The sequence below is a fragment of the Eublepharis macularius genome, chromosome 6, assembly GCF_028583425.1.
Source record: "Eublepharis macularius isolate TG4126 chromosome 6, MPM_Emac_v1.0, whole genome shotgun sequence".
NCBI lineage: Eukaryota > Metazoa > Chordata > Lepidosauria > Squamata > Eublepharidae > Eublepharis > Eublepharis macularius.
The window spans coordinates 82,798,061-82,942,239 of record NC_072795.1 but is presented as its reverse complement, the minus strand read 5'-3'; the positions used below and the strand labels follow the sequence as shown (position 1 = coordinate 82,942,239).

General features: G+C 44.0%; 1 protein-coding gene across 1 annotated transcript; it reads left to right on the top strand.

Annotated features, from left to right (window-relative positions):
- Positions 1 to 1,052: 1,052 nt before the first annotated feature.
- LOC129332692 (prolactin-releasing peptide receptor-like) lies at positions 1,053 to 2,769 on the top strand. Its single transcript, XM_054983922.1, has 2 exons — positions 1,053 to 1,125; positions 1,727 to 2,769. Exons 1-2 carry the CDS (start codon positions 1,053 to 1,055, stop codon positions 2,767 to 2,769), a joined length of 1,116 nt encoding a protein of 371 aa, XP_054839897.1.
- The last annotated feature ends 141,410 nt before the right edge of the window (positions 2,770 to 144,179 follow it).

Below are 144,179 nucleotides of genomic sequence, written 5' to 3'. Positions count from 1 at the left end.
TGGTTAAGTGATTTGTCTCCCCACTCTCTTTTCCTTGTCTGAGATTTACTGTGCCAAAACTGGGAGTTGTGTTACATCAGACCGAACAATTCCAGTTCCATCCCAGGTCTTGGTTCAACTGTTCTCATTTTATGTGGGAGTTGCTCTGACTTGGCAGGTCTAGCATGAGAACTGATTTGGGTAACAGAGGAGACCAATTTTGAACAGTCTGAATGAACAGAAATCAAATTAATGGGGTTGTTACTCTAAAGGAAATAACAATTGAGCATTCCATTTGAAACTAAAAGAAGTGGGAGAAAAAGATGGTGATATGATGACGATGTCCAGGTGTTTTATGAAATCGACTACATTGATGACATTTGATAAATGTTAAAATACAATTTAGTGTTCCTTTGCTACAAAGGGACAAAACCCCTTTGACCTGTCTTAACAATGTAACAACACAGTAAATAATAACAATTATTTAGATGGACTGTAAAATGATAACAGTGAAAAGAACTTGCTGGAATCATCAACACAACAAAGATTTTCTAATATGTATTCTATCGAGACTATTTTCAGACCAAATAACTAAATTAACACTAGCAAAGAAATAACAGGTAAAACGAATAACGTTAGTATTGAAACTATGCTAAAGTAGTAAGTAGAAAATAGATAGAACACTAAACTGTGTTGTACCCAAACATCAAGAGATTGCTTTCAAAAGCAATTTTAATTCCATTTTGAATGCTGTCAATCAGTTTTGAAATATTCTTTGCATATTTTATTCAGCGCAACAGCTGTGCTATAGAAATACTGCAGAAAAGAATATGACAAACAGACACCCGTTTTAAAATGTGTATCAATATTCATAGATCATGGAAACAAACTGTTCAAGTTTCATATTGCATGCTGAGTCCCTCTAGTGGCATCAGCATTTAGAGCCCTTCAGCCTTTTAGCATGGTTTTATTTTATAAAAAGTCAGCAGTGTCAGACCTATAATGGGATCTGGGCTCAGATTTTTTTTAAAAAAATAACTATTCTAATTGATACGGGTTTATTGTTTTGTAACATGGTAGTGCAGATATCCAATGGAGGACAAGGAGATAAAGATAGGATTTACAACTATAGCTGGATTAAAGAAGGTATGTGAGGAGCAACGTAATGCCCTGGTCAGCCAATGAGGGATTTTCACACAAAGTCATCATGAGTAAGTAGTGAAGGCTGCTGAAAGCACTGATCTTTGCTTTTGTAATAAAGCACATCTCTCTCTCTCTCTCTCTCTCTCTCTCTCTCTCTCTCTCTCTGTCTTTCTCCGTCTCTCATATGCATGCAAACAGAGAGTCTTGGCTGACTATGGATTTTTAGAGGACAGAAATCAGAGGCAGCAGAAGCAACACGACATCCACAAGAAATTCAGACGGCTTCTGGATACCACAACTGTAAGTACAGTGCTTGTTGTAACATGTCTATGCAACTACATGCTTGGGAAATTTCTGGGTTAACGGAGTGGGGGCTGGGGGAGAATGCTGGTGCTCAGTGACTGCATTTTCTCAAAGTCCAAAGCTAGCCACGTCAAGGCTTACCATTTGTCCTTTTCTTTTGTAGATGAATTCATGATGGGGTAGCCAGGACATAACGTATTCTTCATCCTAAGAGGTCAAAAATAAATGCATGTGCATGTATGTATGCATGTGTGTCAGCTGTGATTACTTACTAGCCTAACTCTGGCTGTGAAATTGCCAGGGAGAAAGAGGATGAATCCAGAGAATTTAACCTCCATGAGTTTGCTTTCAGTAATCCATAGCAACACCAGCAATCTGTTCTTGGGGCTCCAACTCGTCCAGTTCTTCAAGCCTCTCATCATCCCTTGCTACTGCTTAGTGGTTTTTGTCGGCATCATTGGGAATTACCTCCTCATCTATGTGATCTGCAAGACCAAAAAGATGCATAATGTCACGAACTTCCTGGTAGGCAACCTGGCATTCTCCGACATGCTTATGTGTGCCACCTGTGTGCCTCTGACACTGGCATATGCCTTTGAGCCTCGAGGGTGGGTCTACGGACGCTTCATGTGCTACTTTGTGTTCCTGATGCAGCCAGTCACAGTGTTTGTGTCTGTCTTTACCTTGACTGTCATTGCTGTGGACAGATACTATGCCATGGTTTATCCACTCCGGAGACGGCTCACAATACAGATCTGTGCCTATACACTGGCTGCTATTTGGTTGTTGAGTTGCATGTTAGCTGCCCCAGCTTTGGTCCACACGTACCACACTGAATTCCCAGAACTGGACTTTTCTATCTGTGAAGAGTTTTGGTTCCATATGAAGAGAGACCACTTAGCTTATGCCTATAGCACCCTCATTCTCACCTATGTACTGCCCTTAATGGTCATCTCAGTTTCCTACCTGAGGATCTCAGTCAAGCTGAAAAACCGAGTCGTCCCTGGAAACATCACCCAGAGCCAAGCAGAGTGTGACAGAGCCAGAAGGAGGAAGACCTTCCGCCTCCTGGTCTTGGTAGTGGTGGCCTTCGGAGTCTGTTGGCTGCCTTTGTACATTTTTAATGTGATAAAGGATATTGATATTAAACTGATAGACAAACAATATTTTAACCTCATCCAGCTCCTTTGTCACTGGTTTGCTATGATGTCTGCTTGCACCAATGCCTTCCTTTATGCCTGGCTGCATGACAGCTTCAGGGGGGAGCTAAAGAAAATGTTCACTTGGAGGAGGAAAAAGACAGGGCCTGCTCCCAATTGTATCGTGGCCAGTGTGGTGCTGTAAATGCGAGCTGTTCCAGTTGTACTGTTGCCTATCTGGTATTAACCTATCTGTGCTATAACTGATTAGTGAGTATTCCCAGGGGGGATAGGATGCTAAGTTTAATGAATTCTAAAACATGTGACAGAAAACTGCTAATTTTTTTTCAACCAGAATAAAGTACATGAATGATGGCTTTTTGCTTACAATTCTTTATGAAGTATATACCATTTGCAAAAAATGTATAAAATGAGAATTTCTTAGACTGCTATTGAAAGGGAAGCTGGGCTGGTTTTAGAACAATGTGAGACAAGGTAGTGATCTTGGGAAAGGAGTTTTGGGAGGCAGTAGCCTCAAACTCCATCATCATCCTCTTACTCCCCTGTCCAGGAACTGGAGAAACTGACTTTCCTTCCTCCCCCCCTTTCCCAAAGCATCTTTAAACACAGCACAGCAAGTGATGTATATATATCCAGTAGGGCTCCCTGAACTCCCATGGCTGGAATCTCACAAGACTTCAGGAAGCCTTATTGAGTGTGCATGGTTTGGACACATGAAGATGCCCTGTTCTGAGTTAGACCATTGCTTTCTCAAGGCCACTATTGTCTACTCTCCATAACCTCAGGCACACACATCACCTTCTATCTGATCCTTTTAACTGGAGGTGGAGGGGCCTGAACCTGGAGCCATCTGTATGCAAAGCAGATGCTCTGCCACTGAGTCACAGCTCCTCCCTTTGTGGAATTGCATTTAAAGGCTGTGGGAGCAGTGGGAAGGAATGTTAGCTGCTTTTGGAAGAGGCGGCGAGAGGTGGCAAGTGGTGGAAGAGTGGCGAGTAGCTTCAGATAGTCCCTCATATAGTATGACCACTGAGATGAAAGTAAAAGAAAGAAGATGCCTGTGTGAGTGTATTATTTTTATTCCTTGCTTGAGTAGACAACTTGGAGAGAGACTGCCTGACTCAGCATAAGGAACATAAGAGCAGCCATTGGATCAAATCAAAGGTCCAAGGAGTCCAGCACCTGTTTCCAACAATGACCAGTCAGATGCCACAGGGAAAACTATAAGCAGGGATTGTAGACAGCCACTCACTTGCTGGCTGCTCCCCAGCATCTAACAATCAAAGGCCCTCTGCCTCTGAACTTGAAGACCATGTTGGGTTGTCATGGCTAATAGCCAATAATATACCCTGAGTCTGTCCAACTCCCTTTTAAATCCATCTGATAAGCTGCAGTACTGTAGCCCAAGCTACAGGTTCAAGTTGCCAGCTCAAGGTTGACTCAGCCTTCCATCCTTCCGAGGTCAGTAAAATGAGTTCCCAGTTTCCTGAGGGTAAAGTGCAGATGACTGGAGAATGCAATGGCAAACCACCCCGTAAAAAGTCTGCCAAGAAAATGTCGTAATGCTATGTCCCCCATGGGTCAATAATGACTCAGTGCTTGCACAGGAGACTACCTTTACCTTTTTTAAAGCCAGAAGCTAGCACTACATCTTACAGCAGTGAGCTCCATAAGTTAACTACCTGTTGTAAGACATTGTACTTCTTTTTGTCTGCCTTGACTCTGCCACTGATCAAATTCAAATGGTTTACCCTGATTTCTAGTATCGTAGAAGTGGGAGTAAAGTTTCTCTACACCATTTATTATTTTCTAGACATCTATCATGTCACTCCTCAGTGGCCTTTTTCTAAATGAAAACTCCCCAGATTCTTTAGCTTTTCCTCATAAGGCAGGCACTCCAACCTGTGATCATTTTGATTGTTTCTACTGCACTTTTCCCATCTCTTCAGTATTAGAAACATGTGGGTCCCTTGAACTCAGCAATAAACTTTCTGAGATCAGAATGTGTGGCTGGTGGGAGGGGGATGCAGGACACATCTATGACCATCAAAACTTCCCACTGTCTGATCACAGGATCAAACTCAGTGTTTGGCAAGCCAGGCATGCTACTTGAAGGCCTCTAGTTTCTCATGTCTTCAAAACAATACAGTCAGAAATCATACCAGCTACTCTCTAAGAGCAATTTTCAGTAAAATGTTTGCATTGTCTATATGTGACCTACAAGTTCAAGTTGTAGACATCATCACCCAAAAAAGCCTTGATTGAAGGGAAGGGAAAGGGAAGGGAAAGGGAAGGGAAGGGAAGAAGAGGAACAAAGTTCTGAACAGTTTCACCCATTAAATGGAAGGGACTTTCTGCTGGAGACAACTCCCTTAGTGGTTAACAACTTAGTGGTTAACAACTAGAAGCCAGCTGAACAAGGTTAGGAATGAGCTTGGAATTCAGAGCTGCTCACAGAAACAGGAAAATACCAACAACAACATTCTGGTGTTCAATTGAAAGCTGCCATTGGTTATCATTGCCTATGGACACAAAACAGAATCTCATCTCTAAGGTGAAATTCTTTGCTTTGGATAATAGAGTGAAAACCAGTTCAGATTTATACCTGATCACTGTACCTTCTTGGTGCCACTGAGCCAATTAGAGTTCCTAGGATTTCACAACCAATTGCCACATTTTCTGCTAGTGATCAGAACAGAAAACTGTATAAGGGTGCACTATAAACAAGAGGGAGAAACTGATTCTATGTCCTTCTCTAAGGTAAAGAGTTTCTGCCTGTATTTCTAGAAAATTGAAAGAGCCCAATATTTTTACCATCTGAATCGATGTGAGGATGGTTCAACGTTTCTTTTTTTCAAAATACTGCCACACTCAGGGGCTAGGGCGCCCATTCTGGGCCCCTGGGAGGCAAGGTAGTGCACCAGCTGGTCAGGCAGTCCAAGAGTAAGTCCAACAGTCCAGATCAATTCACAGGCAAGTCAGACCCTTTTCTCCTTTAAGATCTATGCCACAAGTAGTAGACTTATAATAGAAGTACTGTATGTATTCATGTTTATAAGTGGTAATAATATCATATGTTCCCAGAAGTTTGGCTTGTCAGACGTTCAGGACAAATGTGAGACAGGCCTCACACTGTTAAGAGTACCTAAGTGCGTGAGTTGTGGTTTAAAAGTCTCCAAGCCCCCAACTGAGCAGATGTGATTTTGTTACACTTTAGTTTCCTTCCCACATAAACACTTGCCATAGGTTAATAATATCTGGGCCACATTACAAGAATCAAGTATGTGTACTAGATAAATGCTAAGTATTATTAAATACACAGAGAAAATATTGCTAGAATAGATTCAGCTTCTACAATGCACCATTTTGTCAAGATGAAGCATTCCTATTTAGCTTCTACTATTTTTTAAAAAACAAAATCCATTAAGGAAAAAAAAGCAGTTTAGCAGCATCTTTCAGATTTAAAAAAGTACTGCATAAACATTTATAAACTTGAGTCTACTTTATTTGCAATGAGTGGATCTTCACGATGCAGATATTTTATATAAGGCTGGGGGTAGGGGTGGGGAATGAACAGCATAGTCAAAGGGTCATGAAATGTAGAAAGTAATCAAGAAAAACTAATCAAGAAAAACAGGAACCAATCACTTATTTTTTGCTAAGGTATTAAACAACTGTTATGAGTCGGGACTCCCAGGTGGACTATCTAGCCTCCCATTTATTAGGCTAACTGACCAAAGGATACTCTGCTGTGCATGTTGCTCTGCCCAGGTTACAGAAACATTGCCCCCTCCCTATTCTATGCTTCTATCTCCCCTTGAGCCCAGGATAACCAATCAGTATTATCTCATGGTTTGTTTTTGCTTTCTCTTTGTTACACATCAGAAGAATTTATGCAAGGATTGTTTTTCCTGATGCATGGAGTTTATGGAATTTTCCTGATTCATGGTATTTTTTCTGGTGAAAGTCAGGTTATAAAAACAAGTTTAAAAGATGGACTAGCCTTTCAGTTAAGAGCTTGGATATATATTGGACTAGTGCCTGAAAGGCTCCAGGCAAGCCTCAAAAGGGAAGGCATTCCATAGGCAAGGTCTCATCACAAAGAAATCCCTGCCTTATCACCCGCCTTCCCTCTCCAAGCAGGGGTACAGAAAGCAGACTTGGGGAGAAATATGGGTGGAGGCTGAACAGTATGGGAGAGAGGATCTCTGCTCTTCAGATTCTCTGGCCTCAATCCATTTAGACCTTAAATTTCTTTAAAGTAATTTGGGCTCCAGGCATGCAAGGACAAGGTAAGTTGTTCCTCCTTTTGATGCAATCCAACTGCTTGTTTCCCTCATTGTAAATCCATGTAACACCTTCACAGTGTTGTTGTCTGCAGATATAATTAAGGATGGTTTTATTGAACTTGGGCTGCTTTTCTAAAAAGTAGCTTTTAGAATTTTTTTTCTTGAAAATCTATTTTTACTGTATTAATGATATTTCATGGAAGCTGCTTCAATAGCTGCTTCACGGCTAGTCAAGTGGGATGCAATTTTTAAAATAAATAAATAAATAGACTATACATTTTAAAAAGCCAGTGGAAATCACTCTTTGGCAAGAGAGGCAATTGTGCCACATAAACATGTTGCCATGCCTCCCAACAGACTTTGGCTTTGCTTCATATTTCACCCAGAAATATCCTGACTTCTGCCAGAATCAAGAGCTATTGTCATCCAGAGTGAATTGCTCCTTGCTAACCATAATTCGCAATGACAACTCTTTCAGAAAGAAAGGAATTCACCAGTGTCAGAGGGGTTGGTGTGGTACTGTGTTTTTTGTTCTGGCTTTGAGAGGCTGTTATGGAAACCAGAGCAACCCCCCAGCCATCAAGCTTCCCATGGCTGTTGAGCGGAGCTTCTGACACAAGCTTTTGCATTCCTATTCTTTGAGTGATGCTGTAAAGAGAATTGCATCAGTAAAAAAAAATTCTCAGGTTTTATTAAATTGTGCTCTTCCAGATTTACTAGATTGTCTACGCTGCCTTCTAAGCTAAAAGCAAAATGAAGCCACCCATCGACCTCCTACAAAACCTGTGCCACTTCTTCCTTAGCAGCTCAGCTCCTATATCCCATAGTAGACCATGAGACTCCCTGCTTAGTTCCAATTCCTTGATGGCCCTTACCAGTTGCAGTTGGGCTTTGAAGTAATGGCGATGCTAATGTCCCCATCCAGCTTGTCACTACAACTTCCTTTAGCACCACCTCTCCCAACTTTTGATGCTAGCTCCAATTCTGCCCATGGAAGCCTCTCCTGTCAATCATGATAGGTATATGCAATTCCATATTCAGATCCAGTTTGTGTCCGAGTGCTAAATGCTAGGTTTCCTTTGCCACCTATGTGCTATGTACTGGCTGGGGTTGCGAATGATACGCATACACCTCCTAGTTGAAATGGCCACAACTTTATTGACTACAGCATATTGGAGCATTGGCCAGGCATATGGGCAGTAGATCCTCATTGGTATCAAAGGCCCCATGCTGTTCAATGCATCACACTCTAGCCATGCTGGCATACCACTCCAGCCCAATGCTGGCCCCATGGGATAGCAAACCATGTTCCGCAACCAGCCATACTGGTCAGCCCTTGCCTCCTTTCCCACAGGAGTGCGCTGCCCAACTGCTGCGCTCACCCCTTAGGATCTGGCCCAATGCCTCAAAACCGCCACAGGAGGACGCTCACAGGCTGGCCTCATGCTAACGTTCCAACAGCTGTGCAAGATGAAGCCAGCCTGCTGGCAGCCCTGCCTCTGCAGCAGTGGCAGCTGCCCCACTCCTGCACAAGCTTGTCAAACTCCCTGGGTGGGCCCTGACCTTAATATCCCAAAGGAAGGCAAAAAACCACCAGGGCCCTGAGCTAATCTGGCCTTTGTAGGGAAAAATTACTTCCCGGCCCCTTCACAGGTGACTGGCCCAAAGGGCCTTGGGCATCTCAGCTGCTCATGACCCAGGGACTTTTTACTCTGCCAAGTCTCTCTTCACTTCTGGTCCATCAGCTGGCTGTCTCCGGGAGACTGCTGCATCTGCAACTAGAAAAGAGGCATTACTCCTCACCTCCCTTGACATGCCCCGAGTCAAACATGGAGGCCCCCCATCACCTTGATGGATGGCATGCCACTTGCTGGTAGCCCTGCTTCTGCCACAGTGGTGGCTGCCTCGATCCTGAGCAAGTCAGCCGAACTTTTCCTCCCCTGGCCTGTCTTGGATTAGCTTGTAGGCCCATCACCCTGGTGGGTTGCATGTGATTTGCTGGCAGCCCCACCTCTGTCGCTGTGGGGGCAGCCCCTGTCCCAAGTGGGTCAGCCAAACCATCTCGGCGGGGACCCTATCACTCACCTGCTGGCCCTGGGCCAGGTCAGGAAGGCTCAGCTTGCTCGTGGTGGGCAGCGGGGGCATTGCACCTGCCCAGCCAAATGCTCACCCCCATTTCAAGCTGGTCCAAGATTGAGCAGCGCACCATGATGTGAGAGCCTCAGCTGATGACTGTGATTCTAACTGGGCCTGGGAGCGTACCTGGTCCTGCCCAACTGGCCCAAAGTTCCTGCAGTGCTCTCTCTGACACACCTCCCTTATCACTACCAGACTCCCTCTTTAGGAGGTCGTGTCATGATCCCTGTGGAGTGCACCCCTGGTGGATGGTGCCAGTGCTGTTATCCACTCTAGCCATGTAGTGCGCGACCAGCGTGATGCCCAGTTGCAAACAAATTCCATGGACCGGCACTGTAGCAGTGTGCATGAGAGTTGCCGATATGCTCAGCTCAACATTGCCAGGCCGCCCGGCATCCCACTGCCATTGGACCTGCCACATCCATCCCCTCGCATTCTCCAAGAGTGTGCCCAGACGAGATGCCCTTGAGGCCTGTCAGGCATACTCTCCATGCCCATGTCAGCCTTCATCCCCCTAGTGGCCTGTATGTGTTGGAGCTGTGCCTGTGCTCCTGCTGTTGCTTGATCCAGGTGCACAGAAGGCTTACCCTGGGGCTGGCATCCTGCAAGCGAACTTTGGGTGATTCCCTGGGATTGGCTCACTACCTGGTGTCTGTGGCTTCCTGCAGGGTGCTCTCTCTGAGCACTGTAGTCCCCCAACCTGTCTTGCGATGGGCAGCACCTGTCTTTTCCGAGTTGTCTGCTGTGGCCAGTTCCACTTTCACAAGATCTTGTGCAACGTATTCATCCCTAGATATTCTTGTGCCTAGAAATTGGTTGCTCAGCATCTAATTCAAGCAGAAATGAAAGCAGGGATACAAAAAGTTTGATGTACTACAGTCTTTTCTTTGTGTTTCCACTTAAGCAAGAAGTCTAGCATAAGCAGAAACTACAAGCAACATGAGGAATCAAACAACTGTAAAAATATGTAAGAAAAAGTTCTATAGAAAGTAGTTCCTGTTCAACAAACACTTCCTTAAAGTACATTATCTTTGCAGTTCTCAGTAAAGTGGCTGGATCTGCTCTGCTTATCAACACTGATGGTAAAAACCTTCTACTGATATTCCTACTAAGTCCAGGTAGCAGATGAACTCATAGGCACTTTGAAAATCATGAGGAAGGCCTGGAAGTGACTTAGAGCGGAACTACAAGTGACAAAAGGCACAGGTTGGACACTTGTCAGCTTCCCTCAAGTTTTGATGGGAAATGTAGGCATCCTAGTCTTGCAGCCTGGCTCTCTGACTGCTGTCCAATGGACTTCTTAACTGTCACTTGTCAAACATTCCACCAAGCTGCCTACATTTCCCATCAAAACTTGAGGGAAGCTGACAAGTGTCCAACCTGTGCCTTTTGTCACTTGTAGTTCCACTCTGAGACAAGCCACATACCCAAAGCTGCATTGAATACTGCCCCTGTTGCTACTCCTTTGCCCCACATTGGCAGTAATGCCATGGCATGCCAAGGTCTCAAGCCTCCCTTCCTGGACTTACTATGCAGGGCCTATGGCAAGGGTTGGCATGATTGGGCATCTGTCCCAAATTAGAAATATTTGACTCATAGAAATTGAAGAGATACTTGTGCTGCTGCATAACTCTTATTACTTCATTTCGAGTGGGAGGAACTCAAGTTCTTCCAAGGCTAGAATATTACCAAGCAACAAGCAGCCTAATACAAGTCAACAATGATGTGGTTTTTCGTCCTAAGGGAGCAGCAGCAGCATCTCAACAAGTAGTTCAATTTCCACTTTACCTACACTTATTCCCACTTGTCAAAATGACAGTTACACAGAAAAGAAACTTCAAGCTTCTGTTAGTTTTTTCCAGAGTGCAAAATTATGTTCCCAGTATAGCTTCTGTAATCCTTCAAGGAATTTACTTGTGAGACGCTCACACAGCTGCCCAAAGTCTGATTACAGGATTCAGGTTAATACTCACAGAAAGCACACTGACATACAGTTCATTCTCAGAAGTGACATGACATATTGAAGATAGAAAGCACAGTGCATCCAAACAACAAAGAGATACCAAGAAAACTGAAGGAGTGTGCAGGTATTACCACAAGAGAAGTCAGTAGTATCATGCTGTGTCATTGAGTTATACTACTTATTATTCATCACATGTATATCTCATCATTCATGCAACAAGTTCAGGGCAACATATTTGGATTCCCCTCCATTTTTAGAAGAAGTCATGTTTTGAAAGGAAGGAGATATTAGCAGCACTTTTTATATAGTGATGCAAAAATATGGGAGGGATACAAAATTAAGAGCTGAAGCAAAGGAAATGCTTGTTTTAGTAATATTTGTTGACTATTATACTATGAACATTTTAGGGTTCTGTACTGTTTCAGAACTGTAGATTTCAAACTTGTATTGAACCATATTTTATAGTGATGGTGTATTGCTACTTTGTCCTTTAAAACAATGGAGTTAAATTTCATTTTAGAGGAGGCCTGGTTGAGTCACACCTTTATGCACACAGCATTGTCAGATGTCAGAATTTTATCTAGTGTGTCTGGATCTGTGCCCCCCCCCCCGAGTCTTCAGACTATGCTAGGCGTTTGTAATGGATATTGTACAGCAGCTTTCATTAAACACATAGGTGAATAAGCAGGGATCACAATACCTCATCAGAAATCTGAGGCCTCTGATAAAAAACATTATTCCCATCTTAGCTTGATTGATTCTCAGTGGTCATGGTGGGAAGCAGTATTTTTTCTCCCCTCAGGAGACCTCACTCACTGAGGAGTAGCATCTGGCTGCAACGCTTGTTTGCATCTTCAGGAAGAATATACATCATGTGCAATTGGAGTATCAAACTCTGAGTTCTGGAAAGGATAAGAATATGCCATAAACAAGAGCTGTAAGATTCTTTTGGTTTCATCCCCCATCTTTTCCCCAGAGGGTCTCCAAATGAGAGGGCACCAGGCATGCTAAGAACTTTGTGGTGAACATGATAACCAGGTGAACATATCCACGATCAGTCATGAGCTGGGCCTCAGATCAGTTAATCTTGACTCTGCAGACCAACTTGACACCAAGCTGAGCAGTGCTTGGCTTGTTAGGTGTCAGTTTATGGCTGGTAATCTCCTGGCAATTTGTGCCTCTGCCTAATGACCACCAGCTGATTAGATGAAGGAAGCAAGCTGGTGAAATGGGGGAGCACACGCCTGTTTGTCCCCAGCTGCTGATGTCACTTCCAACATGCCTCAGAAGCCACAGCATTGTGCCAGGGTGGATTCTTTTGCAACTGGCCAAAAATGTAGCACTTTCGAAATGCTATGTTTTGGCCTCAATGTTAAAGGTCTGGGTGCAATGCCATCGCTTTCAGGTCATATTAGAAGTGATATCATCAGCTGGGGATTATGGGCACGTACATACGCACATGCATATGGGGTAAGTTCCTACCCCACCTACAACTGGTTGTCAGGGGAGAGTTGGGAACCCTTGCTCTGTAGCTGCACAGCAGCTGTGCTGATGAAGTTTCATGTCCGTCTGCTTTGAAGTCACTTTTATACCCACCCCCCACCTGGTCACTGTTGGGTCAGGAAATTAGATAATGGGAGGGGAGGCAGTTGTATATGTGTAGGAACTGTGACTTCCTTGGGGTTGTTCAACAATATACATGTGTGAACTGCTATAGATCTAGATGGCTCAGAAGCCATTAATGGTGACCAGGGCTTTTTTTCAGCAGGAACGCGGTGGAATGGAGTGGAATGCAGCGGTGTGGAGGGCAATCTAAACTCCCCTCTGTCTGGAGATCAGGGGGTGGGGCCACCAGCCATATAACCATTTTCGCGGAGGGCGATTTAAACTTTAAAAAACTCCCCCTTCCAGCTGACCCAAAGTGACATCATTGTGCGGTCCTGAGTTCCACCACCTCTTTACCCAGAAAAAAAGTCCTGATGGTGACCAAACACAAAGATCAATTAGTAAGTTAAAAAAAAGCATTGTTTATTTCTGTACGACTGATGGTTTTTGTTCATTTGCCATTTAAATAATTCACGTGGAGCACACTGAGGTAGTGGCAATGAGAGTTGGAGAGTTAATGTGCATTGTCTAGTCCTGTCTACATGTATCAAAAGTGAAAAACAAGACACTATTGGTACATGAGGAAAATTATTTTTAATTCACTTTGAGACCCTTATGCGTTTTTACGGTTGCCAGTTCCCCAGTGGGGGTGGGGATCCCCTGCTCCCAGCTTCCTCCTCCCGCCACCACCAGTCCCCTGGACAACAGGAGGAAAGGCATGGGGACAGGCCTCCCAGGCAAGCTTCCAGTTCGGCATGAATACGCCACTCCCACGGGTGATATCATTGCACAAGCCCTGGAAGTGCTCCTGGGTTTTGTACCAGGCCTATTGGGCCCATTTGGGAGCCCAAATCAGCCTGGCACAAAGCCTGGGAGCACTGCTGGGGCCTGTGTGATGACATCACTCCCAGAGGTGACATCATTGTGCTGCACTAGATAAGTGCCAGGTCCTCTCTCCTGCCTCTGGATTTTGCATACACTTTGTCGTGGGTAGGGTTGCCAGATCCAGGTTGGGAAATTCCTGGAGATCTGGGCGGTGGGGCCTGGAGAGGGTGGGGTTTGGAGAGGGGAGGGGCCTCAGTAGGGTATCATACTATAGAGTTCACTCTTCATAGCAGCCATTTTCTCCAGGGGAACTGATCTCTGTTGCCTGGAGATCAGTTGTAATTCCAGGAGATCTAATCAGCTACCACCTGGAGGCTGGCAACCCTAGTTGGGGGGGGGGAGGTTCTATAAAATATCATTGAATCCGTACCACAGCAACAGTGTTTAAGCAAAAGGTGAGTGCTAAGCAGAGTGAATTAAAATTAATTCTCCCTCTCTCCCAACCCCACCCCCCTTTTTTTGCTCCATGCTTGGTGTGAGGTCCTCCTTTCATGGCTGCATGTATCAGATGCAATCTAATGGTCATATCTGAGATGTTTGTGAGCAACCTGAACTGCCTGATAAATAATTGGCTCCCTGCTTGCAACAGGTGAGTGTGACATGATAAGCCTAATTAGCAGAACCTAAACATCTTCCCTAACTTCTTTTCTGCTCAGTCCACAGGCTAGAGCTCATCATGGAGTGAATCTGCTATCATTCTGTTTGATTCTTTCTTTAGGCGACATAAAAGCCTGGATCTCTGCCATTGCCTGACTCCCAAATCTTTCTTTTTCTTTGTATCTCCAGTTATCCTTCACTAGCATGTGTAACCTTTATGTTAGAAAAAATGGGGTCCTTTCAGGAGTCATTCAACAAATGATTTGAGGTTGCAAGCCATTAAAATTATAAGTGAGTGTTATATGAGCTCCGCCAATCTGTCCCATTTCCTTACTCCAGAGAACTTGCAGTTTTTTATGAGAGGCTACCTTTTTGTTGAGGGCAAAGCAGCAGCAGCAGCAATGCAAGAGGACAATTCAGAATCAACTACAACAAGCGTTTTTGAAGCAGAGATCTGTAAATTACTGCACAAAGGATTGTAATTGCACAATCAAAAATTATTGGTATTACTCATTAATATAAATGAAGAAAGACTATGAGTTTGGCCATGTCTAGTCAGAAAACCAGGAGCAAGAATTAATTTCTAAATCGCTGGATGTTTGCAAGATGTATTTAAAAATTCAAAGACCTATGATGTTGGTGCAGGTAAGCACAAATGCGGTCTCAGTTCTTGATAAATTCTTGAAATACAGTTATAGACCCAGATACTAAAAAAACTATTGAGTAGTGATTCAATCCATTATTTAGGCCTGTGCAAAAACTGCCTTTTTCTCCTTTGAAAGGAATAAATGTTAAATTACAGTATCTACATCCCAGCAGATGCCCCTGCCACCCGACGGACAGTAATTGATACTATTCCAAATACTTATTCTTATTTCAAAAAGTGTGTGTGTGGGGGGGGGAGAATAAAGAAGAACAATTAATCTATATTTATCTATAGCATATAGTTATTAACATTTGTTTAAATACTAAGTACTACAATTTCTTGACCTACTCTGATAAATTTGGCACCATAACTTCTCCTGCCCACAAAGTTGCCCTGTGTAGTACTTGGCAAAATATGCAGATATTGGATCAATCACAATCCTTGGGAATATTAATCACAATGCCATTGTGTGGCAGTGTAAAAACTTATGAGTTTACTTCATTTTTGAAAGGACAAAAAAACTTATCCCCACCAATATCTCAAATAACCACTAGAGGTAGCCACTTGAGGTTACCGCATATTAAATAAAACCTCAAATGGAACACACGGAACCTTTAAAAGGGGGAAATTCTGAAACAAGAAAGGAATAGAATGGGTGGAAGGAAAATATGCTCATGGCATGCTAAACTGAGGAAATTCAGAAGACGGAGAAAGCTCTTTGGAAGGTAACAGAAGCAGGAGCACCAACAGAACTATAGAATAGAGCAAGAGTCCAGTAGCACCTATAAGACTAATTAAATTTGTGGTAGGCTATGAGCTTTAATGAGTCACAGCTAGAGATGGACATGATCCAAAAAAATTTAATGATCCAGCAGATTGTGGATTGACGCCGACGCCGATCCCGAATTAACGATCCGCGCCGATCATCTCCCGTTCCTGAGCCGTGGATTGTGGATCGTGGAGGCAAAAGCAGAGGGGCACCCCACTGTTCCCAGTGATACAGAAACGGTGGGTGACGCTGGCGGCATCTGTGTTTGTGTTTGGCTGTCTGTGTTTGGCCGTCAGAGCTGCCTATCAGGGTTTGCAGGGATGAGATTGGAGTGCCCATGGCTACAGAACCCCCCCTTCCCCCTCCCTCCCCTGGGTGTCTTCTCCCAACTTGTGACTGCTTTGCTGCTCCGTGGTTGGAAGGAAGCCCTGCTGATCAAGGCAAGCTGGGCTTCCATTTGGGTTTCCAGAGCGACAGAAGGAGGGCAAACAGAGCTCAGGCCTTCCCCTGGCTCCGTTGCCAGGGGAATAGATTGCTGGCGCCTGAGTGACTGGATCCCCGATCTGAGCCCGATCGCCCTGATCCAGGCCTCTCCCGATCGCTGGATCGTTGGCCTTGGCTGATCACAATCCGCCAGGTCAAGATCGCGCAATCGCCATTATCGTGGGTTTTTTCCGATTGTAATGCGGATCGTGCCCATCTCTAGTCACAGCTCACTTCTTCAGATCAGTTCCTGGTATCTAAAGATGTGAGCTGTGACTCACAAAAGCTCATACCCTAACACAAATTTTGTTTGTCTTATGGGTGCTACTGGACTCTTGCTCTTTTCTACTGCTACAGTCAGACTAACATGGCTACCCATCTAGAATGTGAGACTTGAAGGCTGTGGAGCCCATGGAAATTATGGATGTGACTAACTGAATGACATAGATTAGGAAGCAGCAAGGTGGCCAGAAGCTGGAAGAGGAATGGCTAAGACATGAGAGATAGTTGTTAGGCTGCATAATTAAAGAATTAGCAGCTTGTGTTTGTGTGTGCACGCACATTGTGGAAAAACAGACTATGTGAACCCAGGGATAAGAGTTTCTGTAGCAAATAGACTTTTGCCTTCATCTCTTAAACACAGGAACTTTTTATATCTTTGGCATAAAGAGAAGAAAGGAGAATTACATCACTAGCAAAACTTGTACAATAGAGGTTACTTTCATCATAAATAATACTGTGACATTTCCCCCCTCAGGGGCTCAAGGCAAACTATAAATCACACCAAAACATTTTCATCTCAGATAATGAGTAATAATTTGTGGCTGTTTTCCATCCTTCAGTCCTTTCAGTGGAACACCGCTTGCACTGGATGAAATAGCAAGATTTTTACCTCTGATATGCAGCCTTTTGGCAGAACTCACTTTTTACAGGAGGAAATGGATCAAGGACAATGAGAATTTCTTTCTTTCTTATACCATGAACTAGATAAGTTCATATTACATTTTGCAGCAGAAGGGGCTGAATTGCTATAGAAAAACTAGAGTGAAAAATTGAACTGTATAACTCTTTCTTGCTTGACTCTAGGGACAAAAGCATTGAAATCAAATAATCTTGGGTTATAATTAGGAAAAAAACCCACATAGCACAACTGCATGTTGATTGTCCAGCCATTTTAAATAATAGTTACCTGAAAGGAAAAGAACTCTGAATGTAAGATGAACCCCCTCTAAAAATGGTTATTTATTTGTTTATTTCATTTATACCATGCTTTTCTCCACAATGGGCCTGTACAGGTCTTGCATCATTGTCCTCCCTTGCATTTTGTCTTTATAACAACCCTGTAGGTAGTTACCCAGCAGGCTTCCATGGCAGCATGGGGATTTGTACAAGGATCTCCTAGAGACCAGTCTTGCACTCTAACTACTATACCACACTGGTTCTCCATGTTACCCAGAAAAAGATTTTTTAAAAAATTACTGTGCATATTTTTAAACCAATGTGAGATGATCTCCTCTGTTTCTTGATGGCATATCCTCGAAAAAAGTTGCCTTCCTTTTGGGTAGACTCAGAGTCAGGAACAGACTCCTCAGAGGATGATCAGGAGGAGCTAGAGAGTAGACCATCCTGGGGGGAGCTCAAGGAGCTCAATTAACACCCTGTATCGCTGGACTAGATCTAGACTCTGAGGCCTTGCTCCCAAAGGTTCAGCTCAAGAAGAAGATGCCAGCTCACCAGATCCTAAGCAGCTGCCTTTCTTCCCTGCAGGTCTAAACCCCATACCACCAGCCTATACTCGTTACCTTTCTTGTGGACTTCAGCTCAAGATAGGGGAAGTATTAGTGACCCAGTGCTCCTTATCACATCTCTGCCAGGTTAGGGTTGCCAATTGCCTGGAGAAAAAAAATGGCCTTTCCCTTTAATAGAGGCTTAATGGGATGTTATGTATCAGGGGATGTTGTTTACCTTTATGCTGTGAAATAACAGCTGTCCATTTCCACACATTAAGCGTCTATTAAGGGAAATAACATTTTTCTCCAGAACTGATGGCAACCCTATTCAGACTACAATTTCTGGCCAGACATAAGAAATCTGAAGGAATCCTTCTCAGATCTGTCTGCTCAATGTTAAAAGCTTATGAGCAGGATCAACAGCTTTTTCTCCCTCATGAACAGGCCTAGTGTTGGGGGGTGGGTGGCAGCATTTGGCTGGGTTTCAAGCTCAAAGAGGCTTCACATTTAGATATTTGTTAATTTTTTGTCCTTTGATAAGCTTCACAGGGTTTTTTCACTATGCATCATGCCTCATTTTTTAAAAAAGGCTTCAAAATCTGGAAGTTGTCTGGGCCTCTCTGGATCTCAGTACAGATGTGCTCTGAGAAAAAAATTGTTACAATTTTGGTTCTGACATTTACCGTGATTGCTGATTTACAGGTAGGGTATTGCCTGTTTGGAATTAAAATCTGTGTTGTTCGGGTGTGGGTTCCAGAATTTTGGGACCATTATTTTAAACAGGGAACCAATAGAGGGTCTGAGAAGCTATTTTTAAAGATAATGGCACCAAATTTGCAGAGAACTCAGTCCTCCACCTATTCTAAAAACACTTTAAATTTCAAGCAGAACAGACAAAGGAGTTTGATTTTATAGAATCCTTCAGCAATTCTTTGGCAAAGTGAGGAGAGAGACTCTGAATCCTGCAATAGGGCAGGAGATTTTCAGACCAACAGCCCAAGTGGCAGTGGGGATTAAATGGGGGGGCACTATTACTCTAGTGGCACAATGTAACTCCCCGTGTGAACCCAGAAGTGATGTCATTTCATTCGGGCAGTTCTCTACAATTCCACTAAAACTCTATGGTACTTCAGTTGTCTATGTTCAACACCGCCCCCCCGCCCCCAGTTGATCTTCCCATTTTCTGTTTTAAATTGCATGCTTCTTGGAAGCAGAGATCTGTCTATTTTTGCCTTCATAACTCTGTAAGATGTCATGGACATAGGCACCATGTAAACAAATAAATAGTAACCTGGTATAGTACCAGAAACTTTAAAAAAATATTTCATGAAAAGGTGAGCCCATCTCCAAATAGACTGATGTATATATTAGGGTGATTATGAAGGTTTCATCCATTCTGAATGGGGCTGCACTCCCCTTGAAAGAACAGCTTTGTAGTTTGGTGGTGCTCTTGAACCAAGGTCTACTGCTAGATAAGCTGGTGGCAACTGTGGCCAGGAGTGCCTTTTACCAACTTCAACTAATTAGTTGCAACCTTTCCTGGACAGAAAAGATTTGTCCACTGTGGTGTATTCCTGGTTACACCTAGATTCGATTACTTCAATGCACTCTACATGGGGTTGCCCTTGAAAAATGTTTGGAAACTTCCACTATCGCAGATGTTGGCTGTGCTGGGTTGTAAGGACCATATAGCTTCAGTCTTGGCCCATTTATATTGGTTTCCAATTTGTTTCCAGGTGTAGTTTAAGGTGCAGATGTTGATTTTTAAAGCACTACCTGGGACCAGCTTACCTGAAGCACCACCAACTCCTTTATGAACCTACTGTACAGTTACTTTCCAAGGCCCTACCTTCTGCTATCAGGTGGGAGGCAACCCAAGACAAGTTCGTCTTGATTGTGACGCCAAAACTTGAACTCTCTCTCAAGAGAGACTTGTCTGTTCTTTTCCGTTGCTATCTTCCACCAGTGAAAAATACTTTTTTCCCCATCTGGCTTTCCCTCATTGACCCCTCCTTTCTGCCTATTATTTAGCCATTGTTTTTGTATGTTTATTTTAGCTTGGTTTTGTTTTAATGAAGTGGTTTTTTTTCATTTTAATGATTTTAAAGACATGTTTTATTATGTATGTTTTAATATTTTTTTTAACTTGCCTTGGGGGCCTTCAAGAGAGAATGAGGAGGGAGGGTAAATTTTGTAAGTAAATAAGGAATAAATAAATTCAGCTTCCTCTGAACACCCCACAGCATTGGGCCAGGAGGGACAGGCAGTCTAATGGTGGATGAAGGACCCATGAGGCAGGGTCGTGGTGGCTGGGATCATGAGGCTATGTGGCCTCCCAGCCCAGGAATGGACCACAGAAAGGCATGGGTGGAGCAAGCTGGCAGCACGTGCAGGAAGGCTGATAGAGCCCAAGAGCCACCCGGACAAGGCACAGCTGAGACCAGGACAGGAACTCAGACAGCAGTGGCTGCCTAAGGCAGTCCATGCAATGGCGCAGCTGCTGGGGTGGGACCTGTGGGAGAGGGCTGGTGATAAGACCAGGGAGTCCCAAACAAGCCAGGGAGGAGGAGGTACTGGCTGCTCAGAGCACCCAGGGGCCAGAATCTATACAAGAGAGCAAAAGGGGATGCTGATACCTGCCCCGCTCTCTTTCTCTGAAGCTTGGGAGTCCCAGACTTACTTTGCAGGAGCAGTGATAGTGACAGCCGGGGGCATCAGAGCAGCACCACTGGAAACAGAGCGTGACAGTCAGTTCAAGGAGTCCCCTCCTCTTTTGAATATGGCTTTTTGGCAGCTCATGAGGTTGCTGTGTTTGGGGAGGGGGAGTAGTGTCTCAAAAGTCCTGATTTCATGTGCAAACAGTGATTAAGATGCTATCCATTGCATGTACCATTAATTTTTTACTCCACAGTTCAGTGCCAGTTTGGATTTGAGCACAGCTTTGAATACTTTTGAAGAGGATAAAAAATGAATGCCATATCATCACTATGTATTGGTCATAGTTTTAATTGCCTTATCCCTGGAGGCAATACATGCCTGCTCCAGGGGCCTGGGCTAAAAAATATAGAATCATATGCCAGTTTTCCTCACCACAGAATAGTATGGGCAGAGCAGCATATTTAAAGACAACAGTTCAGACACACTCAGAACACACCCTGGAAGATATCTGAATCTCTGTATGGCTACTTATTTTGGTTATCAGCTTCACATCACTGAGTGAGAGGTACTTATTTACACCTAGTGATGATCCATCTATATAATAGCGCAGCTACCCTGCAGGAGTACAGGTCTCCTCACCTTGATCATCTTTCAAGCTTAGAAGATTGTTCTAAGTATCACAGAAAGAAACTTCATTCTGTGAGCTGCCCAAAACAAAGCCAGTGACACTGTGATTAAAATAATAATAAATAATAATAACATTTGATTTATATACTGCCCTTAAGGACAACTTAAAGCTCAGTCAGAACAGTTTACAAAGTATGTCATTATTATCCCCACAACAATAATCACTGTGTGAGGTGGGTGGGGCTGAGAGACCTCCTAGAAGCTGTGACTGAGCCAAGGTCACCAGCTGGCTTCAAGTGGAGGAGTGGGGAATCAAACCTGGTTCTCCAGATTAGAGTCCTGGTTCTTAACCACTACACCAAACTAGCTCAAAGTAAAAGTAAAGAAGTGAGATTAAAAGTAAAGAAATGGCTGTGAGAAGCCAGAACACTATAATTGGATGAACATCAACCCTACACGGCACATTTTAATGGAAGTTCAACGTACAGTAGATGAGGTACTATTCTGTACGTGGAATGAGCAGGATGCCAAAAAATCTCTATAGGGTAACAGCAATATACTTAACTGGATCAAACACGGCCATACTTTAATTAATACAGGGTTGCATCAAAAACTGCTCTTCCACCATGTCTTACACTCCAGATTTTGTATCTAAGTTTATTATAATTGGGTCGGAACTCTATGCTGGCTCAGAGATTATTTAGTGTCTTCAGCATCAATGGGCCAAAGGAAACAACAGATCTTTCTTTAGTGGACAAAAAGAGAAAGAGGGTCTGCAGAAAGGGAAGATTATCTTCCCCTTCTGCAGACCCCTGAATATAAGAAAGAAGCTGTCTTAGATAGAAGAAACTCTTCGATCTTTTTGCTGTGGGAGATTCAGCCATTCTCCTTTCTACACCTGGACTCCATTTTGATCTGAGACCACAAACCACTGGGACAATGCTAAATGCTTGCAACTCTGAGAATCAATAGCCTGTCCTAATTTTCCATCACCCTGAGTATATAAAAGTATATTCCATTAGCATTCCTGACATCTTTTCTAGATGCCTGGGATTTTTCTCTTCTCCTCACATGCCACTCAGAGTTGACAGTCAAGTGTTTGTAATAAATATTTCTACATCCCATGTGCAAAAAACAAGTCATTTATTTGACTCAATTCCATTTTAAAGAAATTACATTCTGAGCAATCTTAAGGGATTAGAAAGGGAATTTCTTTCCTTGCATTCTTGGCTCTCATCAATGTGCAACATTTGAAAAATAAAAAAAAGATTTATAACCATATGAATGCCTAACACAACATATGGTAGATCTGCTAAGTTTCTCTAACAAAATCAATATTGTCATCATTTGTGAATCACTTAGTATTTAAAACACTGGTTTCGTTCCAGCTCATAAGAAAGTTTACATGCATGATAGGCCAAATCACTCCTTTTGACATTGCTTCATTCTGATTTGGAAATTGTCACTGAATTCAAGATGATAGAACTTTATGCTTTCTAGATCATGCCAGATCCCAATGGTACTTTTGAAATCACAAGGTGAAGATACTTCTTCCAAAATACTTCTTGATATAAATCTGAATATGTGAATCTGTTGTTCATTAGCCACTGGTTATGTTAAATGTTCGATTCTGTAGTGATACTAATTTCACCTTCCACGGATGAATCATGGATTGATCCAAAGAAGTCTGCTTTAGAAATGTTTACCAATATTGGATTTAGATTCCATGGTCATGCCAGTGGAAAGAGTTATAAAACAGTATCTTTTGTGCCTTCCCCTCCCTCCAGGAATCCTCCCTGTTCAGGGCTGTGGTGCCTAATAACCAAATGATGCATCATGATGAGGGGAGGTCTGCAGTGGGAGGAGGAAACCAAGCAACCAGGCAAAATCTTCTTTCTTTGCTCTTGCACGAGGACAATAAACCTTCAACATGCTTATTACCCTCATTCAAGAATGGCTGCTGGTGGAAAGGAGAGATGGAGAATATCCTCTTGCATGAGCTTCCATTCGTGCAACTATCAGTACAATCCTAACCAGAGTTACTCCAGTCTAAGTCCATAGGCTTAGACTGGAGTAACTCTGGTTAGGATTACATTGTATAGGATGTAATTTATGAGTAGTTATTTGCATAGAAATATCAGTGTATATAGCAACAGAATGGCCAGCTACATAAGAGCTGCTTGTTTCAGGCAGTTTACAGTCAAAAGCCATCACAGATACAAGAAGAGCTGAGAAAGACAGGGGGAAAAATAATGGAAGGAAGGTGTTTGACTCTGTTTGACTCTCTATTTGGCTTATTTTATTTGATATGCCTTCCGGATTGCAAAATTTATTATTCTGAAAAATGTTAGGGTGCAAAAACTCAGAACAATGAAAGTACTCCTGAACTTGGACCATTTAACTTGGAAAGTGGAATTACACTTTCATATATGGTTGTAAATTTTGAACTCTTTGCAGTATTATTTATCTTGTTTGTATTGCATTGATTTTGAAATTTTATAATTCAGTTGCTGCACAGTTTACAGTATATCTTATATTGTTTTTTATTCCATTGTTTAATCCTAATTTTGTAATTTGCTTTCTCAGTGAGAAAGGAAGACTATAAGAAGAGTAAATAAATAAATAAACCTATTCTTGCAAAAGTGCAAAATGAGAAAACTAAATATATGTTCTCTTGGATGTTATTTTTGGGGGTTTGTTACTATCTCCCTAAAGAAAGCCCCCCACCAGACCTGCAGCAATAACCTTCTTCCTGTTTGTTCTCACTATGCTTGTAAGAGCCAAGATGTTTCTGCTTATTCTCTGGTTAAAGTCCTAGAAGGTACTCTGGACCCAGAATTGTTTTGGATCTTGACATTACAAGGGGAGTTTTAAAGAAGTTAGTGAGGCAATTATTACTTAACTTGAACCTTCTCCAGTGTATATCATAGACTCTAAGGCAGCTGGAACTCTTGGGGATGTTCTGGCAAGATACTCTCATAGACAAGAGGAAATACCTGACCAAGCCAAGTACATGAGAGGAGACAGGCAGGCACAAATCCAGCTGGCTGATAAGATGTCCTGCCTGGGATCATAAAGTCTATCTCTGAACTGAGTAAACAGAGTAATGCAAGACTGGACACCAAACTTGGATGTTATCTCATCAGTCAGGCATACAGCCACAGTGAGACATGATGGAAAGATCAGGGTGGGTGGAAATGGATTAGTGCTGGCTACAGCTGTCTACCGTGCTGAGAAAAATTTCGTTTCAGATTTGAATCTGGGGTTTTCAAACAAACTGTTTACTATTATTGTTTTTTTCAGGTGGGGCATTGCCAGTTTGGCTCTAATCTGTTTGGGTTTTCCCCCATTATCGTGAGTTTCAGACCTGTTCTTTGCAATGAGGATTTCAAGGGTTTGGGGGACCGTACCAAAATCGCACAGAATACAGTCCTCCCTCTAAACGATTGACCCAATGAGTTTGTGCACACACAACAATGGGGTTCAGTGTTTACAAATCCTGAAGAACACTTGGGGAAGGTGTCAAGGTGAGTGTTGGCTGTGCATGTGCACACTGTTCTTTTGGGCAAGGGTTGGGGAAATGAGGCTCTGGGGCAGCTGTTTTCACACTTATCCAAAACCCTCCAAAGCCATTAGTTCCTCTCCCTCTAAGCCATCAATACACCTAATTTTCCTCAAGTGCACTACACATACACACAATAGTGGACCCCAAAGAAAGCGAGTGTTGGAGGGCATACACTATGGCAAGAAACTGGTTATTTTAATATCGTATTACAGATTTTAAGATTTTTATTTATATTATTTTAATAGTGTATTATATATATATATATATATATATATATATATATATATATATATATATATATATATATATATATATATATAGTAAACTACCTCGAGCACTAAATATTGTGGAAAGGCAGTATATAAGTCAAATAAATAAATAAATAGCAAAGTAGAAAAGGGTAGCAGTAGGTTGGCATCTAGCACGAGAGTACTCCAATCAGCACAGTGCAGTGACATTAAAACAAACAAAAAATCCCGGATTTGCTTTTTGATCACCTTTTTCTTTTGCTAAGTTATGATAGCGCCAATAAATTATTTCTTTGTGTTCTGCTGTTGCTTGTTGCTGGCATGTTTCCTTATGCTTTGCAGTTTCGTTCCCACGACGAGCTAGCAGAGTCAGTGTGGTGGGATCTGATTCAGCTCAGCTCTGACCTTTGAACTTCAGAATCGAAAATCCCAGAAAGAGCATAAAATTCTTTCTTAACTTAAAAATTTAAAGTGAAGTGTACTTCCAATCCAATGCCTTATTTTCAGCATCAGATTTATTTCCCTAATGGTCTGGTCAGAGAGAAACCTGCAGAAGGAACTGACTGGCACTTAACTTGATGCCCTCTGCCTCTGAACGCCCATAAATTAATGTTTCTTTGTTTTTGACCAAAGAGTAAACCGTAATTTTGCATACTTTGAGTTAGTCCCTCAGTCTATTCCTCTGTCTTGACTTAATGACAGAGCCACGTTTCATGCCATATCCAAAATTTAATAGAGCTCATTGTCATTGACAGACAAATGTTGGTAGCTGCCATCAACATGGGAGTGAGTCAGATTGGGAGGAGTGGGTAAGGGTCCTTTATTTTTGTTTACGGGAAGAAGCAGGGTGGGCCTCTTTTTAACATATAAAGGTTGCCCAGTCTCCCCTTCTGACTTAAAAACCTTTAACTCAGAGTTGAATGTAGAAGAAGGGGTTGAATTGAAGCCAGAGTCAATAAAGAAAAGAAATATCTAGCCAGATCAGTTATCCATGCACAATTCTGATCTGGAAAGACTTTGGTGTGTGCATGTAACTGCACAGCTCTGCTATCTTCTGCTGTTTTAAATAGGGTTAACAGTTTTAATTAGAAAAGCCCAGAAAAGTTGGCAGTCTTTCTAGGCAGGATAAAGTTCCACCTGGTGTTCCTTGATCTTAGGAGGACTTCTTTATTTACATTCGGCTGGTAGTGGTTCCTAAGTAAAGGGCAGCAGCAAAACACCATAGAATAGACAACTGGTCCACTCAATGCGGCTATCCTTTAATCATTTTTATTATTTCCAGTTTTCATCATAATCTGCTTAACATGAACCTTTGTAGTGGCCCAGGAACCCCTCTCCATCCTGAAACCCCCATGATGAACTCCTGCACAGACATTGGTTGCTGGCCTTTCCTTGGATTTTGCATAAAGATGCACAGAAAGGAATGGTAATTCATGATCTTGGGTCTGCTTCTTCTGTTCCCTGGTGCAAAGCAAAGCTTTGGTGGTCCAACTTCGAACTGTTCCTCTTGTGGGAGAATGCAATAGATACTGAGAAGACTTCAACAACACATAGTCCCACAGCAGCTAGAGATGAAAGATTGTTCCTTCTCTCATTTTAGAATGTGATGTATTAGGAGGAACTGATCAGTCATTCAGTTTTCCTCTTTTTTCTATCATTGCACTGATAGGTGGGAGAAGGTGCAGCTATGTACCTTCTTCGTTTGGAGCGATGAAGTTAACCCAACTTTAAACTGGAGATAGACCTGATCTGGTCTCCCAACATCGAACTAGTCGGGAAGAGAGCCAGGATGTTGAGCAACCTCCCATCAATGATTATCAATGGCACTGTATTTGGGGCAAAAACTATTAAAAGTTTTAAAATGTGTTTTTCTGTCTTTCTCTGTTGGCAATATGAAGGAAGAGGAGCAACCAACACACACACACACACCATGGCAACTGTGTGTGTCCTTTGAATCAGACTGGGCTGGCTTGTTAGGAAAGGAAAACTATGGCCCACTGGACAGAAGAGTGGGCAGAGGCAGAAAAGTCTGTGGCTGGAGAAGGAGCAGCAAGGGCTAACCAAGGTTCTGAGGCTAGAGCTGCTGTGAGACCCTTTCTCCTGGAGGAAAAGACATGAGACAGATATCATTATGCTTGCCTATATTCATTATCCAGTTCTTCACCTCCTATATTTCATCTTACTACATCTTTAACTGTGAGTTCCATTATATCATATACTATTTACCTTAATATTATAGTAATCATTATATTTATTTGTCATCCATTTGTAGAAGGGATCCCATGCTGCAGAAAAGTCTTCTTCCTCTTGTCCTCTCATTAGCGAAGTTAATTTGTCCATTTCCGCAGTTTCCATTACTTTTGCTATTAACTCTTCTTGCTGTGGAATTTTTTGTTGTTTCCAGTAAGTTGCTAAAAAAATTCTGGCCACCGTTACTATATGAATTATCAGATGTTTTTGCACCTTGCTCATATCCGGCATACAATTTAGTAAAAAAGTTTCTGGTTTGAGAGGGATTGATATCTGAAAAATCGTTTGTGTACCATTATCCAGTATCTGTGCACCTCTTTACAGGACCACCACATGTGAAAGAACGTCCCAGTACATTTTTTACATTTCCAACACTTATTTGACATATTTTTAAACATTTTAGCCAATCTATCTAGTGTTAAATACCATCTATGAAACATCTTATATAGGTTTTCTTTAAACGTAGCAGATTTAGTTATTTTAATGTTTACTTTCCAATATCTCATTCTACTGTGTTGAGTCAATATTATTACCTAGATTCTGTGCCCATAGAGTTTTACATTTCTCCACCCCTTCATTTTCTTTCATTTGCATTAAGAAGATATACGTTTTCTTAATCAACTTTTCATCTGAATCACATAGCAATTTTTCAAATTCTTTTTGTTCTAAATAAAAAAAAACATTTTTAAATCTTTGTTATATCTAGATTCAGTCTGTACTCTTGACCACCAATCCAAATTAATATCTTGGTTTTGCTATTCTTCTTCGTTTTTAATGTTCCTTTATCATCTAACAGTTCTTTATATCTAATAATCTTATTTGCAGAATATACATTGGGTCGTGTAAATGCCTCTAATGGGGAGACCCATTGAGGGGTCTTCACATATATTTGCGGTGAAATTCTTTCCCATGTTGTTATAAGGGATTTCCTTATCAGATGGTTTTTGAAATATTTATGTCCAGCTGTCTTCCCATAATACATAAATGCATGCCATGCTAACTTTAAGTCATGACCTTCAAGGGCCAACAGTCTTGGATTTTCCAATACGATCCAGTCTCTCATCCAAACTAGACAGCATGCTTGGTAATAAGTTTCCCAGTCTGGTAGTGCAAAGCCCGCATTCTCTTTTAGGCCTTGAATTGTTTTCAGTTTAATTTTTGGGTTTTTTTCCCTTTCCAAATAAACTTGCTTAGACTTCTATTTAATTCTTCAAAATAAGATTTGTTGATACTTATCGGGATGGTTTGATACAAAATATTATACATGGTAATATAGTCATTTAATAGTTGCAATCCTTCCCAACAGTGAAAGTTGTAATCTTTTCCTTCTCTCCATCTCCTGGAGGAACTTTCAAGGACCCAATTGGCAGGGAGACAATGCTGTTGACCTAGGGTTGCCAGGTCCATTCACTCTCCTAGCAGGAGATTGGGACAATGGATCCTATCTCCTATTATTCCCCTTGTGCATGTGAAGTGTGTGCATGCTCCTGGCTGGCATGATGATGTCACTTCTGGGAAGTGACATCATCACGTGGGTCAAAGGGTGGCCCGGAAGCACTCCCAAGCTCACCCAAGGGCTGAATCGCCCCCATGTGGGGCCCGATTCAGCCAAAATGGGCCCACTGCACAGCACGGGAGCATGCAGCACCATCTGGGGGTGCACCACACTGCCAGGGGGGCCTTCAGGGTGTGTGTGTCCCCACTGGCCAGGTAAGTGGGGGCGGGGGGAGGAGAGATGCGAGTAGGGGATCCCCCATCCCCAGCAGGGGAATGGCAAGCCTATGCTGACCACATAGTGCCAGGAAAAAAGTGCAACCATGCACATTGCACACTTTCCCCTTCCATCCAACAGAGTTGGAAGGTTTTGGCAGAAAGAGGCTGCTCATCTAGGCACTTTGAAAAATGTTCTCAGGATTTTAAGCTGAATTAGTTTAGTAGAAGGAACAGCCACTTGTACCTAGACTGGTGCTGCATATTAAAGGTGATTTATAATCTTGATGGCAAATAATTGAAGTGTTGCTGGAAAATACTGTGCTCCTACTATAAAAACAATTTTTAAAATTGCTCCAGTCTCATTTTTGGCCTTAGCTATACTTGATTCTATATACAATTTCCAACATAGTTTATCATCAAAACTAACTCCTAAATATTTACAGGCCTGAGCTTGTTTAATCAAGATTTATTACAAATATTTATGACTATTGCATTGAAGGCTCAGATTCCTTAATTGGTATCATCTGTTTGAAGGAGAATCTATTTCTTCATTTGCAGCAGAGTTATAAAGACTTTAAGAATATTGCTTTAAGAATATTAAGGGTTGACAATGATGTTCTAAGGCCAATTTGTATGCGAACATTCCAGTGAACATATCCAGTCATATGAAGCAACCATCAAAGCCTGAGTTATGCCAGCAATCTTCCAGATGCTATTTTACAGTGACATGAGAGAAGCTTATTGTACACCAGGAGTGATGAAATGGGAGATCCCGCATTTGTTAGGCCAACCATGCCTAACCATAATGTAGTGTTAGGGAAGAACTGTGCACAAGACACCTGAAGAAGAGAACAATGAAGACTCTGGCAAGCAATTTTGGAGGAATATAGTGACTAGGGTGAATTAGCAAACAGAAGAACAAGCTTAGGAATGTTCAGGAATCCAGCACTAACTCAAACAAACACTTCCATTGATGGGAATGCTTATTTCCTCCCTAGTAAGGAGTGCATGTTGACAATGCGGAGGGGCGACATATGCAGTAAATGGAGGTGTCCATGTGGCCTTAGGGTTTTTTTTTTTTTTGCAATAGAAATTCTTCAAGCCGTGTTCTTCCAGTGCAAGGAAAGAAAATACATATTGCCCTTCTCATGGCTCCTTGTCTATAGAAGAACATCCCACTGAATAGCAATGGACTCATGGTGACCCCATGCACAGGGTGCTACAGGCAAGAGATGAACAGAGGTGGTTTGCCATTGTCTACCTCTGCATAGCAACCCCCGTGTTCACTGGTGGTCTCCCATCCAGTATTAACCATGGCTGCCCCTGCTCAGATCCTAAGCCTCAAAGAGTTCAGGCTGAGCTATCCACTGCTCTGTCTTCTAGAAAAGTCTTTTAAAATTAATTTTATTATTAAACTTGAAGCTTTATACATAGAACAAAATAATCAATATATAAGTATATATCAAACAGAAAATTACGCGGGGTCCATCCAAGTGAACAAGTTTGTCCAGACCTTCTCCAGTCTAGAAGCATCCTGAAACCTCTGAAGCATTGAGATTTTTAAAAAGAGTATAAAAATCCTTAACTTTCCCCAGCCTTTTTTACTTTTTGAGGATAGTATGAAGCTGAGATAACACTGAAGTAAAATATAAGCAATTTGATGTATGAATTCAGTGTACATACTTCTATCACTAACTGTAATGGGGACACCGTTGGCATGCTATGCTGTAATTGATAGGTTGTGGTGGTGTTGCATTGGGCTCTGGTGGAACTACTATGCTATTATGCTCTTTTCATCTTGGAGTAGAGCCTTTTTTGTACATATTTCTCATCTGCTGACTAGTGGCACTAGGGCCAAACTGGCATTGTAGATACATTGTTGTTGGTGGTGTCATGTCAGTACCCCTACATCCATAACATTGTTCTATGTGTTAAACCATTGCTAATACTGTACCTTGTTGAACCATTGCTAATGCTGTAATGCTGTACCTTGTTTGCATTTTGTAAAGGCTCTAACACTTTCATTTCTCTAACAGCCTGAGAACCCAGCTGTGTTATCTCATTTCTTTGAAGCTCACTGAAGTGACCTTGTACTGTTTGAAACGTTACAGTTTTCTTTAATTGCATTCCCAGACCCTTTCCCGCACAAACCTGTGGTCTAGCTGGGAGGGGGGAAATGAGTGGGTATTTAGAGTTGTACTTTCCTGAAGTCTTTATTCCTATCAAGGAAGTATGTACTGCTGAGATGCTTTTTTGCCTCTGAGTAACTCTATGGAAATATATATGGAAAAGATTGGATTTAAGAATAAAACCATTTAACCAAGAACTTGTTCTTGCTACAATGGTGCAGGGATCTGTCTACCATATTCTGTCATCTATAGTCTGACAGGTGGTATCTTAGGACGAGAGATGGGCACGAACAGCAATACGAACTAAAAAAACCCACGAACAGCCCAATCTACTGTTCGTGAACAAGCTGTTCGTGAGGCCCCATTCTAAATGAACAAGTGGTCATTGCAAGCCTCATTTGTTGCTGTTCATCAAGCCAGACATTCTGGCACCTGCAATCAATTCCCTTGGCAACTTAGGCAGGGATTGTCTGAAATCTGTCTGAACTCCTGCTGTTGCCCTGGAAACCCCAATCTAAGACCAATTTAGCTTGATAGGCAGGTCTTCCTTCCAAGTGTGGACTGGAGCTCCAAATTTGTTACAAGAGGAAAAGACCAGGGGGGAGGGGGGCTCCCAGCTCTGGCTTTCAGGGAGAGACAGCTGCTGTTAGAGAGACAGGGAGAGTGCATTGGAGCTTGAATTTTCTTTGTGTGTGGTGGGATAGGGATCTGCCTCTTCAGGTTCCAGGGCTGCTGCCAGGCTCTGGGGCCAAGCTATTATTTATTACTGGTACCTTTCCTGCTGCCTGCTCAGGTAGAATTTCTGGGAGTGGTGTGGTAGGGATCTACCCCTTCAAGTTCCAGGGCTGCTGCCAGGCTCTGGGGCCAAGCTATTATTTATTATTGGTACATTTCTGCTGCCTGCTCAGGTAGGGTTTCTGGGAGTGGTGAGGTAGGGATCTTGATGGCTGGAGGAGAGCCTGCTGGCCCCCATGAACAACGAACAATGAACATGTTTGTGAACAGGATCATGTTTGTCAATGTTCATTGTTTGTGGATGGCAACGAACAATGAACACCATGTTCGGGGTTTTTTTCTGTTCGTGCCCATGTCTACTTAGAACTGGACTATCCATAACCTTCAGACTAGTTTCAGTCCTTTAATACAATTGTTTGATTTCCATCATCATGAATTTCATGCATTTGTGTTACAGGGTTAAGAAAATGTCAAGAGGGCCCCATCTTCCTGCTAGAGTAGCACTTATAAGTTCAGTAGAGTGCTTATTCTAAAAGCAGCTCCTCTTGAATGTACGTGTTCCTGATGGAAGGGTTCTTAGCAAATCCAACTACTCAATAGTGCCATTAGACCAAGTTTTATTCCTTTGTAGCAAGCATTATTTTAATGCTAGGCTTGCTCTTGAAGAACACAGCTAATTTTACCTAATTGCTCTGCGACAGTACACCATATTCCATAAAGGAGCATTCACAAAGATGTTCAGACAGAGTCAATTTGCTGCAGCTTATTTATTTCCATGTACAGTCCACTTTTTAAACTATTTTGTTCCTAAAGTGGCAGATTTTCCAGCTCATAAGGATATGCAACATACTGACCTTAGAGAAAGGGTTTTCTGAAGCCTTTGCTTAATTTGAATACAATAGAAATATCTGCTGCCATTTTTGATGAGTTAGTAAATTCACCTCTTGAGGCTTTCACTAAAATTAACTGGCACACTCTTTTGCTGCCAAAATCTGTGAAAATCATAAAGGAATGAGCCATTTGCATTATTATTTTAAAAAATGTTTCCAGTCACTAAATTGTTTCACAGCCATTATAAAGAATTACTCATCCTAGAGAAAGTTTTTACAGAATCAAACATCACTATTCTTCCTTTTGCCATTTATTTGATTGCAATCAAGAGCTAGTATTTAATCTTTGTGCTTTGCTTGCCACCTTGTGGCTAAAACTAATATTTTAAAGACCCATTCTTAAATGAAATATACTTGTTAAATGGGACCAGTTCACATGACTGCTAAGGGGCAGGGTTTTCTTCGTGGTGCTATGCACAAGTACATAGTACCAGCACCTCTTTCTGAAGTACTGCCACCACTTTCTGCAGCACCAACACTCTTTTGGCCAGCGAGTTTGGGCCTCCATAGCAGTGAACATCAAGAGTACTGGCACTTCTTATTTTTTTAGCAGACAAAACCCCACTTCTAATAGGACTTAACAATTTTCATGTTGATAACTAGCAGTTATTATGTTTTCAGCCTTTTCTGTGCTGCCATTATTTTAAAAAAAATCCTGGCCCAGGTTATATTTTATTTTCAGTTTCTCACATCCAAGATTATCAAGAATCTTAGATTTGTGTTACCATTCTGAAAAATCATGCTAATGTCCTGAACCAGTGATTGTTGTGTATCGTTTCAGCTCAAGAATTGTAATGAACACACCTAATTCAACACATATGATTCATCAGAAAGGTATTGAGATATATGATGGTAGCTGAAAGTTAATTTACAGTCTCATTGTGATGAAATGATTCATAGGCTCACATACATCTCCACTTGTTAAGAATCTCATCTGCAAAATGCGGTATGCACAAAAAGCTTAGATTTACACAGAAAAGGCAATAAGATGTGTGAATATAGGCACAACATTCTAGGTCACTCATGCCATGATACATTATTGAGGATGCCGCAATGTATCTGAATTTCAGCTAATTCTGAGAATCTTTGTTCCCAAGCAAGTCCTATGGTGGGGGTTGCCTTTAGTGCTCTCCAGGGAGGTAAAGGACTTGGAGAAGTAGCCTGTAGGATATTCTTGGGCTAGCCTTTCCTCAGATAGCCTGAAAATGCAATCACCCCTAGTTTTTGGAATGTAGCTCTGGAAATATGGTAGTGGAGATTCTTCCATTTCCTCTGTTCTGAAACAAAGTGGTCTGTGGCAAAGGAGGAACCACTGTATTTCTCTACAACATGATGAGTTCTGCACTTAGCTGAAATCCCTTATGCTGTTTAAAATTTTTTGCAGATCCCTAGGTAAGTTAACTTCATCTCTGGTGCCTATCCATTCTGTTTATGCCAGGGAGGCGGGGGAGTAGTCTTCCTTTTCTGGCATGGGGAAGTTGCCTTCTTTTGATCTGAGGGACCAAGACGGAGAAAATGGTCTATTATTTCAAATGCTGTGTGAATGATGGCAGGAAACTTATTGCACTGAGGCCATCCTCTTCTTTTACAAAACTTTGACTCAGCTGGCTTTAAGGTGCCTCTCCCCACCCAAGCTTATGAACTGTGTTTGGTCGCGCATTGGCACTTAGGAGTTCAGTGTGGTCATCAAGGACCCTGTGTTTTTTGTTTCGCCTACTTCATGAAGTTTATTCAAGCTAGCCAACTCTCATTAAGATCTGTTACAACGTAGGGTTGGATCCTATGTGACTATATAGATGAGGAAAGCAACTGGCAAGTGTCTTGGAGCCAAGTTTATCTTCATAGCTGTATCCCTCCTTTATTCACAAGGGGCATAATATTAAGTAGAAACAGATGAGATGTAAGTACTGGAAGGTGAAATGCCTGCAAAATCAAAAGTAGCATCAAAGGAAATTGAGTTTGAGTCGATTCGGTTTCGTTTTCCCGGCCATGTCGGATGCTCCTCTCCGCAGGTCTGGGAGGAAACATCTGAGCAGTCTGACCGGGCGGTTGACCCGCGAGGGTTAACCCCCAAGACTCCCAGTGAGGGAGTCATGGTCCGGGGCGCCGCGGGAAGAACCCTCTGGAAGCAATGCAGGGGGTAAATTGCCCGTTTGGTCCAACGGAGGCCGGCAGACTTGCGCAGCGCCTCACGTGCTGCCGGGCCATGGAGAACGGCAATAAGCAGATTTAAGGTGAAAACCTGTAAGTAAGCGAATCCCTTCTGACTTCTAAGTGTATGCAAAGGATTGGTGGGAGTTGAAGCTAAGAAGGAGTGGATTTCTTCCCCTTCACGGAGTTTTGGAACTTAGTTGGCGCCCCCCCCCTAAGATGGCGACGAGAAAGCAGAGCCCAGCAATAAGTAAATCGGTGATGGCGACGTTACAGGGGAAGGGGGAAACCCTGGAAGAGATGGTGAGGAGAGCAGTCTTCGATGCTGTGCAGCCCTTTGTGGCGAAATTAAATGAAATGGGGCAAAAGGTTGATTCAGTGGAAAGCGAAGTGAAAACCATTAAAGAAACAGCGACCGGAGCAGAGCAGTCTGCGCACGAGAACGCAGTACTCATGAAAGCAGCAAGTAAGGAAGTGAAGCTTTTGGAGAATCAAATAATAGGATTGCAAGTGGACTGTGCCCAAACGGTACTGCGTCTTCAGAATGTAAAAGAGGAGCAAGGTGAAAATCTGAAAGATCTGGTGTCTGGACTTTTGGCGCCATTCGCAAAGGCAACTAAAGAAGAGTTAAAAAGCGATATTTTGGAAGTCCAGCGGACATCTTCAAAGTATGTAATGAAGCGTCAGCTGCCTCGCGAGATTATTATTGACTTTTCATCTAAGACGACTCGGGACACCATTTTATATAATTCGTACAATGTGGACTTGGATTATTTGGGCAACAAGGTTAACATATTGAAAGATGTTCCATTTTTGGCTCGTAAAAGAAGATTCAAGTTCAAAGGACTTGCGGCTTCCTTGAGGAAATGTGATGTAAAATATAAATGGTTGTTTCCAGAAGGTGTTTGGTTTGGATATAAGGATCAAACTTACAAGATTACATCAGAAGCACAGCTGACAGACGTTTTGCTCAACCATCAGGAGTTTCAGCAGGAAGAAAGTCCAAAATCTGAAGGGGAAAGTGGGGGGGAAGAGAGAGCGGGCGCAGCTGCTCCAGCCGCGCAGAGAGAGCTGAGACCGAGATGCAGGGGTGGGGGAGAAAGTCTGGTCCTGAATATAGTTTGTATTGTATAAAATCTACCAATCTGATAGCATATTAGAAAGTTAACTTTTAAGGAAAATTACAGCATGAAGGGAATACAAGACATGTAGTGTAGTGTTTGTTGTTAATGTGTTGCCCTTTCCCTTTTCCCACTCCCCCCTTCCCTTTCCCCCCCTTTCTTCCCCTTTATATTTTTGTAGTTCTTTGTAGTTTTTTATGTTAGATATTAAAAAAAAAGAGTTTGAGTCGAAGCAACTGTGGAGATATTTCAGCCCTAATGATGTAGGTAAGGTGACAGGAAAAATGACAGTGCTATCCTAAACAGAGTTACACCCCTGTAAGTCAACTGAAGCCAATAGGTTTAGAATGGTACAAGTCTGTATAGGAGTCCACTATGAATCATTTTAGACAATGACATTATATCAGACACAATAGCATACTGAGGACAATGAAAAGAGAAAGGTGGGCAAATAAAAAAGAATAATTGAACAAGTAAATAATTATTGATTGAAATAGTCCAACAGGAACTAAGGATATGCATTTGTTCCAAATAAATGAACAATAGAAACAACAAATGCCTTATTCTTGGGGGAGGGGATAATAGAAACAAATGGATATTACAACAGATAACACTCATTGAACAAATTCCCTCTTTCTTTCCTCCCTCTCCTCCTTCACCTTCCTATTACACTTAATGAACTGTGGGTAGGGGCTGCTGCCATTTCACTAGTGCTGGCCTTATACATAACACTTATGACAACTGAACAAAACTGTTCTTACCCTGGTTTGTCATCCCACTCTGAAGACTCTGAAGGAGGGGAGGATTCTTTTTGCTTCCTACTCCTTAGCTGGCTAGCTGGCTCCACCTGCTTTGGAAAACTTGGTACAACAGCAGCAGCCCCCTTGGCACAGTAGTCTGGGGTAGGCAGAGAAAGAGGAGGCTGGCAAGTAAATGTGAATGTGAATGAATGAAATGCTGAAAAGAAATATATGCAACAAGAGGGGGACCTGCCATGACTTGCAGGGGGCATCTCATCCCCCACTTCCCCATTGTGTCTTCTTTCTCTGCCCCCCATAGTCTCTCCCACTTTTCCCTTTCCCACTCACCTTTCTCTGCCCCCATCTTCACCTTTTCCTCTCCTCCACAGCAGGCTCTCTCCAATAGCCCAGTTGCATGAAGAGGAACCTGCAAGGACATGCAGGGGCAGGACTTCCTTTTTCTTTGTATCCCCTTCCCCACACTATTTCCTCTTTCCCTCCTCCTGGCAGCCTCCATAAGCTTACCGTTCCCTATGTTCTTCTCCCCTTCAAACCCACTAAACAACGTACCTCTTATCTGCCCCCCCATCCTCATCTATATTTGTTAATTTACTTTGTTTATACTTTTCTCCACAATGGGGACCCAAAGTAGTTTACATCATCCTCATTTCCATATTATTCTCATAACATCCCTGAGAGGTAGGTTAGGCTGAGAGTATGTGACTGGATCAACATCACCTGGTGAGTTTCCACAGTAGAGTGCTGATTCAAATCTGGGTCCCCAAGATCGTGCTCTGAAGCTCTAACCACTTCACCACACTGGCTTTGGGGGGAGCATCTGCTGTTGAACAGTAACAAGTAGGGATGTACAAAACAAAAAATGAGCCAGAAATACACCCCAAAATTGCTGTTTTGTTTTGTTAAAGCAGCTTCTGGAACAGTGAACCGAATTTGGGAAACGAAGTTATAACTAGACATGGGCACGATCCCCCCCAAAATACCAATCAAGCTGTTTGTAGATCCACTCTGGTGACGAGTCCAGATCACCGATTCACTCCGATCAAGTCCCATTTCGGATCTGGGATCTGGGATAGGAGGGGTGCCCCCCCCCCACACACTTAGAGCAGATGGAGGAAAAAGTTTTTAACCCGGCGATGAGCCGCCTCCCCCCAGTGAGGGGATGTTTTATCACACACACACATGCACACACTTAGAGCAGGGGGGGGAGTTTTTAACCCTGCGACGAGCCGCCTCCCCTCAGGGAGGGGACATTTTCTTTCTCTCACACACACGCACGCACTTAGAGCAGAGGGGGGGAAATTTTTTAACCTGTCCCTGCCTCCAAATAGAGAGAGACACACACACACACACCCCGTCAACAAGTTTCAGCCAGCTTTTAAAAAAAAGCAGGGATAGAATCTTCCATCCCACCCAATTTTAAAAGCAAGCAGCCAGTGTTCCAAAAGCATATTTTAAACAGGAAGAAAGTAAAACCAGGATCCACACGGATCCTCGCGGATCCTATGGTTTTTTAAATAGGAAAAACACAAATGAAACATCAAATCACATACCAACTTCTTGCAAAAAGCAGGCACTGGGCTGAGAAGCCAGGAGGAGAGAGATATCTCTTTTCAGTTAACTCTTTCAGCACTGAACGAACTCAGGAGAGGAGCGCAAAACAGCTTGATAGCTGCTCTCAAAGCAAGGGGTTTTTGAAAGAGTTAACACTGAGAAGAGCTTTTCCTCGCTAGGGGAAATATTATCAAGTTTTAAACAGAGCTCAGGCATTCCCCTGCCTCCGTTACCAGGGGAACAGATTGTTGGCGTCTGAATGTCTAGCTTCCCAGTCCTATCACGATCGCCCCAGAGTCTCGACTGCTGGATCGTTTGCCGTGGAAGACAACAATCCACTAGGTCATGATTGGGAGATTGCCATTATTGTGGTTTTTTTTATCGTAATCCAGATCATGCCCATCTCTAGTTATAATGGCACCCTCCCACTAAAAAGTGAGCAAGTTTCATTTTGGTTCACACCTCACAACAGCTGCAGCACTAGGCACTGGGCTCGCACAGCAACATCATGTTTTCCTGATTCACCAATCAGGATTCACAAATCTGATTCACCAATCAGATCCCAAGGGAAGAGAGCCCTTATGCTATTAACTCTGTTGGCAGGAAGGGGGAATGAGCGCAATGTGCATGAATGCATCTTTCCCCCTTTTCCATCGCTAGGGAAATGGCATCATTTCCTTGCCAAAAGTCCCCACAAGGGGAAACCCCTCTCTCCTATCAGCTTTGGAAACATTTGGAAGGTGGAATGTACAGACTTCAATCATAGGTGCAATTTTAAAGACATTTCCCTGGGAGTAAGCACTTTTGAATAGCATGGGACTTAGATCTGAGTAGACTTATTTGAGGGGGGGGGTTCAGGTGTGTAGGAAAATGTGTCTTGTCTGTTGATGGCGACAATCTCTGGATTTATCCTCAAAGCATGGCCACTTGGCTATTTGTATATAAAATCATGAACACATCGAAAAACCAACACTGTTTGTTGTAACGTCAATTATTTTAATAATAAAAAAAATCCTTTTGCACATATAGGACCTTGCTCTGAGTACTTTCTCATATTGAGCCCAGGTTAATGGTTACAATGATTTCCTGTGTGGAATTTTTTGTTAGGGCTTCTCTGTCCAAATAAACTTGTCAGATTGGATCCCTGTGGAGAAAGTGGTAAAGATGATAGGATAGGATTTTTAAGGGAGCTGGGTACGTACTGTGTATTTCTGCTGAAGTGTTTTGGTTTCATTGCCGAGTCATGAGTCATGAAAAATTGTTTTACTCTTTAATGTTCTTGATGTATAGGAAAGCCATAGATAAATGTATCATATAAATAAAACAGGGCATGTAAAAGGAAAGTCCAAAGAAAAAACAGTTACAGTACCCGTTGTATATTTGCTTGGTATGAAACAGCACTGTAGTTGTGGTAAAAAGAGGAAAATATTTTTCAGTTCCAGTCTTCAATTCAGCCCAAGTTAAAACAATATTTCCTGTAGATCCCTTCCAGGAATGGAGGATATAACAGTGAATGTGAATAAATTTATTTTAGGGGAAATAATCTCTCTGTGTCCAGCAGATGTCAGTGAAAGCTGCAGAACAGAGAGGAAAATATGGCGGCGATGGGGTGTGTGAAATCTGTTATTATTACTTGTGGAAAAGTGCAACAAGTCCCTGGCTTTCATAAGCTCTGCAAATTTGGAAACCAAATGTGATATTATTTTTACTCATAAATAAATTGTCTTTCCTTAGAGAAAAAAATAACTGTTCCATAATTTTCAGACAACTTTACTTCGGAATGCTGATGACATGATTTACCCCAAGCAGTGTATCACTATTAGGAATAGCCTGGATGTATTCATTTATATACCCACCTTTCTCCTAAGCATCCAAGGATCCAACCTAACCATACCTCCTCCAAAAGGTAAGTCCTGTTGATTTTGATGGGTTTAATTGAGCATGGTTTTGGTCATGGTCATAAAACATTAAACAATCTCATCTGATGAAGACAGCTGTGGTTCTCGGAAGCTTATGCTACAAATAAGTTGGTTAGTCTTACTGGACTCTCTACTATTTTGCAACTACAGACTCACACGGGTAACTCCTCTGGATCTAGACAATTCTTGCTGAGTTGTACGTTTTGATGAGTGAGGAGCCCTTACAGGTGAGAATGTCAATTGTTTAGTTGCAACACAGTTTGGTTTTTGAAAACCATTCCAGGGTAGCTTAATCAAGTTCATTAAAATACAGATAGATAAGTAATAGACTCACTGTGGTATGAAGTGAAAAAAACAAGTAAACTGGGTTGTAGAGATGCCTTTAGATCTATCAGCAGCACATTTACTGCTGGGATTCTTTTCAATTGATGGTTCACATAGAAAGAAGAACCAAGTATGGATAACCAAAGGATAAGTCCTGCAGTGTTGGAAATCCAGTTCTACACCAGATATAGAACTTTGGCAAGAAGGGATATAGTGTTTTCCAGAAGAGATGGGTTCAAGAAACATGAGGACATTTGTTTGGACATTTTGTAGCTATATGGCTGTGGTTGATCAGTGTATTTTTGTTGTGGAGTGAGATATTTGTTGGGAGTTCATTGTGTTGTTTACTTTTAATAATTAGAAAACTCAGAAAAATAAACATTTATTGTATATACATATAACATTTTTGTGGAGAGTGTTTCTATGGAGAATGTAGTTTATAAAAAAAATAACATAATTTATCTCACAGCTACTTCTTTATCTCTGTATTTACCGTCACATCCCATTGTAAGAAAGCAGGCACTTTCTACTGCTTTCTGTGATCAGGCTACAGAGGCTGTAGTGAAGAGGTGCATCAGGAGAGATTGGCCTCCTTCTTATTCAACTGCCAAAACAAAAATAAAATTAAACTCCATATTTTTAAAAGCTGATTTTGGAAGACAGATGCTCTATACCGTTTGGGGCTAGTTCCTTAGATGAAAATAATAATAATTCCACTCCCGGATATCTTACAGAAGCATAGGTCAAGAATTATCTAAGCTGTTTGTGAAAAGTGATGGATGGCTATTCCTTGAGGGGGAAACAGAAGAATGACAAACATAGGAACATGATTTTTTAAAATCTTGTTTAAAGAGTTAAATATTAAATGAAGAAATGTGGATTGGCAACATTGCTTCTGCATTTAGAAACTGACTTTCAAGAGACATGCCCATGTCTGTAGCAGAACAGGGATTACATTTTGAAACATTTGCCCTAGAAAAGTATTGAGGGGAGAAATATTTCAATTTTGAAACTTTTATTTTGAAGATTGGATTTTGGACAAGCCATGACACATTTAGCCTGATTTTAAAATCCAGAATGAATTTGAGCAATAGAATATGGCCTCAGATAGAATAGATTTCAGCATGCTTCATTTACTCACATCACTGTAATTCGTTTATTTAAGTAGTAATAATGATTCACAGATAACAATATGAAGAATGATTAACTCCATTACTTTAATGCCATTCTTACTGAAGTTTCTCTTGGATAAAAAAAATTATCAGGAACTTCTTGAAAATTTCAACATTTTAAAAGAAAAGAAATGGTCTTCTTTTTCATTCACTGTCCAGAATATGACCCACCTGTACAAGCAGATAAATGTATGTCGATAACAAGCACATCTCTACACAATTGAAAAGCTTTTCTATGATTCTCTATCAGTTAATCCATTTAATTTCCCAAGCAAAGCATATTTTTATTGAAAAGAGGGTCCCATTATTGAATATTTAAGACATTTATGGAAAACCAGTTTCTTATTAACATCATTTATTGTGAAGAAATATGATTGCATCTAACTGTCATGAATATCTTCATTTTTCCATTTGTACACTCAAAAAGAGGAACTGTCCCAATCTTCTTTTAATCTCTCTAATGAACAGCTGTACTGAAGTATCGAAGATCAGATATTTCCTTGTATCTTTCTCCAATTCCACTGGAGCGCCAAAACCTTTAATTACAAGAAGCAACCAAGATAATTGTGCTTTTATTTGCAATTCTCACATTTGTCCTATTTCATGAACCAGCAATCACCTTCCAGTGAGCAGCATTCTCTGTAATATAGGCAGGCTGGTGGCTAACCATAACTCTTTGATCTGTCTCAAGCCCATGGCAGCAGCACTGTAAGAACTTTCAGGCAGGGGGGAGGAATTGCAGGAAGCTAAAGGTAACAATTAGAGGTAGGCATGGTCCAGAAAATGGGCCAAAATTTTGCACAGTCTGGCCTGGTTCATGGTTCGTGAACACAGTTCATGGGACTCCTCTTTTTCATGAATTTTGGTCCATATGGGCCAGTCCATTGGTCCGTGGTCTGTGAGTCCAGACATCCTGGCACCAATCTATCAATTCCCTAGGCAATGGAGAGGACATCTGCAGACCTTTTGCAGACCTTAAAAAGTTAATAGGCAGCTCTGCCTGCTGAGCAGAGAGCTCCCATTCTGCTCTATGGAGCAAGGAGCAAGAATGAATTCCCTAGGCAATGGAGGGGTGGACATTCAGCAGCCAATCTTAGCCCTCAAAACCTTGATAGGCCACTCTGCCTGGCAACCAGAAAGCTCCCATTCTGCTCAATGGAGCAAGGAGCAAGAATTAATTCCCTAGGCCATGGCTGGGAAGGTGTCTGTGATGAGTCAGGGGGCTCTTCCCCCACCCTTTTCTGTTTGATTTTTCTTCATTGCAACTTTTTGGTGCTGCTAGCCAATGAAAGTCAATTGGCATTTGCAACTCCAGTATCTACTTTTCCAGTTTCCCTTGGAATGGATGCTTTGGGAATCTTTAACTCAGATGTTTGAAATGCAATCTTGAGCAAACTTGGAGGGTGGCTGGAGGAAAGGCTGCTAAAGATTCTCTGTGAGTTTGGGCACTCTGGGTATGAAGGGGGCAGAGACAAAGCTGCTGGAAGTGGCAGACCACGGATCAACAAACTGATCCATGAATGGGGCTGGTCCGTGAAAAGTTCGTGGTCCGTGGTCTGTGAAAATCGGCGAGCCACAAGCTGGTGGTCCATGGGGTTTTCCTGGTCCGTGCCCACCTCTAGTAACAATAGAAGTCAAGTTGATGTCAGCTTTGCCGAGCCTGCAGGAAAGAATAAAATGAGGGTTTAATTGCTCATGCTGCAGATTGAGCCAAACACAAAATGTAGTAAAAGATGGCTAAATATTGACAATAAAATTATGACAAACCTAGCTGAGAAACTATTAACATTCTTATTTCTCCTTGGACTTCTTTTAAAGACCTGCATTCTGAATAAATATGGCCCCAACAACATATGTAGTTTGGAAAAGTCACAATAGAGAGACATTCCTTGGGTATTTTTATACAGTAAAGTCACCTTTGAGATGAAGTGCATTCAAAACACTGGGTTGGATCCAGACTCATTGCCCATTTTCACTGATTTTCCCATTCCTTTTCAGACCACCTCATGACATTCTCAAGGTCTCATATCCCACAGGAGTAGCATTTTGTGGAGAACAGTTGCATGCACTGGGAGAAGGAAGGCAGTAAAGTTCCTTTCCCTGGATGGAACATTTCCAGTCCCATTTGAACATTTTGTGGCAGTCACCTTTTAATGACTTTTCCATGTGAAAAATTCTTGAATGAATTCAGTCTTGCATTACTTCTAAATATGTGCCTCCTTCATTAAAAGGTTAGACCTGTTTTTAGCATCTTACAATGATGTGGACTCAGCTCCTGCTAAACAGGACAGAATAGCTGAGATTGGTCAGGCTGCTGCATATTTTATTCTTTGACATACAGTCAATCGGCATTCACAGGGGCATTCTGTGATTAAAAATCAGCAGCACCGTCCTGAGCAGAGTTATACCCTTCTAAGTCCATTTACTTCACTCAAGGGCATTGACTTCAATGGGCTTAGAATGGTTCTGCTTAGGATGGCTCAGAAGGGTGCTTTTCCTGCACTGTGACTTCTACAGGCCACATTAATTGGTACTCTGGGGACATCTGAGTTTTGTTACTCTAGTCACACCATTCTATTCCTAGCTGAAGAGCCTGGTTGGCTTCTGAGTAACACGTAACAGTGAAGCATGGAATGATTAGGTTATGAAATCATGGATGACTGAGGAAAATGTGGAAGATGGGGAGATGATCTGCTATTTTGCCACAGGTGTGACAATTAAAGGAAGGTAAAAAACAGCAAGACCTGGAGAGGTTTGTGGCCAGATGTCTCAGTACAAAGAGATTTCTGCTGGACTGGGAGAGGAGAGGAGGAGGCAGGGCTTTTTTTTTCTGGGAAAAGAGGGGGTGGAGCTCAGTGGGTTGCCCTCAGAGAAAATGGTCACATGGCTGGTGGCCCCGCCCCCTGATCTCCAGACAGAGGGGAGTTTAGATTGCCCTCCGTGCCGCTGAGCGGTGTGGAGGGCAATGTAAACTCCCCTCTGTCTGGAGATCAGGGGGTGGGGCCACCAGCCATGTGACCAATTTCAAGAGGTTCTGGAACTCTGTTCCACCACATTCCTGCTGAAAAAAAGCAGGAGGAACTTTGGCCAATGAAACTGCCTCTGTAACTCAGTCAACAGCCCTGCCTCCCCAACATGAATCACTCAACAGTGGTGATGGAGCTATACACCTGCTAAGAAACAATAAATGCTGAAATTATGTATCCATACATGTACGTATAATTTACATACTATCTTGTATTTTCCCTCATTTCTCAACCCTTATCTCGTATGTGAGCAGGTGAGGAAGAAAACTAACTCTAGAAAAGTGAATTAAGCTTATGGTGCAGCAATATCTTCAGGGATGGGACTTCCATTATTCTGTCCTAGAGAGATGCTCAGCTTTTGCATGTGGTCACACTGCTACATCAAATCAGGACTAGAAAAATCATAATGGAAAATGTTCAATGAAATTAGCGAATTATTCTAATACTTAGGTTTGCTTTGGGCTGTCTCGATCAGGTAATCTACACTTCAGTTACCATCATGGTGACACAGAGGAAAAATGCTACATGAACATGAATCTGTTTTGTAGCTATGCTATTCTTCTCCAGCATGTGACTCTGATTATCTGCAGATCCTTTGAGTGTTTGTGATTTCAATCAGCATTTTGTTCATTCACTGCCTTTTTGTTTATTGATTTATAAGCCCTTTAGAGCTGTATCATTATTGCTAGCATTTTCCTCTCCATGGGGGCAAAACAGTATTTCATTAATAGTGTGTTAGAAGCTATTTGAAACTGACAGTGTGTTTTGAAGTTGGGTAAGAGAGGTGACATATTTATATGAGACTGACAGAAATGATCGTGAAACATAATTACTGTATCTGAGGGGGGGAAAGTCTACAGGCGCCAGGAAGAGTCTGTCTATAGTGTTGTGGCACCACTGAATACATTTCTGCTGAATTCAACTAAATACAAAACAATCAGTAGTCTTAATGGAGAGATCCAGTAGCAAGTAACCACTGGAAATGCCTCATAAACATCAACAGCGTTGCTCCCCATGTCAATCCATTAGTAAAAATCTACCCCATTCCAACAAAAGTTCATCATCTTTTATTAAAAATTAATATCAACATCACAAAGCAATGAGAAAGCTTTTGAGCTTCCCTGAGCTCAGAACAGTGGTTTGGTTAGGGTATTAATTATGGGAGGGGGTGGTATTAATACATCAAAATACGAATCTCTTTGTATGTTTGGAATTTGGCATTAATTTATGCACGTAAATGCCTGAAAGGGAGACAACTGGCCTCTTCTGCATGCTCACTTACAGCAGGTTTTCTGGGCATTTGGCCTACAAGGATCGGTTCTGCATTGGACTTCTATAATTCCACATTTGAGGGAGTTGAACTGAAGTGGCGTTCCAGTTTTTATTTCTGCACTTCAAAAAATGCCCCACTTCTGCTGTGGTCTTTTTGACATCTGAGGTTTCATAAGTGTGTTGATTGGCTGAGGCGTTCTGGAGGGAAATTTTAAAATATTAAGAGGAAGTTTCCCAATGTTGGAGGACTTTTCAATTTTTAAAATGTTTTTTTAAACAGGAAAAAACTGGACTAAAAAAATTAAAGGAAACAGAGACACCCCTGCACAGAATATCCTGATAGCTTGTGTTAGTGAGAAGACAATTAACTGCTGAGTTTAACTGCCAAGGTTAGCGTACACACACAACAAATAACAAATGACATTTTTTAAAAAAAAGAATGAAGGCTGAGAGTGGTGGGGGAAGATGTGGGGGGAGGATGTGATTCCACATTGCTGCTCTACCAATCAGAATACAGGAGGATAAAGGAGGGGACGAAAGGCAGGGCTGGGTTTACCCCAAATAAAACATTCTGCACTTCAAAAAAAAAAGTCTTTTAACTTCACAGTAAAAAAAACCCTTGGGGTATTTGCTCAGGGAGAAAAGCCACAGAAAACGCAAGGAAGGACTGTTTCTCAGTGGCAGCAGCTTTTCATCATGCAGAAATCAAAAGACTATGGGAAGCAATTTGGACACTGAACCAACTGCATGTAGAACTCGGGATAAATTGAAGCTGTATGGGGGTCAGGGTTGATGGAAAAGCCCCATGCAGAAAAAGCCAAGGGTTTTTTTTTTTTACATGTGCCATGAAGAAAAAGGGAGTGTGTGTGGAAGAAATTAGTCTTCTGCATTGTTTGGTTTAAGTCTACCAGGAACACACTTTATTTAAGAGCAATTGCAAGATGTTGGGAGATATATCAGGCCAACATTAGGGGTGTGCAATCCAGCATTCCTAATCCAAATATATCTGGCTAGCTGGTTTCATCATAATCTGGCTAGCTGGTTCAAACTAGAGAATCTCAAACCAGATCGGGATGGGCAGACACTGATGGGCCAGTTTAATTTGAGGTTAATTTGGTTTACTCCTGCAAACACACCTGCAGCCCTTGGCTGGCTGCTTCTACAGAGCTTCTCAGGCTTTCTTCCAAGAGGGGAAGGCTCTTGGACCACGGCTGTGAAGAGCTTTGTATGTAATAACCAATACCTTGAACTGAGTATGGTAACTGATAGGTAGCCAGTGGACTGACTGCAGGATGGGAGTGATGTTCACACTCCTGCTCGCTCCTGCTAACAGTCAAGCCGCAGCATTTTGTGCCAATTGGAGTCTCCTAGTTAACTTAGATGTTAGACCTTTATATGTCACTCCATGGAGGAAACTAGACTTTAGTAGTTGAGGCTTAACAGAGCATGGGAAGGTTAGCAGCATGCTCTTTGGTGAATGAACGCTTGTATACTTTGGATCTTTTGAGTACTGTGCAGAGAGCCCGTAGGGTATGCTCTCTTTTATATCTCAGATTATCCTATCCAAAGGCACCTTTACCATACTTATTTTTAACCGTTCCACAATACAGGAGAACATTTATGATTGCAAGACTAAATTCTATTCCTTTTCAAGTTATGCAAGGTCAAATACAAAGGATTTCATGCTTTGATAGACTTCATGACTGTGCTACTGGACAGAGAAAGTTTGGAACATTGTTTATTGGAATATAACATTTTTTTGTGGCGTAGGGGATGTGTAGATTACTCAAATTTTCTGTGACAAAGAAGGGTTGGCCATACCAGACAAGGTAAAAATACTTCTGGAAAGTGTAGACTTAGGAGTAACACCGGCTGTGTTTTTTTCTTATTTAATAATACCAAAGTTGCTGGGGACCTTCTTCTAACTCTCCTCTTATGACTACCCCAGTTTCAGAAATATTGGACCTCAGGGGGCCATGTTATGCCCCCTCCCCAAAGAAGGTGCCCCTATCCATCTCCTATTGCCACTATTCTCTATGGGAAAAACTAGGGGGGCAAGCAAAATGCACCAATTTTTCAGGGGATCTACTCCTACTTGTCCTTTAAAAAACCCCCAAGTTTAAGAAAGATTGGACTTCTAGGGGACTGTGTTATGGTTCCCCTAAGAAGGTGCCCCATCCACCTCCCCCCAAAGAGGAAAAAACCCTGTGAGTCTAGTGACACTCCTACCAGTCTCCAGGTGCAGGTCCAGAAGTCAGCACAGCAGGTCCAGCAGTAATTCCCAGGCAGGCCAGCCAAGTCACAGCCCAGACCACAGAGATAGAGGCAAGCCAGTAGGAAGCAGGCACCAGTGTCATGTCTCCTGGCCAAGGCAAAATGGAGGCTGGCTAAAATGCAAGCCTCCAATTTAAATCCCTGCAGCATTTCCAAAAAGGCACTCTCCTTCCAAAGAGAATCCTCAAGGAATGAGAGCTGCTGCAGGGACTGGACACTATTTGAGTCCCCCTCCCTTCCCTGATCCCCTCCCTCCTCCCTCTCACGCACTCACTCACTCACTTAATCCTCCCCCCCATCAGATGAATAAAAGGCGAGAACTTGCAGGAAGCACTTTCTTGCGGGGCACGCTCCTGGCATGGTGCAAATGGCGTAACTTCCAGGAGTGACATCATTGCGCAAGCTGTGGGAGTGCTCCCACACTTCACATCAGGCTGATTTAGGAGCAAAGCACAGGAGCATTCCCACGGCCTGTGTGATGATGACGTTACAGGAACTGACGCCATTGTGCTGCGCCAGGAGTGTATGCTTGAGGACTTCCAAAAGTTAGTGCCAGGTTCTCCACCCCTCCTGCTGGGAGGGTAAGGGATCTGGCAACCCTAGTACCCTGTAGGGCTATAAAACTTGCTTGAATAAGGCCACGGCATAAGCATTAAGTTTTGGGCCCTGTTCAAATTTGGAATATGCCTTCCCCACAGCAACATCATAATTCCATACATGCAGTCTTATGAGCCATGAAAAAAGTTTCTTTTAATTCTGAAATTACTGTTATGTATTCTACATTTCTGAAAAATAATCACCTTTACTATTTTTGTTTAACATTCAGTCTGAGAATCCATGGCAGCATAGTATTTTTGTGTGTGTGTGTGTGTGTGTGTGTGTGTGTGTGTGTGTGTGTGAGAGAGAGAGAGAGAGAGAGAGAGAGAGAGAGAGAGAGAGAGAGAGAGAGAGAGAGAGAGAGACTAAGTGAATTAGACACTCAAATATATTCTGGGCTGGCAAATCTGACCAGAAGCTGCAGCACTTCCACTCTCTTAAGGTGCTTTGCTTTTCTCTTCCCACCAGGTGTCCCTCCCTCCTGCATGTACAAAAGGACTTCTGGGACTGGTAGTTCTTGATATGATAGACCCTCTCAAATAGAGGAAAATAAATCTCAGTCTCTCAGTTTCACACAGTCCACGTTTAATAGCACTATCACACTTTTTCTGTTCTAGACAAGGGTCTTAACTGACTCAGGGGGCCTAGCAGTTTGGAATGTCCCTTGAGATTGCTGCTTGAACACTGCTTCTGTTTGGTTCCAGCAAATCTCACAAAATATCTTACAAGAGATCTGACAAAAGATATATAAATACTAGCAAACAATCACATAAGTGCTTCGTGGTGACATTACATGCACTGATCTTTCCAAACTTTTTTTTTTTTTGGAGGGATGGAGCCTACATCCATACACTGATAGATGCTATGCTCACAGTTCGGTGACAGTGTTGCCCTAAAGGGGGATCTCCTTGTGAGTTGGGGGAATTAGAGCACAGGGAAAGGCAGTGAAAGGGGGTAACTGTGAGATTCTCTGCTAATTTATACCAGGCCCCTTCCCTCAGAGGACTCTCGAAATGAACAAGTGGGAGTATGACAACACAAATTTTGTTGCGTTTTCCCTGTCCCAAAGCCGAGTCTTCCCAATTTGTTTCGAGGACTCACCTTTCACATGCATTGTCCTCATGTGTTTGTGGGTGTTGTCGCAGGAAAAAAAATCCCAAAACAGAAAATGCGTTCTTTATCTGCGCCTCGTCACAAATGACGTTGATGCATTCCCACCCAACTTTCCTTTTATTTTTTTTTCAGCGCATGTGGGATTATGCTATTCCATTGGCCTGTCTTCCAGCTTTTGTAGAAACTGGGCACGTGTAGTACTACGTTCTCTACCATTGATTTCCTGCTCAAAGTTTTAAATGCAAAAGTGTTTAATAATTATGCGAACAGTAATGTAGTGTAATCAGGCAATTGTGCGATCCCATATCCTACTATATAAAAGGCAAACTGTGTTACCCACCATTCACTCCTTATCACCGCAGAGGCACAGTATGCAGAGATAAGAAGCAAAGGTGGGGGGAATGGTTTGCCTCTCTACTGTCTCCTTGGGGCCTCCAGCAGCCCAGAAGGGCCCAGCGTGGCTGCTAGAAGGCTCAGTGAGGTGGTGAAGCCCTCCCAAGGTCCCACAGCAGTGGGAGCAGGGCTCCCCACCACCTCCATGGGGCCTTGGGAGGGCTGCACACAAGCCAAGCAGCAGCCGAGGGGTTGGAGGAGGAGGGAGTCCCTGCTCTCTTCCCTGATCCCCCTCTTGACTGATGCCACGGGGGGAGGCACAAGGGAAGTGCTGCTAGGGCCTGTTGTATTTTCCCAAACAATGAGCCTTAGTGCTGGTTTAAAATAAAATCAGAAATGGCATTCTGTTCTCAATCTTGTTCCTAGAGTGATAGTGTGAAGGTTGAGTGATCCAATGTAACAAGCACTGCGGTATGATTCCCTTTATATACATAGATATCGTAACAGCACAAGGACCATTTTAAAAAGTTTAAAAGTGGGGTTATACAATCGCGCCTGCGAGCCTGACACATGCATAGGAGGGGTAATGGCGAGAGGAGGGGTTGGAAATTTGTGGAAGGGCACTTCAAAAGCCTTTGAGGCTTTTAGGGACAGTTGTTTGGGCAGTTAAGAGCACCAAAATCTCACAGAATACATTATTACCTTTGCATCCTTCTGTTGCTGCCATTTCCTTTTGTTTTTCAGTTCCATTCCCATAATGAGGGGTGAATCCTTCCTTTTGACAGTCTGTGTTCCACTGTGTTCTCCCATTAAATGCCACCAAGCTCCTTTGCCCAAGAGCAGACAGCAGGCAGACAGCATGATTGTCTGAATGCCTCCCTCCCCAAACAGACCTATGTTTTCCATAACTTTTCCTTTTGCTGTGGGATTGCAAGATGGTTTTTGAAAGCCCAGAGTAGGCCAATGGCTTGCAGGGGGCTTGACTTAAGCTTGCTGTGGAGAATTATTTAAAAATAATGTTTTGACAGATGCTGAATGGTGGGGTGGAACTTTCAGTAGGATTGTAAAGAGAAAAGTAGATTGTAGAATAAATGGAAATTGAGAAGTAGCTGAAATTTTATTGGGGTACATATTTGCCTTTCAGTTCAGAGAAAGAGAGAGCCATGACAGACTATTACTGAAGTCTTTCAGAGCTTTTATCAAGATCAATTGATTGAAGAGACCACCTGCACCCAGCTCAGCAGTGGTGACTACGACTGACAGTCCAAGTGCCCTGAGGGTGGTGAGAGGGACAGATGAGTGCCATGGTGCTGGAATGGTGCATATCTCCAGCCATCCTGCATATTCCCACCATGAGACCTCCATTCCAGACCAGTCCAGTACCTTTCCCTATGATATTTTTAGGCAACAATTTCCATCCTTTCCTTCTCCATCTTCTGTATGGCAGTTTTTTATGTGCCCTAAGGATGCATGTGCAGAGCTGGGGTCAGTACTACAGTGAATAGCTCTTGCATATGCAATAATTCAAACACTTTGCCCAATTTGCTTGAAACTTGGAGTTTCTTTGAAGGACAAGCAGAAGACACACTGCTGCAATTTGGTTGGAAAATGATGACTCAAGCCCCTTCCCTGGAAGTCCCCCATAGGGAATCATGAAAGTGCAATGATGACAGAGGGGTTGGGGTGGCGGGCTGCAACAGAGGCCTTCACTTTCTGAAAGGAAATAAACAACAAACCACAACACGGAAGGAAGGAAAATGCAGAGTTTTCAATGGAAAGATTTTTTTTTGTTAGTCACTGTAAGGGTAGGAAAATGAATGCAGAAAGGCCTTGTTTTTTAAATGCTGGTGGATGGCTACTGCTTGATAACCATTTTAGGAATTAGTAGAGAAAACTTAGTGCAGCTGCACAGAGAGAGACCTACTTTGGGGGTTAACCCCCCCCCCCGTTCAATCTTCTTGAAATTTGCAGGTTCTTTAGATTAGAGGAAGGTCTGTGTTCTGCGCAGATTTGGGGCTGTTGACTGTAAAAACAGTTCTCCCAGATCCTCAGACTGGTTCCCCCTCTCCTTCCCCATTGAAAAGAACAGCCACAAAAAATCCTAACAAATTTCAACCTTGAGTCAACAACAGTACTCTGGAAAATGATCCAATCACATTAAACATTTCAGTCAACAGCCTGGAGCCAAAAACATGATGAGAATTTTCTAGATGCACGGCCCTGGTTAGTATTAAAATAGCCTGATAATTCAGCCATCATCTGAGTTTTAAATTTTTCATTATTAAGAATGGAAATAATAAAACACCATATACCAGGAGAGCTAACCCAATATGGAAATGGTAGGGCTAATATCTATGCCACAAAAATTATATCTATGTCACCGACTATAATTTGGAGCATAAAAGAAGCTAGGACAAGAAAACAGTTTTGTTGAAGGCAATTATAGTAGAGAAGAAACAAAAACAAAATATGATCTCTGTCCCTTGGATGCAAAGGATCAGGGATCGATCAAACCTAATTCAGTTATATAGGCTTTAAGCATAGATGTTACCAAAGAATTTTTAGTGTGGGAGGGTGTACTTCTATCAGTAGTTCATTAAATTCTCTCCCCACCAACAAATAATCATACGTACAATACCAAGTGGCTAAAGTATTGATGAAAAGCATCTGGAAAATCACATTTGGCCCATACTCATCATTAATCATAACAATAATAGAATCAGAACTTTTCACTATTAGAATAATAAAATGACCATTTGGGTCAGTTATCAATTGCTCAATATGAAAATAGACACATTTCTGTATTGATATAGCAACATCTTTACATCAATTAGATGTATCTGTAACATATACGTCTCTCAACACAATCCCTACATAAATAATTCTTTTCATTTGCCATTATATGGCATTCTGGTAAAAAAAAGCCACTTCACATTAAGAGTTTTCAACTTAGAAATAAACTCTTTATGCTTAATAGAATCCCAGAGGCCCTTAAAATTCCATAATATCACGTTACACATATTGTATGAAAACAATACATTCAATCAACAATGCCCAGTTCCCCAATCTCAAAAGAATTATGGAGTATAATATAGAAAACCTTACTGTCTCTAAAGTAATTACCAAATAAAAAGTAAAAAAAAATACATGTGATATGAAGTTTACTGTGATAAACAATCAAACAATAACTCTATACCCCAACACACTATTATGCACCAAAACTGATCTCATTCTTAAACAAAAAAAGAAAGACCCCTGCACACATTCACTTTGCAATTAAAAACAGGTCTGGATAATAAGCCCAGGAGTGAGGCAAAATTTTGACTTTGACAGAGAGGCAAGAGGGAGCTTTCCTGACCTCCTCAGGTAGGCCATTCCATAAGGCAGGAGCTATCACAGAGAAAGCATTTGTGTGAGCAGCTGTTGTTTTTATTATTTATTTATTTATTTATTTATTATATTCGATTTATATTTCACCATCCCCACACCAGCAGGCTCAGGACGGATTACAATCATATACAATTAAAACACATTAAATAATTAAAACCAATTAAAATCATAAAACAATTCAGATTTACACAAGTTAAAAATACATATATATATATACACACAGATTCATAACGGCACAGCAGCCAGCCAACCGACCTTCACCCATCACCAGAGCATCATCGTGGGGACTGTTCATTTGATGGAGGTATTGCCAGTAGGGAGGACATATTCTGTAATCTACCAGCCAGAGGGCTTCGCCTAGCACCGCCCAAACGCCTGGCAGAACAGCTCCATCTTACAGGACTGGCAGAAGGATAACAAATCCTGCTGGGCCCTGATCTCGTTAGACAGAGCATTCCACCAGGCTGGGGCCAGGACCAAGAAGGACACCATTAGCAGATTTTTAGCACTAGAATGAAGAGTCCTCTGGGGTTCATATGGGGAAAGGCAGTCCCGCAGATACGCCGGTCCCAGTCCACATAAGGCTTTACAGGTTAGTACCAAAACCTTAAACCTGACTCGGTACTCCACCGGCAACCAGTGCAGCTGATGCAATACCGGTGTTATATGCTCATGCATCGGTATTCCTGTGATAACCTGTGCTGCCTCATTCTGCACCAGCTGTAACTGCTGAATCAGCTTCAGGGGAAGCCCTGTTTAGAGTGCATTACAGTAGTTTAACCTGGATGTGACCATTGCCTGGACCACTGTAGTTAAGTTGCGGACTGAAAGATAAGGGGCAAGTTTCTTGGTCTGTCAAAGATGGAAAAAAGAGGACCTAGCAACCGCAGAGATTTGGGCCTCCATTGTCAAGGAGGGATCCAAGATCATCCCCAGACTCTTAACTTTTGGAGCTGGTGTGAGCACCGCCCCATCAAGTGCAGGGAGCTGGGGTCCCAAATCCATGTTTCTGCAACTCAAGTACAGGATCTCCATCTTTGCAGGGTTTAACTTCAGCTAGGGTTGCCAGGCCCCCTCGATCTCCCAGTGGGAGATTGGGGCCTGGCTCTTACCTAAGGGGGGGGGGGGTGTACGCGCGCACTCCTGCAAGTGCGATGACGTCACTTAGTGACGTTACCACGCAGCCCGTTAGGGTGCGGATCGGGCCCGTTGTGAACGCCCCTGCAGAATGCAGGAGCGTTCCTGAGCTCTGCAGAGGCCCACACGGGCCCAATCCATGCCAAAACGGGCCCAATCTGCGCCCATTTTGGCACGGATTGGGTCCGTTTTGGTGCGGATTGGGCCCGTTTAAGGCCCCTGTGGAGCATCGGAGCATTCCTGGACTCCTCAGGGGCCCACAACGGGCCCCATCGTGCCAAAACGGGCCTGATCCGCGCCCGTTTTGGCGTGGATTGGGTCCGTTGTGGGCCCTTGCGGAGTGCAGGAATGCTCCCGTGCTCCACAGGGACCCAATCCAGGCCAAAACAGGCCTGATCCTGGCTGCTGCTGTGCACGGGGGCGCGCAGCACTGCAGGGGGCGCGCATTGAAGGTTCACGCCCCCCCTGCTGGCCAGGTAGGTGGGGGTGGGGGCGGGAGGGTGGTGGCAGGGGATCCCCCACCGGGGGTCTGGCAGCCCTAACTTCAACCAACTCTGCCTCAACCATCCAGCCACGGCTTCAAAAGCATGCTCCAGGACTGATCCAGGCCGGCCATCCATCAACAGATGTAGCTGTGTGTCATCCGCATATTGGTGACACCCAAGCCCAAATCTTTGCACCAACTGGGCGAGGGGGCGCATATAGATGTTGAACAATAATGGAGAGAGAATTGACCTCTGTGGTACACCACATATTTGTAGTATCTGCAGAAGGTCCTGTCCAGATGAGTTAAGGTGCTGTGGTGGAATATAGGGGGAGAGCTGGCTGTGCAGATATGAGGGCTGAGGCCATGAAGGGCTTTGAATATGATAGTCATGACCTTGAACTGAGCCCAGTAAGTGATGAGAAATGAATGGAGTGACTGCAGAATGGGAGTGATATGCATGTTCCATCTAGCTCCTGAGAGTAAATGAACTGCAGCTTTCTGCACCAGCTGGAGTCTCTGATTCAGGTTTGAGAGGATACTTACATTGCAGAATATCTCTGCTCATATTAGATTTAGGATTCCAAACAAGTAAAATCACTGCTGAGCCCCCCTCCCCCACTGCAATTCTGAACTTTAGCTGTAACAGTAGTAGTTGCAATGCGGAAGTTATAAGACTTAGGGCAGTGTAATTAGCTTAGTTCTATTTAATATAATGGTTCCTAATGGATAAAATATGCTGTTTATATTGAACCACAGATTAAACCAGTTTACCAGATTAAATCATAGACTTGAAAGAACACAGAGGATTTGGACCAGTTTGAAATTGTCAGTAATATTTGATTTTGGCACATGCAGTTCTAGGCTAAAAGGCCGCATAACTCTGTTTTGTGAGTATCCCAGTGATGATAGATACAATAAATTGTGCTCTCCTATGGAAAGGTATGCACTATGGTCCTCTCTTTCTTCTGGTCTTGGAGTAGGCCACGTTTTTCAACAACTGATTAGGATACTTGTAGTACAGCCAGACAGCCCACTTCTAAAATCTGTTCTTGCTGTAGTAACAGAAAGAAAAGTTTGTTTTACTGCAGCTTTTTGTTATGCTCAGTAAATTAAATCAAAATGATAATGTTTCAGATTTAATACCCCAGACAATATGTGAGAATGTTTTCTGTGTGCATTTGTTGTGAATATACTTAAATGCACCTCATTTAGTAGAAATCAGTGAATCTATAGACCTTAAATGATGGTTTTTGAGGTAATAATTCTAAGTGAAATTATTCTAATATTTAAGTATAGGTTTTGCCTTGCCACTGAATATCCTTTTGTTTATCTGGATTTCTCCACTGGGAGCATTCTGAATTAGCCTGGACTGTGTTGAGTGTAGTGGAGATATTGGTCAGTAGTAAAAGGCACAACCTGAAAGAGGCTGTTTTCATACTCTTTAACATGACACAAAACTTATGGAATGAGGGTGTTTTCATGGTGTGATTTCTGACGTCACCCCATCATGTTTCCGTTTTTGTGGCGTGATGATGTCAGAAATCGTGCCATAAAGACACCTTCGTTCCATGAGTTTTGCACCATGTTAAAGAGTGTGAAAATGGCCAGAGTGGGAATGAAAGAATGGTTGAGTAAGATATGGAACATAGCAGAAATGATAAAACAGCCTATGCTCATCTGACAGTTGGTAAACAACAATTAAAAAACTGCAAATACATGGATGTTAATTACTGAATTTATGAAGACAAGATGTAACCTGAGTATTAAGGGGGAAACACTTTTTCTTCTTTAAATGTATCATACAGAAATTTCATAGAATAAAGAAAAAAAATCTGCATCTCCCCAGGGCCCAAGCATAGGAATAGAATGGGCACATTTATTAAAACCTGAGTGTCTGGAAAGGAAGCAGTCCAGACTGCAAGTCTATTGTTATCATAGGGTCTATTTACATTGTTTTAGAAATAAAATGGAAACTTTTCTTCTTGAGCCAGTCAGTCTCTTTCTCAGCCTAACCTACTTGATAGTTTCTTGCAAGTATAAAATGGAGTACCGCGCTTAAGCTCCATGGTGGAAGAGTGAGATAAAAGTGAAATTCTGTGGCTTGGGAAATTGTGGGTAAGGAATAGAGTTGAAGGAGGAAAAGGAACTACAGACTAATTTCTGTACTGGGCCCAGATAAATGGTGCTTGGGCCCTGGGTCTCCAATGCATACAAATTCTATGGATCTTTGAGACAACTATCATAGTTGCGCCCAGCTATGTGGCAGCTACTATTTGCAATGGCTTTTTGCCACTGTTCAGAGGGAGGGAAGGGAACAGGAATGCGGGAAGGGAACATGATATCGACGATGTCACTAATGTCGCTACATCACTTCTGGGTACAATCTGGAAGTGACAATAGGTAGCTCTAGGAATCACTGCAACTCTATGGCAATTCCTAGAGCTACCACTGTCACTTCCAGGTTGTACCCAGAAGTGATGTGCTGGCAACTAAGCCAGAACCTTTTTTCACTTTATTTTTCTTTTGCCACTGCTCAAAATGGTGACAAGGAAAGGAAAGAACCACTTGGAGTTTACTGGCTATAAGTGGCCAAATGGTAAGCCTACACTGGTGCCACTGGTGCCACCCGTGGAGTTAGCCACACATAAGCAGAAGACGCTGTATGCATACTGACTTTCGTCACACTGCTTATAGCTCTCACCAAAACAGCATGTTAGATGTCACTGTGCAGATTTCTATACATGCTGGTGGAAGGCATGGGACCAGCAGCTAGGAACCAGCATAAGGAAACAATCACTGCTATACTAGGGACAGTCATAAGAACTGGCCTTGGTTTACTCCATGTCTGTCTGTAGTGTTGTATTACTGAAACACAGCCTGTAGGGGAGAACATGTAGTAGGGTAGACATTACCTGCTCTAGTATATGTGTTATATCTACAAAAGTAGGGAGAGGGGGCAGTGCAAGGAACGCTGAAGAAGTCATTACCTGCAATTTGTGGTCCCAGAACTCTATCTGGTAGAAGCAGCAGGAACAGAATATAGATCTACTATATAGATGTACCATATATTATGGAGACAGTGCTTAACATGATGATGTACTATAACCAATCAATTGGATGAAAATATCCACTTTCTTTGGAAGATCAAAAAACTGTTTAGATATAATGTTAGCATTATTATGTTGGTTTTCAGTGAGTTACATACAGCTGGATATAATCAAATTAAAATTAAAAACTCATTGGAAGCAAAAGATAGTATTTTCACAGATTGCCTATAAATCTACAATAACTAGGTCTCCTTGAGTGTAACATCAAAAACATTTTTAGTGTCTCATTAGGAGGGAAATTTATTGCTCAACTATTGAACTATGTCAATTTTCAAAAACACTGTGTGACTAATTCCAGAAATCATGGATTTGATTTGTATTAATTTTGGTCTGCCAAGTTTCCCCCCAAGATGAAATGACAGTAATCGTGAAATTAAAGGGCATAGCATGTCTTCAGATGTTGGGGGTGGGGGTGGGGGGAGGTTAAACTTTCATAAATATACTCACACCCTTCCTTTCCAATAAACCAAATGACCATTACAGCCCTCAAGGAGTTCATATCCCAGCTGTAATTCTCTCACATGTACATATGCATATGCACAAAAATTGTACATAAAGGAGTCAGTGAAAGTTCTGTAGAAGGGGGAAAATTATTATTTTGGACTGTAGTGTGTTTTCCAGCTGTGCTTATTGGAGGGGTTTGTCATATGAGTAGTCTAAAAATACAAAAATTTCAGCCAGTTTCAATTAAGTGCATATGGGATCGAGGGAAATATATTTCATAAGCATATGCTTTGCATGACAGATTAAGTGATAGTGATACCTTAAGAGTTCTGCTAAACATTTGCAGCCCTAGTGAGGCTCACATGTGCAAATTTGCTCTCACCTCCAGGTAATTTTGATTAGTTAGTTGAGGGGGGGGGGGGTCTGTTTAGCAACTATTGCTAAATAATATTTAGAGACATATAGGTTCATTTGGTTATTCAGCCTTGTTCACACATGACAGTTTGGGGAAACTGTAATACTAATTTGATTTACATGGGGAATCCCCTGGCAAGTCTCCAATTGGCAACTGAGGACATTGCCAAAAATAATACAATAAATTTTCATTTAAAAAAGGTTAAAATACGGGAAGAGCAGGACAGAAAAAAAGAGAATAGATGGACTCAAGGCTTCTTTCTCATTGTACAGAAAATGGCAAGTATGAGTGATTAACCCTTCTGCCATAACTTGCAAGGGGATGAACTAGCATAGTTCTGTACTACCTGATGAACAGGATGAACTCCAGATGTGGAACTAGCTCATTTATCTTGCATTGGGGTGACATGTATGTTCCTTCTTAACTCAGTGGAAGCTTGAGGAGAGGAGATCTGACTCATCCGAATGTGTAGGGCTCAACAGCTGGCATATCCTGTCCTCAATTGCCTACATAGAAGGAGATGCAGCTGTGAGAAAGGATCTTGCCAATAAGTCCCTGTGAAAAGGGGACACTGGCCCAATACCTTGCCCTCCCTTATTGAGGTGGCCTAGTATCAAAACTAGTTGCTGACCATCACCCACATGAAACCAACCACTGGAATCTATAATAAAAATACAAATAAAAATCATTCTTAAAAAAAACGATGGAGTGCATTTAATAAAAATGAAACAAGAACAAAGGCAAGTATTTGGGAGCAACAAATTCTGTTCTGAAGGGGTCACCAACCATATCCACAGTTGTATAATGACCACTCAGTTTGGGGGCTGAAAACAAATGCTTAAAATCTTAAACCCACAACCTTACCTTTCAGCAATATGAATTCTACAAGGGCATGTGAATTGAGCCATCTATAAAGGAGGAAGTGATTAGATCTGTTTTGAAAAAGCCCTCCCCAAGCCCTACTATGTTGGAGAACTTCTGGCCAATCTCCAATCTATCATTCTTGGGCAAGGTGCTAGAACAGGTGATTTCTTCCCAGCTCCAGGGACTCTTAGAATTTTCTGAACCCATTTCAATCTGGCTTCAGGTCAGGGTTGCATGAGGGTGAACAAGCTGAAAATGAATCCTGACAAGACAAAGTTAGTAGAAAGGTAATCCAGGAACTTGAGATCTCTCTTTTCTTGGATGGGCTTGAAAAGTCTGGTTTGCAGCTTAGGAGTGCTACTGGATGCAGCAGTTACCTTAGAAAAACTGGTGGCTACTGTGGTTTGTACCACTTTTGCCCAGCTCCAGCTGGTGCATCTGCTGCACCCGTTCCTGGCTCAGTCAGATTTAGACACAGTGAACAATGCCTCAGTTACATCTAGGCTGGACTGCTGCAATGCACTCTACTTGGGGCTACACTTGAAGAGTGTTCAGAAGCTGTTGCTAGTCAGTCAAGCAAGCCTTTACTGGCATATATAAAATATAAAATGTTTAAATACAGAGACTCCATACAAAATGCGATTAAAATACAGATAGGAGCAGGGCAACAGTGCAGCAAAACCAGTACAGAATATTACTTGTCATGGCATATAGCCACGGCACTGTAGAGAAACTTAGCTACTATTTCAGTTATTTCCCCATCTGGGTTGTCAAGCAGGAACTGAACTTTAAAATCATCAGAAAACTCTGAAAGTTGGGCTAATATAGGATGTAGAAGATCCTGGCGTGGCACCAGATAAACAGGGCACTGGAGAAGAACGTGGGAAACAGTTTCAACACAGTCCATCAAGCAAGGACAACACCTGCTATAATAAGGAATCCCATGAAATCTGCCAGATAAAATGGCTGAAGGAAGAACATTAAATCTGGCCAGAGAAAAGGCTCTACGTAAATTGGGAGCCAGGAGTTGGTAAAAGTATACTGCTGGGAAGCTTACATTAGGGAAAATCCCCAAGTTTAGGGGAGAACAAGTTCTATTAGCAGAACTATAGAGTTTGTAACTCTAATCCCAAAAGACTGGATTTTATTTTTGAGAAGGCCTCAGACTCAGGTAGCAGGGATAAAGATTCTATAGATAAGTTCAAGGAACTTATTTTTCCTTCAGTACAGGCTGACCAACTAGAGTTGGCAAATTCTGATAATAAATGGTACGTATAACTGGGGGGATCAGAATTAAAATGGAGTTTCAACCAATATTTACTACTGTGAAGCCATGCCTTGGTGGCCAACAAATGTTGACCGCACTCTAAGCATAAGGCAGCATACCGAACACACATAGGAACCCCCATGATCTTACGCAGAAAGTTAGATTGAACACGTTCAACTGAATTGTCAATAGCATCAATCCAGAGTGGGGCCCTGTATAATAACTGAGCTCCAGTTTTAGCATTGAAGGCTTTAAGAGCAGCAGGCACATATTGGTTACCTCGATCAGAAAAATAAAAGTGGGATATTGCTGCAGCATTAACTTTGGCTGTATTGATAGCCATCCTATGGTGGAAAGACCACGTAGCATTAGATTGGAAATAGACACCCAGGTATTTAAAGTGCTTAACTTGTTCGAGTCTATTACCATTGACAATCCAGTTATGCAGTTTCCGGGAATTGGGGAGAACCAACACCTTAGATTTTTCATAGTTTAACTCCAGTCTGTTGGTCACACAGTATTCAAGGCAACGGTTCAATAAATGATTCAATCCAACATGGGAAGAAGACAGAAGAACCGCATTATCCGCATATAATAACAAAGGGATAGAAACGGAGCCAAGTCTAGGACTGTGACCATCAACCAGTGACAAAAAAGGGGCAAGATCATTTTAAAAAAGATTAAACAAATGGGGGGCTAAAATGCACCCCTGCTTAACCCCCTTCTTAATAAGAATCCTGGGTGAGAGTCTCCCAAGGGAAGAACATCTGACCTGGCAAGACGTTGCTGAGTAAAGTCTTTTGATAAGAGATAATAACCTCTTATCTAGTGACATCCCCTCAAGCTTTGCCCAGAGAAGTTCTCTTGAGACAGAGTCAAAGGCTCCCTTAAGGTCCAGAAAGGCAATATATAGTTTAGATCTTTTCCTGCTCGTGTATTTATTAATCAAATGAGCAAGGACTAAACAATTATCCAAAGCTGACTTCCCCTGGCAAAACCCCACCTGTTCTGGGCCTAATATTTTACTAGATGACATCCAAGTGCTGAGCTTAATTTGCAAGAATTTAGCGTATAGTTTCCCAATAACGGATAGAAGGCTGATTGGTCTGAAGTTAGAGGGTTTAAGATGACAACCCTTCTTATAAATGGGAACAATTATCGCACTGGTCCAGGCAGTTGGCAGCTGGCCAGTCTTATTTACCATAGTGAAGAGAGAAGCAAGCAGAGGGGCCCACCACTCTGGATCAGCTTTCAGCACCTCTGGGATTATTGCATCTGAACCAGGAGCTTTACCTGATTTGAGCTGATCTAGAAGAGTTGTTATTTCCTCCGGAGTGACGGGAGGAGCTGTTGCTAGTGCAGAATGCTGCAGCTAGGTGGAAGGCTGCGTGGGAATTCTCTCCCCAATCCAGTCTCCAGCAAGCTCACACAGGTCTGTCTTTGAAAACTACAATTCCCAGGTAAAATTGTGTGACCAGCCATGGGTTTGAACCTGTGCCCAGTGTTTGGACTATAAGTATGGTGCCCTAGGGAACCATTCATAAGGTGGGAGCTACCATTGAACAGGACAAGACTGTAGTAATATTATTAAGATTAAAATAATTGGATGCCAGGATCTGCTTGGTATTAAAAAAGGAAGTTGCTTAACAGACTCAAGAATTGTATTGCTCATAATGTACAGATGAATAGAGAGATGCATATTTATCATGTACAATAGAACCATCAGGACTAACCATCTTTTTATTATTCTAATAAAGTCCAGCAAAAACTCTCCATTTTAAACAATCCAGGTAAGTTAAGCATAGACTATTGTCAATGAGTCCATTAAGCTCAGGCTTAATAATCAGTGGTTCTAAAACCTGCTTAACTTTGACTTAATTGGGACTGGATTAAATCTGGTGATTAGCACTGAGACCAAACAGGATCTGAAAACATTTTCATACCATTCGACTTTTCCTGAAATCAATGCAAAGAATAATTAGTAGGGAGGCATATGCCTGACATTTACAGAAACTTGAGTGAACACCTCTTTAGCTTATTAGAAAGACCTCTGAACACATCTCTAGATGACACCAGCAAAACTCCTCCACTTTCATCCAGCTGTGCAGAAGCAATCTCTCTCCAAAACCTACATGTATTAATGAAAGAATGCAGACAGAGTCTGGTGCTCAGTCTAAAGAACAGCAGAAGCTGGATTTCCCCAACCCCATAGCAGTCATTTTCCTGACCCTGTCAGCTATCCTGACTTTGCTGTGATCTTTCCCACAACTTTGGAGCACTGAATTATCCTGTTAGATTTAGACAATTCATGACATGATTGGGTGTCAGTTGTATATGAAAGGGTCTAACCGTGATGTAAAAGAAACAATCAAATCAGGAAGACAAGCAGTGGAAATGGGTGAAACAAAAAGAGCCATAGTGACAACATAAAAATCCAAACAGAAATGTTTAAAGCCTATCTGTCCATCACTACAGTGCACATGGTTAAATATGGAAGACTTGATTACCCTCTTCACTATAAATAAATAAATATAATTATAAATTTAAAATATACCTAATTTATTGACATGTACAATAGACATTCCTAGCACAATGTTTTATGGGACAGAAACTGTAATTCATTTCTTAACAACAACTTTAACTAGAAGGCCACTCTGAATGGGCAATAGAGGGTTTAGCCCCTCCCCTCAGAGCAGTCAGCCAGCAGGCCCAGCTGTTGCTCTGCTTCCTTTCTGATTTGCATGACTGTGGATGAAGTGAGTTAGATGAGAAAGAGACCAGAACTTGCTGGAGATGGCTGGGACTATTGTTTTGCTGGTGTGTCCCAGAGTCAAGTGTAGGGAGACACAATGTTAGCCAGGAAGGGTAGTTTAAAAAGGCAGAGTGGGAGGTGATTGCTCCTCTGAGTGTTTGAAAATTTCATCTTTGCCTCCCAGAAGGCTCTGTCAATTTCACCTCTCCAGAGGGAGCAAGGAATGGATATGGGCTGGAGCTGTCTTCCAGAGCTGGTCTTGGGACCTGGAGAGGTTATAATGGGCTGAAGTTTCCCTTCTGGCATTTCACAGCCCCTTCACACAGCCCTGCTGCCAGCTCTGTCTTTTTAAAACTACCCTTCCTGGCTAACATTGCATCTCCTGACACATATTCTTTATGTGTCAGATGTCTCGTGTAGAGAGACTCCCAGTTCTTTGATAATCTATCTGTATAAAGACAAGTGTCCTGACTAGACAAGTGTCCTGACTAGAAATGGGCACGAACTGCATTACGAACTTCAAAACCCCATGAAAATGGCGATCGTGCAATCGCGATCCGGCGGCTCATGATTGTCCACGGCCAACAAACCAGTATTCGGAAGGGGCTTGCTTCGGTGCGTTCAGCCGCGGTTCAGGAAGCCAGACAGTCAGGCACCAGCAATCAATTCCCCTGGCAATGGAGCTGGGGGAATGCCTGAACTATGTCTGCGCTCCTTTTGTCACCCTGGAAACCCGAATGGAAGCCCAGCTTATCTTGATTGGTAGGTCTTCCTTCCAACCACGGAGCTGCAAAGCGGTTACAAGTTGGGAGAAGACACCCAGGGGAGGGAGGGGGAAGAGGGTGTCCTGTAGCCACGAGCACTCCAATCTCATCCCTGCAAACCCTGATAGGCAGCTCTGACGGCCAAACACAGACCTCCTACGTTGCTCAATGGGACCTGTGCTTATAAATAGCCGTGGGCTCCCAGGTTGGGTTTCACTTTCAGCGAGCAGTGGAGTGGGACAGAGCTCTTGCTTGCCACTTGCTAGCCTTTGGGGAGAGACTGAGAGTATAATTCAGCTTGGATTTGGAGGATAGGGATTTATCTCCTCTGGTTCCAGGGCTGCTGCTTGGCTCTGGGGCCAAGCTCAGTGGGCACCTTGGCTGAGGGCTCACATTGATTATTGATCAGGGCCTGATTGGGTCAGGTCTGTGGGAGTGGTGGGCTAGGGCTCTAGTCTCTCCTTCCCTTTGGTGCCAGGGCTGCTGCCAGGCCCTGGGACCAAGCTCGGTGGGCACCTCAGCTGAGGGCTCACATAAGTGCCTGATCTGTTCAGGTCTGTGGGAGTGGTGGGCTAGGGCTCTAGTCCCTCCCTCCCTTTGGTGCCAGGGCTGCTGCCAGGCCCTGGGGCCAAGCTCAGTGGGTACCTCGGCTGAGGGCTCACATTAGTGCCAGATCTGTTCATGTATGTGGGAGTGGTGGGCTAGGGCTCTAGTCCCTCCTTCCCTCTGGTGCCAGGGCTGCTGCCAGGCCCTGGGACCAAGCTCTGTGGGCACCTCGGCTGAGGGCTCACATTAGTGCCTGATCTGTTCATGTCTGTGGGAGTGGTGGGCTAGGGCTCTAGTCCCTCCTTCCCTCTGGTGCCAGGGCTGCTGCCAGGCCCTGGGACCAAGCTCTGTGGGCACCTCGGCTGAGGGCTCACATAAGTGCCTGATCTGTTCAGGTCTGTGGGAGTGGTGGGCTAGGGCTCTAGTCCCTCCTTCCCTCTGGTGCCAGGGCTGCTGCCAGGCCCTGGGACTAATTTGTAGGCACCTGGGCTGAGGGCTCACAAAATGATTATTATGATCACAATCATTATCATTTTAATTCTAATTCTTATTATTACTATTATTAGTCTTAGTCTCTGTGCCTGTTTCATCCAAGCATCTTGGTGTGCTGGGCTACGGCTGTAGCCCCAGCCTTGGGTTCCAGTGCTGCTGCCAGGCCCTGGGTCCAAGCTCAGTGGGTACCTCAGCTGAGGGTACCTCAGTCCTTAGTGCTTGATCTGTTCAGGTCTGTGGGAGTGGTGGGCTAGGGCTCTAGTCCCTCCCTCCTTCTGTTGCCAGGGCTGCTGCCAGGCCCTGGGGCCAAGCTCAGTGGGCACCTCAGCTGAGGGCTCACACAGTATTATTAGTGCCTGATCAGGTCTGTGGGAGTGGTGGGCTAGTGCTCCAATTCCCGTTTCGTACTCTTACTTCCTTACAGGCATAACCTTCAAAGATGGTCACCAAACCCAATTCTCACATATCACCCAGTTGGCAAATGACAGAATCAAACCGTCGGTTGGAAATCTGCTAGCAAAACCCGTTGGCTGTTTGTTTGAAGGAATGTTCAGCTCTAGTTCTTCTAGACAATATGATGGTCTTTGCCATTTAACCTATCTATGAAAGAGAATGAAAAAGTTATTAATGGTGTGATCTTCACCAGTTGGACTCTTTACCATATGAACTTTGTCTCTACCAGTTGAATTTCATGAAATTGTATTTATTATAGTAATTGTCTTTGCACTTGCCCCTGGCACTTTGCACAATTTAAAATTTCTTAAAAACTGTTCCATGAGTGTTTGAAATCTTTGTTCCCCGTGTTGTATACTGAGACTGTTTAACCTGTCTGTTTAACCTCCCCTTGTAGCTACCTATTTAATTTAATTTAATTTAATTTAATTTAATTTAATTTAATTTAATTTAATTTAATTTAATTTAATTTAATTTATATTCCGCCCTTCCCACTTTCGCAGGCTCAGGGCGGATAACAAAATACAAATATCACATACCATTAAAAACATTTAAAAGCACTAAATGATACATTTAAAAACATTTAATAGCATTAAATGGTACAGCGCTTCTACCGCACAGCGGTTCTACCAGAGCTATGACAATGAACAAGTCCTAAGGTAGACACTGAAGGTAGCAAGAATTGACTTGAGGGAGGACTGTTTTTCACATGGACAGTTCTATGTGGCCTGCTCCAGAGTGAGCTCACCCAGCAGCCTGGTAATCCTAGCACCTGAGGGGAAAACCACCAATGAGGTCTACAAAGACATCCTTTAAAAAAAAAAAAGTTGTACGTATTTTTCACTTTATTTATTGCACTTTCCTTTTAAAATCTCTTCGACAAATGTTACATTTCGAAATTCACTTCATTCGTTTTTGGCATCAACACGCTTTGCTTTATTCAAACACCTCTGTGAAGCTCAGGTACTATGCTATTATACTACAAAACCAACTAAAAAAAAACCCACAAACCAAAAAATGTTACATACAAGTTACATCCAGTATTATGACTGGATTTAAAGTAGTTAAATACCATAGCAAAGCATGTGCATCAAGCTAGTCTATACATATAAAGACAAGTGTCCTGACTGACTCATCAATGCACAGCTGAAACCCCTGGACCTAGAAACATGAAATTTGGGGAGGACGTTCCTTTTGTGATATAGGGGCTCACTAAGAAGGTGAGGAATACAGCTTCCCTGTGTGGCTGGCAGGGTGCTCCTCCCCCCTCCTCCACCAACTGCCAACTCAGCCTCCCTGAGGTCATTTGCATATGCAGCCTTGATTGGTCATCATCCCAACATTCTAAACTCTATGCAGAACACATGCAGTACCTCAGGACACATTCAATGACTGGCAGGCCGATGGGTCAGCTGTGGAACTCTGTTATGAGGTAAAAATCAGGCAATGGAAACTGCAGACAGTTGAAGAAAGACAGTACAAGACTCCTGAATAGGGATTTTATATAAAAGTCAATATGGCAGCTGAGTTTTTAAATGTTCATGGGGAGATGGTACACCACCTTTCTAGGGGCCATTTCAATGCAAACCTCTCACATGAACCTGTCAAAGTGCCCACCACACCACCCCTCCCTCAATCCAACTCCACCTAACACCTCTTGCAGCCATCACCTCTTACTGCCGCCAAGAAGCCTTCTGGCAGATATCGTGCAAAATTCACCAATGCTAAAAAAGTAATCAACTTAAAGATGCAGCAAGGAAATATGCACGTCCTGCTCCTGCAGTGCACCAAGCAGCAGTGGCCAAGTACCAGCAAGATCACCCCAAGGTGCACAGAGCAGCAAAGTCTCTCTATGAGCAAAGCCATCCTGGAAGACAAGTAGAGAGGTGCTCACTGCCATGGAAGGTCAAGGCTCACTCAGGCATGGCAGATGTTCCTTCACTACCTTCAAGCTACTTCTTAACCTCATCCATACAGAAACACCCCTGTTCAGCATCTCAAAATAAAGCAACATGGCCCAAATGCTGTGGAAGTGTAAACTCATTGTTTGGGATGAGAGCACCATGCCACTTAAAGGGTATTTTGAGGCACTGAGAATAACCCTCAAAGATGTCAGGGGCAAGGAGAGAGCGATGTGGGGGAGTCACAGTGCTGCCTGCTGGAGACTTCTGGCAGATTCTGCCAGTAGTCTCACGGGGAACTCGAGCTGACAAGGTTACTGTGTGTGTCAAGGCATGTCTGTGGCCCCTCATCAGGAAACTCTCACTAAGAAAGAACATGAGGGTCCACTTGAGAGGCAAGGTGTCTGCTGGGCAATTCTCTGAACTCCTACTAAAAATAGGAGATGGATCGTATCCCGAGTCCAAAGGAAAGGTGACCATCCCTGCAGGTCTGGGCACAGTAGTGACGACCCTAGCAGACCAAACAGCCACGATATACTCTGATATCATCACTATCATGGAGAAGTCCATGGACTGGCTGTGCAAGCGTGCCATTCTGACCCCCTAGATTGACCAGGCTGCCATCATTAATGCAACACAATTTAACACACTCAAAATGGAGTACAGATCTGTAGACTCAGTGGTGCAAATGGATGAGGCGGTCCACTATCCTGTGGAGTTCCTCAGTATGCTCAATCCTCCTGGCTTCCCAGCCCACAAGCTTCTCCTCAAAGTGGGGGCTCCAGTGATGCTGCTCCAGAACCTCAGCCACCCAAACTCTGCAATGGCAACAGACTATGAGTGAAAGCCTCCATAGGAACATCATCGAGGCCACATTGCTCACTGGCAGTGCTTGAGGGGGGGGGGGGGAGTCAGTGTTCATACTATGCATACCACTCATACCATCAGAAAACCCCTCCAAATTCAAGAGACTGCATTTCCCCTCAAGGCCTGCTTTGCTATGACGATGAACAAGTCCCAGGGGCAGACACTGAAAGTGGCAAGAATTGACGTGAGGGAGGACGGCTTTTCACACGGGCAGTTCTACATAGCCTGCTCCAGAGCGAGCTCACCCAGCAGCCTGGTGGTCCCAGCACCTGAGGGGGAAAACCACCCATGAGGTCTACAAAGAGATCCTTCAGTAGAAAAAAAAGGTTGTATGTATTTTTCACTTTATTTATTGCACTACAATCTTTTCCTTTTTAAATATCTTCGACAAATGTTACATTTTGAAATTCACTTGAGCAGTTTTTGGCATCAACACGCTTCGCTTTATTCAAACACCTTTGTGAAGCTCGGGTACTATGCCATTATACTACAAAACCAACTACCCTCCCCCCCACAAACCAAAAAATGTTACATACCCGTAAGTATTAAAACTGGATTTAAAGTAGTTAAATACCACAGTGAAGCACGGGCATCAAGCTAGTGCATTTATACAGAGAAGCTCTTAAATAAAATCTGTCTGTACTTTATAGATACAGCAACACTCAGTGCAAACCTTTCTGCTCCCTCTGCTGAAGTCGGGGTTTTTAGAAGGGTCTACTTCTGTCATGGACTTCACTGTGATAATTTCTCCGCATTTGATGTAGCACCCTTTGTCTTAGGATCATGCCCATCCGTTGAGATAATCAACAGAGGCCCTTCTCCTTCTCTGTTTTCAGAAGTTAGGTAGATGTCTACCACAGTGAAGATCTTTCTTGTGGTTCTTACACGATCTGTGACACTTCTTGATAGGGTGTGTTCTTGTAGCATATCACTGTTGTGTTTTAGATATTGGGCAAAATCTGTCCAGTTTACCTGATCCTATGGCATCTAAAGCTGCAATGCTAATAATATTTTCCTGGAAGCAAGCCTCATTGAATAAAAAATGGGAATATTTCTGAGTAGACCTGCTCTGTACATTTATTAAATTTTGTCTAAATTTCTTGAACTTCTACAAGTCATGCAACTGAGAGGTGCATTTTCAGACATTCTAATCTTGGCAGTGCACTTGTGAAACATTTCCTGAACAAGAATCATGACGGTAGAGCACAATGTATCACATGGTGTTGATATTCACTTTGATGGAGGTGTGTACTCTGAGGATACAAGTGATGAGAACATTTTTTTCAGTGCCAGTGATCCCATTGAGAGCCACACAAATAACACATTAACAATCTAATAAAAATCTAATAAAATATGTATAATCTATGAATTATTGAAGTCTACAATTCTTCACGGATGTTTTCAGTGACAGAAATGTAAATTTGTTGACCCAAAGTATCTCTGTTTAGTTACCACACATTCCTAGGATCTCTGTAAGGGAAAATGTATCAAAATTACTGTTGCAGGTGGACATCTTGGATTTTTTACCTAGCAAATATTCATCCTAGCTGAATGCATCCTCCACTCTTCTAAGGTGTCAAAACAACTGTCCTCACAGCTTCGTCACAGAACTGTTATTACAATATTTTGTCTCTATTATTAGTTTTGGTTGTGCAGGTTTTATTGTTGCTGTTCTTATATAGCTGTGTAATATGCTTTTATATTGTTTTATATTTTTATATTGTAAGTTGCCTTGAATGTCCCCATTGTGGCTGAAAGGTGGCATATAAAGGCATACGTACACATGCATACATTCACCAAATCAAATAGCTTTGTCAGAGCAGTGGGAATTGTCTTGACTTATATTTATGGAAAGCCCGCTTGTTTAGAAACATTCTAGGCTGGAATTAATCTGCACAGAGTACTATATGGAGATGCATTTCTTACATGGTGTTGTGATTCTTAGACCAATTGCTACTGCTGGTCTTACTATCTTTTATGGGACAAAGATAGTTTATGTGTACACATACGGGAAATGTAGTTTGTGGATTGCAGCCTGACTCTTTGTGGATTCCAACAATGGCTTTTAGCAGTCTGTGGAGAAGAAGGGAGCCATTCCTCAGGGGAAAGAGAAGGTAAAATAAAACAATATATGTCTGTTTAAGGCAAGTCTGGATAGGTAGACTGAATTTCCCAATAGACTAATGACTTCTGAACTTTTTCACAGAGGAACTCAAGCAATCTGCCATTTGCTATTTTTGATGCTGAACTCTATTTGCTTTATCCCAGAACTTATTGACTTTGACTGGATAGATGAAACTCAGTTCCTTCGAATTTTCTGTTTTCCGAGCGTTCAGGGCAATGGAATATTTGCCCATTTCCCCCAAACAATGTTCCTTTGGGAAGTAAGAACATTGACTTGCTTGTGAACAAGCATCAAATATTAACTGGAGCAATAACATAGTAATGAATGTTATATCTGGGAAAATAGATGTAAGTTTCTTTGTTGGCCACTGGATGTCATCTGTTCTATCTGCTTGTGCAAAGCTCTTTCTTTTCACTGCCAGCAAAAAGTTCTAGTTGGTCAGAAGCGATCCTAATAAGATCAAATTAATCTAAACAACTGGACAGAAAGGATAATAACTAAGTAAGACTGTATTCCTGCTGAAGATGCAGGGAGGTGAATTTAAAATATAATGCTTTATTTATACTGTTATACATTTAGTTTAAAAAGTGCAATTCTTCCTTAGTTCAGTGCTAGCATTATGGGAAGGAATTGTTGTAACTTTCAGAAAGGTCAGTATAAATCTAGTGACAGAATAATTGTGAACTAGGAATGTGAGTCAGAATTTTGCAACCAAGATTCTACGTGAACAATGCCAGTTCACATGTATAAAAAGTGCTCCGAAGCAGAATTATATTTGATATTTGGGAGTGGTCAGGATTCAGGGAACTTCTGATATGACTATGTAGTCTGATGCCTTTCGGACTAGTTTTATTTCCTCAAGTAGCAGAGAGTAGGAGTGAAGAGAATGACAAGTGGGTGGGGGAAACCTACCCTGCTCCCTCCTGTCAGTTTCCATTCCATGGATCTTCCCAAAAATATCCGCACCTATCAGATCAGGCAGGGACAGATGCAGTAAATTGTTTTTTTAAATTCAGGAATCGCAGTACAACCAACTAACATAAGGCAATTGCCGAGAATGACTGTTTAACTGTAACAATGCTGAGTGTATACTCCTTGCCCCCCCCTTTTCCTATGGAACGGAACTCTTGGCTCGGACAGCCTTTCAACACTAGAAAACTAAACTGCAACTATGTAGCTTCCCTGCCTTCTATAACTGACAGGCTAACTCCTGTCAGACATTAAACTGCAACGATGTAACTTCTGCCTTCTATGCCAGACAGGTTAACCCCTGTCTGACATTCTGCCCCTTCCTTTACTGCCACCTAAGTTGCTCTTCAAGCAGGTCTGGGCACTTTAAGGGCATGTAGGCTCTAATGGAGTTGTTGATCCCACAATCACCCAGGCAAGACTGAGGCTGTTTATGAAGGTGAATGCATATGACTTTCACGAGGGCTAGAATCTTGCAGGTTCAGCTGGAGTTAGCCTGGCAGCTTGCAAAACCTCATGATGCATTTTGATCATCACAAACCTTGTGCACAGAAGAGAGATCCCAAGCACCCAACCAGGCAGGAACTCCATCTCCTTACCCATTGGTTGTTGTGGGTTTTCCGGGCTGTATTGCCATGGTCTTGGCATTGTAGTTCCTGACGTTTCGCCAGCAGCTGTGGCTGGCATCTTCAGAGGTGTAGCACCAAAAGACAGAGATCTCTCAGTGTCACAGTGGCAGGATGCTACTCACTTTGTTTGCTGAATTAACTTTGGAAAGCCAGTTGATGAATTAAGGCTATGTTTAATATACAAAGGATATGCGGTTCTGGCAAGCCACAAGCCACAGAAGTGAATTATATTTGTGTGTGGGAATATTAAGGGACACATTTCTGGGGAGGTGACTGACAACAGAAAAAAGAAACTTGCTGGGGGGCAACAGACTGCTAGTTTTATGACATATGACTTCATCGACTGAATTTTTTTAAAAATTAACTGTTTAAAAATGTGGTAGCAAGCTTAGCAACGGGAGAACTGACAGACTGGCCATTTAACAGATGTCTGTCTAGCACAGGTTCTGTCCTTGCCAAGAAACAGATGCTTCAGAAGAAGACACCAGAAACTTGGGTGCTGCTTTAGCTGGTACTCTGATGCTGCGTTTGCAGTCTGTGGTCAAATGGAATGAGCCTATCAAGAACTGTGTCTTCCTACGGCGAAGGCTGCTATGCAGAACTAGGTCCAATAGCATAGTATTACAAAAGGAGGATGTAGTTTATCCATTGTAGAATGTTACCATCTAAGATGACAAGTAACACACAAAGCAGGACAAAAAGGAAGGGATATTATTAAATACATGTCCATTTGCTTTGCCAAACTGTGGTGCTTTTTTATTACTAAAGGGAGATAAGGGAAGTGGCTGGTAAGTAGGTCAGTTCAGTCTGCCTGTCAGAATAAAAGGGGGGGGAGGGGCAGGGAGCTGGCAGGGATAGCACAAAGGCAGAAGTTTGTGTCAGGACCTCACTTTTCATCACTAAAATGCTTTATATAATGTTAGAACGAAAAGTATTATGCCAGATCTACGCTATCGATTACTAATGATAGATACATGTAATAAAACTACTTGTTTCCTAGGATACTTCTCAATCTGCAAAGTTGGTACCTCAAGTACATTTGGCCCATCACACCTTGTGCAGGTGCTAGATTGGGCCAGGAGATACAGCCTTCCCTCCCACGACAGCAATTCTGACGATTAAAAGATTTTCATCACTTTTCCTAAACTCCTAAGCCAAAAAATATGTCATTATCGCTGCTGTTGCTGTTTATTGATACCCACTTTTCTCACTGAGATCCAAGGCGGATTACATATTGCCAATGAATACAATACAATTAATAGCTAGGACTGTCACTGAACAAAAATACAATATGATCAACAGTGAAGGCATTCAATGAAAACAGATACAACAGGATCAATGGAGGGAGGAGTTAGTAAAGAAAAGTAATGGTTAAAATGGAGGACCCATGTCCTGAATGAACTGGCATTTTAAAATGTGAACTGGCATTTAACAATTGTTGAGTCTACTGGGTCAATAAATTATTCTCCTTGGGTTTTTTTCCTTTTAGTAATGTTGTTCTTTGTATACCAACAATTTGTCTCCTAAAAAAATGTCTGGCTAACAGTGGACCAAGAAACCCTTTTAGCAGCCTACTGACCTTCCCACCTCTCCTCCTCCCCTCTTATACACTGACAGTGCTCCTGGCACCTTTTCTGCTATTGCTAGTATCTCTATAATACTGAAGCAATTTCCCATGGTGGTCATGACACTGCTGCAGTACTGAAATGTTCTTCTTTTACAGCCTCATTCTAAGGTTACATTCCCCTTCCACTGCACTGATCTTGTACATACTCTTCTGTTCATTTGATTTTCTCCTTCATGTAAGAATATTAGTGGCTCAGAATGCAGATTTCAGCACTTGGGCCAATTCCAGACCGTCATTTTTGCAGGTAATTAGTTTATAAACCTAAAACAAAAATCCTTTTAAAAACCCAACTTTACAAACTTGCACTGTTGCTGTGTACAGGGTGACTTGGACTGTTTGATGAAATGGATGGTTTACCTGCAGGAAACTGGATTTTCAATCTGAGACCTGTGACAGCATGGGAGAGCCTGCCTGGATGGGTTAACCCTTGAAAGGAAACCATGGCAAGCCCCTTACTCACCAAGCTCTGGAGCCTAAGGGCTGACTTAATTAAAAGTTCCTTCAAAATATATCCCCTACTGTTTTGAACTACTGTGTTTCAAACAGTCTGGTGCTCTGCCAAGACAGGATCTAGGCATATATTAAAGTGACAGGTACAAAAGATAGCATGTCTTTCCTTTTTCCATTTCCGCTGATCCTTATGCTTGTAAATTCACAAGGAAAATGTTCTTTTGAATAAAAATAGCAGTAACCTTTGGCTCATGTCTAGTTAAAGAACAGACTGCAAGAACCCATTTTTCTTTTTCCTAACTGCTTTGTAAGACTCGGATGCATGCTCAGTTTTGTCATTTGGTTTGAAATACCAGATTTCTTCTCTTTATTGCCCCACTCAGAGTGATGAATAAGTCAATGTTATTATTATCTCCACAATACAGCTGGGGAGCTGGGGCTGAGAGGAGCGGCTTTCCCAAGGCCCCCTACTGAGCTTATGACAGTAGTGGAATTTGAGCCAGCAGAGTGCTGATGCACAACCCAACCCCTTAACCATGACTGAACTACCTAGAATGTAGATGTTTTGTCAATCCTTATGTGTTTGCATCTATATGGAGCACAGGAATAAAGTCAAGCTTGAGTGTTAAGCATTGCACTTTTAGGCACTGAGAAAGAGTGGCTGTGGCTTAATGGTAGTGTACATGCTTTGTGAGCAGAAGGTCCCAGGTTCAGTCTCTGACATCTCCAGTTAAAAGATTCACATCTAGCAGATACTGGGAAACACTTTCCCTTGCTTGAGAGTGCTAATCAGTGTAGACAACACTGAGCTTGATAGACTGATGTTATGTTTCAGCTGTATATGTCATATCTTTGAAACTTGCTAAAATGTTGGTGCTAAAGGACCCAATCCTATAGAGGAGGTCTTATTGCCATTTGAATCCCACCAAAAACCACAAGGGACAGTCTCCCACCAGCAAACTGTGAAAGTATTTTCTATGGATCCTCCTATTTTTTATTTATTTTAAAAATGAATATCCTAAAAGATCTCAGCAAATGATATTTCAGGTGGTTTGCACTATCCATAGGATAGAAAGAAGAAAGGTGTTTTGAGGGGAGCCTTCAGTTTAATTTCAATGAATTGAGAAGGTGTCCAACTTGGATGAAGTTTGAAGTTGTGTGACCATTGGCTTAAGATTGTGAGTGCCTGGTCTCAAGAGAAGTGGAGAGGTATATACCTTTAGATCAGTATATTTTTTCATACAGAATAATACCACTACCCGATGTCATAACATTCTAAGAAAGTTATCCTTCCTTTCCTTTTCAGAGCTCCTATGTTCAAATGATCTTGACAACAACTAATAGAATAATAAATCATTTTGTAAAGGAAAATATGCTAGCAACTAACAAGCTTACATTTGGATTGTTATCTAGCATCAGATAGGGAAAAATCTCCCCCTGAGAATTATTAACCAGAACACAAGTTAAAAGAGGTAAAATCCAGTAATTCCTAAAAACAGCAAAAAGAGGACATTCCAATATTGTATGAGACAAAGCAGTTTTACCTTGACCACAAGAACAGAGGCAATCAGTACTTCAGAGGGGTTGGCATTCAGTTGAGCTATGGCACATGCTCAAACATAACAAAAAGTTGTTAAATATCTCATGTAGATGGAAAGGACCATGTAAGTAAGATACCAAGAAATTGGGTTGATCAAATTCTATGAGGAGTTGTTTTCTGTTGCCCCAGAAGGTCGGATCAAAACCAATGGGTTGAAATTAAATCAAAATGGTTTTTGGCTAAACATTAGGAAGAACTTCCTGACAGAGTGTTTTTAAGCAGAGGCTAGATGGCCATCTGGCAGCAATGCTGATTCTGTGAACCTAGGCAGATCATGAGAGGGAGGGCAGGAAAGGTTACATCAGTGCTTAGTTCTCATGGACCTTTCTTACATGCCCAGCGTAATGCCAAATGACACTTTAGGGTCAGAAGTAATTTTCCCCAGGCCAGTTTGGCTATAGATCTTGATGGTATTTTGCCATCTTCTGGGCATGGAGCAGGGGGTCACTGGGAGTGTGTGGGGGGGGGGGGGTGGAGAGGTGTGAATTTCCTGCATTGTGCAGGGGGTTGGACTAGATGACTATGAAGGTCCCTTCTAACTCTATATTGTTCTATGAGGCTGTATCTCTGTGCTATTATAATCAAAGTCAATAATACAACGCTTAACAGTAGATAGGGTCTCTGCCTTACCCAGCACAAGAATGCCTTTTGTTGTAAGCCCCACTGTCATAACCTGGAATCAACAATCTTCATTCAAGTAGCATAGTAAATATCCTGTTTAAGACAAAACAGCAAACCTTCCATTTATGTGATGAAGATGGCCATTATTCTTAACTTAAAAGCACTGAGCCATGTGCTAGCTTCCAGTGACTTTTGGCTTAATTCAGCACTGAGAGATACAATTGAGACACATTGAGAAATACCTATCATCCTATGTATTGACTGGCAAAGATTCTGTAATCATCGAGATCCAAATAGCAACACCATAGAGTAACTGTAGAATTATTTTAGAATTAAACACCTGGATGGCACCTGGACTACATCACCCCCCTTCCCTCACTCCAGCCATAGGTTTGAGCTTATTCAGTGCAAACTTATGCTGGGAGAGCCAAGACAAGTTTGAGGAGAAAACAATTCCCAAATAAAAAAAAAACTCATAACTTGCTGAATATCAAAATTTGCTACTAGTCCATTTGGAGAAACCCAAGCTGCAATTTTTAGAAACAAGACTTTAGGTTTGTTGTAATTTATTTGCAAGTCCCACCTAGGTAATAATTTGAAAAACAACTCAATAGTCTCTTCAGGCCAATCTTAGTTAGGATACACAGACTGAATCATCAGCATAAAACAACAATAGTAACTAAATACGTTACTGTGATTTAATCAAGGATATGCTATCCACCCCAGATATTACCCCCCACCCTGTCCTCAGCACCAGTTGTCTCATTTGTTTAATGATCTCTGCTCTGATTTCAGAGCTAAGACAGCAGCATATCCCACAATTTTTGCATAAACATCAAATAGGGAAAATGATAGTGTGGCTTAACTTCTATTAGTGTGTTCCAACCTGGAATTTATCAAAGGTTAACAGCAATTTTTCTCCTGAGTGGGCAAACAACTGCATATTGGCAAATGTCCCCTCCCTGTTCCTTCCCTCCCTTAATGTTATTATAAGTCAACAGGACTGAATAGTTTAGCCAACTTCAGATAATTTCCCAATGATCTGCCTCTTAAGACAACAGATGCCAATTGTTCTCTCTACCCTATTACTTAGTGTTCATGAATAGTCTGATTAAGGTTTCCTGCTGGTAGTTAAATGCCAAGGAAAAGCCTCAGCATTTACAGAAAGTAAATGCAGAAGGGAAGCAGGAGCCTCTATTATCAGATTGGTAATAACAGAGAATTCCACAAACGTCACTCATATAATTATGCAAAATGATACATGGGAAGAACAAAATTAAAAGAGGAGCCAAGTTAACAATGATTCCTCTGTTTGCAGAAGATATCTTTAGCTTTGAGTTCCTATGACCTAAATCATTATCATCAGCATTTAGATAATGGAAAGAGGGCACTTCTCAAACCAAAAACCACCTTCAAGATGCACGAGGAACCACAGAAACAGTAAATATGTATATGTAAAGGTAAAATTTTTTTTTAAAAAAAATTGCTATGTGAATAGTAAGCAATTGGCGTGTGCAAAGGCACACTGTTTCAGGATTCTCATTTTGGGTATACCCGAAACGAGAATCTGTTTCGGCAACAGCTAAATCCGAAACGGCAAGACGTTTCGGGTTTAGCGGTTCGGGTATCGTTTCGGGTTGTTTCGGGTTTCTTTTTGATGGGAAAATGCCGCCGTCTTTCTTGATGCCTGGGGGAGGCATTTTCCCACCGAATCAAGCCAAAATTGGTGGGGACCTTCCTCTAACTCCTCTCTAACAGCCCCCCAAGTGTCAGACCGATTGGACTTTGGGGGGCCACGTTATGGCCCCCCAAACCAGGTCCCCTATCCTCCCCTAAAAAAGGGAAACGTGAACGTATTTTTAGCTTGCTGCTGCTAATCTTCTTCATTATTTCCTATGGGGAAAAAATGAAGAGGCAGGCTTGTCTTGCCAAGGGCCCTTCTCCCACCTTTCCTCCCACCTCCCTCCAAGGCTCAGCCTGCTCCCACTTGGGGGGGGGCATTTCATGGCCTCCCCAAGTAGGTGCTCTTTTCTCCACCAATTCCACCTGGGGGAGGCTTGTCTTGCCAGGGGAGGCATTTTGCATGCAAAATGCCCCCCAACCCTCTGGGGCCCTTCTCCCACCTCTATTCCCACTCCCCACCAAGGCTCAGCCTGCTGCCACTTGGGGGGGCATTTCATGGCCTCCCCAAGAAGGTGCTCTCAGCCCCCAAAGTCCACCCCCCACAGCCCCACACAAACCCAATTCCCCCCCAACAGCCACACACAGACTCAAATCCCGATTCCCCACATTAGCCCCTCACAGACCCAAATCCACCCCAGCAGCCCCACACCCATAACCCCAGGAACAGGCTGGTAAAGGCCAGCCCTCCCCCTTTGTTCCCTATGCTGGGAACTTCTAAACTCTCTTTCCCAAGGCAATTCCACACAGCCCAGGGGTGCCACAATGGTGGGCAAACTTCTGAGTGCCAACTTGTCCCTGGGAAAGAGCACCTGAGGGACTTTTTGTTTAACCATCAGGAGTTTCAGCAAGAAGAAAGTCCAAAGTCTGAAGGGGAGAGTGGGGGGGGGGAGGGAACGAGCGCAGCTATTGTAGCTGTGCAGAGAGAACTGAGACTGAGACGCGGGGAGGGGGGGAGAAGACCTGATCCTGAATGTAGTCTGTATTTTATAAGATCTACCAATCTGATAGCATACTAGAAAGTTAACTTTAAAGAAAAATTTCAGTATGAAGGGAATACAAGACATGTAGATGTAGTGTGTGTTTTCTGTTTATATGATGCTCTTCCCTTTTCCCCAGTCCCCTTTTTTCCTTTATATTTTTGTAGTTTTTTGTAGTTTTCTACGTTAGAAATATATATATATATAAAGGAAAGAGCATTTTCTCACTTTCAAAGTACAAGTAGGTAAAGCATTATGACACATTACACCAGCAGTCCCCCACACAGAAAAATAACACGACTCACTTAACATCAGAGAATCACAAAAACACAATTCCTGTCAAAAACACTTTATTTCTTGAACAGCTTTAGGTAACACAGCAGGGGGGCACACCAAAGGGCATGCCAGCAGTATCTTACACAAAAATAACACCACTCACTTCACATTAAAGAATCACCCAAAAACACAATTCCTGTCAAAAACACTTTATTTCTTTAACTGTTTTAGGTTACACAGTAGGAAGGCACAACAGGGCATGAAAGCAGTGTACTACACAAAATAATACAGCCCACTTCACCTTTTTTGACAGCAATTGTGTTTGAGTGATTCTCTGATGTGAAGTGAGTTGTGTTATTTTTGTGTAGTAGAGTGCTTTTACGCCCTGTTGTGCCTTCCTACTGTGTAACCTAAAGCAGTTAAAGAAATAAAGTGCTTTTGACAGCAATTTTTTGGGGTGATTCTTTAATGTGAAGTGAGTTGTGTTATTTTTGTGTAAGATACTGCTGCCATGCCCTTTGGTGTGCCCCCCTGCTGTGTAACCTAAAGCTGTTCAAGAAATAAAGTGTTTTTGACAGGAATTGTGTTTTTGTGATTCTCTGATGTTAAGTGAGTCGTGTTATTTTTGTGAGGTGGAATACTGGAATGCCCTTTGGTGTGCCCCCCTGCTGTGTAACGTAAAGCTGTTCAAGAAATAAAGTGTTTTTGACAGGATTTGTGTTTTTGTGATTCTCTGTTCTTAAGTGAGTCATGTTATTTTTCTGTGTGGGGGACTGACTGCTGGTGTAATGTGTCATAATGCTTTGCCTACTTGTACTTTGAAAGTGAGAAATGTTTTTAAAAAACTTTGTATTGTTCGTGTTTTATTCTTTGTTGTCCAGTTGGTTCCCATCATAGAGAACAATGGGGTGGCTGGCCAGCCATCTCTGTAGGTGGTGGGGGAATTTGAGGGAAGGTGTCTGTGGTTCAGGTGCTCTTTCACAGGGACAAGCTGGCACTCAGAAGTGTGTCCACTATTGTGGCATCCCTGGGCTGTGCACATTTGCTCTGGAAAACAGTGTTATAATTCACAGCATAGGAAACAAAGGTAGAAGGCTGGCCAGCCTGTTCCTGGGATTGTGTGGGGCTGCTGGGGCTGGATTTGGGCCTGTGAGGAGCTACTGTGGGGATTAAGATCTGTGTGTGGCAGCTAGGGGAGAATTGGGTATGTGTGGGGCTGTAGGGGGTGGACTTTGGGGGCTGAGAGCACCTACTTTGGGAGGCCATGAAATGCCCTCCCCCCCCCAGTGGGAGCAGGCTGAGTCTTGGTGGGGGGTGGGAGGAAAGGTAGGAGAAGGGCCCCTGAGGGTTGGAGGCATTTTGCATGCCACTTGCCACCCCTGGCAAGACAAGCCTCTGTTATTTCCAGGCTGGAAATAGTGGAGAAAGGGGAGGAAGAGCACCTACTTTGGGAGGCCCCCCCAAGTGGGAGCAGGCTGAGCCTTGGTGGGGGGTGGGAGGAAAGGTAGGAGAAGGGCCCCTGAGGGTTGGGGGCATTTTGCATGCAAAATGCCACCCCTAGCAAGACAAGCCTCTGTTATTTCCCAGCTGGAAATAGTGCAGAAAGGGGGGGGGAGAGCACCTACTTTGGGAGGCCATGAAATGCCCCCCTCCAATGGGAGCAGGCTGAGCTTTGGTGGGGGTGGGAGGAAAGGTAGGAGAAGGGCCCCTGAGGGTTGGGGGCATTTTGCATGCAAAATGCCCCCCCTAGAAAGACAAGCCTGCCTCTTCATTCCCCCCCCCATAGGAAACATGGAGATCAGCAGCAGCATCCACAACATAAGAGATCAGCAGCAGCAAGCAAAAACCTTTCCCTTTTAGGCGAGGATAGGGGGACCTGTTTTGGGGGGCCATAACTTGGCCCCCCCAAAGTCCAATCTTTCCGAATCTTGGGGGGTTGTTAGAGGGGAGTTAGAGGAAGGTTCCCACCTAGATTGGCTTGATTTGGTGGGAAAATGCCTCCCCCAGGCTTCCGGGAAGCCTGGGGGAGGCTTTTTCCCATTGAAATGCATTACTAAAACAAGCTGAAATACCGAAACGTTTCGGAAATCGCTGTTTCGGATTACCCGGGTTTTCATATACCCGAATTACACACCCCTAGTAAGCAGAGATGGGCACGAACAGAAAAAAAACCCGATCATGATGTTTGTTGTTCGTTGCCATCCACGAACAGGAACTCATGAACAACCATGAACATGGCCCTGTTCACGAACATGTTCGTGGTTGGCCGTTTGTGGGGGCCAGCAAGCTCTCCTCCAGCCATTATCCAAGTCCCTACCACACCACTCCCAGAAACCTTACCTGAGCAGGCACCAGGAAAGGTACCAATAATAAATAACAGCTAGGCCCAGAGCCTGGCAGCAGCCCTGGAACTTGAAGGGGTAGATCCCTATCCCACCACACACAAAGAAAATTCAAGCTCCAATGCACTCTCTCTATCAAAATGCCAACAGCAGCTGTCTCTCCCTCTCCAAAGCCAGACCTGGGAGCCCCCCTCCCCATTGCTCTTTCCTCCCTTGTAACAAATCTGGAGCTCCACACTTGAAAGGAAGACCTGCATATCTAGCTATATTGGGCTTAGATTGGGGTTTCCAGGGCAACAGTAGGAGTTCAGACAGAGTTCAGACAATCCCTGCCTAAGTTGCCAAGGGAATTGATTGCAGGTGCCAGACTGTCTGGCTTGATGAACTGCAAGACGAACAGCAACAAACAATGCTTGCAATTTCCACCTGTTCATTTAGAATGGGGCCTCATGAACAGCTTGTTCACGAACAGCAGATTGGGCTGTCCGTGCCCATCTCTAATAGTAAGTACCAAGCCACTATTAGCAGCGATGCTTTTCTTTGGAACATCCATGTCATCCCTGTACTATTGGCTTAGTGTCTAACTAGCCTTTCATTGACAGGAAGCAATTCTTGGTGGATTGGGAAGTTTGGTTATGTTTCTTTCACTTTAAGTGGTTCTAGAATGCAGTGATGACTGATGAGCTCTGACCACAGCATAGCCCACATATATGGAGACATATTGGAACATTCACCAGACTAGGGTAACCTAGGAACCATCAGATTCCCTATCTCTTCAAAATAAGCACAGAACAAAACAGAACTGTTGAATGCTTGGTTTCTTTCTCAAAAGTTTAATTCCCATTTATGCACAAAAGCCATTTGGGGTTATCCATTTTGAAAACCTCCTTCCTCTAAGCTGTGGAAAAGCTTTTGACTCATCAAGGGAACCTGGTGTCAACTCATCAAAATCAGTTATACAAATTGAAAAGAAGCATTAAGACAGAGTGTGTTTTGAAAAGAATGTAGCTATGCATTCCTTAGCACAAAGGGCCTTCTGGTAGAAAAGGAAAACATAGGAACAATGGTGCTTACAAGTGAGACTCTGTAAATCCTAGGTGATTTTTAAAGGGACATTTTTAATTTTTTTGGTTACAGTATTCAGCCAGTGAGGTGGCAATTTTAAGCTAAAACCTGCCATAGGACAGAACACAGTTTCACTCCCCTCCTGCCTCACGCTGTTTTCCCTTTTGAAAATCTCTGCTCTCTGCCTTTTCTTCTTTAGGATAAACAAACAGATTTCCATAAATAGGGTGGAAGAAAACGTAAAATTCACTTTTAAAAATATTATAGAACCACGCATAGTATGCAGTACATCCTTCTGGTTGCTAAAATTTTAAAGTACTGCAGGAAATAAAAATCAAAAGTTTAGAAAAAGTATGTTGGAAACAAACATTGTGTGTGTGTGTGTGTGTGTGTGTGTGTGTGTGTGTGTGTGTGTGTGTGATGTGCTGTCAAGTGGCTTCTGATGATGATGCTGTGAATTAATGATCTCTAAAACATTTTGTCATTAACAGCCTTGCTCAGGTCTTGCAAAGTGAAGGTCATGGCTTATTATCGAGTCCATCTCATGCTGGATTTTCCTTTTTTCCTGCTGTCTTCAACTTTTCCTAGCATTATTGTCTTTTCCAGTGACTCAGTGAGTCTTCTCAAGATGTTACTACAGTACAACAGCCTCAGTTTTGTCATTCAGGCTTCTAGGAGGAATTCAGTCTTGATTTAGTCTAGAACCTACTTCAACCACTCCTCCAACACCACATTTAAAATAAATTTATTTTGCGGGGCCAGTTTCAGGGGGTGAGGATAGGGGTCAAGAAGACATGGAAACTGCTGGTGTTTTAGAAATGTCACCATTTTACTTCTTACAGATTATAGGAGCCTTGTCACTTCATGCGGCATAGATCCCCTCATTGCCTGGCCTGCCAGCCAGCCAATGACCCTTTGCCCCCTCAGTCTGCCAGCTGATGGGAGGGCACCATGGGAAGACAGTAAGCAGGATTCCATTTGGGCATATGCTTCTGTGTGATTCCCCTATCACTTGGGAGCAAGCCTGCCCAACAGCCCCCAAACTAGGCCTGTCCTATTGTGCATTGCCCCCAAGATCCCTTAAGCTATGAAGAAACATTGCACTCAGGTTGTCCCCCCCGCAAAGGATCCATGCCCAATGCCAAACAGCCACCTCAAGTTGTGACAAAGTACAAACAGCGAGAGCAACTAATAAATCACCGGTGAACTACAGACTCAACCACCTTCCTCCAATGCCAGGGTACCATCACCTGAACCAAGGGTGGGCGGTGTAAAGCAAGTGCACATGGTGCCTGGGTTGCTCCTCCTGATAAGGCTGCCTGGCAGGCCTGAGTGAAACTTGATTGACTGGCTGGGTGGTTTGAATTCCCTAGTCTCTCGCATAGTCACAAGGGTCTCAGGAAGCCACCCGGGCCAGGACAAAGCAGCAGGAGCCCTGCCCTGTGCTGTGTCTTGCCTCACTATTAGAGCAACACTATTCTTCTGAGTTTATCACTTCCAGAGTAAAACAGTAATTTTCTGACAGGAAATGTCCTACTTCTGTCAACTTTAGTTCACTCACATTCAGGATCACAATGTTTAAACTAGAGATGGGCACGATAAGCATTACGATTTGAAAAAAAAAAACCGATAATGGGGTTCGCGCCATCGGGACTCGGCTAATCGATGCTGTCCACGGCATCCGATCCAGCGGTCGGAGGTTTGATCGGTTTCTGTTTGGGATTGCAGACACTCATGCGCCAGTAATCTATTCCCGGGGCAACGGAGCCAGGGGAATGCCTGAGATGTGTTTGCCCTCCTTCTGTCACCCTGGAAATGCGAATGGAAGCCCAGCTTTCCTTGATGAGCAGGACTTCCTTCCAACCACGGAACATCCAGCAACGCATCACCATTTGGGAGAAGAGAGGGGAGGGAAGGGGAAGGGGGTGTTATGTAGCCACCGTGGGCATTCCAAATGTTTTTTGCTTTTTTAAAAAATGGGGCTTTGTAGGAGGAATGGCTGTTTTTCTGTCTGTCACTCTCTGTTTTTAACCTGCTTTTAAAACACTGTATTTTGTGGGAAAACCTCATTCACGGCTCTGTGTGTGTGTTTAAAAGGGAGTGGGTAAAAACTGGATCCAGATGCTTTTAAACAGATCCTCATGAATTCATATGATTTTTATATTGAAACAAAAAACAAAAAGGCTGTCATATATTATAGATCATGTCCTAGTCTACAGACAGCAACAAAACAATCATACATCCACTAATCCGTGGCGCTGCCACGGCACAAAAACATGCTAAAAAAGCATGGATCCGCATGGATCCTCTTGATTTTTAAGTGCGGCCACCCAAAATCCACCACACAATCACAGACCATGTCTGTTGCCACAAATGGGACAAAAAGAATCAGTTATCCACCGCTTCATGGCACTCCCACGGTGCAAAACCATGGTCAAAAAGCATGGATCCTCATGGATCCTCGTGATTTTTACATGGGGCCACCCAAAATCCACCATACAATCCCAGATCATGTCCATTGCCACAAATGGAACCAAAAAAATCATTCATCCACTGCTTTGTGGCAGCGCCACGGCGCAAAAACATGGTTCAAAAGCACGGATCCTCATGGATCCTCTTGATTTTTACATGAGGCCACCCAAAATCCAGTATACTGTCCCAGATCATGTCCAATGCCACAAACAGGACCAAAAGATCTAAAATATGACAGCCTTTTTGTTTTGTTTCAATGTAAAAATCATATGAATTCATGAGGATCCGTGTCTCAGATTCATGTTTTTTCACCGTGGCAGTGCCAAATATTTTTGGATCTGTGTTTTTTATATTTCAGTCTGTGGACCTGGCTGTGATATGTGATTTGATGTTTCATTTGTGTTTTTCCTATTTAAAAAACCATAGGGTCCATGAGGATCCGTGTGGATCCTGGTTTTACTTTCTTCCTGTTTAAAATATGCTTTTGGAAGACTGGCTGCTTGCTTTTAAAATCGGGTGGGGAGGAATGGAGGATTCTATCCCTGCTTTTTTTAAAAAAGCTGGCTGAAACATGTTGACGGGGTGTCTCTCTCTCTCTCTCTATTTGGAGAGGCAGGGACGGGTTAAAAACTCCCCCCCCCTGCTCTAAGTGTGTGTGTGTGAAAACGTCCCCTCCCTGAGGGGAGGTGGCTTGTCGTCGGGTTAAAATTTTTTTCCCCCTCTGCTCTAAGTGTGTGTGGGGGGGCGCCCCTCCACTTTGGCCTCCCCGATCCCCGATCGGAAACGGAACTTGTTCGGTGTGGATCGGTGATCTGGGGTCATCGCCAGCGCGGATCCACGAACAGCTTAATCAGTATTTGGGGGGGGATCATGCCCACCTCTAGTTTAAACATTCAATTTCTCATTTTATAAGAAATAACCTGCTTTTCTGTAAAGGTTCCCAAGGTGGCAAAAATAAATCAATGAAATAATTAAAATAGAGGCCCTGAAGGATGCCATTTACCTTTGCAACTGGCAACTGATAATGCTACTAGGTTGCTGTAAATAACAAATAGCAAGTAATGAGCTGTCATTGGTTTGTGAATATTAGAGAATATTAGAGAAACACCCTCCCCAAAAATATCTGCCTTGCCCCATGTTCCAATGCTTACCATCCATACAGCATGAGCACATGTGTTTCTTTGGTTCTATTGATTTCTTGAACAATGGCATTGCTCTCTTCCAATCAAATCATTGCAGGGGAGGAGCACAGAGCACTTCCAGCCCATCCCAAGATGCAGAGAGCGGCCATTCTCCTTCCTCTGTTGTTTGCAAGGTAGAAAGAGATGTTATTTTCCTTTGAAAGTAGAAAGCCTGGGTTCTTCAGGGACCCACAGAATTCAAACCCTTTGTCCAATTTGCTTTAAACTTGGGGTTCTTTGCTGGACAGGCAGAAGAAGCTCCACTGCAATTTTGGTGACATTTGGTTGCAAAACAACACCCACACTACGGGAAAAGTCCCCCATAGGGAACAATGGACATGTAATTACAAAGGCAGCTGAGGGCGGGGGGCTTGTTCAGGGGACCATAAAATGTAAACTCTTTGTCCAATTTCATTGAAACCTTCTTTGGTGGACAAGCTCTCCTGCAATTTTGATGAAATTTGGTTGAAAAATTACTCCAGCTCTCCCCAACCCAAACCCCAACCCAACAGTCCTCCATAGGGACTGGCCAGGGAATTCTGCAAAGGAAGACTCTCACTATGTGAAAGAAAACAAACAGAAGACCACAACAAGAAAGGATAGCAAATTCAGAGTTGCAGAAAGGTTAAACAAATGTCAGTCATTGTAAATAGCAAAATGAAATAAATGCAATAGGTTAGGGTGTTTTTTTAATGCTAATATTTGGCTGGAGATCTCCTGCTGGCTGCTGCTTGAAGCCCAATTGAAGAATCAGCAGAGAGAACTTAGTGTGGCTGTGCAGGGACAGCCCTGATTCCAGGGGCTGTAAAATGTATGTATGTATGTATGTATGTATGTATGTATTTATTTATTTATTAGACTTATAGTCCACTCTCCCTGCAATGCAGTCTCAGAGCGGATAAAATCAACCCTTTTTGTACAATTTGTTTGAAACTCAGGGTTCTTTGGTAGACAGTGACTCCAGCCTCTCCTCCTTCCCGAAGTTCCCTATAGGGAATAATGGCATATAAACAGGACAAGGAGTCTCTGCAACAGAAGCCTTCCTCACTTTCTGAAAGGAAACAAACAACCAGCTTCTACAAGGAAGGATGGCAAATGTCAGAGTCCTATAATACTGGAACTCAAAGAAGCTGATGAACAATAAATTCAGGACAGAAAAAAGAAAGTACTTTTTCATTCAGTTATTAATTTGCATTCACTGCTGCAGCATGCAGTGACAATCAATCGCTGGTTTACAAGAGAAGTAGACAAACCAATGGAGGATAGGTCTGTTAACAGCAATGATCTATGATTGAACTTTCATATTTAAAGGCAGAAAACTTTCTGCATGCTAGCGCTTGGAATACAACAGGGAGGTTTTTGCTAGTAGACCTTTTGGGGAAGGTACTTAGCCACTGTGTGAAACAGGATGCTGGAATAGGTAGACTATTGGCCTGTACTAGCACAGCTTATATAACAATAGCAAGAACAATAATAACATTCAATTTATATACTACCCTTCAGGACAACTTAATGCCCACTCAGAGTGGTTTACAAAGCATGTCATTATTATCCCCACAACAAAACATCCTGTGAGGTGGGTGGGGCTGAGAGAGCTCCAGAGAGCTGTGACTAGCCCAAGGTCACCCAGCTGGCTTCAAGTGGAGGCGTGGGGAATCAAATCTGGATCTCCAGATTAGAGTCCTGCTCTCTTAACCACTACACCAAACTGGCTCTCATCCCTCTCATATGCTCTCAAACTCTCATATGAGGGATAGCTCTCATCCCTCTCATATGCTCTCAAACTGGCTCTCATCCTTCTCATATGAGGGATGAATACATATTATGTATGATTGTCATGAACTAGCATACACATTCCTCATCAGATTAAAAGGCTGAAGACTCAGAGGAAGAGGAAGCTGAGCACTTAGCACCATCTCAGATGGAGGTAATTGGGACACTTTCAGGTGCCCCCTTAGAGGTGTAAGAGGAGCCCCAAGAGTCTGAATTGACCTGTCTTTGTACTCGGACTTGGACCCTGAGTTCTCCTTCCCAGATTCTGCTGCTGAACCAGAGGTCTCTCCCCAATTACACTTCAAGCCTCTCCAAGCCCCATCACAGTACTTACTGCTGTAACCAGCATGGTGCTTTAAGAACTGATAGCCTGTTCCTGGAGGGTAGCAGCCTGTACCTCCTCCTCCTTGCAGTACACCTCCTTAGTTCGCCCTTGGCCTTTGCTGGAACAATGTCTATGATACACTTTTGACTCCAGCTCCTGGCTTGGCTCCTGGACCTCAGTCTTGAACAGGATGGTGACAGACAAAAGATGCACAATCCACAAATATCTGGAGGAGAATTTTTCATCATATCTCTTTAACATAAGTAAGATATTTCCAATGAACAACATCATGAAGCATTACAGGAGGGTAAGAAAATTAACAATTCCAAAATATATGCATTACTAAAATAAAGCCAACAATTACACTGTATTTCATCAATTCCAATTTTTATTATATTTGCAAACAATAATTATCTGTTATGATAACGCCCAGCACAAAGAAAAAAAATTCTCTCAATAGTTAAGAAAACTCAGAATTAATTTATGTGATTGGGTAATCGTTTTCAACTTCATTAAATACTCTGAAACCTCATAATACATTATCCTTATCTTGATGCTAAACTTTAATTGCATAAAGTCTGGTCCCTCAGTAATTAACACATTGTATATCCCCACCTAATTCACAAACTAATTGTCATTTCCTAGATCTTAATGTTATTTGCTAATTCTGCCACAGAGAAAGAATTTTACTGTCAAAACTCCAGAGAAAGTGACATTCCACAGGAACAGCAATGACAAAACAAGTTAATTTACTGCAAAGTCCCTGAAAGATGAGGCTCTTTAATTGCATATTTGTTACCTTCATTAAAAAGGTAAATGGCTCTTCAGTTACATATTTGCCCATTTCTTACACATTAGAAAAGTGTTAACGAGCCAGATTAAAATTAATTGAAAAGGTCTAAGATCTTCAAAGAGATTCTAACATCACCAAACTTCTAATTGAAGATGAGAGTGAAAGAGACATAAATGGGTCACTTAAACCGAGGGGAACTGAGGTAGGCAAATTATAGTAAAACACCAAAATGCTTTTTTAAAGAATCAGAATGATACATAAAATTCTAGATTTTCCTGCATTATGTTTTTATTGGCTTCGCTTTTGTAAAGACTATAAGAAAAAAAACCCACACTCTGAAAATCAAGACCTTCAATATTCTCTTGAAAACTGCTTGATTTACTCTTGATAGCTGCTCTGAAAAAATGTGGAGTTTCTGACTTCTCATAAGCAGATATAAAGGTATTTAGACTCCATATTTTGCATCATTTTGACTGTGGGAAATAATTGTAAATGCTTCTTTTGAAATCTTTATAGCGACCTTGCTTGGTGAGAGGGCCTGTCCAGGTTCCTCCATTCTAATCAAGTGCTGAGAAATGGAGGGAAAGAAAGTGCCTACTTACCCAGTTATTCCAAGAAATACTGTTTATTTTATTGATAAGATTAAAAGCCCAATAAAAAGGGAAGAGAAATAGAAAAATAAAGAAGAAAGAGTACAAAGAGAGAGAAAAATTGAAAATAACAAAGAAAAATAATACATATTTCCCTGGGAAACTCTTACAGAATGACTCAGCTCAACCCCACCCCTCCTGAGTAGATACAAATGACCTACATCTTTTCCACACTGTGACACTGAGAGATCTCTGTCTTTTGGTGCTACACCTCTGAAGATGCCAGCCACAGCTGCTGGCGAAACGTCAGGAACTACAATGCCAAGACCACGGCAATACAGCCCGGAAAACCCCCAACAACCATCAATACATATTTCATTTTCCATTTTTCTCTACAACACCTATCACATTTTAACAAACATTATACTTTTTTAAATATCTCCAAATTTTACCTTTTCAATACTGACCCCCTTCTATTTTTTCCCCCAAATGTATTTTCTTAGAAATCAAAACCACAAATCATCAGTTCATTTTTCTTCGTCTCATGCAGAAAGTCAGTAAGAGGTTTCCAGTTAATCATAAAGGTAGACAACGTTTTATCTCTGATTAGGGCTGTAAGTTTAGCCATCTCCACGAACTCCATCATTTTTACAATCCAGTCCTTGACTGAAGGTGTCAGATGTGCCCTGCTTATCTGCCAGGTGTGCCTATTATACTCTGTATTGTATTCTGGGCCTCTGAGAATGTGTAAAAAAAATATCTGTGTAGCTGTCTAACTGTGTAGCTGTGAATCGCTTATCTTGCAGGTGGCTACTTTCTGATACTGATGGATCTCTAATAAAGAAACTTTAACTGGACTCTTGAAGTGTCTGCAGTGAAGTAACTGGGGATCTAACTGGCAGAGCCTGACATTAGGCAATACTGTACTTTTCCATTTTTGCTCATATAAAAGCCTAGCTACCGTGGTCATATATAGAAATAAGATACCATGTTTGTTTTCCAACTGTTTATCTATTAATCCCAACAAAAGGCTTCTAGTTTAAAATGTATATTGATCTTCAGCATTTTTTGTATTATCATATGAATTTGTGACCAAAAAAAATTGCTTTAGGGCAAGTCCACCAAGATGATAAAATGTTCCTTCATGTAGCTCACATTTCCAACATTTGTTTGACATACTTTTACTCATTTTTGCTAATTTTATCAGGAGTGATATACCACCGATACATCACTTTATAGAAATTTTCTTTAAGTGTGGACCTCAACGTGAATCTGAGCCCCTTTACCCACATATTTCCCCACTGGTCTATTTGTATATTATGCCCAAAATTTTTAGCTCATTTTACCATACTTTTGTTTTTACCATACTTTCATTTTGCCATACTACTTTACCATACAATCGACCTGCAGCAAAGTGTGGGAGTGCTCTCAGGGGTAGCGTGATGACATAAGTGATGTCGTTGCACCACCCTGGGAGCATGCCCGGGAGGCCCATTTCCATGCCTCCTGCCAGCCTGATAAGTGGAGGCCAGATAAGTGGTGGCAGGGGTGGAGGATGAAAACAGGGATTCTCTGCCCCCACTGGGGAAATAGGATCCCCATTGCCAACTGCCTGGGGAAAAATGCCCTGTCTCTTTAACAGAAGCTTAATGGAATGTTATTTAGCAGGTAGGAAAAGACTTATAGCAACTGACAGTACACTGTAGTATTATCCGCAGTCTTTACTCATTTGGGTTTTAGCATGTCAGTTTGTCAAAGTGGAATAATTCCAAGGTTGCCAGGCCCCTATCATGGGTGGGGCACCTCCAACCCTCCAGCTCCCATTTCCTGCTGGTGTGGAATTGTTAGAATTAGAAATGCTGTTAGAACTCTTTTCCACAGCAAATTTAAACTTGGAATTTGGCACCAGTGCTAAAACTGAACAGCTAGTTCACTTTCTGGCTTGACCTAAAATATATTGTTGTGTGTGTACTGCTGACATAAAAGCATTGTCTAGCTCTGTTTTCTTGCCTGGCCTTAACCCCTGTATTCACTAGTGTCATGAAGTATGGCTTTCAGATGACTGTAATTTAGCAACAACAATGGACATGATGAATAATTTTATTCAGTCATTTTTCATATTTCCACTCAGCCATGCATCTTGCTGGGTGACCTTGGATTGGTCACTCTCTCTTGGACTAAACTACCACAAAGGCTATTGTGAATATAAAATTGTGAAGGAAAGGTCTAGGTAGGCCACCTTGAGCACATATGAGGAATATAAAAATATTATAATATACAGAATAAACTTGAAATTGATGCTTATGCATTTTAAATCTTTTTAAAAATTTTGCCATCTAATTTTCCACTAATGCAGGAGTATATGTATACATCAATCCTGCTTTTGATATTTTTTAATAAAAAATCTTTTCCCCACCTACAAGAGCACAGTCATACTCCTATGCAGTTTAAAAGTAATATACTTTTAAAATGTCCATAAGACAAGTGAAGTTTGAGCAGACCATTTTAAGGGTACAAGAGAACTGCCCTTGAAATATTGTTGAGTATTGTGACTGTGAGTTGAGTAAACTCCCCTCTTGAGCCTATCATCTTCATACTTTGATTCTATTTATGACTCTGGTTTGAGGGGTGGGATATGTTGTTGTGTGATTTGGGAGGGGAATTTGCATTTAAGCCATTGATAAATCTTTAAAAAATGCTATGCAGCTCTGGGTATTCTCCCCCCATTATTTCCTCTCTATAATATAGGCACATTTAGGCAGCTGTCTTATATGTGGCCCTTTTAAAAGTAAGGAGATTGTCTCTTGGTAATCTGACTCAACGGAGATGAAGTCCAGATATTGTTAAATACTGTGCTATCTTAATCATTCACCCACTGAATTTACCTATCCACAGAGGAAAATCCAGGACATGAATGGTTACAATGGCCCAATATCCAGTGATTGCTAGATCAAATCTAAATGTGGCCACATAGAAGAAGACCAGGAAATCTGCACTCACAGAGTTTATTACAATAGAGCTTGTTCTTTTGCTTGTTCTACATGATTGTGGGTCTCTGTTTCTGAAACAGAAGACACTACTGCCTCATTCCCATTATTCTGTGACAATCTAATCTTATTAGTCCTATTTGTTGCATCTTGGCTAATGGCATACACTAGTTATCTTGTTACCACTATGAATATGTAAAATAAGAGATAAACATGTCAACTATTCATTTTTTAATTCAATTTAAATTGCCAAATGAAAAAAAAATAGCTTCTTCTGGTAATTCTGCTGTAACTAACTCATTTTGATATTGGTTCTATTAGCCTTCTAATAGCATGAAAGCTAAAAAAAATTAAATCGTTCCACTTTCACATTCATAATTATGTGCAATTAAAATCTTTACATACCCAAAAGTCTTATATGAAGGCCTGTACCCTTCAACTGTCACTCTTCATTATCTGTGAGCCCAACAATTTTACAGTGACACACTGTACTCAATGAGATGTGCTAAAGAGGAACTATTATATTTTACTGATGTATGTGTTCTTTAATTTCTCTGAATTAGCTTTTTGATACGGATGCTAATTGTTTTCTTTGAAAGAAGTCACCACAGATATATGATTTCTCTAGGCCTGTTGCTCTTCAAAAATAGAGTTAATTGCAGGAAACAGGAATTTCTTTTTTATATAAATAAAAAAAATCAGCAGCATATCAAAAGAGTGAATCTTAATCTGACTTTCTGATTACACATAAAAAAGAAACCTCCTATGGTTGTGATCTACATAGACGACTTGATGATTTTTGAAGTTTTTTTCCTCTGAATTTATGCATAAGACAAGATTGAAAGAGGAGGTTTGGGGAAAAGTAGCCTTTTTCAAAAGAGATTGTCACTCCAGCACATGATGCTAAAAAGTTGTGTTATGGGGATGTGATCTCAGTCATATGGCATCCTCTCATCTTTTATAAATGAACCACAGATTTGGCCAATACTTAGGATCTTGCCATATAGTTGCTAGCAACCAATGTAATACAGCTGCAGTATGGCAATGGGATGCTATGTGACTATGGGAAGGTGATTTGAAGATGAGGGATGGAATAGTGGAACGATCTTAATTATTCATGTCAGTGGGTCACCTAGCACATTTTTCTTCAAGAGTAATCCGTTCTGGATGATATAATTTACTATTGTATGATGATGTGATTTTCTATTCAGCTGTGCTTCCCATGTACCACCTTCTTGATTGGTGCTGTAATAAGGAAAGTGTGAGGATGTTAAGGACCTTAGACTACATCTTCAAACAGTCCACAAAGTATTGAGTGACCTCATGTAAATCAGTGCAAAAGGAACAATGTCTAAAGAATCAAGTTACCAGGATTCGGTTTCGTTTTCTCAGCCATGCCGGACGCTCCTCTCGGCTGGTCCGGGAGGAAACGACCGGGCACCCTGACCGGGCGGCTGACCCGCAAGGATTAGCCCCCAGGACTCCCAGGGAGGGAGCCAGGGTCCGGGACGCGGCGGGAAGAACTCCCCGAAATCAATGCGGGGGGGGGAATTGCCCGTTTGTCCCTATGGAGGCCGGCAGATGTGCGCGGCGCCTCGAGTGCCGCCGGGCAACGAGAAACGGCAAGTAAAAGAAACAGGCGGAAGCCTGTAAACAAGCGAATCCCTTCTGTTCTACAAGCGTTTGTGAAGGAGAGGTTGATCTGAAGAAGACTCGCTCTTCCCCTTCGTTGAGTTCCAGAATTTTGTTGGCGCCCCCCCCCCCCAAAATGGCTACCTTGCAGAAGGGGGAGTCGCTCGAAGAGTTGGTACGCAGGGCGGTGGTGGAAGCTATAAAACCCTTTGTTGACAAGCTGAACGAAACTGATCAAAGGGTGGGCTCAATTGAAAGCGAGGTGAAAACCATTAAGGCAGCAGCGGGGGGGGGGCAGAAAAGTCTGCTCTGGAAAGTGCGTCACTTGTGAAGGCTACAAAAAAGGAGCTGAAGTTGGTGGAGAACCAGCTGATCGGGCTACAGGTGGAACGAACGCAGACAATTTTGCGTCTCCAAAACGTGAAAGAGGAGGAAAATGAGGATCTGTGGGATTTGGTCTCGGAACTACTGGCGACACCCGCGAGGACGACTAAAGAAGAGGTCAAAAGCGCCATTTTGGAGGTCCGTCGGGCTTCTTCAAAATATGCAACAAAGCGACAGTTGCCTCGTGAGATCATTATTGACTTTTCATCTAAAAAGATCCGGGACACTATCCTATATAACTCATACAATGCGGATTTGGACTTTATGGGTTTGAAAGTCAAGATTTTGAAGGACGTTCCATTTCTAGTCCGGAAACGGCGTTTTAAATATAAAAAGTTTGCAGCACTTCTGAGGGACCATGGAATAAAGTACAAATGGTTATTCCCGGAAGGAATATGGTTCAGATATAAAGATCAGGCCTATAAGATATTATCAGAAGATCAACTAAAGGATTTTGAGAATAAAAACCCAGAACTCTGCTGCACCAAGAACGAAGAAAAGGAGGAGCCGGAGGGGGGGGGAGGAGGAGAGCATCGCAACAGCAGTTGCACAGAGAGAATTGCGTCCGGGACCTAGAAGGGGGAGGAAAGTTTAATCAGAATTTGAAATGTTTATTCTCTGTATGATTAACCACTCCATCATTAATTCATGGAGCTATTTTTGTATTATGACAGTATGAAGGGAAACATTGAAGTGTAGTGTTTAGTGTTTGTAGTTCATTCCCCCCCTTTTCTTTTTCCACCCCCCCTTTGTCCCTTCCCTCTCCCCTTTCCTTGTGATAGTTTTGTGTAGTGTTTTGTAGCTATGAAAAATAAAAAATTTATTAAAAAAAAAAAAGAATCAAGTTACCAGAAAGCACAAACAGAATGAATGCAGCTCTTAATTACTTTGAGTACAAGTATAAACTTCTTTGTGCTGCTACTACAATTAACTATTGAGATTCAAAATCTTAATGACAAAAGCCTGAATGGCCTTCTCCAACCAGTAGAATATTTACTATAAGACTTCAGATTGGGAATGTTGGGAGATATCTATGCTATTGTAAACAGAGTCACACCCTTTTAAATTAATTGACCTCAGGGAGTAATAGATCACCACACTCCAAATGGCCAGATGACTTCTGCCAGTGGATTCATATCATTGTTAAAGAACTCTAGATCAAGACTGAACCATATGGGCTGCCATAGAAAAGTACTGCAGATCTTCACAGCTATCTCCCTGAAATGTCTTCTAACAACAAGTAGCCAGATTAATCTGGAACCTCTAATACCATCATTCTCTTTACTAATTCCTAAAATGGCTGACAAGCAGCAGCCAGCAGAAGAGCTAGAGTCGGCCACTGGCATTTAAAAAAACAAAGCCCTGTCTGTATTCATTTAACAATATATATTTTTACCTTTCTATTGAAAACTCCGCATCTTCCTTCCTTCTTTGTTGTGGTTTGTTGTTTTTCCTTTCAGAAAACAAGGACGGTTTCCATTGCAGACCACCATCCCCAGCCATCATTGCACTTCCATTATTCCCTTATTAGCATTAGAATACTATGGGCTCCTGAGCAACCTCCCTCCATTGTTGCACTTCTATTATTCCTTCTGGGAGTCTTTTTCCAGGGAGTGGGGGTGGAGGTGGAGTGGTTATTTTTCAACCAAATGTCACCAAAATTGCAGCAGAGTGTCTTGGGAGTCATCAAATGACTCCCAAGTTTCAAGCAAGCTGGGCAAAGTGTTCAAGTTCTTGGCTCCTGAGCAAGTCCCCCCCCCGCCCCAGCTATCACTGCACTTTCATTATTCCCTATGGGGGATTTCCAGGGAGGGGAGGGGTTGGCGTAGTTTTTCAATCAGATGTCACCAGAGTTGCAGTTCGTTGTCTTTTGCCTGTTCATTGCAGTTCACTGCAGTTCATTGTCTTCTGCCTGTCCTTCAAATAACCCCCAAATTTCAAGCAAATTCAGCAAAGTGTTTGAATTCCATGGACCCCTGGACAAGACAAGGCTTTTCTCCTTTCATAACGGAAAAAGTCTATCTCCAGCCCAAAATGAGGGCTGAAGAGAGAGGGGTGGGGAGGATAATGGCATCTCCCTTCAGCTTGGGCTTGTCTTGGAGCGCTCTTTGCTCCTCCTTGGCAATGATCTGATTGAAAAGGAGAAATTATAGAAACCTCTCCTTAGGGAAATATATATAGGTTTCTTGACTACCAAGCAGCCAGGACTAGCATTTCCATTTCTGACCCAGAAACCATTATTTTTGGATTTTTATGGCTCATGACTTTTATTGCGCATACCCCTAATGGTCACAGAGTTCTTCAGGCTGTAAATGGAAATTGCTATAAGTTATGGAAACCAAAAGAGCCAAAGAATGTTGAGGAGGAAGGAAGAAACATCTTTTATGGTTTATTTTTGGAGTTCTTGGCACCATCACCCCCTTCCCTTTACCTCCAGAATTATTAATAGCCTTTACTTTATAATGTTCTCTCTTCTGCTTTTTGCTAAGGGTGATAAGTACCTTTTTCTTATTAGAGAATATAATGTAAATAAGTTGTATTAAGTGGCTTTTAACAACTATACTTACTACACTCCATCTGCATTAAAAACACTCTCTCGAAAATAGAAGTGCTTTCACTATTTACAAAGAAGTGTTATGCTAAGCAGAGTGATAATGAAGCAGAAGCAATAGGGAATCAGGAATGTGAAAAGTACTATACAGAAAAGGAAGACACTTTCATTTATTACAGAAGTAAATCAAATACTCTTCATCTACACAGAAATGTATTTATGCACGTCATTCATAGGTAGCCATATTGGCCCATCAGAAAAAATCGAAGCAACATAAAGGAAGGTGAGGGGAGGTGGACAGTTTTAAAAGGGGATTAGACAGATTCAAGGAGAAAAGGTCCATCAATGGCTACTGGCCATGGTGACTGAAGGGAGCCTCCATATCAAGAGGCAGCAAAACTCTGAATAAAGTGCTGGGAGGTAGAAGCTTGGGAGGCCCCATGGTTGCCAGGTCCTTTGAGGGCCATGTTAGGGAAAAGAAGGGCATTGAGGGTTTCTAGGTATTAGGTACTTACCCCATAACTATTTTAACAAAAAAATGATGTCATTTCCAGTGTGATGTGGAAGTGATGGGTTGGGCAGAAGATGATTCTCTAAAAAAATGGCTTCAAACTGAGTGGGGACAATTTTTTTTAGAGAATTGGCTCCCAGAGTGACCATTGCTTCTGTGTCACTTGAAATGACATTATTTTCCAAAATAACAGGTGGGCTCCATGCACATCCCTCACGCCTGCCTCTGGCCTTTCCCAATGCCTCTTCCCCCCACCAGCCAGTTGAGTTTTGATGGGAGAGAGGCTAGTGGAAGCTGGGTGAGGGTAGTCCCCCAGTATGGTGGGGGATCTGGCAAACCTAAGGGCCTCTGCCCCTCTACCCTGTTTCTTTGGCTCTCCAGGGCAACTGGTTGTCCACTGTTTGAATCAATACACAGGTCTACTGATCTGAACCATAAGGCTCTTCTTAAATGAGAAAATACCCACTTAATCTAACAGCTCTCAAATTCATTTTCAAGAAGGCTACAAACTGTAAACATTGGGCTTTTCCATCACTCTCTAAACCCTCTGTTTCTCTCCTCTCCCTTTCCCCTTTCTTTCTCTCCCTTCCTCCTCACACACATTTTTATTCTGTTCTTTCTTCAAGGAGTTCAGTATCGGCATATAAGTAGGTATTCTGTCCTCCATTTTTAAAATAAACACCCAACCTGATGAAGAGTTCTGGAGAATCTGAAAGGTTGCTTAGCTTATTACCTTCTGAGTTTGGTGCTAATAAAAAGAGTATTGTACTGCTGTTGTTTTAGGTTTTCAGTGGCAGTTGTTCCATTTCTGTGTGACCTGCATTAGTAGAGTATGTTCCATTTAATTTTAGTGATAGAAAGATAATTCACAAGATTACCTATGGAACTTGGTCATTTTGTGGTGACTTTTTTGGTCAGCCTTGCTGTGGATGTAATTCAGTACTGGTTCTCTATGAAAATGTTTCTTATTCTGTGGCCAGTGATCCTCCTGCTCCTCATAATGAGCTACCCTAGAATACTGACAAGCATTCTGTCAGCAACAGAATACAGATTCATTTAAACAATGGTTGTGGAGGGCTCACAGAGATTCTAGGTGAGTTGTTCAGGATTGACACAAAAGGCACAAAGATTCCCATCCACACATACACAATCCAGAAGCAGACTGACATGACACTTGATCAGATATGTGCTATGTACCCAGAAGACGGGCAAAGTTGGGAAAGGAGGGCCATTTCCACACGCGTTGAATAATGCACTTTCAATGCACTTTCATAATCCTTTAGAAGTGGATTTTTTGTTCCACACATGGAAAAACAGTTTCAAATGTTCACTGAAGAGTATTGAAAGTGAATTATCCAACGTGTGTGGAAGCAGCCACTGGGGGATTCCGCATGATCAATTTTGATAGGATTTTCTGAGCAGTCATGCCGCAGTGGAGTCCTACGAATCAACTTCTCCCCAATTCCACATTAGGCTTTTGTTTTGCACATTTCATCGGCTCAAAGTCCATCATGCGGAATTTTTGACAGGATAAAAATCAATTCCTCTTTGCTTTTTCCGAATGATGCACATCTTCATTTTTTTTTATTTCCCCCCCCCCCAAAAAAAAGTTGCTACACATAAACGTTGCATCAAATAAACATATTGGATAGGCCAGAGCACTTCCCGCCGATATTGTGGAAGAGTATTGGCTATTGACATTTGGAGGGAAAATTGTTACCAATGACCCTACGTCTATCTTTCCCGCTTTCTTCATGAGCAGTGTGGTTTACTGATAGGTGTTGTGTTGAGGATGGTCTCTTTCTCCCTCCATGAAATGCCTAGACCACTAGTTGAACGCTGAAGTCCCTCCATCACACTTTCACTCTACCTCAGAAGCTGTCAGCTGTCAGCGAGCAACAAGTAACAAATTTGGCGTGTTGTAAAATGGACCCATTATTGGTCAGCTGTTGTCATGTGACACAGGATATGTTTCTGCATAGATTTGTAGAAACGTTGCAACGTTTTTTTACATTTTTTTTTAAAAGAGGGGAAGGGAAAGGGTAGAGCTTAGAAAACATGATTGGCCAATCAAATTAAGTTGATTCGAAGGGCGAGAGAAAAGATCAAGGGTGGGAAGAACATCGGATAAAGAATTCCGCATGATTAAAATCCCTAATCTGCTGCGCATGGACAAATAAGTCGGGGGAAAGCAGGATGGGAAAAAAATGGACAAAACGTGCAGTGACTTCGAATCTGCTGCTAGGATTGCCTTCCCACGTGTGGAAACACAAGAAAAAATCGAGGTCATTTAGAAGCTGAAGCAGGGAAAACCATTCGTGTGGAATCACCCACTGTCTCATCAAATTCCCCATAGTGCCCACTGGAGATATAACAAAAGAAAGGTAATGAATGCAGGTGTCGCATGATTTTAACTTGAAGAAAGGGAAAATTTCAGAACCCGCCAAAACAGAAATGGAAACATTCTTGGTGTACACCCCTACTAGCCACCATTCCTGCCTGCACAGGGTTGCCAACTCCAAGTTGGAAAATTCCTTGACATTGGGTGATGGAGCCTGGGGTGTGCAGAGTTTGGGGAAGGGAGGGAGCTCTGAAGCTGCCATTCCCTCCAGTAGAACTGATCTCTGGACATCGATTATAATTCTAGGAGAACTTCAGGACCCCATGGATCTTGTCATGCTCACAAACTACTTTTGCAACGCTTGCTTTTAGTACAGAAAGCAAAAGTTCAATCAGGAACTAGAGTTTTGCAGGCAATGATTTGTCTGGCAAATGAGACTGGTGTTCCCAGGAGGAAATCAGGCCCAAGGAATTGGCTGCCTAGCCCTGTACTTCTCAGCAGCCCTGCAGTTGTTAGACTACAATCCAAAGAATACATTGGCAGCATATCTCTTTAAATTTAGTTTACTTTTACCCAAATATTTGAAATGAAAGAATCCTATGCATCTCTAACGAAACTTTCAGAGTGTCAAATAAAAGGGCTTTTTCATTCTGTTTGTTTGTTTGTAGAATATTGCTAAGGATCCAAATTAAGTAATTGGAGTTGAAGTGTAACCATCTTGATAGTTGCTTGGAAGATTTTCATTATCACTTCATTTATATTTATGATGATGAGCAGATGGTGTGAGTATCATAGTTCAGTATGCTTCATTCCCAAAATATGATTAAAACCACCACCCAGAAAAAGTGATAAGAATATATTTTCCCGTTGATGAACCTAGAAAACTTCTATTCCTGTTACAAAGTTAGTTAAATAAATGACAGTTGGCATATGTTAACTGAGTCTGGTGTGCTCCATTCTACTCTCCAACCCCTGCCTCATTCAGTAAACCATAAAAAAAACAGAACTTGTATAATTAGAAGTCTTTGTTTTATTTACAATGGCTTATTCACAAGGCACGTTCTTCTGCAACAGTTGCACACAAACAATGAGGTCACATAATCATTTCTGCAACTTCTTTGGTACTAATCCAGATAGAAAAGAAATTAATAAGGGCTTGTTTAAATGTGTTAACTATATTTGAAAATTCATTTGGACTGAAAAAAATTCATATTAAAGCTGTATAAATGACACAATGAAAAGCAATGGTGCATTCCTTGCATTATTTTTGGGCAGATTTCAATGTAGTTAAAGTGGGATAGGATAGGAAGCAGGAGAGAGAGGTATCTTGAAACTAAATGGGAGTTCTGGTCTATGTAGGCTTAAAGGTACTATCCTAAACACATTTCTTATGGATTGAATCCCGCTGAATATATTAGGAGTAGACTGAGTTTGGAATAAACATGTTTAGAATTATGCTGTTAGGTCACTATTTGAATGTATGACAGAAAAAGGGCTATAAAATATTTCAAATGAATATATAAATTTGCATGACAGTTTGGTGTAAATAGAACTCCAATTTAGCTTCATGTATGAAAATGTTAGATCTATAGATCTTCATTTTAAGTCACATTTGGGCCTAAGTATCCTGCATTGTCCTGTACATAATCTTTCTTAAATCCTTTGAAAGAGCCATGACGTCTTGTTGGCACACTAGCCAAATCTTGAACATACAGCTGTAGAGTTCTACAGTGCTTCTGCTTTGTTCTTTAATGGAGCTTGTGAAGCAGCAAGAGAGTAATCAACAACATAATCAAGTGTGTCCCAAGCAAACACACTATAATTTTACTCTGAATCTGAACAAACACACACCGCACCCCAATCCCTGGATCCATGAAAAACAGACTGAAATGAATCTCTAAGCACTGGCAAGCAAGCGACACAGAGAGAAAAGTCACTAGCATTAAAAATGAATGCAAGACAAACAAGAATAAGGAATAGGGCACTTTCTAAAGCATAGTATTCCCACTTTCTGTGCTATAGAGCAAAAGCTTAGAGACGTCTACTTAGCTTAGACACCAACATTTATAACTAATATTTTTAGAACAAAAGGTAGAAGCCATTAAGCACATTCACCTGAGTCATGTGGCATTACTTCAACTCATGACAAAATGTGTTGATTAGCTGTAAGCCCTTTTAACTAGATATATTTAAAATGTGTATTGTTTAAATGTATGTGGGTTTTGGAGGGAGGAGATGAAGCCATACATTGATCTGGTATGAATGAACACAACTTCTCAGTCTGAAAATTGTATACGCACAGGCAGGGGCGTAGACTTTCCAATTTCCGGGGGGGGGGGGGCTGGGGCCGGGCCAGAGGTATTGCTATGCATTGCTATGCTAGTGACATCACAGGGAGGAGCCAATGACATCACAGGGAGGGGCTTCCATTGCTACCATCTATGGAGGCGGGGCCATGGAAGATTTAGGGAGGGGCTCCGCACAAATTTAGAGGGACCCAGGCACCCATGGGGACCCCCCTAACAATGCCCCTGAGCTGGGCCAAACCTAGGAAAATGTGGGAGTTGGTCAGTGGTTATAGTGCTGTCTCAGTGATCTCTTGCTGTGTCCTGTTTTTGAAATTCACTTTTAGGATAGTCACTTGATGATCTATAATTATACATACCATGTGTATAGGACAAACTAATGGTCATAAATTTGACACTAAGAAAGGCAACACAGAAAAGCTGTAAAGGACCATTTTTTAAGTTTTCCTGGATGTTCATTTACAGGAGTCTTGATTCTGCCTTATTCATAAGGGCAACTTAGTACTGAAATTTACTAAATTATGGCATTGCAGATGCCTTCATTTGGTAAATGCATGGTTGAAGTCTGAACCAGGGCAGAATACAAAACACTTGCTGCACACTCGATTTCTGAGTAGTGTACAGAGTGCAAACTAGTGGCAAACTCCCATCTTCTCACTTCAAACTCATAACCTGTAAGTGAGTACAAGCACATTTTGAGGCAATTCAGAATAGTGCTAGTCATGACCCCAAATAAAACTTGCAGTTATACTACCTGGGATTTTATATACCTTGCTTTCTTAGCACACTGCTTAAACTCCACCTTAAAAGACATTATTAACCAAATCACAGCCTGGACACAGGGCAAAAGGAAATTTTTAAAAGGCCTCTGATCTGCACACACCCTCTTCCAATCTTTTTCATGCAGATAGGGCTTCTCATTGCTTCAGAGAGACAGCACTCATTTTTAGGAATTGTCCTTTTCTGCAATAGATACCACCTCTCCATTTAAACATGGAATGGAAATTGCAAGAGGAATTTAGGAGTGGCTGCAGCAGCCCCCCGCCCCATACATTACCATGAAAAAAACTAACTGTTCGTCCACACCCAGCAAAAAAAAAAAAGGCACAAACAAGCAAACAAAGCTATTTCAACAAGGAAACATAAGGCCTACCCTTTCCCAGTGTTCCATTTCCAAAATACAATGTAGTGATAGGGTTACTGGAAAGTAAAATAGATGCTCACTTTTTCCCTGTTAAAAGGAATAGAAACTGGTCCTTGACAGAGTAGCATTGACTGCAGAGAAAACGTGATGATGGGTGGCTGGAGCGTGCTGGCTGGTGTGAGTGTATAACAAAGGGAAGCAGTTTTAGAAAAATTTTAGTTTTAAAAAAGAAGTCAGAGTTCTTTATTATAGAAACTCCATACTTTGATAGTGAAAGTGAAAGTGAAAGTGAAGAGAGCTTCCTATCTACTTATCTGTTCTGAGGAGGAAGTCCTCATGAGTAGACATGGACATGGAACAAAAAAACCCAACAAACCAGCAGGTTCATGATCCGTGGGTTTCACGAACCACGAACCACGGAACTGGACCAGTTACGAACCAGTTTGTCGTTCGTGAGGTTTAAATGCCCCTTTCTGGCCTTAACAGCGGCAGGGAAAGGGGCATTTAACAGTTTAAAGGGCCCTTTCCTGCCTTGCAATCGGCAGGTCCCTTTAAACTATCAGCTGGCAGGGGGGATCCCCCCTCCACAGCCCACCAGCTGATAGTTTAAAGGGACCTGCCCTTTAAACTGCCCAAACCCCAGCCCCCCTACGCCCCCAGCCCCAGCCCAGCCCCACACTTGCCTTATCCTGCAGTGTGGTATCCTTCCTCTCCTCCCAGGAGGGGCAGGTGTTGCCAAGTAGGCCCCCTCCCCTGCTTTGAAGCCTGCTATGAACTGTGCTAAAGTTTCCTGCGTTGCTGTTTCACTGCTGCACCAAAGATTGCTTTGCACGTGTGTGTTCTGATACACGTGTCAGTTTCCTGCCTGCGTGTCAATTACCCTGCTGCTGCAATAGACTGTGTAGTTTACTGACTCCATGTTTGGGTAACTGCACAAAAGGACTCTCTTTCTGGACAGCCCTGCCCTGACCTGTATCTGGACTTCCCAGTGTGTGTTTGGACTTTATTACAAGTGTGCCCCGTGCCTGCATTGCCATATTACACGGACCGTGCCTGTTTCCTGCTTTGGACTGTGCTTTAAAGTGTTGTTCCCGCTGCCTCCATGGAAGCCTGCCTCATATGGGCCCAAGCCGCTGCTAGCAGCCGGGCGCCTGCCGGGGAAACCTCCAGCGAGCCTGGCTAGGCGCTCCCTGGTCAGTTCCCGCCTGGAGCCTCCCGCGAGCCGGTCGCCGAGCTTGCCCTCGCTACCGGGCAGCCTGCTATCCAGCCCCAGCTATGCCCAGCCGGCATCCATGTTCTCAGGCAGACAGAAGACCCTGGGAAGAGGACTGCTTTGAGAAGCCATTTCGGCGAAGTGGGCACACCACGTCCGCAGCGAGAGCCCCTCGCCCCGCTCTGCATATCTTAGGAGCCGCCCCGGAGAAGGAACTAAGTGCCGACCATCCCAAGCACTTAAAGAATGCATCTCAAAGAAACCTCCGCATTCCAAAGCTGATGACATCAGGACAAGCCCTGTCCGCTGGAACATCCTTTCAGCCCACTTGGATTTCCCCCTCCCTCTTTTGTCCCCTCTTCCTGAGGTGTCACTTATCACAATCTGATTACCAAAGTGGCCCATCCAAGCCATTCAGTAGCCCATTAGACCCTTTGTTTTAATCTGTGAGAACCACCAAGTATAGCACCAGCCCCAGGGTACGTTTTGGGGTATTTAAGCTGGTCTCCCAGACCACTCGGTGCTCAGGCCATTCCCTATCCAGACCTCCTTGCTGTCCGTCTGTGGTCCCAGTGCTGGCATTGGGCCACCCTCGCTGCCGTGTCTCTGCTTCGCTCCAGGATTGTGAGTATTTCCCTTACCATCGTTGGGAACCCGCTAATGCGAACGTCTCTGTATTTCCTACTCTGTATTTCTTAGACCTTGTATGTTCTTTGTATGATTGTGCAAGCTAGGCTTACGCTACACTCAATACACGTGTTTGGAACTTATTCGTTGTCTGCCTCTTTGTCACTAGAGTGTCTGGGATCGGGACCTCCGTAAACATAGGTTATGATCCTCGCTTAATATTGATAGTTACAGACTGCTACAGCTAATTCCCCATTATAATAAAGAGCAGTTCTGGTAACAGTTTACTGGTGGAGAATGCGGGCATAACCCGGTTCGTGTGAATACACGTGAGTCGACACGCGTGTTTTCAGCGAACTGACTTAGAGGAAAATTTTCCAGACCTCAGTGTAAAGAGCGCAATTTAGCTCAGGGAATTAAAAGTGTGAGTGTGTGTGGCTCTAGCGAGCATTTCTATCTTGTGGGTTGGCTTTTCCCCATTTCCTCCTTCAGCCAGCTTTGGACTACTTGCCTTTTGTGGTGCACCGCGAGGCCCTCCAGCCGTTATAACCGGTGTACTGTGGGTGAGGACCTCTGAACTGGTGAAGTTCCTGGCCACCTTCCGGGCCGCCTAAACGCGTCTATGTGGGTGGGATCCCAGAAGTAGGCTCTATAGATATATATGCATCCTGAAGCAGCACATATAAAATTCTCTTCCGCCCTCCCCCGTCTCTCCTAAGTCCGTCCAAACCCCGTTCCTGCCAGCACTTAGGCTTCAATCCCCGCTCCGGAGGAAACATGAAGGGATCGATAGTCCGTTTGGTTGTTCAGTCAGTTTAGCTTTGGGAATCTAAAGCCAGGTTCCTGAAGCCCCGCGGCAGCCGGCCGCACCGTGCTTAAGAGTTTTAAGTTAGACTCTTGGGCGCCTTTCCGCTTGCGAGTTTTAAGTCAGACTCATGGGCGCACCTCGCTTGGGAGTCAGTGGGACTCTTGGGCACACTTTTGCTTGGGAGTTGTTAGAACTCTTGAGCGCACCTCGCTTGGGAGTACAGTAAGCTTTACTCCTGGGCACTTTTGCTTGGAGACTTGCAGAGGCAGTCCTTGAGCGCATTTAGTCTTTTGGTCGAGGCTTGGAGACAGTTTAACCGTTTGTCTCTGAGCACGAGGCCTGGGGACACTTTGAGTATAGTTCTTGGGCAGAGAGCTTGAGAGCATTGTTGGCTTCTGAGCAGAGGCTTGGAAGCACTTCAGTTCCTGAGTATAGGCTTGGGAGCATTTCTGGTTGCCTAAGCAGAGGCTTAGGAGACCCCTTAGTTGCAGTTTCCGGGCAGAGGCTTGGGAACACTTTTTGGTTTTCTGAGCGCATAGGCTTGGGAGACCCCTGAGCTTTTGGCTTGAAACGGGAATAGGAATTTTCCCTTCTCCCCCGGTGGAGAAGAAACCCTGTAAACCCTTTAAAATACCCTGTAAACCCTAAAAGTAGAACCTTAAAACCCCCTGGTAAAAACCCTTGAGGACCTGAGGAAAGGATAAACCTCCCAAAAGGGACATAGAGAGGAAGAAGTTGTTAAAACCCTTGAGCAGCTTTAATCGCCCCACCCCTGGTGTCGCTGATCCACTCTTTAACCTCCCCCGAGATCAGCCTTAAACTAAAAAGTAAAATGTACCGGGCAAACCCCACCGTGCCCCGCCTGGAGAAGTGGCTAGTGAAGAAGGGAGATTGCCCTTGGGAAGCCGGTTCCTTCAAGGGACCCGACCCACTCCAGATAGTTAGAAGCGCCTTCCAGGACTTCTGTGACAAGGAGAAACCTAGGTCTAGCAAAAAGGACAGATATGGAGCCTGGGCACTTTTCACCGCCCTGCAGGACAGCGTGTCCCTAATTAGCAAGTTGCAAACAGCACAGGAGGAGTTAGAGGAGAGGTCAAAACGAGAGCAGGACGCCTTGTGCCTAGAAATCCAGACTCTCAGGACCAAGCTAACCGACCAGGAGAGAGAACATGAGGAGAAAGCAGTTGAGTGGCGCGCCGAACGCGTCAATTTCATATTAGAGAAGCAAGGACTAACTACCGCCCTCCAGGACGCTCAGCACAAGGCTGAAGCGGCCACCGCTCGTGCCGATATGGCTGAGCACGCATTAACGGAGGGACAAGAAGAGATTACCAAGCTCACACATGCCGCCCGGTTCATGGCGGACCACAACCAGTCTAAAACCGCAGCCGCGGACCATTCAGCTTGTAAGAGGGAGCTAGAGGCCCTAAAGCGACACTTGGGGATGCAACAGGCCGTAATTTCCGCCGTGCACCCCTCAGCCCTCTTGGCCCTCCCAGAAGATAGTAAGGATAGCTGGGCATCTCAATCGCCCCAACCCGAGGAAGCCCCACAGCCCCTCCACCCAATAGCCACCAAGGAAATAGTATCCATGGACGAGGATGGCAGGAAGACAGACCGGGTCGTTAAAGAAACCCGCAATTGGAGGCCCGATGAGCTCCAAGCCATAGCCGACCGTATGGGACCCCTAAACCGAGACACAGCCATCCAGTGGTTCACCCATGTGACCACCTCTCCGCCTTCCGCTAGTGGTTCCGATGTAGCCCAACTGGCTCGCCAATGCGCCGCCCCTGAGATAGTTTCGGCCATCAATGCCTATATTTCTAACCGACGGCTAGCCACACGCAGCCAGTATGGAGCAATTAAAGAAATTTGTGCATTCCTGTGGCCCACCAAAAGCTTGAAAGCCCTGTATATTGCAGAGTCTCAAAAACCCGGAGAGGATCCAGAGGCATATTTAGCTAGGAAACAGCTTCTTGCAGAGCTAGCAGATGAAGTAGATTTAGATGCAAGCGATGTACCCGACTTTGACGAGTTAGAATTCAGGAGAGCAGTCTTAGATGGACTCAATAGTACCACCCGCCTAGCACTAGCAGGAGTGGAGCCCGGGAGCATCTCATGGGGAGACCTGGAAGCTCGCATCAGAAGCATTGCTGGCCTGTTGCGAGAAACCGGCGCCATCCGCCATGTGAAGCCCCCGGCCTCTTGTAGGAAGGAGAGCGAGCCGATAAGTGCAGTCACCTATGCCAATCATGGCCCTCACTCTCAGTACCGACCACAGGGACGCAGCCCGTATCCGGAGGCAAGGGGAGGAATCCTGAGGGGAAGGAGCGGCAGCTTTAACCGGGGAAGAGGACCGAGGGACTACCGTCCGGGAGTTTCCTTTGCGCCCGCCCCGAGTTACAGTTCCTCCTCCCAGCAAGGACCCCACGAGCCCCGACTACAGGATGCACCCATAGCCCCTTCTCACTCGCGAGCATCGCACCCGTACCACCATCAGGTCTACCCGCCTCCAGATCAGTCTAACGCTTGGGGAGCATCGCAGGGCGACCACGAGGGCTACCGGGACCGCGGCAACACGCCCCAGTCCAGGGACTCCCTCCGTTGGGAACTATGGATGCGCCTCAAAAACATGGGAGCGAACATGGAGCTCTTCGACGGAAAGCCCACGTCCGTTCTAATGAAGGCGATCATGGAGTGGGAAGACCAGCAGCAGCCCCCAGTACCTCCGTCGGCGCCCCCTTTGCCGCCAGACCCTCCCTTCTCGAGTCCCCCGATAGCTGCGGTTCGAGAACGCCCGAGCCCCAACAACCCCTTTAGAGGAAGCGCCGCTTCCACCGACCAGAGTGCAGGATCAGAATAGGGTCGCCCCGAGTCCCAGTCTCCTTCCGTGGGCATAGTCGCCAAACTAAAGCCGGATACATGGGGGAGACCGACAGTAAAGGCAGGGATCGGGACTCCCGGGGAAAAGAAGAAGCCTGCCACCCTCCTCATAGATACCGGAGCTTCACTTAATATACTCCGGCCCACCTTAGTTGCAAAGGGCACCCAGACCCCCACAACCATGCAGCTCGCCGGTTTTGGAGGTGGCACGCAGGAATCCCCGGTCTGGCAGGATATCCCCCTCTCCGTTGGGAACCTGGCCACCCGGATTTCGGCATGCGCAAACCGGGGAGAAGATGATGGACTCTTGAGTATGCCGTTCTTCCGAGCCGAGGGACTGACCATTGACTTAGCGAACGGGCTCCTGTGGCGCATCCCGGGAGGCCCAGACTTTGTTAATGCAGTCCATCGATGCGCAGCCCTCAAGGCCCCCCTTCCTCTCGCCCCCATCACAGGAGACCCCTGGGTTCAGGACTTTCCCGAAGTGTGGGTGACCGACAAAGCCGAGTGTGGGATAGTGAAGGGCGCCTGCGTCCTGATTGAAGGAAAGGACCCCCCTCCCCAACGACAGTACAAGTACCCAGCGGAAGCTGAGGCAGGGATAGCCAAAACTATAGAAGGACTCCTTGAGTGGGACGTCATACTCCCGATGCAGTCCATCTGCAACGCCCCATTGTGGCCAGTTCTGAAGGCAGATGGAGTGACCTGGAGAATGACGGTCGACTTCCGTGCCCTGAATGCCACCACCCCTCCAGTTGCCCCGGTTGTGGCCAAGTATAATGAGATCCTAACGGCCATTGCCGCGGGGTCCCGGTTCTACTCGGTCATAGACCTGGACAATGCTTTCCACTCCATCCGGTTGCATGAGTCTTGCTGGTACAAGTTCGCGTTCACTTTCCGCGGCCAGCAATACGCATTCAAGCGGACACCCCAGGGATTCCACTCCAGCCCCAGCATTTGTCATGCCCATGTAGTTCAGATGTGGGAACACCTCCAACCCTCCTCGAGGCCCCACGTACTGAGCTACGTGGATGACATTTTAGTCCACGCCCCCACGGAAGAATTAGCCCGCCAAATCACCAGGGAAGTCCTGGAACTCCTCCGCGAGACTGGGTTCAAGGCAAGCAGGGAAAAGGCCCAATTGGTTCAGACCAGCGTCAAGTACCTGGGTCTGACCCTGGGACCCGAGGGTCGCACCCCGGACGCCCAGCGAATGGAGGTCATTTCCAAGCTGCCTGCACCCACCGATGTCCCCTCCCTCAGAGCCCTTCTAGGAACTTTTAACTTTTCCCGAGACTTCATCGAGTCCTTTGCAGACAAAGCTCGCCCCCTTTATGCTCTCCTCAAGAAGAACACCCCCTGGGAGTGGGGACCGGAGCAACAGACAGCCTTAGCCGAGCTAAAGCGTAGCCTGGCCGCGGCCCCGGCCCTAGCCCATCCAGATGTAACTCAGCCATTCTTTATCCAGTTAGCAGTATCAGACAAGAGCATAGGAGCCACGCTCACCCAGCAGCAAGCGGGGACCGCTAGAGTAGTAGCCTATGCCTCTCGCAACCTAACCGCAGTAGAAACTAAGTTTAGCCCATGCGAGAAGACATGCCTTGCTCTAGTTTGGAGTCTGACCCATTGGGAATTTATCATAGGAGGCTCCCGCACAATAGTTCAAACTACTCACACGCCCCTCAAATATATTCTGTCTGGCAAGATACAAGACGGACAAGTCTCAAACGCCCGCATAGCACAGTGGACCCTGGCCCTGGTCAACCGCGGAGTAGAATTTAAAAAGGAGACCACTGAGCCTCCAGCCCCCTATGGCCTATTGGTAACCGGGACCGAGCACGAGTGCCCCCTGGACCCGCCACCGCAGGTTGTCTGGCCAGTCACCTGGGGGGTCCCGCTAGAGGAAGCCCGACAGAACGGCTTCACATGCTGGTTCTGTGACGGCTCCTCCTTTCACGTTGGAGGCTCCCCTCGGACAGGCTACGGCGCCGTGCGAGTGAGCGACGCCCATACTCTCAAAGGTCCAGCCCGCCCCCATTCCAGCCAAGCGGCTGAGGTGCAAGCGCTTCTGGCAGTGCTTGAGTTTGAGCCCCCAGAAAGCCCACTTGCCATTTATACAGACTCGGATTGGACGGCCAAAGCCGCCACGGTCTGGCTCCCAGTGTGGCAGAATCAGGGGTGGAGAGCTAGCGATGGGAAACCCGTAGCCCACCTACAGCTATGGCAGCAAGTAGCAGCACTCCTTCAGTCCCGCTCAGGCCCAACGCAGGTGACCCATGTCAAGGGACACCAGAAGACAAATTCAGAGACCGCTTATTGGAATGACCAGGCAGACCTTGCAGCCAAGGCAGCCGCCACTGAAAATGCTCCCCTACCGGAACCAGCCACCGATTGTCCCCTCCGCCCTGTCACCACTCGGGCACAAGCCCGCAGCCAAGCTCAGGGAACCGCAGGAACACTAGACCTAGCACAACTGCAGCTACCTGACCCAGAAATAACCGACCTCCTAGCCGCCGGAAGAGATCAGACAGGGAGGCTCATGATCAGAGAAGAGGAAGGCATAGTTTGGGCAGTAGATGCAGCCGGCGAACGCCATTGGGTAGTGCCATTGGAAGTTAGGGCTGACTTAATTCAGTTTGTCCACGAGCAGGGACACCGAGGCAAGGATCTGACTCTGGAAAGGGTAAAAGAGGTTGGTTGGTGGCCTGGCATGCGCACCGAAGTAGCGCAATGGGTAGACAACTGTCTGTCCTGCGCTATGGTCAATGCAGACCCCACCGGACCTAAAGCTCCCCTCCAGCATCAGAGAATTGATGGACCCTGGGCTCGCATACAGATTGACTTTATCGGCCCCCTTCCCCCCACTGCTCGCGGCAATCGCTACTGCCTCACTGTCATAGACCCCTTTAGCAAATGGGTCGAAGCGTTTCCGTGCAAGCGCAACAATGCAGCCACCACAGCCAAACTACTATTCAACAATGTCTTTTCAAGATGGGGCATTGTGCGAGTCATGGACTCCGATTTAGGCTCACACTTTATCGGAGAAGTTACACAGGAGCTTTGTAAAGCACTGGGCATCCAGCAACGTTTCCACATAGCCGGCCACCCTCAAGCTTCAGGCGCAATAGAAAGAACCAACCGGACCCTCAAGGAGGCTCTCCGCAAGATGGTTCGCTCCTCCGGGAGAGACTGGGATGAAAAACTCCCCATAATTCTAATGGCCATTAGAGGCACCACCGCAGTTCATGGGCTCACACCCCATATGGTGATGACAGGGCGAAGAATGTAGCTCCCGGAAGCCTTCTGGCTAGATACGCAGCTCCCTTCTGATATGCAGCCCGTAGTGATTAATGACGCTTGGGTCCAGGATCTGCTCTCATCCATACACGCCGTCCACATGCAAGTGGCCCAGAAGTTGGGCACAGCTCAGAAAGATATGGACCGCAAATTAGGATGGGTCAGGAACCCCAGGCAGTGGGAAGAAGGGCAGCTCGTTCTGTACAGGAAGTTTTCGCAAAAGGCGCACTCACTAGCAGCCAAATGGCAAGGCCCAGTCCCTATCACAAAAAGAATCTCCCCAGCTGTCTATCAGGTAGCCATCCAGAGAAAGACAGGAGGAACGTGGCTAAAATACTTTCACGCCTCTCAATTAAAAGAATGGAGAGGGAAGCCGCTGCAAACCGCCCCTCCTGTGTATGACCCTGGGGGAACCGCCACCAGCCCAGCCCCCCTCTGCCCAGTGATTCGCCAAATATCCCTTCACCCTGGGCCAGAGATACCCTGTGTCCCCTTAGACCAGACCTTTGTAGCTTTACTATAAAAGAAACAGTAGAACATGTAGATGTGAGTGTGAGTGTCAAGAGTTTTTCCAATTCTATTCTTTAACTTCATTAGGCGGGCCCCACAGTTGGGACCCTTGGGGAAAGACACGGCAATCAAGGCCGAGTGGGACCACCACCGAAGGTGATTCTTGATTGGATTGTAAGCCGCATGTTCGGAAAAAATTGCATGGGCAAAAGAGATTTGCTGTGTGGGGGTGTTTGGAGAGGCTTTAGCCCAGGGGTGGGTGCGTTTCCAATGTTGGAGACACACCAATGGAGGTGATCTCTGTGTTTGAGAGCATTTCACCCGCCGTGCTGGTGGGGATCCCGCATCTGCGTGGATTCGGGGTCTCGCCTGCCGGACCCACGCTTTCGCATGGTGGTCGGCTTTGGCTTTGAGGGCCGTGCCTCCCCTGGAAAAGGATCCCCAAATAGCCCAATATCCCTCTTTTACTAATGTTCATAGTCGTCATGGTGAGTTGCTATACGGCGCCACCACTTAGTACGCTTTAGTGCAAAAGTAAAAGACCCGCCAGTATTTTGTAAATATGTGCCCTCTGGAATATGTTATTGGGGTGCGTTCGCTACGCACAAGGGGCAGCGTGCCTCATTTACATAGCCAGGATCCCCCGCGCCAAGATGACCCCCAAATAACCCAGACCCAGTGGCGCCGGCAGATCTCGGCCGCCTCCGCCGCTTTTCGATAAACGCCGCCGAGCGCCCTCGGTTCCACTTCGGCCCTTTCCGCCAGCAGCCGCCCGCCCCACGTAATCTTTTCCCTTGCCCGGACCGCACAAGGGAAAAGAAGGGGGGGAGACATATTGAAGTTATAGTGAAGCCCTGCCAGGCCTTCCAAGTGAGGGCAACCCAAAAGTACCCCACACCCGTATGCCTCTTGCTCCGTGTATTTTTCTTTTGGCTCAGTGCATCTTTCTTTTGCTCAGTGTATTTTTCCTTTTTTGCCCGGTGTATCGTTTTTTCCTTAACTAGAAGATGGGGCCTCCCGAGGGAGTCCCTCCAAAAATTGCTAGTCCTGCAAACATATGACGAAAGCCCATTTTTAGGAAATTAAAGCGAGGGCCCCCGTCTGCAGCAACCCTTATAGTTAATGGAAACCGCTCTTTAGTTTTTTTTCTTTTTAAAACGGCAAGGCCAGGCCAAGCCGGACCGATAGCTCTCAGCCCGCAAAATAAAAACAGCCCGCCACCGAGCAAGGGGCACCTGAAGGCCACATAGTCTAGGCACCCAGGGACCCCTGGGGCGAGTTTGCATAATCCCGCCTAACGCGCAGCCGACCCTTGCTCGACGTAAAGACGTTTCCCCTCTGAAATATACATGCTTTAGAAAGAAACCTTCGCACAGGAGTTCCCCAGAGCAACAAGCTGGAAGGCTCGCTTAGTGCTCCGGGACTTCTCGTTCGAGCCCCACCTAATAGACAGTGCTGGCAGAAAAACGCTCTCCCTTTTTCCTTTTTCCCCCTTTACTTCATTTATTTTTGCTGCAATAAACTCAGGGAGCCTGTACTTATATCCGCAGGTCTCCCCAGGATATTTTCACTACAGAAAGGAAAGGAAGGCCAGGAGATGAGGCACCTGGCTACTCTGTTTGCTCGTGCTGGCAGGCACCCTAATAGAGGGACGCCCGTCCAAATTAATGCCCTACCCCCACTGGAGATGTATTAATACACTGGCAGGAAACGAAATGATGGTCTGCAAGGTTGTGCAGCAGAGCAATATGACCACCCCTACGGATCGCACTAACTTCCGCAGTTGCGAAGAGCAGTGGATCCGACCCCCAGAGCTTGTTATTTTATGTGTGGGAGTGAAAACCATGTCCCAAGAGCTAGTATGCTATTCACCTACTGATACAGTTTCACCACTTGCTCCAATTCCATGTATGTTTCTTCCCCGTATCAGGCCTGCCCCCACCGCAGTCCCGGTGGTAGACAAATATACCACCCCTGCCAATTTCGAAACCTCGCCATTTGTTACTGAGGCTTTCGGACCATACTGTGAAGTTATTTTAGTGTCGGCCGCAGTATGGAAGGCAGGAGACCCCTTTAGAATGACCATCCCAGTAGGCACTACTACCACTGAGTCTGCATCAGTCACTATCACGCCCCCTTCAGGTGCAGTTCTCTCCTTTGCTATAGAGCGCTGGGAGAACCTGACCTGGATTGTAAAGAAGGAAGACCTAGCCAAACACGGCCCACCCGATTGGATATTGGTTCAGCAGACGCCCGAATGCCAAACCAAGCCCCTAGTAGAGAAATTTCACCTGCTCGGGCTGCTCTTTGTAAATTTGACTCATGAACCAGGCAATTATTCCCTGCTGATCCGGACCCAGGAGACCCACACCATCCAAATTGACCCTTTGATTGCTAGCAATGAACAATTGAGCCAAGGCGGCATGCATATAGTGGGCTCCCATGTTTTGAAAACTGACATTCGAGAGAGAGTTCTAGTCCGCCCGCAAATGTCTTTAAAAGAGATCCGCATCGACTTAGCTGAGCTAAATATAACCCAGAGGCTGCCGCAGTGCGCTCCCTATCTGGAGGCCGGTAGCAAGGGTTGGAATGCATGGCTACAACTGTGGATCGATCCCTCCCCCTCTCTCTCGCGTGCCAGACGAAGCATTGCCGACTGGACTGCTCCTGCAGCTGGAGGCTTAGCAATCATGGATTCGGTCAACATTGAGACTCTCGCTAATAAGTTTGCCCATGTCACGACTAGCATCTCCGACTTAGGTAAACCGGTGGTGCAGTCCCTAAATTCCATTTCAAATGGGCAACACGAGATCAGCTCCATTTTAGTTAACTGGGAGAGTCAAATTGAAAGAGATTTTTCTCTGCTGCTCAAAGGAACACAGTCTTTTGAACGCAACGTGTCAATAGCCATGGCATGTATGCAAGCCCAACAATTAAACCAGGCTGTGGCCATGGGGCTAATTCGGCAAGCCACGGACGGGCACTTGCCCCTGGAAATTAAAAGATTGATTATGCCCAAATTGTCACCCATAGAACTGGAGCTTGAATCCTGGTGGTCTCTCGTAAATTCCTCATTCTCACCGACCACCCAGGAGCTTAAATTATTTTTATTAACGGCCAGTGCGCACGAGTCATTCCACGTGTATCCAGTCGTGCCTCTGGGACTCCAAGTCAGCGACACCGAGGTCCTCTACGCCCGCCACCCCGACCATTGGGCCCGCTTCACCCCGACCGGATGGCAGCTCGTCAGCCTCCAAGGGTGCCAGCATCGAGACCAGACCGGCTTCATTTGCCAAGACCAAGCCTTTGCACCTCATCACCCCTGTGTAGCCCCGCAAGTCGACGCCCTCAATGAGTGCCCTTTCGAGGTCGTCCGGGAGAACAGCTCCGCTGTGGTCTACCTTGGGAAAGGATGTGCCTGCGTGCGAACGGCCTGCGACTTTGTGATCCTGAACTCGTTCCAGCTCAAGCCCGTGATCCCGGGAGTCAATCGCTGCTTTTGCAACCTGTCTTCGGTGGCAGCCTGCGACTTCACCTACACGGTACCGGTCTGGACCCAAGAAGAGATCCTGGTGGCACCCTCCATCTATCGACATGTGAAGCCCATCTCCCTTGGCATCGGTCTGGAATTAATCCACGAGCTCCTGGCCCACCCGCAGCTCCACCGCACCCTCCAGAGCATCCAGAGGGACGGGGACACTACTGCTTTGGTTGTGTCCCACAACGGAAAGGAGATTTTGGATCTGGTCCAGCGGATTAAGACCACCGGCGAGCACTCGTGGTGGGAGACCATCTTTGGTTGGAGCCCCACTGCCACTGGAATTTACAATTTGGCTTTGCACCCGATCATCGTGATTTTGGCCTTTCAAGTTTTATTATGTGCCTCATTACTTTATTTGGGCTGTTGGAGCCGCCGACAGCTCCAGCAACTCCAGCTGTCTTGCCATTTGGATCATTACAACCCAGACCTCCTCTTGCCCTAATGGTTATTCTTGGCGCCCTCCTTTAACCCTTGTTTGTTTTATTGCTTGTGCCGGTATGAACTATGATTATGTTTATTATGTATATGAATCCTGCACCGGCCCCATGGACGCTCTGCTGCCGGACACCGCTCCGAGGCCCTCTTGTGGACTAGGGGGGGACATGTTTCTCTGCCTCCCAGCCCACGGCCCATCTCCAAACGACCGCCAGCGGCACTACCTCCATGAGGACTGGAACTGTGTGCCTGAAGCCCTTCTCGCCGCCTGCCGACCCTGCTCTGCGGATTGACACAGACAGCAAGGGGGGGTGGAAGTGTGTTTTGGAGCACATGAACTAAGCTCGCTTGTTCTTGTAAATATGCAACCCAGTCCAGCAGCTGTACTGCGGACTGAACCGTCTGTGATCTTTGTTACTCTATGGTCTTATGAATTTCCCGCCATTGCTTTTATGAATTTTACTCCCATGAATTTAGCCCCGAACTAGTCCCCCCCTCTATCTATCGCAAGTGCGCCCATGAACTTCCTCCCGATGAATTTGATTTTAACCTTAGGAATTGCCTTTTTAACCTGACTCCCTCCGCCGAGGTAATTCTAGCATATCTATTATTTTATGAATTTGGTTTTAACCGGGACCCCTTCTGAACGGTCCCTTTTAAAGGTTATTTTATTTCTGATTTTAAGCTCGATGAATTTGGTTTTAATCTGACTATATGAGTTGGTCTTTTAATTGCAGAGTTTATTTTTCTGCCCCCATGAGCCCTTCCGCCGCCTACCCCTCATGAATTGTTTCCACGCACTTGCTTTTATTCTTGCTGCTTTTGACTTCATGAACTATTGCTTTTAATCACATATATGTATTTATGATTTTAGCCATGTATGAATTACTCTACCCTTGATGAATTATGCCATGCTTGCACATTTCACTTTACCCTGTATGAATTGCTTTTAATTGTCCCTGCTTTTAATTCTATGTATCTACTTATGATTTTAACTATCCATGAATTGATCCATGTATATTAATTGCTCCTGGTTTTTAGTGCTTTAGCCCATCATGAATTCCGTGTGAATTACCTTCAATCATGAATTAATCAATATACACAAATATGAATTATTGCTATTTATATGCATGAATTGATCAGTGCTGCCTATTACTATGAATTACTATTGCTATGAATTATTACTATTTATTCTGACAATTGCACTTAGCACACCCCCTGGTGTGAACCCAGAGACCTGCAGCCCATTGGCTGATCTAAATTGCACTTATTCGGTTAGGTGGTTCTCCAAACTAAATTTTTGAGTGACGCCTCCCCCTCCTTCCCTTCCCACTCCTTCGCTCGAAGCTCGACCACCGGACATTGCCGACCACCTCACCTTTGAAGTCAAGTTCGGAGACCCGCGCGCCTGACGTCCCGGGGTCTCCGAGGGGGGGAATTGTTGCCAAGTAGGCCCCCTCCCCTGCTTTGAAGCCTGCTATGAACTGTGCTAAAGTTTCCTGCGTTGCTGTTTCACTGCTGCACCAAAGATTGCTTTGCACGTGTGTGTTCTGATACACGTGTCAGTTTCCTGCCTGCGTGTCAATTACCCTGCTGCTGCAATAGACTGTGTAGTTTACTGACTCCATGTTTGGGTAACTGCACAAAAGGACTCTCTTTCTGGACAGCCCTGCCCTGACCTGTATCTGGACTTCCCAGTGTGTGTTTGGACTTTATTACAAGTGTGCCCCGTGCCTGCATTGCCATATTACACGGACCGTGCCTGTTTCCTGCTTTGGACTGTGCTTTAAAGTGTTGTTCCCGCTGCCTCCATGGAAGCCTGCCTCATATGGGCCCAAGCCGCTGCTAGCAGCCGGGCGCCTGCCGGGGAAACCTCCAGCGAGCCTGGCTAGGCGCTCCCTGGTCAGTTCCCGCCTGGAGCCTCCCGCGAGCCGGTCGCCGAGCTTGCCCTCGCTACCGGGCAGCCTGCTATCCAGCCCCAGCTATGCCCAGCCGGCATCCATGTTCTCAGGCAGACAGAAGACCCTGGGAAGAGGACTGCTTTGAGAAGCCATTTCGGCGAAGCGGGCACACCACGTCCGCAGCGAGAGCCCCTCGCCCCGCTCTGCATATCTTAGGAGCCGCCCCGGAGAAGGAACTAAGTGCCGACCATCCCAAGCACTTAAAGAATGCATCTCAAAGAAACCTCCGCATTCCAAAGCTGATGACATCAGGACAAGCCCTGTCCGCTGGAACATCCTTTCAGCCCACTTGGATTTCCCCCTCCCTCTTTTGTCCCCTCTTCCTGAGGTGTCACTTATCACAATCTGATTACCGAAGTGGCCCATCCAAGCCATTCAGTAGCCCATTAGACCCTTTGTTTTAATCTGTGAGAACCACCAAGTATAGCACCAGCCCCAGGGTACGTTTTGGGGTATTTAAGCTGGTCTCCCAGACCACTCGGTGCTCAGGCCATTCCCTATCCAGACCTCCTTGCTGTCCGTCTGTGGTCCCAGTGCTGGCATTGGGCCACCCTCGCTGCCGTGTCTCTGCTTCGCTCCAGGATTGTGAGTATTTCCCTTACCATCGTTGGGAACCCGCTAATGCGAACGTCTCTGTATTTCCTACTCTGTATTTCTTAGACCTTGTATGTTCTTTGTATGATTGTGCAAGCTAGGCTTACGCTACACTCAATACACGTGTTTGGAACTTATTCGTTGTCTGCCTCTTTGTCACTAGAGTGTCTGGGATCGGGACCTCCGTAAACATAGGTTATGATCCTCGCTTAATATTGATAGTTACAGACTGCTACAGCTAATTCCCCATTATAATAAAGAGCAGTTCTGGTAACACAGGAAGGCCATTTTCGGCCTCTTCCACCTCTCTGGGGTCCTGCAGAGCGACAGAGGAGGCTGAAAATGGCCTTCCTGCCCCTCAAATGGCCCTCAAATGCTGCAGCAGCCATTTGAGGGGCAGGGAGGCCATTTTCAGACTCTTGAAGGGCAGGAAGGCCGCTGGGGTTTGGGCAGTTTAAAAGGCCCTCCCAGGCAGGTCCCTTTAAACTATCAGCTGGCAGGCAGCGGGGGCGGGGGGATCTGCTGCAGCAGGGCCCTTAAAGGGGCAGTTTAAATGGCCATTTAATTGGGGAAAACGCCATTTAAACTGCCCCATGTAAATGCGACCCAATGAACCAGCATACAGTTTGTGGAAGTTCCGTGGAAAGGAGCTTCCACGAACCCTGGTTCGCAAACCCGGAACCAGCTTGGTTCATGGTTTTTTTTGGGTCGTATTTCAGTTTGTGCCCATCTCTACTCCTGAGTAGTAATCTACATATCAAAGGGCAGTAAAAGAATAAACAGTAAACAGATGCTCTGACCTGTCTTTCTAACTCTCTGGTTTCTTCCCCTCTGAAACCTGAGGAATGGGACAGCATTAGAAGTGAAATCTTCTAACATACCCTGAATGTAAATTGTAGCCATGCACTTATATTACACTTATATCCAACAGAGGTCTTGCAATCTGACTGTTGCTACATTGAAAATGGGTGGAGCCAGCCAGGGTTAAGGACTAAGCTAATTAGTGTGTCATAGTCAAAGGTATTTTAAGGCAGTGTATAAATTCTTTTTTATATAAAATGTATTTTTATAAATATAATCAGAACAGAAAAAAGAAAATAAAAACAATAGCACAATTATAATGATGTCAAAAGAAAAAGAGTAAAGATAATATAACAAACAACATAAATAACTCATTTTTTTATATCCAGCACATATCAATCCTTGAATGTGTTTGGTGTCTGTCAGAAAAGGAAGTATAGTCTCCAATATTCAGATTTTTGATCCTACAAGCATCTTCCAATTGTAACATTTCCATATAATTAAACACATTTTGGAGAAGATGGGGGGAAGTGAAGAGAGGGGAGAGCCTTCTGAGGTAAATGCTCTCTGGACTTATGGCTGTCAAAATCTCACATGCTCTCTGGTCCTTTCTTTTATTTATGTAAACCGCTTCAGTCGCCCACAATGTAAAAGAGACACAAGCTTGGTTGATAGTTTGTAAGCTTTGTGTTCCCTTTGTAGGATCAAAAATCTTTTAGACATTTAATCCACTGAAGCCATCATATACTATTTAAGATATTACTTCAAAAAACTGTTTCTTGATAGGAGGGGAGAAAGCACATTTTGGGGAAGTTTGCCTTCTTTGTTCCCCCACCACCACCTATCTTTTTCTTAGATCCATTACCCCATTCATGTCTCCAAAGATCATTATCTTCTTGAAAATTGAAAATGGATTGGAAAATAGTTTCATAAAAACTTTCTCTTGCATTGTTTGGTGCATATATATTGTTGCTAGTGTGTAAATCTTGCCTTCCAGGAGGCTTATTTTCAAAATCAAATATCTTCTATCAGAGTATCTTAATTCTTCTTTAACATTTATTTGTAAATTGTTTATACAAACCGCAATACCTTTAAAAATGATAAATTCTTAATAAACACACTAATACATACAAGCAAAAGACAGGAACAAAGCCCCAAAGTATCATAGAAATTATAATATGATATAACAGGAAGGGTGGACAATCCTGTGCTTCACTGGCTATTGTAACTGAGACCCTCATGTGAGATCTGAGGGGGCTTGAGCCCCTTAGCCCCCATGTAGTTCACTGGCTGCCCAGGGGGGGGCTCAGCCCCCCTGGCCAAATCCGGGGGGGCTTGAGCCCCTCAGCCCCCCCGTAGTTTACACCTATGTGCACAGGCTTTTCCTATTGGCAACCCCTGTGTTTTAGAAGGCTTTTGATTATGCATACAACTTGTACCTGTGAATGGAGCTGATGAAAACATGGGAATAAAGGCTAGCAGGATCGTGCTTCCAGCCCACGTACATTTTGGCCATGTCTAAGGAGAGTATAAGTGAAGAGGTGATCTGATTTTCAAGATCCTGCTTAATCATTCTCTTTGGTCTCCATAGTTTTGAAAATTGTTGTGATATTTAAAGCTCCAAAGAGAGTTGTCACTTGGTTGGTATATTGCAGGGCCAAGCAGTGAAGTCATGTTCTGGGACTCTGAAGTGTGAAAATCCAGTAATGTTTGGGACTATCTTTAAAAGGTGGGATTTTTTTCTCTGTTGACTATGCTGTTACTTTCGAAATGACAAACTTGGAAGAAATGGTGTTGCTCTAAAAGTGAGAAGAACAAGCAATCAGGAGATATAATGCAGTCTGACAGAATAATAATCAATTAGACTTGGAATGGAAGACCTATCAGCATAAACAACATTCAACTTTATGCCCCAGCTACAGATGCTGAAGATGATGAAATTGAAAGGGTCCAGGGAGAAACTGATTGTAAACTTAAACAAAATGCACTGTTAATCATAGGTGACTGGAATGAAAAAGTAGGAGAAAAAAGCAGAAACTAACATTGTCAGAAAATTAGGACTACAATTATGAACTAAAGCAGGAGAAAGACTCATAAAATTTTATGAAGCCAACAATTTGTTTTTTGCAAACACATGCTTTGCGCAACTGAACAGATGATTGTATATATGAACATCACTGCATGGCCAATCGAGAAATAAAATAAAATTAAAAGTGGGATTTTTTCCCTCTGTTGACTATGGCTAAAGTCTATGTAAAGAACAGATTTGCATTATTAAGTTTAAATTATCATGAAATGGAAGAACTGTGGGCTGAAACCAGAGATATTAACAAGGAAGAATGTGCAAAGACTATTCCAGTGGCCAAAAGAAAGGAGAAGCCTGGGTGGATGACTGATAAAAAGTTTAAAATTGCTAAAGATTTTTTACAAGAAGCAAAAATAAAAGGCGACAGAAATAGAAAGAGAATTCTAAATACTGCTTTTCATCAATTTGCATGCAGACAGAACGAAAATTATTATACTAACTAGTGCAAAAAAAAAAATAGACCAACAAAAAGGAAGATCGAGAGATTTGTTCCACAAGATCCAGGAAATCAAAAGAAAATTCAGGGGATGCTGAAAGATGAACATGGAAATACAGCATCCAATTAGGACAAAATAAAGAAAAGAAGGAAACAATACTCTAAAGAACTATACAGATGAAAGGGTGACAGATTCCTTCAAAGAATTGTTTAATCTAGAACCTCCAATTTTAGAAAGGGAAGTGAAAGCTGAACTCAAAGCAATTTGGAGAAACAAATCACCAAGAGTAGATAGGATATTGATACAATAGAGCTATTTTAAGCTGCAATAACTGAGTCCATAAAAATGTTAACAGGAATTTGCCAATGAACATGGAAAACAAAACAATGGCACACAAACACTTTTGCCATATATGGAATGAGAAATGCTAGGTTTTCAAGCTGGATTCAGAAAAGGAAGAGGCAAAATTATGGTGGGTAGTGGAGCATTCCAGAGAATTTCAAAAGAAAATTAGCCCATGTTTCATAGATTACAGCAAAGCTTTCTACTATGTGGATCATGAAAAGCTATGGAAAGTGGAAAGAAATGGTTGTGTCATAACATCTGATTGTGTTGGTGTACAACCTGTATTCTGGACAAGAAGCTATTGCAAGGACAGAATGGTTTCCAGCTGGCAAAGGCATCAGACAAGGATGCATATTCTTTTCCTATCTGTTCAACCTATATGTAGAACACATCATAAGGAAAGCTAGATTAGATTTAGATGAATGTGGAGTGAAAACTGGTGGAAGGAACAATAACCAGAGATATACAGATGGCACCACATTACTGGCAGAAAATAGTAAAGGCTTGAAATGACTACTGAAGAAGTTTAAAGAAGAAAGTGTCAAAGCTGAATTACAGCTGAAGCTCAAGCAGATGAAAGTAATGACTACTGAGGACTTACAGAATATTAAGACTGACAATGAAGCAACTGAAATTGTTCAAGATGTTCTATTCCTTGGTTCAATCATCAACCAAAAGGAAGACTAAAACCAAGAAATTAGAAGTATGAGACTTGGAAGAGCAGCCATGAAGATCCTTAAAGATCCTTAAAGATAAGGATGTCTCTTTTGGGACCAAGATCAAGATAATCCATACCATGGTATTGTCTTTTTTTTTTATAAAAAAATTATTGGATTAGACACATATAATATTTATTACAATCACATTCCCTTAGATTTTCCAATTCTAACCCCCTCCCTTCCCCCCCTTTTGTTGACTTCCAACAGTTTTCCAACCCCTTATCTATTCTCCCTCTACTCATTTCAAACTTATTTTGCTTATTGTAATATACTTTCAAACTCTTCTAAGCTTATCTGTAGTAACATAGTGCTATCTCTAATTCCCTTCCCAATGGGTAAAAGTAAAACACTCTTAACTTATCTTCTTCAATAATAATAATAATCATCATTTTGATAACCTGTACTCTATCTTACTCTTTCTAATTACTTCAAAATGGGACAAACAATTTGTCCCTCCTTATGCATAACTTCAAATACTTCTATAAACATTGCACCATACCATGGTATTGTCCATAACTATGTATGGATGTGAAAGTTGTGCAGTGAAGAAAGCTGACAGGAAGAAAATTGGTTCATTTAAAATTTGGTGCTGGAGGAGAGTTTTAAGGATACCATGGATGGCCAAAAAGATAAATAAATGAGTTCTAGACTAAATTAAGCCTTCATTCTACCTAGAAGCTAAAATGACAAAACTGAGCTATTGCACTTTGGTCCCATCATGAGAGGACAAGGCTCATTGGAAAAGTCCATAATGCTAGGAAAGATTAAAGGTAACATGAAAAAATGAAGACTCAAAACAAATAAGTAAAGGAGGCTGTAGCCTCCAGTTTGCTGTATCTGAGAAGGCTGTTTGTGGTAGGATGTTTTGGAGGTGTTGATTCGCCATAAATTGAAGGAAAGTTGATAAGTCATTAACACAAATTCTGTTGGATCCAGCACATACTTCTCATGACCTACGCTTGCCAATTTCTGTCTGACTCTGTCCCTGATACAGGCCTGACGTGACTATATAAATGAACTTCATGTTCCCATTCAGGTCCAGGCTGTAAAAGTGCCAAATTAGTCATAAGTAAATGTGTTATCTCTGTTTAATAATATATAAATATTAGTATATTACCTCCAGACTTCTAATTTTTTTCTATATTGAATGTGTATTTGCATGTAGGAAATGCATACCTCATCTAGGACAGCAAACCCCCTGCTCAGACATAAGGTTACCAACCTCCAGGTGTGGGCTGAACTTCTCCCAGAATTACAACTGATCTCCAGAAAACAACAATCCATCCCCCTGAAGAAAATGGCAGCTTTGGGGGGCAGGGTTCATGGAGGTGGTGGTGGATTTTTTGGTTGAGTGCCCTCCCCTCCCTAAACTCTGCCTTTCCCAGGCTGTGCCCCCAAATCTCCAGGAATTTCCCAACCAGAGTTCACAACCCTACCTTCACACCACCTATGGGACAGTATTATGATATCAAAACTAGACATGGGCACGAACAGAAAAAAACCCGAACTTGGTGTTCAGTGTTCGTTTCCATCCATGAACAATGAACAATGAACATTGACAAACATGATCCTGTCGTGAACATGTTCATTGTTCGTTGTTCGTTGTTCGTGGGAAGCAGCAGGCTCTCCTCTAGCCATCAAGATCCCTACTGCACCACTCCCAGAAACCCTACCTGAGCAGGCAGCAGAAACGTACCAGTAGTAAATAATAGCTTGGCCCCAGAGCCTGGCAGCAGCCCTGGAACTTGAAGGGGTAGATCCCTACCACACCACTCCCAGAAACCCTACCTGAGCAGGCAGCAGGAAAGGTACCAATAATAAATAATAGCTTGGCCCCAGAGCCTGGCAGCAGCCCTGGAACCTGAAGAAGTAGATCCCTATCCCACCACACAAAGAAAATTCAAGCTCCAATGCACTCACCCAGTCTCTCTAACAGCAGCTGTCTCTCCCTGAAAGTCAGAGCTAGGAGCTCCCCTCCTCCCTGGTCTTTTCCTCTTGTAACACATTTGGAGCTCCACACTTGGAAGGAAGACCTGTCTATCAAGCTAAATTGGGCTTAGATTGGGGTTTCCAGGACAACAACAGGAGTTCAGACAGAGTTCAGACAATCCCTGCCTAAGTTGCCATGAGAATTTATTGCAGGTGACAGACTGGCTTGACGAACAGCAACAAACAGCAACAAACAAGGCTTGCAACGACCACCTGTTCATTTAGAATGGGGCCTCACGAACAGCTTGTCCGTGAACAGCAGATTGGGCTGTTCGTGGGATTTTTTAGTTTGTATTGCTGTTCATGCCCATCTCTAATCAGAACTTGGGAAATTGTGACTGTAGTTCTTATCTGAATCACCTGGTCTTAAGAAGATCTGAAGCATCCTGACTAGCACAGTCTGAGCTCATCAGAATTTGGAAGGTAAGCGGGATCATTGCTTGGATGAGAGACCTTCCTGGTGTTGCTATGTAGAGGAAGGCAATGGCAAACAACCTGTGTTCATCTCTTGCTTGGAGCACCCTGTGGCTGGGGTCACCATGAGTCGGTTAGGACTCATTGGCTTCTTCTTCTTCTTCTTCTTCTTCTTCTTCTTCTTCTTCTTCTTCTTCTTCTTCTTCTTCTTCTTCGGAGATCTGAACCATAATACTCTGAGTTATTTTACAGGCCTGTGCTGAGGTAGCTTCCTAAAACGATCTTTGCAATAAATGCAAACAGTGCAGGAAGATGGTTTTCCTTTCAAACGCTCTTAGTTCTGCTGAGTAATATAATTTTTAGGATGTGTGAAACACTTTTCCTATAAGACCTAGTGTTTATTTATGGCTGTAATGACTGTTATCAGTGACATTTGTTGCTAAAGAAAAAGTATCCAGTAAAAAAATTCAACAACAAATAATCGTGCACAGCTGTGCATTCAGAGATAGCACATTTGGTGTGATTCTCATATTAAAAGCCCAAAGAAGTAGAAGAGACTTTTGTAATTTACATGAAGAAACAGGGAGAGGAGTATCTCTTGATAGTAAGTTCACAGGCAGCGTGTCTAAGGAAAACTGGTTAAAATCACCAGAGGGATAGCTAAATATTCTGTAAGTGACACCTTGTTTTTTTAAACTTAATACTGGAAGGAAAGGAAGAAAAAAAGCAATATTAATAAAGACTAATATAGCCTTTTTCTTCTCCCACTCTCTCAAAAACAGATTGTGTTTCTGTCTCTTCAAATTGACTATACATAATTACTTGCCAAATTAATTGCTCTCAATCAGTCAGAAACTAAACGTGATCATGTGTATTTGTATAATAGGATTTTTCTGCATGCTGATTTGCAGCTATACCTGGTATGAAAAATTAAATATTCTCATGAGAATGTTGAGTATCCAAAAAGTAAACTTCCTCCCTAAGAATATTTATGAAGCCAACAACAGGGGAAAGAGCAAATCTTTACCAATTCCCGTGGCAGGTTGTGATTAGACATGGGCACGAACAGCATTATGAAAGCAAAAAAGCCAAGAACGTTCATCTGTTCGAGAACAAGCTGTTCGTGAGACCCCATTGCAGATGAACAAGTGGTCGTCTCAAGCCTTGTTCATGGTGTTCATCCACTGTTTGTGAAGCCAGACAGTCAAGCACTTTCAATAAATTCCCTTGGCAGTAGAGGCAGGGATTGCCTGAACTCTGTCTGCACTCCTTCTGTTGCCCTGGAAACCCCAATTGAAGCCCAACTTAGCTTGGAAGTCTTCCAAGTGTGGAGATCCAAATTGGTTACAATTGGTTACATGGGACCAGAGAACAGGGGGGAGGAAGGGGGAAGGGGGTGTTCTGTAGCCATGGGCACTCCAATCTCATCCCTGCAAATCCTGTTAGGCAGTTCTGACTGCCAACCACAGACATCCTGCTTTTCTCTATGAGACCTCTGGTTATAAACGGAAGCGTGCTCCAAGCTCTACCTTTTCAGTTTCAGCAGGTAGTGAAGTGGGACAGAGATGTTGCTAGCCTTTTGGGAGAGAGACAGGGAGAGTGCATTGGAGTGCATTTTTTCTGTGTGTGGCAGGTGGGATAGGGATCTATCCCCTCTAGTTCCAGGGCTGCTGCCAGGCCCTGGGGCCAAGCTCAGTGGCCACCTCAGCTGAGGGCTCACATTATTATTAGTGCCTGATCTGGTCAGGTTTCAGGGAGTGCTGGACTAGGGCTCCACCCGCTCCCTCTGGTTCCAGGGCTGCTGCCAGGCCATGGGGCCAAGCTCAGTGGGCCCCATGGCTGAGGGCTAACACTGATTAGCAGTGCCTGATCTGGTCAGGTATCTGGGAGTGCTGTGCTAGGGCTCTACCCCTTCCCTCTGGTTCCAGGGCTGCTGCCAGGCCCTGGGGCCAAGCTCAGTGGGCACCTCAGCTGAGAGCTCACAGTGTTCTCTCCTTTTCTTTCCTCCTTAATTCTTGTTTGCTGGCACAATGAGACTTTGGGCAGGGGCCAAGGGTGGTTGTGGGGGGAAGTGCAAAGATTGTCCCGGTTGCCCTGCGGGAAGCAGTACTGGGCAGGGCTCTGCCGCAGCAGAGACTCCTGCTCCCCAAAAATCACCTGTGGGGGCTGTGGAGGAGGCCGAAGAAATCTTGCCGCCAGGTGAAGAGGAACTCTTTAAAATGTTTGAGGAGAAGGAGGGCGAGGGATCCATGGAGGAATGGTTGGAGTTCGATGAAACATCCATCCCGTCACCATCCCAAACTCCCAGTGCAGTCCCTGCCTGCAGTCCACTCCTCACTCCATCTTCTGTTGCCAGCTCCGTGGCGCAGCTGGTAACCCTTTGTCCTCTCCCTGGAACAGTTAGTGGGCTACGGTTCAAACTCTCTGTATGGAGACACTTTCAGGCCCTTCCGAGTGACCCCCATGTGGTGCGGTGTTGCGTCTGTGATGGCCTGCTGTGCAGGGGCAATGACCTGAAGCACTTGTCATCGATGGTCCTGACTAGGCACCTGAAGACATGCCACCCAAGCTTGTGGTCTCCGTCCTTGACCAGCAAAATATCCAGCGGGGGAGACAGAGGGCTACCAGCTCTTTTGAGCCGGAATCAGTGGGAGGGTCACCGGAATCCACCCCAAGCAAGAAGCCTTGCCCCAAGGGTGCTGCTGGTGGGAGTGAAACAGTCAGGCAGGCTGTTCTTGGGGAGGTTGTTCCATTGGTGCGGGGATAGAACCGTTGAAAAGGGTGATGTAAAGTGCTCAGGAGGCAGGCATTCGCATCATGGCAGAGATGATTGCCTTGCAAGGATTCCCCCTATCCATTGTGGAGGTCATGGGCTTCCAAAGGCTGCTTCAGCACTTCGCCCCATGGTTCTCCATGCCTTCATGGCGTACCATTGGGCATCAAGTCCTGCCAGCCCTCTACCAGTCTGTGCGAGACATAGTGCTCATGGAGCTGTTGGGCTGCCAAAGGCCGTACACAGTACACTTCATGGCTAACCTCTGGAGTGGCTGCCATCACGGGTTCCTTGCCATCACCACCCACTGGTGGCAACCAGAGGACCTCCGTCACCCCTGGCCAAGAACTGGCACTCAGGAAAAAATGACATGACACCAGGCTACAGGGTAGTTCTTCTCCAGGCCTGGGGGATGGATGAGGTCGATACTGGAAAGAACATCGCCACCACGTAAAGGCGGCACTGAGGGAGTGGACGGCCGGGGGGGAAGGGTTTGTCCATGGCTTCATGATGATGGACGCGGGAAGCAACATGTTGGCAGCCCTGAAAGAGGCATCCCTCCCAGGCCTGGTGTGCAAGGTGCACAAGCTGTACCTGGTGATGAGGGACATGCTCAGGCTGGGGAGCAAGCCAAGGGACAGCTGGAACGAGGAATGTTGTGGACTCGCAATCTGCTGGACAGCTGCCACCACATTGCTTCCCACTTCTCCCACAACATCAACTCTTCCCGCAAGCTGTTCCAGGGGCAGGGGGAGGGGGGAACCCAAGCACCAATTCTTTCAGGACCTGCCCACCCGCTGGAACTCCACCTATGACATGATATGTCGTCTGGTGGAGCAGAAGGGTCCATTGTAAGACATCCTTTCATCTACGGACGTTCTGAGGAGGGGAGAGGAGATGAGCCTCAGCTCCATAGAATGGAGAGTCCTTGCCCAGATGTCCTGGATCCTGAAACCCTTTAAGGAGGCCACCGAGCTCTTGTGCTTTATTGAGGCAAGCTTGGGTCAGGTAATCTCCCTGATCCATGGGCTCAATCAGTTCCTTTCCAAGGAGCTTGAGTATGAGAAAGAGCTGCTCCCCAGGGTCAGGGAGTTTGTGAGGAGGATCCAGGCATGTGTGGCTGAGTGCTTGCATCCTCTGTGCCATGGGGTGCCATACCAAATGGCATCCCTCTGTGACCCCTGGATCAAGGGCAGCATCACCATGAGGGCGTGTCAGATGCAGCGATGGCAAAAGGAGCTGTGCACAGCAGTGCTCCATTTCCAGAAAGAGAAGGCAGGATAGAGGGAACTGGGCAGGGGCGAGGGGCAGGCAGCGGAGAAGGAGGAGGGGGAGGAGGGGGGAAGAGAGCCATGCCAGGAAAGACCCACCCAAATGGCCCCACTTGATCTCTGGGCCTCATCAGTAGGCTGTGTGGTTGGCCGCAGCACAGTGGGCGTGTCTCTCACAGTGGAGGACTCCGCAGGGGCTAAGGTGCTAGAGTACCTCATGGAGCCCACCGAGCCCCCCTTTTCCAACACCTTGGAGTATTGGGCAAGTAAATCTGCCATATGGCCGGACCTGTCCATCATGGCAACCAACATCCTGTCCTGCCCTCCCACCAGCGTACAGAGCGAGCGGGTGTTCTTCCACCTGGGAGACCTCTTCCATCCCCACTGTGCACGTCTGCACCCGGAACTGGTGGTCATGTTGACTTTTATCAAGGTCAACCTGAACCTACTTGGGTATCCCTACTTGGACCTGGACCTACGTGGGCTCTGAGCCACCCCAAGTCTACTGTTGTTCTAGGTCAAGCTCCTCTGCAGCAGGCTCCAGCCCCCTCACTTCTCGTGGCTGTTTCCATGGCTGGTAACCCTTTGTCCTCCTCTCCCAGACAAGCTCCCGTTCCCTCTTTCAACTTCTCCCTCTCTGGATGTGCCAAAACAACCCTTCCCCACAACTTGTCCTGCCCATCATGTCCTCTCCCTGACAAGTTCCCGGTCCTCTTTCAACCTCATGCCCTCTGGATGGAACCAATACGACTCCTCCCAACAACCTCTCCTGTCCTGCCCATCCCATTCTTTCCACAAAGGCAGGAAGGTGGGTCATATCAGCTGTCACAGCCTTTGGGCACAAGGGACTGCCACAGCACTGCCGCCACCTTTGGGCCTTTCCAGTCCCGCTCCGCAATGCGGCTGTAACAACCCTTTTTCCTCCTCTCCCTGACAAGGTCCTGGACGTTCCCTCTTTCAACCTCTCTCCCTCTGGATGGAACCAATATGACCCTTCCCAATGACCTCTCCTGTCCTGCCCATCCCATTCTTTCCATGAAGGCAGGAAGGTGGGTCATGTTAGCTGTTACAGTCTTTGGGCACGAGGGACTACCACGGCACTGCCACCACCTTTGGGCCTTTCCAGTCCCGCTCCGCAATGCGGCTGTAACAACCCTTTTTCCTCCTCTCCCTGACAAGGTCCTGGACGTTCCCTTTTTCAACCTCTCTCCCTCTGGATGGAACCAATACGACCCTTCCCAATGACCTCTCCTGTCCTGCCCATCCTGTCCTTTTCACAAAGGCAGGAAGGTGAGTGATGCTGGCAACAGCCTGCACTCCCAGAGCAGTTTGCGTAATCCAACATGGTGGCTGTTAGGGTCTTCCTTCCCGGTCCTTCTGCACAATGCGTCCATGAAGCCTTGGTCCTCCTTTTTTCCTTGACATGTTCCCAGTCTCTCTTTTAGCCTCCCCCTCTCTGGAACTGCACAGGCCCCTCCTAACGACCTCTCTCATCCTGTCTGTCCCGTCCTTTCCGCAAAGGAAGGAAGTTGGGTGATGTTCGCTGCCTCCACTGAGAAAATCAGTGCGTTTCTCAGCTCATGGCTCACGAATGTGGGGGTCTTCCTTCCCGGTCCTTCTCCGCAATGCATCCATGAAGCCTGGGTCCTCCTTTTTTCCTTGACAAGTTCCCGGTCCCTCTTTCAACCTCCCTGTCTCTGGAACTGCACAGACCCCTCCCAACAACTTTTCCCTTCCTGTCTGTCCCATCCTTTCAACAAAGGCAGGAAGGTGGGAGATGTTCGCTGCTGCCACTGAGAAAATCAGTGGGTTTCTTGGCTCATGGCTCACGAATGTGGGGGTCTTCCTTCCCAGTCCTTCTCCACAATGCATCCATAAATTGGTCCTCCTCTTTTTCTTGGCAAGTTCCTGGTCTCTCTTTCAAACTCCCCCTCTCTGGAACCGCACGGACCCCTCCCAACGACCTCTGCCATCCTGTTCATTCCATCCTTTCTGCGAAGGCAGGAAGGTGAGTGATGTTCGCTGCTGTTGCTTTTTGGCACAAGGGGCAGCTCAAAAGTTGTTGCAGATACTGTTAAACCACACGGTGCTCCCTATCTATAGATACCTGCTGTCCCGTCTGAATAGGGGGAAATGGGTCCCGCCACAACTCAAGTCCTTTCTGTGAAGGCAGGAAGGTAGGTGCTGTCTGCTGCTGCTGGTTTGGGCCACGAGGGACAGCTCAGCTGCTGTTGCAGATGGTTGTACAACTCGATGCCTCCTATCCATGGGCACCTGCTATCCCCTCTGAGCAGGGAGGAATGGGTCCCACAACTCACGTCCTTTCCACAAAGGCAGGAAGGTGGGTGCTGTCTGCTGCTGCTTTTGGCCATGAGGAGCAGATCAGGAGCTGTTGCACATGTGGTTATACAGCACGGTGCCCCCTGTCAATGGCACTGGCTGTCCCCTCTGAGCAGGGGGGAATGGGTCCCTGCTGCGACTCCCATCCTTTCCACTAGAAGTGGGGTGATGCTGGCAGCAGCCTATACCACTTGGCACAGGCAAGGTGTCTCTGAATGGAGTGGATTCTGTGGAACTCCCATCTTCTGTAGGGTGCCAATTGCGACGTCCATGAAGGCAGGCCAGTGGGCGATGCGGGGGGCAGCCCACAGTTCCCCATGTGGGCACGTACCTGTCTACCCACAATCCACTTTCCTAGGGGAACCGATGCTGTCCCCATGATGCGGGGGGGCAGGCATCCTCCACTGCCTCAATGGCCAGCACACGAGCCTCCACTTCTACATGTTAGGGGCAGGCCTCACCTCCCACCATTGGTTCTTGACTTCCAACTTTCTAATGATGGGAAAACCGAGATATTTATGCAATCCACCTGTCTCCCCAATATCCCTGTACACGGTATCTGTCTCTCCTGTCAATCCAATACAGGTATTCAATGTATCCATGCATCCCTCTATCCTATACACCGATCCCATGCATCTATGCACCTATCTATCCAGAAACCTATCTATCCCATGAACCTAACCGTCCAATGCTCCATGTCCAGCCAGTGTGCAACAGCCTGTGCACTACGCGAGGTGTGGACAACAGCATTGGCCCTGATGCCATGATGTCCCCATCTGGTGGACATATGTTGGTGTCTCTGACTCACTAGGGTGTGTGTTTGTATGTGCAATGCCTCCACGTATGCCCTCATGTCTTGCTGGAGAGTTTACTTTGCAGACTGTTGCTGGGTCACTTGGTTATGCGATGGCCACTGACATGACCCACCTTTCGGCCTTGCAACAGAAAGTAGCCTCAGGGAGGCCTGGTGGGTGGGCACATGGGGGTGCTGCTGGTGAGCAGCCAGACCCCCCACCCCCTAGAGGGGAGGCAGCCCACCAACACCCCCCCTCCAGCCCGCCAGGCCCAGCAGCCGCTGACATCACCCACAGTCATACCTTGGCAGAAAGTAGCCTCAGAGAGGCCTGGTGGGTGGGCACATGGGGGGTGCTGCCAGTGAGTGGCTAGACCCCCACCCTCTAGAGGGGAGGTGGCCCACCAATCCCCCAGCCCGTCAGGCCCGGCGGCTGCCGACATCACCCACCATCATATCTTGGCGGAAAGTAGCCTCAGGGAGGCCTAGCGGGTGGGCATATGGGGGGTGCTGCCAGTGAGCAGCCAGAGTCCCCACCCCCTAGAGGGGAGGGTGCCTGCCAACACTTCCCCCAGCCCACCAGGTCCAGCGGCTGCCAACATCACCCACCTTACTTCCATCCAGAAAGTAGCCTCTGGGAGGCCTGGCAGACAGACACATAGGGGGTGCTGCTGGTGAGCAGCCAACCCTCCCACCCCCTATAGTCCACTGCTTGTTCATGGGGCCAAAGTCAACTGGTGGCTCCCAGTGTTCTGAATGGGAGTTTCCTGGGGGTGTCAGATTTGGGAATGTATAACTCCAAGATCCGTATTGCAATCTAAACCAAACTTGGGTGATGGCTGGAGGAGAGCCTGCTGAACACTCCGTGTGAATATGGGCTCTCTAAGTCCAATGGGGGCTGTTCTGGCCCCCATGAACAATGAACATGTTTGTTAACGGGACATGTTCGTTACTGTTCGTCTGTTCGTGTTCGTTGTTGGCGACAAAAATGAACAGTGTGTTCATTCCCCCCCGCCATTCATGCCCATGTCTAGTTGTGACTAATTCATCCAATAATTTTTAGGCAGTCACATACTGGTCCAGTGAATGTTATTGGAAGTGGTGAAATGATCATATGATTGCCTTTCCACACTTTAAACCAATTTTAGTTGGTGCTTCAGCTACAACCTGTCTGAGAATCAGGATTTGGTTGTGATTATCCATGTTCTGCTCACATCTAGATTACTAAAGCAATAAAATCTACATGGGGCTGCCTTGAAAGTCTTTTCAGAAATTTTAAAAGACAGCAGCATGGTTATTAAGTGATAGGAGCTATGTGGTAGGGTACTCATCATTTCAGGGTTAAAAAAACTGTTCTGGCTACCAGTTAGTCAAGGTACAGTATGAAGTGCTTGTAATGCCCTAAATGGTTGTGACTAGGATAACTGACAGACTGCTTGCTTGGGTACAAACTTACCCTGCCAACTAAGAGTTATGTTGAAATTTTTCAAATTTGTATGCAAGCATAATTCATAAACAGTTGCAATCCTGTTCCCAACATGAACAAAGCAGGATGCGGAAGTTACCTCATGCTGAAGGCAGGAACTTGGTGAATGATGAGCTGAGAGGAAGAAGTAGGCTGGTGTGACTGGAACTACATCTGTCTTTTCTTTCCCGTCGTCCCTGTATATTCTGTTTCCTATCTGTATTCTGCTACTCACAAGAGTAATCTATGCCTGTGCAACATGGTTCACTGGACTCCACAACTAGAGAAAAGGTTAATCTGAGCATCCAGCACAGCAGGATCTTCCACACCCTGCCTTCTTTGTGGGAAAAGAATAAATGTGCTCTTGGTTTATTATTTTCATGCATTCCGTTGTGATAACCAAGGGTTGCATGTTACTTGATACTGGATAATGTACAATAATTACTCGTTCATTGCACTTTATAACACTACTGTAATAGGCAGCAGGTCAGTGTTTGAGTTGCTGCTGCTCTGAAAATTGAGCTGACATTGATATGATAGTAAGAGTGATAGTAAAAAGTCTCTCATACAAATTGTTGGAATTAGCATCTCCTCAATGTGTTTTGAAATGTAATATGTGACTCAGATCAGGACACCTGCCTTTTGGTTAACATTTTTTTCCTCCTGGATACAATAAGACAATCATGAAATAAATTAGTAGTTATGCTTTCTAAAAGGTCACTGAAATGCCAGAGGGTTTTAAATACCACTGGGCTGTACTCTAAGATGCCTTGCTGAAGTTTATTTGATGGCTGCTTTATTTAGATCAATCATCAACATGCAGTCTAAAAAAGAATAAAAAAGGAATTTGCATTTTGGCTTTAAAAAAGAAAGGGCTAGACATGTGGGGGGGGCATTGAGGTAAAAGTGATGACTCTGAAAACTTCCTTATGGCTAAGATGGTAGATACAATTAGTTATGGGCACAAAGAGCATTACGTACAGAAAAAAACCACGAACAGCCCAATCTGCTGTTCACGAGCAAGCTGTTCATGAGGCCCCATCCTAAATGAACAGGTGGTCATTAAAAGTCTTGTTTGTTGCCTTCAGCAGCCATTTAGCAAGCCAGACAGTCTGGCACCTGCTGCAATCAATCCCCTTGGCAACCAGAGGGAGGGAGGGACTGAACTCTGTCTGAACTCCTTTTGGCTTTCCTTCAAAGTACTTCCAGCAGAGAGTCTCATTTTTGCCACTGTGAAGAGAAAATGACAGCCAACGGGGAGACCCATGGATCATGCCTTTCCCGGGGTGCAATCTCTCTGAAACTTGGGGGCTCTTCAGAGGACAGTGAGGACTATGTCCCCTGCAAATTTGGTGGGTATTGGACATTGGGAAGGTCAGTTTTTGGAATGGTTAATGGGCCCTGCTCCTTGCACATGGCAAGAAAGGGCCCTTTAAACGATCAGCTGGGAGGCAGCAGGGGGGAATCCCCCCTGCCACCTGCCAGCTGATCGTTTAAAGGGATCTTCAAAGGGTCAGGTAAGTGGGTTTGAGGGGAGGAGGGCTAAGTTTGGGGGGTGGGGTGGGGGTGGTTCTGCCCCCCCCCCCGAACAACGAACAACAAACATATCCGGGAACAGTCCATATTTGTCCATGTTCGTTGTTTGTGGATGGCACCGAACGACTAACCGGGTGTTTGGGTTTTTTTTCTGTTCGTGCCCATGTCTAGATACGATTCGAAATGAACCACTGTGGACTAGATCAACAGCATAATAGGACATTCCTGTTCTATACAGGTCTCATAAAATATGTCACCCCACATGTCTTGGAGGCTGGCAGAATTCTCTTGCAAAGATTGTACAATATGAAACCATCCCAATCAAGATCAACTGTATATCTTTTCAACTTTGCAAAGTGATGACTGACTTCACAGAAATGCCTAATTTTTTAATTTAAAAAAAAAAACTGGCACTTGGGCTGTGTCCCCTGAAATATATACAATGTTCAGTCTATCAGACTCCTATATATGATTTTTTTTTAATGGCCAAAGTGTAATGTCTCCATGACCACATATAGAAAGTCTTTTCTTTATTACAAGAATCCTCGTCTGTCCTAAAATATTCAATGTTCAGGGTAGAATTTGGGATTCTGTAAGTACCTTCTATTGACCAAGATTAGCATTGGGATTAAACCCACTATATGTATAGTGCACATAAAAATAATAAACATTGCATATATGAATACCGTAACAACTTCATTTAAAACCTATTTAATATGCATAGCCAATACAGATGAATCTATAACTGATAATGATAAGCAGAGGACCAAAAGTGTTGACAAAAATATCAATGAATATAACAAGAAACAACATAGGGAACATTTGATCCTCTCTAGTGTGTACTAAAAAACAAGGAAGACATGAACAAACTATAATATCTTAGGGCCAAATGTAATAGCAAATATATATATATATATATATATATATATATATATATATATATATATATATATATATATAAACTACAACTGTATTTCCTCTCTCTGTAATTGTGTTTGTGAATAAAATGTAAATCAAGTTAGCTGGATAATTTGCTAAAACCCATGGATGCAATCATTCTTATGTTGTTCCAACTGAGAAAGAAAGTAGGAAATGTTAGGAAGAAAGACAATGTGCAATTATGTATGAATGCAAACACCCTAAGGGACAAATTACCCACAATGACAGCAAAATGCAGCAGATTTCTCTTTTTGCTGCTGCATAATTGACTTACAGTTCTACTATAAGGAATTATGAAAAAGCTTAATTTAGGAGAGAATTTGGAAAATTCTCAGGGTGTCTTTTCTGCAGTTTAGATTCATGACATTCTGTAAAGCTTTATCAACCTAGAATTGCCAGTTCTGGGGCTAACATATTTTGAAACTCCACATAAATGTGCATAAGTGTAATTTGCATACTTTAGTGTTTATTTATTTAATTATTTAATAGACATACATGGAAGTTTGTTTCATTTCTTTCATGTTTATTTTTAATTCCCAAAGGCACTGTTTCATAATTGGGATGCCCTGTATGTTTTTAAATTATTATTTTTTCCTTATTGTTTCTTTTTAAAAATTCTATTTTGTCATTTCCCATTCAATGGAATACCCCCCCCACACACACATACTCACTTCCTTGAGTCTGTGCCTTCTTGGTTTTCTATCTGAACTTGACAAAACACAGGGGATTGCAGTACTCCCTTAGGACATCCACACTGCAAACAGGATAAAATAAAGAGGTCCCCCTTTCTGAGGCAATGAAAAATGCCCATGTTTAACATTAAAGTCTAAGGAAAAATTGATAGGAATATTAACATGTAAAACAGCTTGAGAAATTGGCTCTATAGCCGCTTAGCTTGAAGAAAAGAATCTTGATTGTAGGAGGGACTTCCCATGCCAGGTAGACTGCTACTATTGTTGGCTGCTGCTGCAGCTTTTTCGAAATCACCCCTTCCTCTCCCTCTTCCAGATCGGCCCTCACCGTGCTGCACATTCTTTCCACCAGAGATAGAAGATTGCCTGCCAGTCATGATCTGCTGTGTTTGTACACAGATTTCAGATCAGATATTGTAATGCGTGTATGAAATGTATGCAATTTTATCATTGGACTGTGTGTGATAAAGTGCTGTGCTGTGCTTGGGTTACACATGGGACACTCAGACATACAACACAGACTGAGTTACACAAGGCAGACAAATCTCAAATAAATCATAATTCCCAAAGAACCACTGCAGCTTGGGGGCAAGGGAAAGCACAATTATAAATCAAAAGGGTTCAGTAGGACATGTTTTTTAAAAATTTTTTGCAGTGCTACCTGGCCACTGGTCTGTCTCCTCTACTCCGTCAGGGCACTTGGACAGTTGGTCACTGTGAAGGAAATGTACTTTTTTCAGGTTTCCAAACTACTGCAAGCCACCCCCTCCCTTCCAGCATCTACCAAGAAACTGCCCTGGAGTAAGCACTATTGAATAACATAGGACTTACATCTGAGTAGACCTGTTTAGGAAAATATGTACTCCAATGAAATTTCAGCGCCATCACAGTCCCCACTTATACATCTAGTTTTTTAATTGCCTTTTTAATTGCCATTGCCCTACTCTGCCCTTTCAAAAACAATCCCACCTGCCCCCACAGCAAAGGAAAACTTATGAGAAAAACATAGGTCTGTTTGGCCAGGGAGAGGTCAGACAATAATTCTGCCTGCCTGCTTGCCTGCCTGCACTTGGGCAATGGAGAAGATTGTCAGTGATTATTAATATGAGAATGCCCCGTTTTGCAACAGAATGCTGAGTGTCATAAGATTTGGGTTTGCCCCTCATTGTGGGAACAAAACTACAAAGCACAAGGAAAAAGCAGCAACAGGCAACAGCAGAATGCAAATGTTATAAGTTATTGGCACTATACGCAAAAAGTGACCATGAAGCAGGATTGTTTTTAATGTCAAAGCACTGCACCGGTTGGAACGTTTCACTGTTTGACAGCTGCCCTCCTATCATCGCTCCATTACCGCTTTGCCACCTAGTTTCCCACCATAGTGTGCACCTGCCGATACTTGCTTCCTTTGGGGTCTGTTGTGTGTGTTATTGTGTTTGAGGAAAAACTCGGTGGCTCAATGGATTAGATTAGGAGAGGGACTAATGGTTGATGTGGTTTCTGGTTAAGAGCAAAAACAGCTGCCTCAGAGCCTTGTCTTCCCACCATACATGAAAAGACCAGTACGCACAGGCACAACCACCCAACATTTGCCTTTGACACCTTCCCCAAGGATTCATTGGGGTTTGTACACACTAAACCTCATTGTTGTGTATGTACAAACTTGGTGGGTTGATGGTTTAGAGGGAGGATTGTGGTCTATGTGATTTTGGTGTAGTTAGCTGCAAAAGCACCTGCCCCAAAGAGTCTGGATGCCCTAATTGTGCAGAATGGGGCCAAAACTCATGAGAAGTAAAAATACCCAACAGATTAGATCTGAACTGGCAATGATCCACGCAGAAAAAACAATGACAATTCATAGTCCCTTTGGAAACTCCAGATTCAAAACTGAAATGGAAATTTTCTTAGTGCACACCCCTATCAGGCAGCACAGTCAGTCACACAGAACTAATGAAGCAAATAAGACTGAGGAGGGATTAAATTTAAAAAATTCGCCTCCAAAGAGCCAAATGTGGCAGGAGAAAGCAAGATATGGAAAGCAAGCTAAATAATAAAGCAAGGAAGGAAAGGAGAACAAGCCCCAAATAAAAACAGTTAAATGGTTCAAAAAGAGATAGAGAAGACATCACACATAAAACAGAAACTATATTCAAGAAGCAAAATCAAAAAAGTCCAGTAGCACCTTTAAGACTAACCAATTTTATTGTAGCATAAGCTTTCGAGAATCACAGTTCTCTTCGTCATGCATCTGACGAAGAGAACTGTGATTCTCGAAAGCTTATGCTACAATAAAATTGGTTAGTCTTAAAGGTGCTACTGGATTCTTTTTTATTTTGCTACTACAGCTAACACGGCTAACTCCTCTGGATCTATATTCAAGAAGAAAGCTAATAAAAGTAAGAAAGGAATAATATGGCATAAAATACTACATTGTATTTTGACACAGGAAAACCTGCAAAAGACCTCCCTCCCTCTGACTTTCTTACTGACAGGCAAGCTCCAGTATGTGAAACAGCTCTTATCTGATTCAAAGTTCCAGCCTATATGCTTCAGGTTTGGACTACCTCAGACATGGCTGTTGTGGATTTTCCGGGCTGTATAGCCGTGGTCTTGGCATTGTAGTTCCTGATGTTTCGCCAGCAGCTGTGGCTGGCATCTTCAAAGGTGTAGCACCAAAAGACAGAGATCTCTCAGTGTCACAGTGTGGAGAAGATGTTGGCAGGTAATTTATATTTACTCAGGAGGGGTGGGGTTAGGCTGAGTCATCCTGTAGGAGTTTCCCAGGGTGTGGAATGCTAATAGAGGGAGGGGTCACTGTATCCTGAGGAGGTTCTTTTGCATATGGATTGGTGCTTGATATGCTAATCTTCTCTGCAGGGCTATTGTGGGATGTGGAGTATTTCGTTAGCCTGGTGTTTTGCACGGCTGGAAGCCATGCTCTATTCATTCTTAAAGTCTCTTCTTTCCTATTAAAATTGTGTTTATGCTTATGAATTTCAATGGCTTCCCTGTGCAATCTGACAAAGTAGTTGGAAGTGTTGTCCAGTATTTTAGTGTCCTGGAATAGGATACTGTGTCCTGTTTGAGTTAGGCTATGTTCAGCCACTGCTGATTTTTCAGGATGGCCAAGTCTACAGTGTCTTTCATGTTCTTTTATTCTTGTCTGGATGCTACGCTTTGTGATCCTGATGTAAACTTGACCACAGCTGCAGGGTATACGGTATACTCCTGCAGAGGTGAGGGGGACTCTCTACTGTCTTTTGCTGAACGTCTGAATACTGTTTGTAGGCTGTGCTTTTTCATAAGCTTTCCCATCTGATCAGTGATTCCTTTGATATATGGCAAAAACACTTTTCCTGTGGGAGACTGTTTTTCCTTAGTTGTTTGATTTGTCCTTGGTTTACTTGCTCTTCTGATTTCCTTTCTGGAGTAGCCATTTGCGTGAAGTACGTGGTTTAGATGATTAATTTCCTCATTGAGAAAGTGTGGTTCACATATCCGTCTTGCACGGTCTACTAATGTTTTTATTATGCCTCTTTTCTGTCGAGGGTGGTGATTTATTTATTTATTTTATTTTATTTATTTATTTATTCAATTTATATACCGCCCATCCCAGGGGCTCTGGGCGGTGAACAGTTAAAATTGATAAAAACAAAAACAAAAATCAATATACAAATAATAAAACAAATTAACAAGGTGCAGTGGTGGGGAGAACCTTCCCCACCCCAAAGGTGGGAGGCCGACATGGCACCGCCCCCTTCAATCACCAAACGCCTGGCGGAACAGCTCTGTCTTACAGGCCCGGCGGAACAATAATATGTCCCGCTGGACCCGGGTTTCCATTGACAGAGCGTTCCACCAGGCTGGGGCCAGGACTGAAAAAGCCCTGGCCCTGGTTGAAGCGAGGCGGGCTTCCTTAGGGCCGGGGACCACAAGTAAATATTTATTCGCTGATCGGAGCGATCTCCGGGGAACGTACAGGGAGAGGCGGTCCCGAAGATATGCCGGTCCCAACCCACTCAGGGCTTTAAAGGTAAGAACCAACACTTTGAACCTGATTCGGAATTCAACTGGAAGCCAGTGCAGCTGGCGCAGGACAGGTGTGATGTGTGACTGGTAAGGTATACCAGTCAGGACCCGTGCCGCCGCATTCTGGACCAGTTGTAGTTTCCGGATCAGGCCCAGGGGTAGCCCAGCGTAGAGTGAGTTACAGTAATCTAGCCTGGAGGTGACCGTTGCATGGATCACTGTAGCCAGGTCCTGGGGCGTCAGGTAGGGGGCAAGTTGCCTGATCTGACAAAGATGGAAAAATGCAGACTTGGCAACCGCCGTGACCTGGGCCTCCATCGATAGGGAGGCATCCAGGAACACACCCAGACTCTTTACCACTGGCAAAGTTGCCAGTGGTGTCCCATCCAGGGCAGGGAGCTGGATCCCAACATCTGGCAGCCCCCGTCCCAGCTGCAGGACCTCCGTCTTCACTGGGTTCAATTTCAGCCTGCTCTGTTTCAACCATGCCGTCACAGCCTCCAAAGCTCTGGCCAGATTGTCTGGGGCTGTGTCTGGCCGGCCGTCCATCAACAGAAAAAGTTGGGTGTCATCCGCGTATTGATGACAACCCAGCCCAAACCTCCGCACCAACTGGGCGAGGGGGCGCATATAGATGTTAAATAACATTGGGGAGAGTATCGCCCCTTGGGGAACCCCGCACACCAAAGGGTGACGGGCCGATAGATCTCCCCCGAGCGCCACCCTCTGTCCCCGACCCTGGAGAAAGGAGACCAGCCACTGTAAGACTGTCCCCCTAATCCCCACATCGGCAAGGCGGCTGGCCAACAAATCATAGTCAACCGTGTCAAACGCTGCTGTGAGATCAAGTAACACAAGCAGCGCTGACCCGCCTCGATCCATATTGGAGTTTTTGTGTAAGTACCGATCCGTGTGAGTTGCACTGAGGAGGTTCTGCACCAAAAAGAAGCTATGTTTATTTTGCTGCACTGTACTGGTTGGCAATAGAATGCTTTCCTGCTTGTTTACTGTGCTGGCATGACCTATTGGCACAGCTTTTCCAGTAAGTTTCCCATCATTGTGTGTATCTGCAAACGCTCACCTTCTTTGGGTCCACTGTTGTATGAGTTTTCATGTGTTTGAGGAGAAACTGATTCAATTGATGGGTTTTTGGATGATGTGGTTTTTGGTTAAGCATAAATAGAGCCTTGTTGCCCCAAGCTGCTCTCCCTTGAAAAGAACAGTGTGTGTGCATGAGCAGCTCAGCACTTGCCTTGATGCTTGCCTTCCCCAAGCAGTCCTCAGGATCCATAAACATTGAGCACTGCTCTCAAACTTGGTGGTT

Bases quoted from the DNA above. Each gene is read 5' to 3' on its own strand.
- LOC129332692 (XM_054983922.1), top strand. From the start codon at position 1,053: ATGGTAGTGCAGATATCCAATGGAGGACAAGGAGATAAAGATAGGATT. The intron at 1,126-1,726 runs GTATGTGAGGAG...TGAAATTGCCAG, and splicing joins CTATAGCTGGATTAAAGAAG to GGAGAAAGAGGATGAATCCA.